At 34.5% G+C, this 144,179-nt stretch overlaps 1 pseudogene; it reads right to left on the bottom strand.

Annotated features, from left to right (window-relative positions):
• Positions 1–56,031: 56,031 nt before the first annotated feature.
• On the bottom strand, positions 56,032–58,996 carry LOC149203804 (endoglucanase 9-like; annotated as a pseudogene).
• Positions 58,997–144,179: the final 85,183 nt, after the last annotated feature.

Genomic DNA, 144,179 nt, shown 5'->3' with positions numbered 1-144,179 from the left:
AACTAAATACTTCCATGTGTCTTACAATGAGAAATTAGATAAATCCTAGTTGGGCTTTATTGATGCATTTAAATGAATAAGTGTTTTGAACCTAAATCCCATCTGCAGATAGAGGAAAACTCTCTAGCCCAATGAGTGGGTCTAGCAACAAACTAAACAAACTAATGCAAACTTTCCTAGCTTATGTTTAGAAATGTAGAGAGAGAGAGAGAGATAGAACTACCTCACTTTGATGATAATCGCTAAATCCTTTGATGATGAATTCGACCGCTTAGCTTCTAGGATTTCTCCTTGCTTGTTCATTATGTCCGAGTACCTGCAAGAGAGATAAAAAGATAATATAAGATAGAAGATCATAGATAGTATATATCAAACAGAAAATACTTAATAGGTCAAGGAGTATTAAGGTAAATGCATAAATATTTAGACATTTATGGAAAATGAACATTAGATGTATATATTAATAAACTAAAAAGGAAAGTATACAACCATTCTCTTCATGTTAGAGACCTACTTTTGGTGGATTTCCAAGTCCAAGCCAAGACTCTTCAAGAACTCCTTCTCCAAGTTAGATGGGCAACATTTGGGCATAATCTCAGCATAGGAATGCAGGCAATCAATCACCTACCATTTGGGGAAGGGAGTTGATTTATAGGAACGGAGAGGGAGCTAGTGTTACGAGAATAAGTACCCTAGGGCTCTAGGTTGGAACCCCAACAAAACAAGAGAAAACTACAATAGGAAACTCTCATACAGCTCAGGAAAAATGCTTAAATAAACAAACTATGTGAAAGTGACAATACCTGGATGTCCTTCATTCGGGTAGATCCCATAGGGTTCAGACCCTCTACAACTCTCGATGTTCTCCAAACTTGAAATTTATTCAATTTGAACATACATAGTTGTATATAGATAAAGCATTTTAATGAAACTAACTTTATACCATATAAGGAAATGATTAGTTATACATCAAAATAACATTCATATATGAATTACAACAATATCTAATGCATAAACACAATTAATCTTGGAAACAAGACAATGCTTACTTTTATTGTAGAAAGCTATAACTAACACGGAGAGAATTCACCTGAGTCTTCTTCTTCTGGCTCCAAGCGGAATCATCCTCCAGATCCATCTAGCCCCAGTCTTCAATAGCCTCCTTCCATAACCAACACGATGATATCTCAAGCAAGAGGGAGAATATCAACAATCAAGGAAACAAGGGTTTCCTAAAACTTGGGGAAGTGCTTGAAGCACAGAGATACTTTAGACTTAGTTAGGGATAGCCTTAGTATAATAAATATATCTCTTCTCCTCCTTAGGGCCTTCCCATACAAGTCTATTTATACTCCTCCCAATTAGTTTTTTAGATGGGAAACAGTTGGGAAATAGTTGGGCCATGGGCAATAGGAGGTAATCAATAGGTAAATACCATGAACTCCACCCATAATTGAGGAAATTTAATTTTTTTAAGTGTTTTAACACATATGCATGGGTTGGGTATTGACTAACCTGCGTGTTGGGTTGGATCAAGTCTAGAAGGAGGGGTTTCCCTAGGCCGTAAACCAAACATCACAAATACCAAGGATGGTAAATGGTGCTATAACAGTTATGGATCCACAAAAGAGGGAGGAAGGTCCAAATCTTAAGGGGAATTCCCTTAAAGGTAGGATCAAGGACTCCAAATGGAAGAGCTTAACCATATTTGCAACCAACAACATCCATCTCATTATTTCTCGAGGTTTCTAGCATGTGAAGCTTCTTCCCCATTTTACGAAAACTTACCAGAAGAGGTTCAGTGTGGGTTTTCATACCAAAACTGATGTTAGCAGAGCTAGGTCAGAAGAATGCAACTTTCCATCAACATAGGCTAGCACTGGAGTGAAGAGTGATGGTCTTGAAAACTAGGGCTTTAGGGAAACTTCTCCAGAATTGACTCACAGGAATTTTTCTTCTATTCTTCAAGGATGCTTTTGTATGTGTATGATGATGAGTAAACTTCATATTTGTCAAGATTTTGGCACTTTAGGATCTGGAATGGGAAGTGAACAAGGAATGTGACAAAATACTGTGTAAGAATAAGGATTGTCATTCCTTACTATTGTTTCACATTGTACTTGGCTTTAGTGGGTTTTGTGACCCTTTACTAATATAAGATTATAGAGAGATATACCTTATGCATAGTAGAGAAATTACTCACTTGATTCATTTGGGGTCACGTTACAAGTTATTGTGTTGCTCAACGAGCACAACTTTAATGTCTGAGGGAGTTTTCCCTGATATCAGTTGAGCCACTAGCTTTATCTAAATGTCCTTTATCCTTGCATTTTTCAGCGGGTTGTATATCTATTGTTGGCATTGTAAAGTGATAGCTGAGGGACCTAAGGGCTTCTCTTATCGACATGGAGTTGTTTTTAGGCAAAACATAATTTTTGACATCATCTAGACGTGGCAGGTGTGGTTGGATCCTTCCTAGAGTCTACACCAAGTCTGTGGTCGGTAATCCATACAAAAGTACGTATGCCTCCCATGGGGGAATTTACTCCTCATGGAGTGGGTAGACTCATAGGTTAGGAAACCGCTGGAGAACCAATCACTCAAGCTCGAGAGGGTTAACACCATAAATCAACCTAGGCAACAAAGTGCATCATAATGAAATTGTAAGTCTCATCTGGAGGTCTACCAGACTCCTGAGGGAAAGTTGCAACCGACAAGGTTAGTTTAGGAAAGCCTACGTAGCAGTGAAGCTAGCATCAATGAGGAGTTATAATTCCTCCTTCTAAGGCACCATCAATGTTGATTCAGAAGCCTTCGACTGAGCCATGGCAGGAAGGAGTAAGAAAGCCTTGTTGTATCTCAAAGGTAGCAGGCCATGAACTTATAGGAAAACTTGTGCCAACCTTATCCTTTGAACAATCAAATCCATAGTCAAAGGATGCTCTTGAATGGTGGAAGGTGATTCCCTTCACAGGATTGATCAGAATGATAGGGCATAAGTCCATAGGGCGGAGGACGAAAGGTAATTTGAATTGTGAAATAGGAATAAAGGTAGGAACATTTTAGGGTTCTATCAAGATATGGTGACAAAAAATCTTTTGTTACCCTGCACCAATGGGTGAGGGAAGGTTGCATGATGAGGGGCCACCCCAGGAGCTCGATGTTGAAAATGAAAAAATAAAATCATGATTTAAGTTTCCCTTGAATTAAATTAGGTGAAAAATCGTAATTCCACATCACAGGGAAACTTCTACAAGTTAACTAAGTTAATTTTAATTAGTTGGTTTAGTTAATTCGAGTTGAGGGTATGAATTGAGTCATGTGGAGTGTCTCCTACATTATAGGATCCATGGTCAAGTTTATTTTAAGTTGTAATTAATTAATTTAGTTTGACTGAGTTAAAGTCATTTAAAATAATTCCAATTGATGGAGGAACTAGCATGAGGATAGACAGTCGGGTGTTGGTTCATGTGTTCAATGAGTTAACTAATGATTCAATCATAAATAAATCATGCATATCAGATCTGGGAGCAACCCATTTGAGATTGGACTTCAAGGGTAGTGTATTATCAGTTGTATAATACCGTCAGAGGAAGATCCCAAAGGAACAACGAAATCCAACTAAATAGGGGCCTAATTCATTATTGAACAAACAAATGAAGCAGGATCTCAGAAGGCTAGGAAATTGGCTAAGTGTTTGCTAGAGTCAGCCTAGGAAGTAGTGAGACAGATAGAGATAATGCAGAGGTTTCTTGGGCTTGAAAAAATAATTATAATCTTCTCATATTTTTTGACTAATGAAATATATAGATAGTGGCAGTTTCTAACTATGGATTTGCTCAGGAAATCATTGTGTAATGTGTCGACTGCTTTATTTCTCTTGTATTCTTCTTGATTTCTCGATCTATTAATTGTTTCTTCTAATGAGTAGAGTAAATTCAATTATTTAGTTTTAGAAAATCACATAAGCAATTTGAATCTACAAGCAGTTTATACACACAGAAGTTCAGAACCCCAAGGAGTTGTGCGAACAATTCCTAATTGTATCACGTGTTCGTAGGTCCAACCGCTAATGGGGACCTAGTATGAGATCAATTGAAAATGGATTCCTTTTCCCTTTCATCTAGAAACCATATTGGCACGATGTCTTGGAGGCATGTTCTCAGCAATGGGGAATCCTGGGTGTCGAGTGGGCCGCTTATGGTTGGCATGCATAATTCATTTGGTTCAAGCTCAGAGCATGACTGACGTCACATGCACAAGTTTAGACCCTAGAGGTCGGAACCCTGTGAGGAAAGAAAGTTCCAAGGAAGTACTCATGGTGAATAGCGCCAAGAAATGATGTGGAAATTTTCCTTAAGGTGGCAATCCATTAGTTGACAGGTTGGGTTCTGGGGAGGAGTACCAACTCAATAACCTGAAGTAGCATGAGGTCTCGAAGGCGTGGCATGTCATCCGGGTGGATTATTTTCGAGGCTAGTCCATCCATTGTGATTCGAGGTTTCAAGAGGCCTTAGAGCCACTATACATACATATATATATATATATATATATATATATATATATATATATATATATATATATATATATATATATAGATATAGAGAGAGAGAGAGAGAGAGAGAGAGAGAGAGAGAGAGAGAGAGAGAGAGATAGAGATATATAGATATAGATATATAGATATATGTAGATGAGAAAGTGTACATACATATTTGCATGGAAAAGTTACATAATCAAGGGAAAGAAATATCCCCTAAAATCTTTACCCCATTCTTCCATTGTAATTGAAAGGGCCAGGTTATATTACAAAGTGGTATCATAACATCTGGTTTTAATACTTGAACTATATGGGATTCGTCATGGGAAAGTAATGACATTTCGTTACGTGATTATAGAATACTAAGCAAGTTGGACCGTGTTCGTTGATTGATTACTAAAGTTATGATATGATATATTAGTCGATGGTTAAAAAATTTTATGGGAGAAAGAATTAGGATTGTTAATGTGTTTTCTCATTATTTATGTACCAACTAGATGATTGAACAATTGTTGCATGTAATTATAGATGGCTTGTATATTAACAAGGTTGTTTTGTTATCAAATGAATCCCATGATACTACGTAAATGCACATCCATGATATTGGTTATGTTTAAATGTTATTTTATAATGTCTAACAATGTTTGTGATTGAGAGCATGCCCCAGGTTTCATCACATAAAAAAGATACAATAATGAGAGCTAGAATGGTTGAATATAGTTTCGACCGGTCCCAACATGGAATTGATTGGGTAAACCTAATCATGAAGGGTGATCAGTTGGGAAAGGGGGAGGAAATTAATCCCCGGATTAGATGGACACTCTTAGAAGCCTTCGAATATGAGGTGACAAGTTTTATGGCTAATAATGAGAGGTTGGTTAGATCCGAAGAGATTCAGGTTGAGATTAATGCAGTCATCCTACAAAGTCTCTCTTAGTGGCAAAGGGAAATCCACCCATTACCAATGGGGATTTGAAGTAGGTAAAGGATGCAGAATCATGTTTTCTAGGGATTAATAAGTTCTTTAAAATACACGACTACTTGGCAAATATGAAATCCTAAATTTCCTCCTAAAATTTAAAAGGAAAGGCATATATCTAGTTGAAGGACCTGAAAAATACTAGAGCCATCACTGAAGAAGAGCTGACATGGGGTGAGTTTGAGAATATATTTAGGGAGAAGTATCTATCTCAACCTTATTATGACAATAAGGCAAACAAATTTTATGAACTAAGAATGGGACATATGACTAACAAGGAGTATGCCACCAAACTTTTAGGGTTATTGAGATATGTTCCATAACTCGAGGATTAGAAGGTCAAAATCCATAGGTTCATTAATGGGCTTCCTATGGTATTAAGAGATAAGATTGAATTAATGGAACCGCAGACTCTGAAGGATGCTATTAAGAATCTAGAGAGTTGTTATGAGAAAGCAAGCGGAGGGCTGAGACTAAGAGTAACTAGATAGAAAAGAGCACTTCTATTCGAAATGTGAGTTGGTCCAAGAAGAACCCAAAAGGAAAATAGAGGAATAACCAAACTCAGACAAGGAAGTCTTAACAAATGGCTAGCAACGATGTTAAAATGAATGTACAACAACTGATATTGGTGCAACTTGAGATTGAAGGCGAAGAACCACGTAAGTGTTGGATCTATGGTGGGGACTGTAGGTGAAGGGATTGTCATCATCAATAAGAGGTTGGACCAAGAATCTACAGTGGGTAGGAAGCAAATCATGGTGCACAAAGTAGCCCAAATGATGCCTAGGATTTATGCAACATAGGAAAACCACCAAACATATCATCAAGCATCCATCATTGAGATGGAAGGTAAGCTAGAAGATAAAGTTTCTTCTATTTTGAGTGATCTAGGTTATAATTATAGCTATATCAACCCAAATCTTATTGAAAAGTATAAATTCTAGCAATGTTCAAAGAAATCACTATAATAAGCTGCAAAAAAAAAACTTAAAATTATTCTAAAATATGGCTTGAGAAATTAAAGAAAATGGAGATTGGAATAAAACTTACATTAATTGTATTTCAAAGAATTACGTTGCTGAGTGAGACTACAAATAAAATTAAATACTTCCATGTGTCATACGATGAGATATTAGATAAATCCTAGTTGGGCTTTATTGATGCATTTAAATAAATAAGTGTTGTGAACATAAATCCCATCTGTGGACAAAGGCAATCTCTCTAGCCCAATGAGTGGGTCTAACAACAAACTGAACAAACTAATGCAAACTTTCCTAGCTTATGTTTAAAAATGTGGAGCGATAGAGAGAGAGAGATACCTACCTCACTGTCATGTTAACACTAAATCCTTTGATGATCAATTCGATCCCGTAAATTCCAGTCTTTCTCCTTGCTTGTTCTTCACGCCCAAGTACCTACAGGAGAGATAAAAATATAATACAAGATACAAGAGCATACATAGTGTATGTCACACATAAAATACTTAATAGATCAAGGAGTATTAAGGTAAATGCATAAATATTTAGACATTTATGGAAAGTGAACATGAGATGTAATATTAATAAACTAAAAATGAAAGAATACAACCATTGCTTTCATGTTAGAGACCTCCGTTTGGTGGATTTCGAAGTCGAAGCCAAGAATCTTCAAGAACTCCTTCTTGAAGTTAGATGGGCAACATTTGGTCATAATCGCACCATTGTAATGCAGGAAATCAATGACCTACCATTTGGGGATGGAAGGGAGTTTATTTATAGGAAGGGAGAGGGAGTTAGGGATCCACAAAAGAGGGAGGAAGGTCCACATATCAAGGGGAAGACCCTTAAAGGTAGGATCAGGAGATCCAAATGGAAGAGCTCGACCATATCTGCAACCAACAACATCCATCTTGTTGTTTCTCGAGGTTTCTAGCATATGAAGCTTCTCCCCCATTTTGGGAAAACTTACCAGAGGAGGTTTAGCGTGGGCTTTCACATCAAAACCTATGCTGGCAGAGCTAGGTCAGAAGCATGGAAAATTCCATCAACATAGGATAACACTGGAGCAAAGAGCGATGGTCCTTAAAACTATGGTTTTAGGGAAACTTCTCGAGAATTGACTCATAGGAATTGTTATTCTATTCTTCAAGGATGTTTTGGTATGTGTATGATGATGAGTACACTTCATAGTTGTAAAAATTTTGGCACTTCGGGATGTGGAATGGGAAATGAATAGGAAATGTGACAAAATATTGTTTAACGATATGGATTGTCATTCCTTATTATTGTTTCGTAGTGTACTTGGCTTGAGTATGGGTAGGGGAGATATGTGAATCATGCACATCAAACTAGAGATGACTCATAAAATGAGTAGAAGGGAAAACAATTTCATTAATTTATAGAATTATAGATGGATAATAAAACTATAAAAAATGGCTTCAAGAGCTCTCACACAACTACGTCTACCATACTTCAACAATTATCATCATAACATTATAAAATGTACACATGGCCTTCAATCAAAATGTGCACACCAATTCTAGCAAATAATATAAATTTCCATTGGTCTAAAGATGGGTGCAAGTATATAACCATCCTGCGCATCATGTGAAGGTCATAGGCGAGGTGCCAAAATCAAGTCAAATCCTAGCACTGCCATTAAAATCAATTCATAGCCAAAAATAGCTAAAAATACTAATTTCTCATTTTTGGGATTTGGGTTCTGACACCTACACTTAGATAGATTTGACACTAATGGTTAGCTATATTTTGACACTATTATCTAGTTAGCTTCAACACTCTCAATCAACTAACTTCTTATACTAGAAAGAAACTAGCCTCTTACATTGACAATTAGCTAGCTTCAACAAAAACAATTAACTAGCTTTGATATGGATAGTGAGCTAGCTTCTGACATCAATACTCCACTAGATTTTATGCTAATAAGAATCTATGAGCATGAACAAAACTAGTATGTTAGAAAATTATGTGGAAACAAAACGATTCCAACATATTGATAATACAGTTTTTCACATTCATGTAATTCAATGGTCTAGCGACCAAAATGGAATTTCATAGCTTCAAAAACCTTTATGACAAAATATATTACATTTGATTTAGTGTCACACTTTACTAGCTACGTCAAACCAAGATCAATTATGTCTCTAAGAAAAGGAAACTAAACTATTTTATGTTTATTCCTTCTATGATATTTTGATGATCTACTAAATGTAATGGCACTTTAACTGTAGCAAAAATGTTCACACAACGTTCTTCATAGCCTCCTTGGTAGCCCCTATAGTAGCAATATGTTCACCCTTTGCACTTGAAGGAGCAACAATAGACTACTCCTTAGCCATCTAGTTAATGGATCCACCAAAAGGGTCAAATACACCTGTAGACTATCGGTCATCTACATCTATAGCCTAATCAATATCTATAAAATATCATAAATATAATTATTCATTTTGATTTTTCTTTTGACATAAAACACAGTCCTTGATCTCCTTCAAATACAAAAAAATTATTTTCATAGTGACGCAATGCTCCTTCATTGGATTAGACATAAATAGAATAACAACTCCCATTAAATGTGTAATTTTCCCCCCCTATATTCTATACCCTTGAAACTGCTTTATTTTCAATTGTGATTTCTTGATGTAAGCTCCATATTCTTCACTTGTTGCTATTGCAATTTTTGTTTGATTTCTTTTATATTCATTCTAAAAAACAATTTAGTCTTTCAGAGCCTATATTCTATAGCTTCCTCTTGAAATATTTATTCACTCATGGACTATTACCACAACTCTTCATCTTCAAGCTATTAACTCTTCCATGCTTCTTCCGCTTCATATTCGTAATTTTCTTTCTGCCATATTTCTTGATAGTAGAAATTGATCTCTTATTGGCTCCATTGTTGAAAAGTTGTTTCAATTCTTTCTTCTTCATCTCTAGAAACTTCCATTCTCTTTCCTACATCTTTTTCTTTATCTTCTCTTTCAGCTATAACTGTAATTGGATTGTTGTCTTATCTACTTGCACAATCAAAATCAATGTTAAAAACATCTTCATTATGCTCTACATTGAGATCCTTCTCTACTTCTTCTTTCTTCTCTGCCTCTTCAACTACATTGAGGCTATCTTCCACTATTATGTTGTTAGAGGATATTCTCATCAAAAACTCATGAATCACTTGATCCTTTTCTTAATCATGAATTTCTACAAGATCATGCACTACTTCATGAGCAATTATAACTATTTCTTCATAGATTCATGTTATAGTGGTATCTTCAACCTTAAATTTTTCATCGAACATGAAAATTTCCATATTTCCGTAAGCAATCATTGTTTCAGAAAAGAGACCACAAATTTAATCAACTTAATTTCCATCCACTCTATGGTGAGATATCTCAGAAAGCATGTTCTCATTAAAACATTCATCTTCACCAAATTCATCATTTGCTATTGGATTGATGAGGGATGCACTTTCAATACTACAAACCATTATTTCATATGAAAATATGTCTTTGTTATTCTCAAACTTAAATGCCTCAAACTCTAATGCAAAGAGGTCATCATCAACTACAATCATACCAACTATATTACACATGCTATTCAATTCTTTATTTGAAGATTCACCATCATCAACAAGGCCTATTTTCGGATTCACCAATTCAAAACTCACTTATAGTCACCATCCACATCCTTGTTACAGTGGGTTTCTCGAGCATCTATATTCTCTTGCTATACTTCACACATAGATGCCTCAACTTGTCACTCTGCAATATTTTCTATGTTTTTTGCATCCATATGCATGTCGCTATGATGGGTTTCACTTTCATAGCCTTTATGAATATCGTCCACATTTGAGTGTGATTGTCCAAGCTCTCTTTTCCTCCTAGAGACTTGCTCATTTACTCTCAGAGCTATAGTCAACTTTTTGTTGATTCTTCAATAGACTATACCAAAATTCGTTACTTTATGTCATTTTCTTTTATATCAAATTCTACTTCTAGGGTCTTCCATGGTTCTTAGGAAGATAGATACTTTTCTACCTTGGACAAGGACATCTCATCCAATGATTTTTTTATAATATCCATCACTAAGCCATCACATACTTCATTTACCCAGGATCACCCAATGGCCATGACGAAATTTCGTTCATCAGAAAGTCATGCAACAAATTTAATTACAATGCAAATTTCAATGAGGAATAATTTATAGCATGTATTAAACTAAGAGAACTATGAAAATCAAACTAGGAATGGCAATTACAAGCAAGGTTAGTTGCAATAGTAATTAGGAAACATGGCATCTCTTAACCAAGTTTTCTAGTTGTGAGACGTCAACCTTAATACTACTAAGTGTTGTGTAATCCAATTTTAAACAAAACCCACAAAATTTAAGAAACTCTATTTTAGAAATAACTAAGTAGTTGAATAGTTGGAATTTCATATCAAATATTGAAATCTACCAATAGGCTCAGATAAGGTCTTCATAAAAGGATTATAATTGCATACAATCAATATCATCCCATGTCCTTGGCATGATATGCTTAATCAAGTAGTACAACAAACATTTTAGTAAAAAACTAATTACTTGAATAGTTTGAATATCATATTGTAAATTGAAGTTTTACCAAGAGGCTTACAATAGATGTTTATAAAGACATCATACCTCGGGACAACTAGGATCACCCAATGCTATTGACATGATATCGTTCATCAGGAAACCATACTAAAAAATTAATTACGGTGCGGAGTTCAATGAGGATCAATTGAGAGCATGTATTCAACTAATAATTGGAAAAACCAAATTATCAATGTTTCTTTCATGTAAGAAACAAATATTCACTCAATGTTAAGGAACAACCCATTTTGATTGGCTCTATTATTACAATAAATATGCACCCTCTCTAGGCCCCCGAGAAATTTCAACATTCTTGCAAGAGAAAAGGACGTACCAACCAAAGAAGAGTTGAAAGTTAATACCAAATGAAGAATTTCTTGTTGTGATGAATCCCAGTTTTCCATCAAGTGTAATATTTAACCCTCGATGCTATCAAAAGTAATACTTCTATACATAGCATAGGATCTATGAACTTTATCAATGTATGAAGAAGGGATCCAATTTTCTACCATCGAAAAGGAATGTATTACATCTAGGGCAATGGCCCAGTAGAACAGACTCTTGATATAATGTACAATAGAAGCATCTCCCTTAGAAGGGACTTCCATATAGTCAGACGTGGACCTATACTAATCTCCATAGGGATTAACCTTCCCTCTGCCTACTCTAAAGATCTATAGAGAGAAAAAAGGGGTGCTAAGCCCTTTACAAATAGTAGTGAATGAATCAACACTTGAATCTTGAAAAATCCTACAAATTGTCTATGGAATTCAAGGCAACATCCTCCAACATAGTACAATTATTCAGAATCTCTACAAACCCTAGATTTGGGATGCATTCACAAACCCTACAAACCATAGATTTGAGATGCATTCAGAAATCCTACAAACCCTAGATTTGAGATGCAGGAAGAGAAGGAGACCCTGATAGACGAGAATCAATAGTGCAGTAAGTAGTAGGGATTTGAAACCTATGTTACCTAAACCTTACCAAAGGAAATTCGATGATATGTTGTTGAGAATGATTAAAGTGATTTTGAGTGTTGACATTGGAGCTGAACACAGGTGATTGAAGTGAAAATTGTGATGACAAGGGTGGTTGTTTCATATTTTGTAAGCATAAATGAATTTGAAGGCACCATAATACACTCTGAAAGGTGCGCATATATATATATATATATATATATATATATATATATATATATATATATATATATATATATATATATATATAGAGAGAGAGAGAGAGAGAGAGAGAGAGAGAGAGAGATCTGTGTGTGTGTGTGTGTGTGTGTGTGTGTGTTTGTGTTTTGGTCAAGTCACTCATGGGTTCTATCAATCAAGAGAGAATGATGAATTCCCACTATTGCAATTAAAGATGTCTTCCATTAATGTAGGCAACTCATAAGGTACATATATCAACACACATATCAAATTATTGAAATAAATATTTAAATTGACCAAATAGTGTAAGGTGTTATTTACATTATATACATTTTTGTACCTTCATTATGTCAACATCCATATTTGTGCCCGATGATTGTGGTTACCAAAATATTTTCATTTATTGTGAGATGCCATGGTTGGTTACAATGAACTTGATAAATATATAGTATAAGAGATGAGGGTTATAAAGTTTTATAGATATATTTAAATGGGCACAAGATTTTGCTGTAAAATCTCCTCCAAGATTCTAGAAAAAAATTATATTGTTAAAGTAGATGAATTTAACCATGAAAATCAACACTAATGATGGCCAACATTGATCAAAATCAGTGCTCCTTGATACAACTCCAAATTATTCATATGCTAATAAATGCTTAATTATAAAAGAGAGGTGGATTAGGAGGAGGGATGGATGGTGTCTTTAACTACAGTAAGGCTAGGGTTTAGGGTCTAAACCCATTCTTAGTAGAAAAATTGGCACAGAGGTCAGAGGTTGCATATATCCAATGCATTCATAGAGTTGGTTCAAGACGTTATTTGGCCAAAATGGATTTTATTTGAATTGGTGGGTTCAAATTAAACTGATCAACTTTGATAATTATGATAATGGTAAATCATTTTGTGTAAAAAAGAAAAATATAATTAAACTTGTGAAATCATTAATTAGCAAGGGAATATTTTGATTTTCTCTCTCTCCTAAGGTAAGTAATCATTGCCAACATATCTATACAAACTCATTTTCGTTGTAACTTTTGCAGCTGGATAAAATTTAGAGTCTCACAACTCTACAAGGAAAAGGTTGGTTGATGCAGAATTAAGATCTTCATACATTACCTTATTCATTGAAAATTGATACCCGTGAAGAAAATAATGTTTTATATTTTCTTTCCATGTTGTTTGACAATCCATAAATCTCCTGAAATTTTTGCATTCTAGTTGAGCTCACCAACCATGAAGTTTGATTATTCTAAAGTGGTTCATAACTACAAAACTTAACAACTTTGTAATTGTAAAATAAATTTTTTGTTGTTTCCTCTATTTTAAATATCATAAAACCATTGATATTATCACGTTATAGTTGAGCTGACTAAGCATGAAGTTTTCTTATTCTCAAGTGGTCCATGCTTACAACACTCAACGAAATATACAATTGTGAAAGACATGTTTCACTATTTATTTTGTTTGAAATGTAAGAAAACTATTGGTTAACCTTATTTCAATATTTTATGAATTGCATTGAAAAAAAGGAACTAATTGATTACCAACCAGCCTAAAACTTGGGACTTGAAAGATGTTCTAATTTCAATATGGTTTGACATTGCTTTATACATCTATTATCATTATCCTATATTTTGTTGTTTTCATAACAAATAAGTTCTTGCCATGTACTATTTCCAATCCTTCTGAATAGGTCGGCTCAAATCTATAATTTTATATTAAAGAAACGGCATTTTAGAATAATAACATACAAAACTACAACATAGTATTGTTTCCATAGATATAAAGCATTGGGAGTGATTTTCAAGTTCTCTTTTAAATTGAGAACTATTCTTCCTATTGCGTAGTCTCATTGAGTCTTTACCCCTTCTTAGAGAACCTTTTTTGATAGAATTAGGAAGATATCCTAACTATAGTTGAATTAAAATTTCCAGGGCAACTTCCTCGAACTGATATGTTAAGCATACCAAATTCTTGCAAAACAGAGAAATTTTGGTTCTAGATGGATCTACAACATGCAGCGTGTATCAGATGAGAGCATCGAGAAGTATAAGGGCATATTTGTGGCCAAAGGATTCTCTAAGGTAGAGGGAGAGGACTATGAGGAAACATTTGCACCAGTGGAATTATGTTCCTCGATCATAACCTTTCTAGAATTAGCTACAGAGATGGGGTGGAAGATCCATGAGATGGATGTGAAGACCACCTTTCTCGATGGTGTTGTTGAGGAAGAAGTTTACAAAGAGAAAGCAGAGGGATTTGAGACATATGACTGGGAGACATGTGTACTCTCCAAATAACCTTGTATGGTCTCAAACAATATCCCTTAGCATGGTACACTCAGACTTATACATATCTCAGTGGATTGGGATTCACCAAAGTGAAGGAATGCCAACCTATATCACGTTATGGTATACAGAAAGTTGCTTATTTTGGTATTGTATGTTGATGACTTGATACTTGGAGGAGATGAGTAGTTGATTCGGTCTTGCAAGGAGTACCTTGCAAGAGAATTTGAGATGAAGGACATGGTATTGATACATTACTTCATTGTGATGGAAGTATGGCAGAGTGATGGTGAGATGTTTGTGAGGCAAGGGAAGTACACCTCCAAATACATCACAAATTTTAGATCAAGAATTGCAAGTCTATGGACACAACTATAGATACAAACTAGAGGAACGAGTGTGATTCTTTAGGAGAGGCAATAGATGCTAGCATCTATAGACAAATTCTGGGATCCTTGATTTATATGGTGAACACAAGGCTTGGCATAAGTTATGCAGCTAATCAGTTGAGTTAAGCCATGGTGAAGCTTACCAAAGCTTTATTGGAAGGCAACAAATCATGTGTTGAGGTACCTCAAAGGCACAACCGAGTATGGGTTATGTTACAAGAGGACAAAGGGAGTGAAGCTCCAAGGCTTCACTGATGCAAATTAGGTAGGGAGTCAATTAGACAAGAAAATCACTTTGGTTTCATCTTCAATGTTGGGTATGTAGCTATTTCTTGGTATAGTAGGAAACAGAGGTATGTGGCACTGAACTCAATAGACGATGAATGCACGAATACAAGTCAAGAATCATGTGAGGCCATATGGATGAGGAAAGTACTTGCAGGTCTTTTCAGTCAGCAGATGGATTCACCAATGATTTACTGTAAAAATTATAGTTGTATCAAACTCTCTGAGAATCCATTATTTCATGACAGGTCCAAGCGCATTGATATCAGGTACCATCACTTGTGGAATTGTGTGCAGAGGATAATTATGATGCTACATTACATTCCAAATGAGAAGAATGATGCATATATATTTAAAAAGGCATTGTTAAGATGCAAATTCAAATTACACAAGTGTCGGATGTGGGTGGTGCAGAATCCCTTTGTTGCTAAGAGGGAGTGTTAGAAAATGTAGAAAGAAAGGATAAATTTGACTTGTTCCTTAGTCAAATTTAGTAATTCAATTTTACAAATTAGCAAGATGACTTGGATGGTAGTTGACTTGTGTGACATGGCCTTGTCTACTTGTTTACTCTGTAAATTTGAGTTATAGGCTAGAAGTAGAGTTGTGCATGTATTGTTGCTATAATTTTTTAATCTAATTCATTTATTGTCATTTTGACTCAGTTAATTGAGCTAAAGCAACTGGTCGAGTCAGTTGAAGTAAAATTGAGTAGGAGAATTATTGTTAACTCAATGATGTCTCAGTTAAACTAGTCAATGAGCTAAAAATAGCACATACATGAATGGAATTTGAATTTCCAGATTGAAGTGGAGGAAAAGGCACATTATAATGATTAATTATATACATGTCGATTGTAGATGTTCGGCATTGAGCCATGCAATCAATTACTTGGGATATGAACAATGAAATAGTTAATTCCAATATTATTTAGGAGTTAATTTCCTCATGCATTGTGCAAAGAAATAGGAGAAATATGGGGCTTTGAATTGACTGAGTGTTGGCTAGAGCAAGACAATCAGTAGGAGAATAAGTTTGCAGTGCAGGGTGTGCTTCAAGATTGAAGCAAGACATTGTAATAGTTTCTCATTCTCACATGATTAATGAAAAGTAGTGGAAGGGTTTTTACCTGTTGGGTTTCCCTATAAATTATTGTGTTATTATGTTCTTTTGATGGTTTCGTATCGTTGCATGTTTTCCTAAATTGTGATTTCCATTTCAGATAATAGTAGATGAAATTTTTAATATCTTTTTTTAGTTTGAATACATCAGTAGTATCAAATTTATATTAATTTATACACTCTTAGGGTGTTGTAGGGTGAAAATATCTTGGAGATGGGTGGCTAAAAGTGTTCCCAACACTCCTAGTTATTCTTGGACCACACTCTTGGCCTTAAGGATTCTCATCCAAAATAAAACAACATTTGGCCAAGTGTATAAACCCTGCCCTTACCTCAAATTTGATCACTCGTGTCGATGGATTATGGTCGGTATCTATACACACAACATGGTTCCACTAGGGTGTGGTTTCACCACTACTCACTAGGTGTTGGGCCTACTAGCATGTTAACAAATTCATGTTCTCCCACTTCCTCTCGACCTCGGAAACATAGCGTATATGGAATAAAAATAAACCTAGGCTAGGTTCAAAAAGCATAACTACAACTATTGTGTGCCAACCCTCCTGTAGTTTCTAGGAGACTCATGGCCCAATTCCTAGTACTTAAATTCTCAAGTTTGACAGAATAACTAGCATAAGGATTAGTTAAACTAAGTATACCCATAAATTTGGAAATCAACTAACTGAATATGAACACATAATTCCACATTCACCATGCACATAATAATTAATATCATATTCTAAGCACACTTTAAAATTCATGTGCATACATGACACCATTCTAATCATGAAGGTACAGTCAGCATGAAAACTCAGATATTCATTTACATTTACAAACATGGAAGATATTGAAAAATTCAGAATGTAACAAAATACATCACACTCGATAAGGCAATACACGTAAGCAATGTACAGTTACGTGTGTGTTTAATGATGGTTGAAAAATGAAGGAAGTATTTCAACTCTCCACCAAGTTGTAAGCCATCCGCATTGCAATCTTTCTTGTAGTTGATTACCCTGAGCTAGATCCAAAGTCTGAGGTGGTGAATATTAAGGGAAATTCAAATGTGAGGCTTAATCACATAATGAGGAGGGGTATTCCACTGTTTGGTTAGTTTATCTACTGCTCTGGAAGAGTAAGCACCAAAGTGACTCATCAACTGAATGCAACAATAAACAAGTTGTCTCTAATCATATCAACAAAGGTCAAAGGGACAAAAGTGGAATTAATGTCCAAGAAATCTTGCTAGGAAAACTTTTCGCATTCTTCAGAGTGATCTATCCCCAAAAAATGAAGAGTGAAAAAAATCCTTGTTGTTATATAAGATAACATGAATGGTAAGTAAAATAAAAACCTCAATATAGGTGCGTGACTGTAGTAGCATGCAAGCTAGCATACTTAGGGCACACTGCTAGAGTCAACTTTTTAATTGTTAGATAATATTTCCTTAAATTGATATGTTTTTTTCTTAATTGTTAATTGTCTTAAATGGGTTTTGTCTTAAAGTGGCCATTGTCATAAAAAAAAAGTTTTGTCCTAAAATAATTTTTGTCTTAAAGGGCTTTGTTTTAAATATAATGTTTTGTCTTAAAATATTTTTGTCTCATATTGGTTTTGTCTTAAATATAATGTTTTGTCTTAAAATATTTTTGTTTTAAATTATTTTGTCTTAAAAATATTTTTGTCTCAAACTGTTTTTGCCTTAAATTTAAAGTTTTCTCTAAAAATATTTGTCTTAAATATAAATTTTGTCTTAAAAATCTTTTTGACTCAAACTGTTTCTATCATAAATTTAAAAGTTTTGTATTAAAATATTTGTCTTAAATTGTTTTTGTCTTAAATATAAAGTTTTGTCTTAAAATATTTTTGTTCCGGATTGTTTTTGTCTTCAATTTTATATTTAAGACAATTCAAATGATATTTTTTTTGTAAAATAACTAAAATAAAATATGATTTTAAGACAAAGGACTTATTTTATCTTCAAAAAAACACCTTAAAAGTACCTTGGTGTAATAGTACATATTCTTCATATAATTGTATAGGTAATCTTATATCACCCCATAGTATTCACATAATTTTATACTTCGTGTATATCACCACATGTTCTTTAGAAAAAAATATATATTAAACAAAAATCAAATTCCATTTCGTAATGTCAACATGGTTTAATCTTGATACCCACCTATATTCAACTTGGTGTAATAGTGCATATTCTTCATATAATTTTATACTTCATGTATATCACCTGAGGTTCTTTAGAAAAAAACATAAATTAAACAAAATTCAAAGTCCATTTCATAATGTCAACATGGTCTAATCTTGTTACCCACCTAGATTCAAGTTGTGCATCATTCTCTACTTATATTCAGCACTTTTACAATATATTTATATTATTCACAACAAATATACATGATCAACAATTTTAATTAATTCAATCTATCTCTTCCTTCTTCTACCGAGAAAAACCTTGTTGTTGGCTTGTTAATTCATGCATATAGGCTAATACAAGAACGGTCTCTAAATTAATAAATAAATAGTTTCCATAATAACATAATCCTTATGTATTCATACGTAACTAATTGAATCAATTCATGGCACAGAGGATCAGAGTCATAAATAACTAAGTGCATCACATCATGGCACAGAGGATCTCTAGAGACTTCCATACACTATTGTTTTGTAAACTAATGCCACTACTTATATTAAAAAATAGAGGAATTTTTAATCTACACACAGTATCGAAGATGTAAAGAACAAAATATGTCTTCATTCTGGTTATAGGATTGAAGAGGATGAAAAAAAAATTAATTATGAATGCCAAAATTACCAAATTTACATACTTCCATCAGATCAGATTAGTACATACAAACTTAGGAAAATAGATTACTAACATAACATTTTGAAGTTAAGTCGGTGATTCCATGCTGTTGCGGTGGAGCTTAGCCAGGACTCCCACGAGAGGATCATTCATGTACATTGTGGGCTCAAGCTTGGTCGTATCGGCCCCATTATTGATCTGAAATGGGGGTTTAATAACTTGTTATGCTTACAAGAACCTCCCACTCCGAAGCTTAACAAATATATGATCTAGCTTATGTTGACAATTGCGGAATTGAGTACTTGAAAGAGATGTATGTGTAATTTATTCTAACTGTTTAAGTGCTTTAATTCAATTTTTTTTTGTTGCTATTAAACACACATAACAGCTATATAATGTAGAAAATAAACATCAACACATAATAGAAAATTTAATGTAGGAGTTCACTCGAATATCGTGGGCTACATCTGCTTGAGCTTTTGTCATCTTGACTTGGCTCTATGGGATTATGGCAAAGTTTCTTTTACAAGTTCCACACTTAACTCCAAAGGTTTCTGAATTGAACCAATGGGCTTATAATACAACCTATATCCTTTTCATGGTTGTCATCACTCTGCAAACAGATCTAACCTCCCTTAGACTTGATTCCTTTAATCAGTGCACTGAGCTAACCTGAGCTTCTTGATGGAACTAACTCCTTCAGAATTCCTTAATTGTCATTAAAACCTCTTCTACTATCTCTAGCACATATTAGACACCAAAAATCGACTCATCATTTGCTCAAAATGAGCACTGCATCACCAAACTAGGCCTTCCTCCATGGTTAGCACTAAGATGCCTGAAACTTCCATGTAGCATCTTAGCCTTTAGAAGCCTCCAAATGATTCTGAAAATTCCTACAATGGATTCAGAAGGCTCATTACAGTCAGGAATGACTTTTGGTTTGCTGAGAACAAGTACTGGTAGCTCCTACAACTGCCTTCGACCCCTAGTGGCCCTGAGCTTCAAAATCTCCCTGGATGAAAATCTCTACGAAGATGACTTCTTCAGCTTCTCTGGAATATTCCATTGGCTACAGGAGGCTCCAATTTGCCTATCTAGCCTCTTCTTTCACTCTCCCTGGTCAAAAACTACTCCTGGAATGCCTTTAGTCACTATCCCCTAGGGATGCTCCATTAAATCTGGTGAACTCGCACTTAACTCGAGTTAAATTTGGAAAAATCCACCTTTTTCGCCACTCCACCAAGCTAAACCGTTGGAGCTGACTCTTACCTTAACCATCAGTGTGCATGTGATGGGTATAAACCTGACGGTTTAGCGATAACACCGCATAGTTCTGGCAGTCAACACCCAACTGCATGGTTTGTTGGCAAATGGTGGTTAACATTGAAGTGTGTGAACAATTGTATGGGACCGCTTGCGGGTAAGACCATTGGCGATCCTAACCCCCAAATCTCCATATGTTATAACATTAATATGCCACGCGACGATTTTAGGTTAAGAAACACCATTGTAGGAGGTGGTAACACACGGCCCTGCCTTCGTGGAGGTCAAGGGTTAGATTCTGTCGGACCCTAAAAAAACTTTATAATATCATTCCAGGGCTACGTGGTGACCTCTGGGCTTGCCATGTGTCAGCACATGATTGTTCATCCAAAAGGGAATATTCGAGGGAATATCTCAAGGAATATTCTTTGGAATATATTTTTTCTAATGTTTTCAAAAATCAAATTATTCTTGGTCTGGTGTCCATAAAGTAGCTTAATAGACTTTCCAAATTGTGATAACTCCTTCATACCATGTCGGTCTTTCAAACTGTTCCTGACACCATAATCAAGAAGACGAGGAGATCTATCAGATTATTGGAGACTCTTTCGAACACTTTGAAATTTGAGCTATCATTAAGGCCCTAGATCAATATCTAATCAGTTATCCTCAACCCCGTCATAACTATCATCAAACCCGTCATAGATATCAGGCCCTCTGTCATATCTATGAGCCCTTCCCACAACTCCACATGTTAATTCATTTGGGTTAGGTGCTTGTATGTTGAACCACAAAGTGAAACCTTCGATACATGATATATTTCCGGAATCCTCGTATATCGAAACTATGGAGGACCCTTTGTGATGAGCTTTCTCTAAATATTTGTCACCAAAACCCACCATGAAAGACATACCAGTGGGATTCTTACCCAAAATGTAATCGACCTATAATTACAATACCAACGAAATGCACCAACAACTAAATTATTATTGCATCCAAAAAATTGAGGCGGTCTAAGAACGATGTGAATTTGTGAGCGACACCTTTGCTGGATGTTTCAAATTATTATGATAGGAAAAACTAATTTAAATTTATGTAACATTGAATCTCTTATGCTGTGAGAAAGATAGAATGGATATAGAACTGTTATAAACTCTTTCCCTCCTTAATTAAATATTTTGCAAAACTTAAAAAAGTCACAGGTATATGTACTTGTTGTTTGGCAAATGCGATAAGAATACTTGGTTCATAGGTTTGATCGCCACATGGTAGACATTGGTTAATTATTGAAAGTAAGTCACTGTAAACTGATGCAACAAATTATGTGCCTATAGTATATTGTGTATCTGCACCATCTCTGACATACAACAACATTGGTTAATTCTTGAAAGTAAGTCATTGTAAACTGTTGCGAGGAATGATGTGCCTATAGCATATTGTGTATTTGTACCATCTCTGACATACAACAACCCTCGTGTCCAAGTGCGACAAATACAAATACTATTAAGGACCTAAATTTTGAAACTTGGAACATAAGAGGAGGAGCGTTCAAATAACTGGTGTAATGGAATTTTTGAATTGAGGACTTCACTTCTGCTTGGCCTCTGTAAACTTGTAGCTTGGTTTTGCCGGAGAAATATAACTACCACGATTATTATTTTTATGACGATATAGTCACTTGACTGGCTTGAACATTTGGTGATCAATATGTTTATGTGGATATCGACTTAGACTAAACATGAGAATTTCAACTCCAACACATTTGAGATCCCAGTTGAACTCATACTCATTGGAAGTATAAAAATCCTGCTGTAATATGTATTTGGTATAACCTGAAAACCTAGTTGCTTGATATAGCCATGCCACTACCCATGCAATCTCATCCTGCATGTTGGTTAGTCGAGGAATAATAACAGGAGGTCATGAAGTTAGTCACTCTGTAGTTTAAATAATGGTGTGAATTGAAAATGAAAAATCACTTATAATGATGGGAAACATTACATCATAGCCTTAGACTGAGCAATAGAAAGGGCACTCTCCACCATATGTTTTGGGGTATTGTGGTCAGGAAAACGAAAGAGTTGTAGTAAATGACATATTCAATTACATGAGTATCATAAAAGGTTGAAGAGGGAAATACATTAAATTAATTTTAAATTTTGATCACATGAATATCATGAAGTACTAAAAATAAGTATGTGGAATAAAGTGAGGTTCTGGTAAGAGGTTAGTTCATAAATATATTCACTTAAAAATTCACAAAATTCTAAGCTAATACAAAAATATTTCATCATATTATTAATAAAGATTTGAATCTATAACAATCTACCACTCAAAATAACTCCAATATCCAAACAAATACAGTAATCATAAAGAAAATATATTAAATCAAATTTAAACTAGAGGTGCTTATAAAAGCATTCATCAATTTCCAAATAAATACAGTGATCATTAAAAGAATATATTAAATCAAATTTAAACTAGAGTTAGTTATAAAAGCATTAATCACCAAACAAACAGATTATGTGTTTTAAATAGGTAGAAATTGTTTTGGAAGAGACATAATCTTATACTGAAGTAGCTCTTTTGAGTAGAAGACTAGAGTAATGTTTGTCAATGGCTGCAAAGACGATGGACAAAGTAGCCAATGCTACAACAGTCTCTGCTATAATTTCTATTCTGTGAGTGGATGTTTCTTTTTTTTGCAAAGTCCTAGGAGTGTGCATTATATCTGGATTCTCCCAACAATTATGGTCTCCAATTGGATCTCACATAAAAAAAAGCTAGTGAAACTTACGCTCCATGTTGATCTTTTGGACTAATTTCCTAGACAATATATAGTTAGTTAAATTTTCCCTAGTGTTTCATATGAAACCAAAATCATTAGAAAACACCTATAGGTGTAGTCATTAGTGGTTATTTGCTGTGATACTTGGGGTGATTTGATTGGGACATTAATTATTTCACCCGAACCCACAGCTGGTTTTCGGTGGTGCTTACTTTGATAAGATAATCAGTTCCCCACCTAATAGCATCCCTAACGTTTTTCAACTCTGCAGCTGCTACAAGTTCATCTCCATACTGAAGGGCTCCCCATGCCAGCATGGTAATGGTGAATGACATGGGAAGCCCATATTTCAAATTATCCCCAGCATCGTAGTAACCGCCAACTAAACCCACATGCACATATACATAGTACGATCAATGTGAAACATAATTGTATCCTCAATTCTCAAAGAAATCTCAATTTAAAAAGTGGGTATGTTCTTTACCATAGTATCTCAGAATTTCCAGAAGTATCTACGAATTGCGAGGACATGCTGAGTGAAGCATGGATCTATTAATTTATGTCACGGTGAGGAATTTTAAACCAATCTCAACATTCCTTCATTCACAACTTTCCAGTTTTAGTTTTCTTTCATTCATATATATTTCCATGACCATATATAAACCCAGACCATGCGGCCCCATAAACGGAGTTTCTTGTCAGATGGTTATCCTGTAACAATGCATTGATTTTCTGGGCATATTGACCTAGACGAGATTCACTTAATCAACCTTTCTAAATGATTCACTTAATCGACCTTTCCCAATGTATATGTGGTTTTTATTTGCAATTTATTGAATTAGGCGGCAGTGGATAAGTGTGAAGAACTTGAGAAGATTTTGGAAATCATTTCTATTTTTGTTTTGTTTTTATTGTAATTATTTTACCATACATTCAATAATTGCTGAAATTTGAAATTTGAAAATTCCTTTCAGTGTCTTGTTTTCTGTTTTTTATATTTTTCTTTTTCTCTGAACACCCTTGAGCTTGCTTTGAACACTTTTGAGTGATTTCTAGGATCCATTGCATCTTCTATAGGTGCATTTGTAGAAATCCACTGCTTCTCCTACAGGTGAGTCCATAGCCATGAATCCACTTCTACAATTTTGAAGTATTTGTATATGTATGAACTGCAGGAAGCAAAAGATTTGAACTGGATGGCATGTAGATAACATGCTCTCACAGGGTGGTGATGGAGAAACCTTGATAAAAAAATAGGTTGTAACTATCTATTGCCGCATTGCTGAAATTTGAAATTTGAAAATACCATTCAATGTCTTGATTTTTGTTTGTTAGTTTCTGCTTTTTCTCTAAACACCCTTGAGCTTGCATTGAACACTTTTGAGCGATTTCTAGGATCCACTGCTTCTTCTACAAGTGCGTCTGTAGAAATGCACTGCTTCTTCTACAGAAATCCACTTCTACAATTTTGAAGTATTTGTATATTTATGAACCACAGGAAGCAAAAGATTTCAACTAGATGGCATGTAGATAAGTCACTCTCACAGGGTGGTGATGGAGAAACCTTGATGGAGAATGAACAATTTTCTGGAAAGTGATTACTTGGAAGCTAAGTACAACAATGAGATGTTAAATTGAAGGAAAGAAATTGTACTTCAAAATTACAACTTTTACTATATACATTGATTGAATAATTTATGAAATTGCTTTCACTCTTTTATTATATACATTGACTGAATAATTGTTAAAATTTGAAAATACAATTTACTATGTTTGTTTTTACGTTGCTCGAATAATTATTTAAATTTTAAATTTAAAATACCTTTCACTGTGTTGGTTTTTGTTTTTCCAACGCAACCATCTTAGATTCTCTTTTGCAACTCCACACTTGATGATCTACTCTCCTGCAACTTGCTTGGTCACTTGCCTTTTGTTGGGCCTTTGACTAGATACCAAAAATAGAACTAGCCATTAGGCTAGCCATCTATCATTAGATCGATACCCCGAAAGAACTTTGTGTGAAGCAAAATTGGATTTGGTAACTTATGGTTTGCCTGTGTGTGCCTCATATTTTCTATTTTATTCATTACCTTTACCCTTTAAAAAGTAGAACGATGGCTAGCAGATTATATGAAGTACCAACTATATGTGCAAGACGACTATACATATAAAATCTTGATTAAGGGAAGAAATGTCAATTGTTATATCTTCGTCTAAGCCTAATTATTAATACATTTATATTCAATATAAAACAAATAATTTACATATTAAAATAAATCAATAAAACTTTACTTTTGTAACATTTTAAAGAACGGGTAATTTATTAGTTGGGCATCCCATATATGACATGACACAAAAATTATAATTTTCTAAAGCTCTTGCCACACAATCATATAACATGGCACGTTCTCTTCACATGCACCGCCTATGTAACCGATTTATGGTATGAGAGAAATGCAAAATGAGGTCACTATAGCTTGCGAAAGGGAATTTTGAACTGATCTCAACATTCCTTCTTTGACAACTTTCTAGTTTTAGTTTTCTTTCATTCATATACATTTCCATGACCATAGATAAATCCAGAAAATGCAGCCCCATAAGCAGAGTTTCTTGTCAGGTCGGTATCCTGTAACAATGCATTGTTTTTCTAGGCATATCGACCTGAATGAGATTCACTTAATCAACCATTCTAAGTGGTTCACTTAATCAACTTTTCCCAACTTATGTGTGGTTTTTCTTTGCAATTTATTGAACTAGGCGACCATGGATAAGTGTGAAAAGCTTGAGAAGATCCTGGAAATTATTTCTGTTTTTGTTCTACTTTTACTGTAACTATTTTACCATACATTGAATAATTACTGACATTTGAAATTTGAAATCACCTTTCAGTGTCTTGTTTTTTGTTTGTTAGTTTCTTCTTTTTACCTAAACACCCTTGAGCTTGCTTTGAACACTTTTGAGTGATTTCTTGGATTCGTTGCTTCTTCTACAGATGCGTTTGTAGAAATCCACTGCTTCCTCTGCTGGTGATTCCATAGCTATGAATCCACTTCTACAATTTTGAAGTATTTGTATATGTATGTACTGCAGGAAGCAAAAGATTTGAAATGGATGGCATGTAGATAAGGTGCTCTCATAGGGTGGTGATGGAGAAACCTTGATAAAAAAATAGGTTGCAACTAGCTGTTTCCGCGTTGTTGAAATTTTAAATTTGAAAATACCTTTCAATGTCTTGATCTTTGTTTGTTAGTTTCTTCCTTTTCTCTGAACAACCTTGAGCTTGCTTTGAACACTTTTGAGTGATTTGTAGGATCCATTGCTTCTTCTACAGAAATCCACTTTTACAATTTTGAAGTATGTGTATATTTATGAACCGCAGGAAGCAAAAGATTTGAACTAGATGGCATGTAGATAAGGCGCTCTCATAGGGTGGTGATGGAGAAACCTTGATGGACAATGAACAATTTTCTGGAAAGTGATTGCTTGGAAGTCGAGTACAACAACGAGATGTTAAATTGAATGAAAGAAATTGTACTTCAAATTTACGAGTTTTACTATATACATTGATTGAATAATTGTTGAAATTTGAAATTTCAAAATACATTTCAGTGTCTTGTTTCTTGTTTGTTAGTTTCTGCTTTTTCTCTGAACACCCTTGAGGTTGCTTTGAACACTTTTGAGTGATTTCTAGGATCCATTGCTTCTTCTACTAGTGTGTCTATAGAAATCCACTTCTTCTTCTACAGGTCAGTTCGTAGTTATGAATCCACTTCTACAATTTTGAAGTATTTGTAAATGTATGAACTACAGGAAGAAAAAGATTTTAATTGGATGGCATGTAGATAAGGTGCTCTCACAGGGTGGTGATGGAGAAACCTTAATAAAGAAATAGGTTGAAAATAGCTGTTGTCGCGTTGCTGAAATTTGAAATTTGAAAATACCTTTCAGTGTGTTGATTTTTGTTTGTTAGTTTCTCCTTTTTCTCTGAACACCCTTGAGATTTCTTTGAACACTTTTGAGCGATTTCTAGGATCCACTGCTTCTTCTACAGGTGCATATGTAGAAATCCACTGCTTCTTCTACATAAATCCACTTGTACAATTTTTAAGTATTTGTATATGTATGAACCGCAGGAAGCAAAAGATTTGAACTGGATGGCATGTAGATAAGGCGCTCTCATATGGTGGTGATGGAGAAACCTTGATGGAGAATGAACAATTTTCTGGAAAGTGATTGTTTGGAAGCCGAGTACAACAATGAGATGTTAAATTGAAGGAAATAAATTGTACTTCAAATTTACGACTTTTACGATATACATTGATTGAATAATTGTTGAAATTGCTCTCGCTATTTTACTATATACATTGACTGAATAATTGCTGAAATTTGAAATTTGAAAATACATTTCACTGTGTTTGTTTTTACATTGATTGAATAATTTCTTAACTTTGAAATTTGAAAATACCTTTCACTGTGTTGGTTTTTTGGTTTTTGTTTTTCCAACACACCCATCTTAGATATTCTCTTTTGCAACCTCACACTTGATGATCTGCTCTCCTGGCACTCGCCTGGTCACTTGCCTTTTGTTGTGGATTTGACTAGATATCAAAAATAGAATTAGCTGTTAGGCTAGCCATCTATCACTAGATTGATACCCCGAAAGAACTTTGTGTGAATTAAAATTGGATTTGGTAACTTATGATTTGCCAGTGTGTGCCTCATATTTTCTATTTTATTCATTACCTTTACCCCTTAAAAAGTGCAACGGTGGCTAGCAGATTATAAGAAGTACCAACTATATCTGCAAGATGACTATATGTGGAAAAACTTGAATAAAAGAAGAAATGTAAATTATTATATCTTCGTTTAAGCCTTATTATTAATATATTTATATTCAATATAAAACAAATAATTTACATATTAAAATAAATCAATAAAACTTTACTTTTGTAACATTTTAAAGAGCGGGTAATTTATTAGCAGTGCATCCCAACCGATGCACAAAATATAATTTTCTAAAGCTCTTCTCAAACAATCATATAACATGACACGTTCTCTTCACATGCACCGTCTACCTAACCTATTTCTCGTATGAGAGAAATGAAAAATGAGGTCACTATAGCTTGCGAAAGGGAATTTCGAACTGATCTGAGCATTCCTTCATTCACAACTTTCCGGTTTTAGTTTTCTTTCGTTCATATACATTTCCATGACAATATATAAATCTAGACCATGCAGCCCCATAAACAGAGTTTCTTGCAGGTGGGTATCCTGTAACAATGCATTGTTTTTCTGCGCATATTGGCCTGGATGATATTCACTTAATCAACCTTTCTAAGTGATTCACTTAATTGACCTTTCCCAACACATGTGTGGTTTTTCTTTGCAATTTATTGAATTAGGCATCAGTGGATAAGTGTGAAAAACTTGAGAATATTTTGGAAATCATTTTTGTTTTTCTTCTATTTTTACTGTAACTATTTTACCATACATTGAATAATTGCCGAAATTTGAAATTTGAAAATACCTTTCAGGGTCTTGTTTTTTGTTTGTTATTTCCTACTTTTTCCTTGAACACCCTTGAGCTTGCTTTGAACACTTTTGAGCGATTTCTAGGATCCACTGCTTCTTCTATGGGTGTGTCTGTAGAAATTCACTGCTTCTTCTATGGGTGAGTCTGTAGCTATGAATCCACTTCTACAATTTTGAAGTATTTGTATATGTATGAACTGCACCGCACGAAGCAAAATATTTGAACTGGATGGCATGTAGATAAGGCACTCTCACAGGGTGGTGATGTAGAAACCTTGATAAAAAAAATAGGTTGCAACTAGGTATTACTATGTACTGTACCTGTGTACTATACTTGCAGCACTTGCAATGATGAGCTCTCCTTGATTATTGCACGTCTACCTTTCTGTATTTTACTTGCAGCACTAGCAACGATGAGCTCTCTTTGATTGTTGCATCTCTATACAGGCACATACCAACATAACCTTTACAGATGCCAACGGACCTATCTTCTACACGGGTCGGGGTTTATAAGTGAGGGTGAGGGCCAAGGCCAGTTGTTGAAATGCTCAGAGCGCGATTGTTCTTTATTCTATGGTTATTCACTCACAGATGAACCAAACTCTTTGTGGTGGCAGATGGCTAGAGTTGTTGGCTTTGCGGTGGCAACCAGAGGTGGCAGGTGGCTAGCTTTGCGGTAATCTGTACTTTATTCTCATGCATTCTACCACAAGCCATCCATACATTAGTTAAAACCTTTTTTCGGATTTGCATATTCAACAACTTGGCATCCAGACTTTGGCTAAAACCTTTTTTTGGATCTGCATATTCAACAACCCGACAATAATACCTCCAATATAAAACTTTGGATAAAAGAAAAAAACACCAAAGCTTGAAAATAAAATTTTGTATAGAAACAAAAAACATTAGTTAAATGCTCTGGTCAACTCGAATTAATAGGGAGTCAACACTGATGTGAATGCTATAGTCCTTGCTATGCCAAAGGAAAGGACTAATAATGAGTAAAGAACATTTAGGTGTATAGCCATTTATTTTATTTAACCTTGGATAATTTCGTCAATATGGTCCCATTTGTTAATATTTTACGAATGCATTACACCCAAATGTATACATTTCGTAAAACTCTCACCAACGGACTTAATATCATCAACTTGAGTAATGTTGAGGAAGGATTTCCTCCCTTACCACACATTATGTAGGTCTAAATCCAAACAAATGTTTTTATTTAGCAAGGAATGAATCATGATGTGTGCATAGTCTAAAAGTATTCCTGCCCAAAAAAAAAAGGTGACATATATGTGGATTTTTGAACAACAAGGTGTCACAAAGTAGAAAATATATGTTGAATTCCTTGTGGATAAGGTTATTTGTTAAATTATATATATATATATATATGCAAAAGTTCAACTTCATGAATGGTTTATCTTATTATATTTATATTATTTTGTTATGTTTCCATTATTTTTTTTAATGTATTCAAAATTATTTAATTTTATATAAAGTCTTGTTTAGAGTTATTATTTTTTCACATAAAATATTTGTATTATATGTTTTTAAATTAGATGATTTTTTTTAATTGTTTAATGCAAATAAATATTTATATAATATTTTTTAACTATTTTTTTTAAATTATTAGATTTATTTTAAATTTCAATTAAAGAAATATAGATAAAAAATTATTTATTAATATGAAAATTTATATAACAATATGCGATAAATTTAAATTTAAAATAAAGTTAAATTAATTTGATTTTATAAAAAAATTATCTCATGTTATATTTATTTTTATTATTTATTTATTACTATTTTATTATTTTTACTATTTATTTAATTATATAATATTATATTAGGAAAACATTTCACTTCACATATTGTAAAATGTATCACAACTTTAATTTCCATATATATATCTATATATATATATATATATATATATATATATATATATATATATATATATATATATCTTGTAAAATGTATCGCAAGTTTAATTTCCATATGTGAGTATTTGAATGGATTTTTGTATCGCTTATTTTTCGAGGGCCCTAGCAGCACTTCTCATGCATGTATAAAACCATGGATATGTTCTATAGCACCAGAGATGCTTGTCATTAATGGAACTTATTTTATAATAGTTACAATCTTTGGGATTTATTGATTGTTTCACAAGCGAGAAGAATGTCCCCTGGGTTTTAATATTAATCCCTTGGGTTTGTTAATATTAGTGTGTATGTTCATATGGTTTATTATTAATACTAGGGTTCAATGTCATTCCCTTTTGTTTATAGTTCCTTGGGTTTATTAATTTCTTTGGATTATAATATTAATCCTTATATTTATAATATTAATGTCATGGTTTAATGTTTATTTTAGTGTTTATAATATTTATCTTTGGGTTTATATCTCTTAGGTTATAATATTAGTCCATTGTGTTTGTGACCAATATTTTCTCAATATGGAAACCAATCATGGTCAACCATACTAAACCATTATCAACATTGGTCAAACATTGTCAACCATGGTCAATAATGGTATGCTATGGTACAATTCCATAATGTGACAAAGATTATCTCAGTATGAAAATCAACCATGGTCAATAAACACGGTGACTTTGTGACAATGATTGTGTCATGGTCCAACGTCACATCATGACAACCATGGTCAACCATGTTCCAATGTCACATTATGACAAGGATTGTCTTAATATGAAAATCAGCCATGGTCAGTCATGGTCAACCAGGGTCCAATATTGCATTATGATAGATTCTCTCAATATGAAAATCAATTATGGTCAACGATAGTCAACCATGATCTCATGTCACATTATGACATAGATTGTCTCGATATGAAACTCAAATAGGTCAATCATGTTTGTTTTAGGGTTTATAATATTTACCTTAGGGTTCATATACCTCGATTTTACAATATTAATCGCTTGGGTTTAATATTATTCCATTGGATTTTTAGTATTAATCCTTTGGGTTTAGTAGTTCCTTGAGTTTATAATATCAATCCATTGATTTTATTAATCTAAGGGTTTGTATTCCTAGTGTGATAGCCTCACTCGAGGAGCCCATGCAAATCGCATCATAAATGCATTGTAAATATTGTACGATGAATTTAAATCAAAACAGGGACTCACTGAAGGACACAAATTTGAGAGCTGGGAGGGAAGTCGCTTAATTGGGATGTCTTGGTTTCTTGTACTAGGAAGAAACCTGAAAGTGCAATACAACCATTAAAGACTAGCAAGCATTAGAATTGAAGAAAGGAGCTCTTAAAATTAAATGAGCAAAACAAAGAGGTATTTAGGCCCATTCCGCTTGGGAAGAAACCATAAGAAAGAAAAAGGATAGGAATTTATGAAAAGGGATGGTGTGTTACAGGCCAATGAGGAAGAGACAATAACAACAATTAAGGAAGAAACCAACAAGAGACTGAACACGAAGGAAAAATAAGAGAGAGCAATGGGAGAGAAAAAAAGGAGACAAGAATATAGGATCAAAATAAAGGGAATGAGAAATGGTGTGGAGAGGAGGAGAAGTTTGACATGAGCTCTCCATAGCTAGAACCAAAGAGAAGAGAACATAAGAGAAGGGAATTGACTTTTGATCCCTTGAGGTTGTGGGTTGAGCTACCAGTCTTTGGAGCCCTGTAACAACTTGGGGTCCCTAAAGGCTATGGATTGAGATAAAATCCCTAGAGCCTTATAACAACTTAGGTCCCTGGAGTTTGTGGGTAGAGACTTAGGTCTTTAGAACCCTGTAACATCTTGCGTCATAGACGGTGTGGGTTGGGATCAAATATTTGGAGCCCTATAATAACATGGGTACCTCGGAGGTTGTGGGTTGAAATAGTAAAATCTGGAGCCCTGTAGCAACTTGGGTAGAGGCCATCCTAAAGTAGAAGTTGAGGAAGACCAAAATGAAGACTAATGGTTAATGCCCAGATGGAACAACATATTTTGGACTCCCTTGAAGGGGTTGAATGACTGGTGTGAGCACTAGTGGGTGAGTTTGGGAACCTCTAGACTCTCGGTGTCAACCAAGCAAGAAGATTCCAACTTGTGGGATTGAGGAAGGAGGTCCTCTAGAGTCCCAAAATGCAACAAAAGATTGGCGAGTTAGTCCCGAAAGCGAGCATCCCCCCAGACTCTAGAATTTGCTCGAGGGTGACGACTACAAGTAAGTGTGGCTGCAACCATTTATGGTTAGGTGGAGATTCCTTGTCCCATACTTAGTTTCCCTGTCTACTCCAAGATAAGTAATTGTGTAGTATTTTTAACATATGATGAATAATGGTACTATGTTGATGGATAATGGTTTGAATGTAGGGACTACATTATATTGACGAAGACACATTTATGTGTTATATCCCTTTTGTGTGGTGTGTTGTGTTGAATGGTTACATCTATGTATGTATTTGTGTGGAATATATGCTCTAACGTGTAAGAAAGTTGAAAAGAAGTAATATGTTAACAATTGTTAAATGACATGCTTGGGTTAATAGTGGGTTTTGTGACCCTTTACTAATATAAGATTACAAAGAGAGATACCTTATGCATAATAGGGACATTATTCACTCGATTCATTCAAGGTCACGTTACAAGTTATTGTGTTGCTCAACGAGCACAACTTTAACGTTTGAGAGAATTTTCCTTGGTATCAGTTGAGCCACTAGATTTATCTAAATGTCCTTTAGCCTTACATTTTTAGCACGTTGTATATCTGTTGTTGGCATTGTAAAGTGATAGTTGAGTGACCTGAAGGCTTTTCTTATCGAGATGGAGTTGTTTTTAGGCTTGATATAAGTCTTGACATTGTTGGCATGTGGAAAGTGAGGTTGGATCCTCCTTATTAGGGATGACAACATCCCCTCCTTTGTCGGCTTTAAGAATCACGATCTCCCTGTTGTGGTTCAAGGATTTTAGGGCTTCAAATTCAGACTTTCTAATATTGCTTCTAGGGGGCTTTGCCTTCTTGAGGACAACAACCCATTCTTGCCTAATAGTGTCCTTAATATTATCAGGTAAGCCCTTAATCCCGAACTCAATGTTGCACATAATGTCTTCAGCTGGAATCTTCTTCGGGGCGAGGGCAAAATTTAATCATTTCTCAATAAGGCTAAAGATAGAAGAGGAAAAGGAAAATTAAGAAGGATTAACGACCCTATTATTCCGAGAAGGATGAAGAAGCTTCTTCTTCTTATTATTATTATTATTATTATTATTATCATCATCATCATCATCATCTTCAAAAGTATACGACTAGTTATTAGTAATACTGTTATAATCAGTTAACACTATTATTCCTAGTAATAAACCTTATATTATCGATGTTGTTATTATTATTATTACTAATAATTCTCTTGAAATTATAATTATCCGAATTATTATAATTATTAAAATTAAAATTAAAATCACTTAACTTATTCTACTAAATAAATTCACTATTAGCATACTTAATAAACCAATTATCAGAATTAGAAGAGCATGAAACAAAGAAGGTTACTGAATGCTGGTTGGGAGAATCGAGGAGGCTAGACCACACTTAGGAGAACACCAAGTGGGATAGGATATCAGATGCTGGTTATGAGAACCTCCAGAATTACAACGTACAGACGGTAAGGATATAAGAACCTGACTGTGATTGCCCAGATCAACAGTTAAAGGGTCCCGAGGGGAGGACCGCAACGGTTCAATATACATGAGTGGTCTGACTAGATGAATAGAAGAGGAGATACTACAATTGGAGGATGACACTGCATCAAATGAAGAGCGAGGAAGGACCTGAGGGTGATCAGTCCACAGGCAAGGGAAGGTTGATTCGAATCGCTGGGAATGGGGTGCTCCGGAGGGTGACCGGATCCACAGGGTAGGCAATGATCAGAGGGAGATCGAATGTCAGAGACAGACCTCTCATCAGAGGATCAATCAACCGGAAGGGTAACATCCATGAGAGAGTACTTCTCATCAATTTCTACTGAGGCTGTTAGCAGAGGAGGGACAGAATGGGGGGAGGAATGTAAATCAAGAGTGGGGGCTAGATCCAAAGGTGAAGGTAGCAGGATCGAGCACAGGGATTATGATAGGTAAGAGGGTCGAATAGGGTCAGAATCAGGAATTAAAGAGGCAGGGGTAGGTTTGAAAAGACCAGGTGATTTGGTTGATACATTCGAACACATTAGCATAGCTCGTTGTGCAGGGGAGCCTCCAACACCAGAATGTTTATTAACCTGGGACCTAAGAGCAAAAAGCTGGTTAACATTAATCCAGTTGGGGGATGACTTAACCATGGGCAAAACATGATTGTGGTGTGACGAGGATATTTCAAACAACTTCTGAAACTTCGTAGTGTGCCTCAGTTTCCAAAATTCCTCCATCCACAACGATTTAAGACCATAACAAGCATAAAATCTGGCCCAAATGGAGGGGGACATAATGCTGGAAAGTTCTAGATGCAGAGTGAAAGGATTTCAAGAAAGCTGATCCAGAACTGTCCTGACCCTACATATCTCAACAATACTAAACTAGCCTTCAGATAGACACAATGGTTTATGGGAGTGTTGAGGCAACGATTAATCTGGGAAAAAATCGGGATGATATAAGAATCCATGCTTTTCTTAAGGAACACTAGATTTGACTTCAACTTCGAAACTTGCAAGGGTGCCAGTTCAAAATGATGAACCTTAGTAAAAATGGCCCTTCCGTGCAAGGAAGTAATTGTCGAGGTGAGGCTTCGGTGATACACATTAGTATTGAGAAGATTTTTCTATGAAAATCACATCATAATTCATTTGTCGATGTGTTTCGAACCACTAAGTGTGGTTCATCGTCAAGACAAGTTGAAGAACCAGACCATGGCAGTCATTTAAATAGAGAGAGAAAATCATCCAACGACTATATTTGACTAGGAAAAACTATATTTGACGGGGAAATTGTAGTGGATGGAGGGATAGGGATAGGGAAATTCAATTAATTCAAAAGTTAGTTTTGTTAAATTTATTACTATATTTGATTAAATTTAATTGTTCATATTTAATGAGAATAAACTAATAATACACTTATTATTAAAGCTATATAGAAGAATACAAACTAGTATTATTAAATAAATTAAAATTGTTTATCAAAGGCTCACCTACTTAGTTAGAGTAAAATAATTTTAAATTTATTAGTTCTTATTCATTTATATTAAAGTTATAGAAGGGGCATCATTCTTTAAATTTTACTTCATTAAGGTGAAACTTATTATATTAATTAATACATTATACTAATAATTAAATAAGTCTTAATTTAACTTTATATAATTAATGAGTATAAAATAATAGATTTATTATTAATGCTAAAGCCATATAAATACAAATTAATATTACTAATATTAAAGGAAATACTAAGATTTTTTAATTTTTTTTTAGATAAAGGTTCAGCTACTTAGTTAGTTAGAAAGTTGACTCAATACTAAAATGAAGGGTCTAACAGAATTGAAAAGGGGCAATTTCTTAATTAAAAATTATTTTAAGGTTATTAAGGAACTACTCAGAAATAAGATGGCAGTTTCTAATTAGTTAAATCCAAGAATGAATATTCATTAATTTATATTAAAGTTTAAATAGGATAATTTGCAACATTCTTTAAAATTCCTTTATTAAGGTAAAAAATATTATGTTAATAATGTTAATTACTATGGCTTAAAAATATTCTTACTACCTCTATAAATAAATATCTTATTATAATAAGAGAACAAGTAATGTTAAAAAGGTTAAACAATTACTAAAATCAAAGAGCAGAGAAGGGATAAAGGACAACACAAGGTCAGAAGAAGAGAGAAGATGATAGTAAAGGAACAACACAAGGGGCAGGGGCAGGGAAGGAGTAGGGGCAGGGCAAGGGCGGCTACGAAGAAAGTGGACGGATCCAACATCTGCTAATCCTCCAACCATCATCCCTATTGAGATTTCTCATACTTTTTTCAATTTCTATGGCTCCCCTAAACTTCCAGTGATGAAAAGGGGCAATCTTGGCAATAGCACAAGCCTCCTCAATGCATAAGTGATGCTTAGTTTTTTCTGCATGTTTTTCCAGGGTGGAAGACCGGGTCCTCCCATGTTTTATGTCGGCTCAGTGGTCATGAATCCTTTGATTAATAGAGCGCTCAGTCTCACCAACAGAGGGGGTCCCATAGAAACAAGGAATAACATAGACACCTTTCATGTCCTTGGGGTTGATGAGATCTTTAACACATCTAAGAGAGCTACAGATGGTGTTAAGGGGTCTAAACGAAGGGGTCACATTATGCCTACTGAGGATTATCACAATTTTATCACTAGTCCCCTAGATGAATGGGAGATGAACCCCTGAGACCCTATCCTTAGGGTATTTCTTAACCTTGGGACATTGACTAGATTTAAGGAAAGCTTGTAGACATTGGTGCCTACTGTAACAATTATTAACAAAAACATTAAGCAGATGGGTTTTCTCCATCTCAAGGTTCTTCTCACCAAATATTCTTAGGGCATGAGTCGTTGGCGTGTTGAGAACACCCAACTTTTGAGAAGGGAAATGATGGGAGCTGGCATGAAGATACTGCCTAGTATGAGTTTTCTTCCTAAACACTTGGTGGGAGAAAGAATCATCATCATTTTTTGAAATGAGAACATCCAGGAAAGGCAAACAACCATCAACTTCTTCCTCCATGGTGAACTTAATAGAGGGGGATTGATTGTTGAGACGCTGGAAAAAGAGATCTAACTCCTCATGGCCATGAGATGATATGACACCAGTGTTGTCAACAAATCATTTCCAAAGCTTGGGAAAGAGTCACGCAGAGGCCAAAGCCTTAAATTAAATGTCTTCCATAAAAATATTAGCAACCACCGGGGACAGGGGTGATCCCATGGCAACCCCGTAGTTCTATTCATGGAATTCACGTTCGAAGCTGAGGAAAGTAGACATGAGAAAAATTTCGACTAAATGGCCGGTATCGGGATCAGTTAGGCAGTTGATGGCCTCAATGGCCTCCTTTATAGGAATGCATGTGTAAAGGGAAACTACATTGAAACTCACAAGAATGTCATTAGGGTCGAACCTTATGCCCTTAAACTCATTGACAAAAGACAAAGTCTTTAATGAATGACTCTGTGAGGCCCATAAGGGGTCAAAGCTTCGAGGCCAAGTATTTAGTAAGGTGGTAGGTTGGACCTCCTATGGAATTGAAAATGGGCCTAAGGGGAGCCCCTATGTTGTGAATCTTTAGAAGCCCATAAATCCTCAGAGTGATGGGGCTACTCACAATAAGCTTATGGAAAAAAGAACCCACGATGCTACTAGGTTTTATAGCTAGAGCGACTATTCTGGAGATTTTTTTTAAGGGATTCTTGTTAATATTTTTATAGCTATCACCGTTACACATATGTTCCATCATCTTATGGCAATAATACTCTTTATTAAGGATGAAAATAGCCCCTCCTTTGTCGGCTCTAAGAACCATGATTACCTTGTTTTGGTTCAAGGATTCATGTGTTCATGTGTTCAACGAGTTAACTAATGATTCAATCATAAATAACTCATGCATATCAGATCTGAGAGCTACCCATTTGAGATTGGAGTTCAAGGGTAGTGTACTATCAGTTGTATAATAATGAAAATTGTATAGATGGTGCATGCAGTCAAAGGAAGGTCCTAAAGTAATAGTGCAATCCAATTAAATAGGGACCTAATTACTTATTGAAAAAATAAATGAAGTAGGAGCTTGGAAGGCTAGGAAATTGGCTAAGTGTTGGCTAGAGTCAACCTAGGAAGTAGTGAGATAGATAGAGATAGTGTAGAGGTTACCTGGGCTTAAGCAAAGCATTATAATCTTCTCATATTTTTTGATTAATGAAATATATAGATAGTGGGGGTTTCTAGCTATGGCTTTGCCCAGGAAATCATTTTGTAATGTGTTGATTGAATTATTTATCTTGTATTATTCTGGATTTGTCAATCTATTAATTGTTTCTTCTAATGAGTAGAGTAGATTCAAGTCTTTTTTTTTTAGAAAATCTAATAAGAAATTTGAATCTACAAGGAATTTCTACACTCGGAAGTTCGGAACCCCAAGGAGCTACGTGAACAATCCATTATTGTATCTCACATTCATAGGTCTGACCGCTAGTGGGGACCCAGTACAATAAATTTGAAAATGGAATCCTTTTCACTTTCATGTGGAAAACATAGTGTCAGGATGCCTTGGAGGCATGTTGTCAGCAATGGGCATCACGGGTGTCTAGTGGGCCACTTATGGGTGGCAAGCATAATTCATTTGGTACGAGATCAGAGCATGGATGACGTCACATAGGCAAGGTTAGACCTTGGAGGTTGGAACCCCATAAGCAAAGAACGTTCCAAGGAATTACCCATGGTGAATAGCACGAAGATATGATGTGGAAGTTGTCTTCGAGGTGGCAATCCATTAGCTAACGGGTTGGGTTCTATGGAGGAGAACCAACTCAGTAACATGAAGTACCATGAGGTCTCGAAGATGTGGCACATCATGGTTTGGATTATTTTCGGGGGTAATCCATCCATTGTGATTCGGCGTGTCGATCGGCCTCAAATCCGCCACTATATATATGAGAAAGTGTACGTACATATTTGCATGGAAAAGTTACATAATCAAGGGAAAGAAAGATCATCTAAAATCTTTACCCCATTCCTCAATTATAATTGAAGGGGCGAGGATATATTACAAAATGGTATTATAGCATCTGGGTTCAATACTTGAACTAGATGGGCTTCATCGTGGGAAAGTGAGGACATTTTTTTACGTGATTATAGAATACTAAGTCAGTTAGACTATGTTCATTGATTGATTGCTAAAGTTATGATATGATATATTAGTCGATGGTTAACAAATCCATGGGAGAAGGAATTATGAGTGTTAATGTGTTTTCTCATTATTTATGTACCAACTAGATGATTGAATGACTGTTGCATCTAATTATAGATGCCTTTTATATTAACAAGGCTGTTTTGTTATCAAAGGAAGCCCATGATACTCGGTAAATGAACATCCATGATATTGGTTATGTTTAAATGTTATTTAAGAATGTCTAATGATATGTGTGATTAATAACACATACAAAATTGCATCACATAAAAAAGATACAATAATAAGAACCGGAATGGTTGAATATAGTTTCGACCAGTCCCAACATGGAAGTGATTAGGTCAGAAATAATGATGAAGAGAGATCAGTTGTGAAAGGGGGAGGAAATCAATACCCAAATTGGATGGACACTATGAGAAGCTTTCGAGACGAGGTGAGATTTTTTAACACTGATAATGAGAGGTTGGCTAGATCCCAAGAGATTCAGGATCAGATTAATGCAGTCATCCTGCAAAGACTCTTGTACTGGCAGAGGGAAATCCACCCATTATCAATCGGGATTTGAAGTAGGAAAATGATGCAAAATCATGTTTGCTAGGGATGAATAAGTTCTTTAGAATACATGACTACTTTGTGAATATGAAATCTTGATTTTCCTCCTAAAATTTAAAAGGAAGGGTAGATTTCTACCCCGAGGACTTTTAAAATACTAGATCCATCACCGATGAAGAGATTAGATGAGATGCGATTGAGAATATTTTCAGGGAGTAGTACCTATCTAAACATTATTACGACAATAAGGAAAAGGAATTTTATGAACTAAGAATGGGAAATATGACTAACAAGGAGTATGCCACCAAGTTTTTAGGGTTATTGAGATATGTTCCATAACTGAAGGATGAGAAGGTCAAAATCCATAGGTTCATTAAGGGGTTTCCTATGGTATTAAGAGATAAGATTGAATTATTGGAACCCTAGAATATGAACGACACTATTAAGAAGCTAGAGAATTGCTATGAGAAAGTAAGCGGAGGGTTGAGACTAAGAGTAACTCGATAGGAAACAGAACTTCTAGTTGAAATGTGAGTTGGTCTAGGAAGCACCCAGAAGTAAAATAGAGGAAAAACCCAACCGAGACAAGGCAGTCTTAACAAAAGGCTAGCAACTATGTTAAAAGGAATGTACAATAACTAACATCAGTGCAGCTCGGGATTGAAGGCCAAGAACCATGTAAGTGTTGGACCTATGGTGTGGACTATAGGTGAAGGGATTTTGCTCATCAAAAAGAGGTTGGACCAAAAATATACAGTGCCGAGGAAGAAAATCATGGTGGGCAAACTAGCCCAAAGTATGCCTAGGATTTATGCAACATTGGAAAACCACCAAACATATCATCAAGCATCCATCATTTAGATGGGAGCTAAGCTAGAAGAGCAAGTTTCATTTATTTTGATTGATCTAGGATATAATTATAGCTATATCGGCCCAAATCTTGTTGAAAAGTATCAATTATGGCAATGTTGAAAGAAATCCCTATAAGAAGTTGCAAAAAAAATAAAATTATTCTAAAATATGGCTTCACCAATTAAATAAAATGAATATTGGATTAAAACATACATAATTAATTGTATTTAAGAGAATTACGTTGCTGAGTGAAATTACAAATAAAGCCAAATACTTCCATGTGTCTTACAATGAGAAACTAGGTAAATCCTAGATGAGCTTTATTGATGCATTTAAATGATTAAGTGTTGTGAACATAAATCCCATCTATAGATAGAGGCAATCTCTCTAGCCCAATTAATGGGCCTAGCAACAAACTAAACAAACTAATGCAAACTTTCATAGTTTATGTTTAAAAATGTGGAGAGAGAGAGAGAGATCTACCTCACTCTGATGCTAATCTCTAAATCCTTTGATGATGAATTCGACCCCTTAGTTTCTAGGCTTTCTCCTTGCTTGTTATTTATGCCCAAGTACCTGTAAGAGAGATAAAAAGATAATAAACGATATAAGAGCATACATAGTATATATCAAACATAAATAACCTAATACGTCAATGAGTATTAAGGTAAATGCATAAATATTTAGACATTTATGGAAAGTGAACATCAGATGTATATATTAATAAACTAAAAAGGAAACCATGCAACCATTTCATTCATGTTGGAGACCTCCTCTTGGTGTATTTCCAAGTCCAAGCCAAGACTCTTCAAGAACTCCTTCTCCCTTTAAGATGGGAAACATTTGGGCATAATCTCAGCATAGGAATGCAGGCAATCAATGACCTACCATTTGGAGATGGAAGGGAGTTTATTTGTAGGAAGGGAGAGGGAGTTATGGATCCACAAAATATGGAGGAAGGTCCACATCTCAAGTGGAAGGCCCTTAATGGTAGAATCAGGAGCTCCAAATGGGAGAGCTCGACCATATCTACAACCAACAACATCCATCGCATTGTTTCTCAAGGTTTCTAGCATGTGAAGCTTCTCCCCCATTTGGGAAAACTTACTAGAAGAGGTTCAACATGGGTTTTCATATCAAAACCTATGTTGGCAGAGCTATGTGGAAAGCATGCAACTTTCCATCAGCACAGGCTTGCATTGGAGCAAAGGTTGATGGTCCTGAAAACTAAGATTTTAGGGAAACTTCTCCATAATTGACTTAGGGAAATGTTTCTTCTATTCTTCGAGGATGTTTTTGTACGTGTATGATGATGAGTACACTTCATAGTTTCCAAGATTTTGGCACTTCGAGATGTTGAATTGGAAGTGAATAGGAAGTGTGACAAAATATTGTGTAACCATAAGGATTGTCATTCCTTATTATTGTTTCATAGTGTACTTGGCTTTTGTAGGGGTAGGGGAGATATGTGAATTTTGCACATCAAACTAGAGATGACTCATAAAATGAGTAGAAGGGAAAATAATTTCATTAATTTATAGAATTATACATGAATAATAAAACTATAAAAAATGGCTTACATCTACCATACTTCAACAATTATCATCGTAATGTTATAAAATGTACACATGGCCTTTAATCAAAATGTGCACACCAATTCTACAAAATAGTATACATTTTCATTCGTCTAAATATGGGTGCAAGTATATAACCATCTAGCGCATCATGTGAAGGTCATAGGCGAGGTGCCAAAATCAAGTCGAATCCTAGCACTACCATTAAAATCAATTCATAGCCAAAAATAGCTAAAAGTACTAATTTCGCATTTTAGGGGTCTGGGTTTTGACATCTACACTTAGATAGCTTTGACACTAATTGTTAGCTATATTTTTCCACTATTATCTAGTTAGCTTCAACGACCCAAATAAACTAGCTTCCTATACTAATAAGAAACTAGCTTCTTACATTGATAATTAGCTAGCCTCAACAAAAACAATTAACTAGCTTCGATATTGATAGTGAGCTAGCTTCTGACATCAGTACTCAACTATATTTTATGCTAATAAGAATCTATGAAATGAAAAAAACTAGTAAGTTAGAAAATTATGTGGACACAAAATGATTCTAACATATTTCTATTACATTTTTCCACATTCATGTAATTCAATGGTCTAGGGAAAAAAATGGAATTTCATAGCTTTAAAAAGCTTTATTATAGAACCTTTTATATTTTATTTAGTCTCACACTTTATTAGGTACATCAAACCAAGGTCAATCACGTCTCTAAGAGAAGGAAGCTAAACTATACTATGTTTAGTCCTTGTATGATATTTCGATGATCTACTAAATGTAATGGCACTTTCATTGTAGCTGAAAATGTTCACACAATGTTCTTTATAGCTTCCTTGGTAGCCCCTATAGTAACAATGTATTCACCCTCCGCACTTGAAGAAGCAACAATAGACTACTTCTTAGCCATCTAGTTAATGGCTCCACCGAAAAGGTCAAATACACCTATAGACTATACATCTCTAGCCTCATGAAGATCTATAAAATATCATAAATATAATTATTCATTTTGATTTTTCTTTTGACATAAAACATAGTCCTTGATCTCCTTCAAATACAAAAAAATATTTTCATAATGATCGCTCCTTCGTTGGATTAGACATAAATGCAATAACAACTCCCATTAAATGTGTAAATTTTCATTCCTTCTATATTCTATAGCATTGAAACTGCTTTATTTTCAGTTGCGCTTTCTTGATGTAAGCTCCATATTTCTTCACTTATTGCTATTGCAATTTTTCTTTGACTTCTTTTATGTTTGTTCTAAAAAACAATTTAGGCTTTCAAAGCCTATATTCTATAGCTTGCTCTTGAAATATTTATTCAGTCACGGACTACTACCACAACTCTTCATCTTCAAACTATGAACTTTTCCATGCTTCTTCCACTTCATACTCGTGATGTTCTTTCTACCATATTTCTTGATAGTAGAAATTGATGTCTTATTGGCTCCATCGTTGAAAGGTTGTTTCATTGCTTTCTTCTTCATCTCTAGAAACCTCCATGCTCTTTCATACATCATTTTCGTCATCTTCTCTTTCAGCTATAACTGTAATTGAATTGTTATCTTGTCTACTTGCACACTCTAAATCAAAATTAAAAACATCTTCATTATGCTCTGCAGTGAGAGATTTCTCTACTTCTCCTCTCTTCTCTACCTCTTAACTACATTGAGGCTATGTTCCACTGTTATTTTGTTAGAGGATACTCTCATCAAAATGTCATGAATCACTTTATCCTCTTCTTAATCATCAATTTCTACAAGATCGTGCACTACTTCATGAACAATTCTAACCATTTCTTCATAAATTCAATTTATAGTCATAGCTTCAACCTTCAATTATTCATTAAACGTGAAACTTTCCATATTTCCATAATCAGTCATTGTTTCAAGAAATATACCATAAATTTCATCAACTTAATTTTCCTCCACTCTATTTTGAGATATCTGAGCATGCATGTGCTCATTAAAACATTCAACTTCACCAAATTCATCATTTGTTATTGGATTCATGAGAGATGCACTTTCAACTCTAAAAACCATTACTTCATATGAAAATATGTCTTTGTATTTTCAAACTTAAATGCCTCAAAATCTTATGCAAAGAAGTCATCATCAACTACAATCATGCCAACTAAATCACACATTTTATTCACCTCTTTATTGGAAAATTCACCATCATCAAAAAGGTATATTGTTGGATTAACCAATTGACAACTCTCTCTGCAATCACCATCCACATGTCTTGTCACAATGAGATTCACCATCCTTGTTATAGTGGGGTTTTCAAGGATCTATATGCTCCTTCTCTACTTCACACGTAGAGGCTTCAACTTCTCACTTTGTAATATTTTCGATGTTTTCTGCATCCATATGCATGTCTGCATGATGGGTTTGACTTTCATATCCTTTATGACTATTGTCCACACTTGAGTGGGATTGCCTAAGCTCTATTTTCCTCCTAGAGACTTGCTCATTTACTCTTAGACCTATAGTCAACTTTATGTTGATTCTTCAATAGACTATAACAAAATTTGTTACTTTATGTCACTTTCCTTTATACCAAATTCTACTTCCAGAGTCTTCGATGGTTCTTAGGAAGATGTAGATTTTTCTACCTTGCACAAGGACATGTTGTGCAATGAGTTTTTATAATATATGTTACTAAGGCATCACATACCTCATCATACAGGTTATTAGATTGATACACATTCAACTGTTTACATTAAAGAAAAATTTTCATTCTTACAGTTTCCAAAAGTTAAAAATTTTAGGAGTAAATTTTGGAAGTGTTACCAAATATACCTTGATCCATTCATCCTCGAATTGTTCTACTTCATCTACTTGTATTTTAGATGACCCAGCTGTGGTGATAAACTTTATGAGCTTTTCGAAATACTTTGGCTCTTCCTTTCGATTTATTTTCTCAGTTTTCTTCACTCTTTCTTTGTGACCCATGAATGTCATCTTTCTTTTGTATTTTGTCTTCTTTCCTTATTGTGTCAGCATTCTAGAAATGAATGTTGCATACACTTGATTATCTTTAAAACTAAACATTTTAACCTTGACTTTAACAGTGGCTCCTAATAACTACTAGCAACTTTGCTAAGCTCTTCTATGTAGATCATTATCGAGGTTCATGGCTATAACTTATAGTGGAGACTCCTTTGGTCAGTGGCAGTGGTTCTTTGCTTTTGATATGGTGGTGGCTCTATAGGCTACTGACCCTAATATTTTAATAGTGGGGTTTATAAACTCTCAACGAGCTCTAGTTTGTACTTATGGACCAACAGATGGAAACATTGATTTGTGGGATACTCACAATAGCTAAGGCTCTTAGTGGAAGTAGCTCGTGACCTTCTTAACTCCTTTGGTTCTTTGAAACCTTGCTAAAACTTGATTTCATACGACTTGTTATTTAAAGGCAGAGATAAAAATGCAAACGGAAGACAAATATGTACACAAACTTATACTTGAATAAAGAAGTTTTATTCAATATTAATTATTCTCTCAAATACATCAATCGAGTTGATGTTATTCTCTCTTATTAATTCTCATTACAATGACCCAACCATGAGTATATAAGCACTAAACTTTCTAAATATGGAATCACACAAACTCTAACTTTCGTTTCCGCATGAAAACTATGACTTGACACTTTAACTTAACTTTTCTAACTTGAATTTAACATGAATCGTTATTTTTCTTTTCCTTAACTTATATTTTCTTGAAAAAGCATTAGCTTTTTAACTCTATCTCACTTGACTTGTAATATTAAACTTAACTTGATTTCCTTCATTTAACTCTTCGTACATTGCATGCATACGAGAGTACTTGCTATTTCTATCAAGTGAAATGGTTTTGATATGTGAAAAAGTTGTGATCGATGGAAATATATCAAATAGGAAATTTGGGGATAGGTTTCTATGAATTGTGTGCTCTTATAATTTTTAAATTGCTATAAGACACTAGAGTTCACTTGGTTGTACCATATTTCGATATTTGACAATTGTTAAGTCAATTGGGTTGTGGATTCTATAATATTAATTTCATTTATATCAATTGCATACTAGCTATGTTAAGGCATAATTGTATGGAATGGTTATCTACATACTTCAATAAGTGTTAAGTTTATGAATTTTAATAATCATGAAAAAAGGTGAGGTGTGGTATGGAATCACATAGTTTTAGATTGAGAGAATCGATGAGCTAAAATGAGTCATGATGCACCACAAACTTATAGTTATAGGACATTTGGGTGTGCTAAGTCATCCTTTGATATGGGTGACTATAGGGGCATGACAATGAATTTTTAGGTTAAATTAAAGTTTACACTAGAGGTACTCTTGAAACCTCCTTCATAATTTATTTATATATGCATATTCATTCCATTGCTTGCTTTTCCTTTCCTTTCTCCAAACTAGAGTGCTCCAAGAAAACTCTATGTGACCAAGAGTGAGAGAGAGAGAATAATGATAGAGCTCCAAACGCGAATTCACAAAATATTACACTAACTAAAGCCATGCACTAGTCCTCATAAGGCTTTTTATGGATGACACCTCTATTTTCTTCATTTTCCATTATTTTCCTTCAATTTCCTCCTCACATGCAACCTGTGACATTTTACCTTCCTTTCTACTATTTTCCTTTATTTTCATAAATTAAAATGTTAAAAATGCTGTTTTCCTTTTAATGCCTTTGCCTTATCCTTTTCCATTTTTCCTTAGCCAAAACACAGATCCAGTGATGCCCACTAGGATATCTTTTCACAACATTCAACTTGGAAAAGTGTCCCTTAACCATGGTCTTATTTTGCCTATATTAACTTTTATTACATGAAATTTCCATGAGGGTTGTTACACACAACTTGACTGACATGAAAACATGTATTGTTGAAACAAGATTAATGGATATGTTCTACAAACTAAATTACCTAAGCCTCATCCTATAGGCCATGAAACATAATTCTAATGAACATTATTTATTCTTGGTTATTCCATATGAACCCTAAAATTGAATGGAAAAATTTTCCTAATCCACAGGAAGATGCACATGTAATTTAAGTCAAGAAGCACACTATTTTTTCCAAATAAAGTTATACTACAAACCCTTTCCACTTTGTGGTAGAAAGCTATTGCATCATACACTCCAATAGAAACTAGTCATGATTATTTTCCTCATAATAATAATAATAATAGTTATCCAATTTAAGTTCACAGTCTAGCCATACACCAAAGTTAAATGATGTTTAACAACTACATAAAATCATTACAATAACAAATTAGACCTAGATTCACCCAGGAACACCCCATGGCCTTGACAAAATTTCGTTCATCATAAAGTCATGCAACAAATTTAATTACTATGCAAATTTCAATGAGGAATACTTTATAGCATGTATTCAGCTAAGAGTTATCAAAATAAAACTAGGGATGGAAATTACAAGCAAGGTTAGTCGCAATAGTAATTATAAAACATGGCATCTCTTAACCAAGTTTTCTAGGTGTGAGACATCAACCTTACTACTCTTGAGTGTTTTGTAATCCAATTTTAAACAAAACCCACAAAATTTTAAGAAAAAACATTTTAGAATAACTAAGTAGTTGAATAGTTGGAATTGCATATCAAAGACTAAAATCTACCTATAGGCTCATATAAGGTATTCATAAAACGATTATAATTTCATACAATTAAGATCATCCCATGACGTTGACATGATATCCTTAATCAAGTACTACAACAAATGTTCTAGTAAAAAACTAATTAGTTGAATAGTTTGAATTTCATATTGTAAATTGAAGTTTTACCAAGAGGGTTACAATAAATCTTTACAAAAACATCATACCTGCATAAAACTAGGATCACCCAATGTTATTTACATGATATTGTTCATCAAGAGATCATACTAGAAAAATAATTATGGTGCAGAGTTGAATGAGGATCAATTGAGAGCATGTATTCAACTAATAATTGGAAAAATCAAAGTATCAATGGTTCTTTCAAGCAAGAAACAAATATTCACTCAATGTTAAGGAACAAACCAGTTTGAGTGGCTCTATTATTCTAATAAATATGCACCCTCTCTAATCCCCCTAGAAATTTCAACATTCCTACAAGAGAAAGACTTGAAAGATATTACCAGATGAACAATTTATTGTTGTGCTGACTCCCAATTTTCCATGAAGTGTAATATTTAACCCTCCATTCAATCAAAACTAGTACATCTATATGTAGCATAGGATCTGTGAAATTTATCAATATAAGAAGAAGGGATCCAATTTTCTACCATCCAAAAGGCACGTATTACATCTAGGGTAATGACCCAGTGGAAAAGACTCTTGATACAATGTAAAATAGAAGCATCTCCCATAGAAGGGACTCCCATATAGTCAGAATTGGACTTGCATTGAGCACCATAGGGATTAACCTTCCTTGTGCCTTCTCCGAAGATGTGCAGAGAGGAGAAACGAACACAATTCACAAGATTGATAGTGCTAAACCCTTTACAAACTCTAGCAATGAATCAACACCTAAATCTTGAAAAATCCTACAAATTGGGTATGGAATTGAAGGAAAACTCCTCCAACATAGTACAATTATTCACAAACTCTACAAGCACCAAGATTTGAGATGCATTCAAAAACCTTACAAACTGTAGATTTGAGATGCATTCAAAAACCCTAGAAACTGTAGATTTTGGATGCAGGAATAGAAGAATACCCTAATAGATGAGAATCAATAGTGCACTAAGCAGAAGGGATTTGAAACCTATGTTCCATGAACCATACCAAAGGAAATTTGATTATATGTTGTTGAGAACGATTAAAGTGATGTTGAGTGTTAACATTGGAGCTGAACAAGCGTGATTGAAGTGATAAATTGTGATGAGAAGGGTGGTTGTTTCATATTTTGTAACCATAAATGAATTTCAAGGTATCATAATACATTTCGAAAGGTGCATATATCTCTGTGTGTGTGTGTGTGTGTGTTGTGGTCGAGTCACTCATGGGTTCTATCAATCGAGAGAGAATGATGAATTCCCATTATTGTAATTAAAGATGCCTCCCATTAATGCATGCAATTCCTAAGGTACATATATCAATACACATATCAATTTACTGAAATAAATATTTAAATTGACTAACTAGTGTAAGGGGTTATTGACATTATATACATTCTTGTACCTTGACTGTGTCAACATCCATATTCCTGCCTGATTATTGTGATTACCAAAATATTTTCATATATTGTGAGATGCCATGGCTCATTACAATGAACCTGAAAAATATATAGTATAAGAGATGAGGGTTAGAAAGTTTTTTACATATATTTAAATGGGCACAAGAGTCCGCTGTAAAATCTCCTCCAAAATTGTAGAAAAAATTTGGATTGTTAATGTAGATGAGTTTATCCACCAATATCAACACTAATCATGGCCAACATTACTCGAAACGAGTGCTTTTTGCTACATCTCCAAATTCTTCATATGCTAATAAATGCTTACTTATAAAAGAGAGGCAGATCAGGAGGAGGGATGGATGGTGTCTTTAAATAGATTAAGTCTAGGTTTTAGGGTCTTAAGCCATTCTTGGTGGAAATATTGGCACATAGTTCAGAGGTTGTATACAACCAACACATTTAGAGAGTTGGTTCAAGACATTTTTATAGCCAAAATGGATTTTCTTTTTGAACTGATGGGTTCAAACTGAACCGATCAACTTTGATAATTATGATAATGGTAAATCATTTTTTGTAAAAAAGAAAAATATAATTAAATTGGTGTAATCATTAATTAGAAAGGGGATATTATGATTTTCTCTCTCTCCTGAGATAACTAATCAAGTTCAACATATCAAACTTGGTACCAAACTCCATAGAATCCATATTATTTCTATACAAACTCACTTTGGTTGTAACTTTTGTAGCTGGATCAACTTTAGACTCTGTCAACTCTACAAGGAAAAGGTTGGTTGATGTAGAATTAAAATCTTCCATACATTACCTTCTCCATAGAAAAGTGATACCTATGAAGAAAATAGTGCTATATATATTCTTGCCATGTTGTTCGACAATCCATAAATCTCCTGAAATTTTTGCATTGTAGCTGAGCTCACCAACCGTGAAGTTTGATTATTCTAAAGTGGTCCATGACTACAAAACTCAACAACTGTGCAACTGTAAAATACATGTTTGATTGTTTCCTCTTCTTGAAATATAAGTAAACCATTGAAATTATCACATTATAGTTGAGTTGATTAAGCATGAAGTTTTCTTATTCTAAAGTGGACCATGCTTAAAACACTCAATGAACTCTACAACTGTGAAAGACACCTTTCACTATTTATTTTGTTTGGAACGTAAGAAAACCATTGGTTAACCCTATTTTAATATTCTATGAATTGCATTCACAGAAAGGAACTAATTGATTACCAACCAGCCAAAAACTTGGGACTTGAAAGATGTTCTAATTTCAATATGGTTTGACATTTTTTTAATCATCCATTATCCTTATCATAAATTTTGTTGGTTTCATAACAAAGAAATTCTTTTCATATATTATTTCCAATATTTATGAATAGGTCATCTCACATCTATTGTTGTATATTAAAGATACCACATTTTACAATAATAAGGTACAAAACTACAACATAATATTGTTTCCATATATATAAAACATTGGGAGTGATTTTCAAGTTCTCTTTTAAATAGAGCACCCTTCTTCCTCTTCCATATTTTCATTGAATCTTAACTGCTTCTTAGAGAATTTTTTTTGATAGAATTAGGAATATATCCTAGTTATAGTTGAATTCAAATTTCCACGACAGCTTCCTCAAAACAATATGTTAACCATACCAAATTCCTGCAAAAAAGGGAAATTTTGGTTCCAAATGGATCTACAATGTGAAGCATGTAGCTAATGGGAGCATCGAGAAGTACAAGGCTATATTTGTGGCCAAAGGATTCTCTTAGGTAGAGGGAGAGGACTATGACGAAACATTTTCACCAGTGGAAATATATTCCTCGATCATAACCATTCTAGCATTAGATATAGATACGGGGTGGAAGATCCATGTGATAGATGTGAAGAGCACCTTTCTCGATGGTGTTGTTGAGGAAGAAGTTTACATAGAGAAACCAAAGGGATTTGAGACACATGACTGGGAGACGTGTGTAGACTAAACATAAGCATGTATGGTCTCAAACAAGAACCCTCAACATGGTACACTCAGACTTATACATATCTCCATGGATTGGGATTCACAAAAAGTGAAAAGATGCCAACCTATATCACACTGTGGTATATTGAAAGTTTCTTATCCTGGTATTGTATGTTGATGACTTGATACTTGGAGGAGATGAGTAGTTGATCTGGTCTTGCAAGGAGGACCTTGCAAGGGAATTTGAGATGAAGGATATCGGATTGATACATTACTTCCTTGGGATGGAAGTATGGCAGAGTGATGGTCAAATGTTTGTGAGGCAAGGGAGGGAGACTCATGGACCAATTCCTGATACCTAAATTCTTATTTTTGACAGAATAACTAGTGTACAGATGGGTTAAACAAGAATACCCATAAATTTGGAAATTAGTTGACTCAATATGAACACATAATTGCACATTCACCACCCACATAATAATGAATATCATATTCTAGGCACACTTTAAAATTCATGTGCATACATGACACCTTTCTAATCATGAAGATACAGTAAGCATCAAAACTCAGACATTCATTAAATTTACAAATATGCAAGATCTTGCGACATTGACAGTTGATAAGGTAATAGACATAATAAATGTACACGTATCTGTGTGTTTAATGATGGTTGAAAAATGAAGGAATTTTTTAACTCTCCACCCAATTGTAAGCCATCCACATTGCAATATTTCTTGTAGTTGATTACCCTAAGCTAGATCCAAAGTGTGAGGTTGTACATATTAAGGGAAATTCAAATTTGAGGCTTAATCACATAACTAGGAGAAGTAGTCCACTATTTAGTTAGTTTATCAATTGCTCTACAATAGTAAGCCCCAAAGCGACTCATTAACTGAATGCAACGATAAACATGTTGTCTCTAATCGTATCAGCAAAGGTCAAAGGGACAAAAGTGGAATTAATTTTGAGGACATATTGCTAGGAAAGGTTATCTCATTCCTTAGAGTTAGCTATCCTCACCAAACAAAGAGCCCAAAAGGTCATTGTAGTTATATAAGATAACATGAATGGTAAGCGAAATAGTAGTGTGCAAGCTAGAGGACTTATCATTTGGATTTTATGCCCAGCTTTTGCACGATGTCTTTGTTTTTAACCACATACCTAATTCCATGGGCCAAGTTGTTTTGGTTAACAACTTATAAGGGTTTAACCATAGCTATCATTTGGATTTTCTGCCCAACGTTTCCACGATGTCTTTGTTTTGTTAACAACATACCTCATTAAAACTGTGAAAGTGTATATCTGTGTATGAGTTTGCAATCTTAGTTCAAGAAAACTGGAGAATGGCCATACTAGGAATGATGTTCCAAACAAACTAGGAGAGCACACATTATAAGAAATATAACTCTACATTGCTACGTGGTTGTAGTCATTTGGGTAGAGCGGAACATAACAAGAATGGAAACAAATTGACAGCACACTCAATTAACGTCAACAATGAAAGAAAATCTGATTTAGTCAGCCCAAAATCTAAAAATCTAAATGCAGGCGGCCTGTGATCTCTAATTCAGAAGATTGTAACTTAGGTAACCTTTGATCTCTAATTCAAAATAATGTAAATTAAGAAACCTGTGTTCTCTAATTCAAAAGATTGTAAATTGTAGTTTTATATGAACTATAGCATGCATTGATCAGCATCGTTATTTTCCCATTTTGGGTATGATTAACAACACTTCTAGAGCATTGAGGAATATATAGAGATGCCGAAATGAATAATTATGTTATTAAATTTTGGATTTGTCCGTCTGTGACAGCAGAATATCCTCTCCACCTTATCCTGTTGCTCCTGCTTGACAGTTTTCCTGAAGGTTGGACTTCCAAAAACAGAATAGACTTGTGGAGAGCATCTTTGTAATCCAACTGAGCCAAGACAAACTGAGGATCGACAAAGAGCAATGCAGCAAGAAGTATACCCAAAAACCTTTGAACAGTGAAAGCCATTTCTGCCGCAACTTATTATTAAATTAAATTAAAATCTGCAGAAGTTAGTGCGTATATATAATTATTCTCTGCCAACCAAAGTGTGATGGCGATTATAAATATTTTGTACACAAAGGGAATTAGGTCTTTTTGTTTTGCATGCATGTTTGACGTGGGGGTTATTCTGAAGGCCAAATCTTGTGGGTGTCAGTTGGACATGAAAAGAGGAAAAATTCCATGAAAACATTAACTGAATGATAAGTCACTGTATATGATGGCATCTTCACCATTTCCTCATTGTAGTATTAACGCACAAATGTTAATTTTCCTTAAACAGAAAGAAGCTAAGGAATTTATTTGTCCGACACAAACTCAATATTGCGATGAGCATCTCTATTGATAGACGAAACATTAACTTTTCAGAACCCATGAAAATAAAATAAGAAACTTATTTTTATTTAATTAAAGCTTTTATTTTGTAAATTAAGAACTATAAAATAATAATTTTTTTTTTCCAAATTTTAATTAATTAAAAAATATAATCTAATGAAAGGGTGAGAACAGGGATAAAGTTTAATTTGAAAGTTAAAAGGTTTTTTTTGGGGTGAATTGTTAATTTGTGGGTGTAGATGCATTAGTTAGTCTTAATTACACTATAATAGAGATGGGGTTCAAAGACAATATTTGAGACAATTTTTGGCGGAATTGTCTTATGTTGACACAAAAATACTTGTGTATTGTTTAAATATTGTCTGGTTTCTCAAATTTAATGTCCTAATTTTTTACACTATAAGGACAATATATAACACAAGTGTTATTGTCTCTTAAGAGAATTTTTTTTTGGGTAAATTGTCTTAAGTTAAAGCAAAAAAAATTGTGTATTGTCTTAAAAAATTGTCTCTATAAAGACAATATATAACACAAGTATTATTGTGTCTCACAACACAATTTCATTTCTGTCTTTAGAGAGACAATAATTTGGATTAAATACATATTGCCTTTATAGAAACAATATGTCTTTTGTCTCTTTAAAGACAATATAAAACAAAGAATCCAGAAAAATATCTCACCATTGATATAAATCAATATAAAATGTATATAATTAAAAATATATTGATTAATTAATATTAGGGCATAGTGGAATCGAACCACAAACCACCTCCTGCTTCACATGGCACTCTTCCATTGGGCTAACACTCTTTAAAAAATAATGTGATAAGGTTGGGAAGTTAGAGGGTGTGGGAGAGATACAGGAGGTGATGTTGGAGCTTCAACATGGTTTCAAAGATGAAATGAATAGGATGGAGATGGTTGAACTTTCATAATATTGGTAGCATTGACATGATCTTGTATAGGTGCTTGTAAGTGTAATAAAGTATCACATAAATCACTCATCTACTACATTATATTGATCTCAGTCTTGTAAATGATAGTGTGATTAATGAACATAAAATTTCAGTCATACTAATCTATACTAATAATCACAAAAGCAGGCTACTGGAATCACAAAAGCAGGCTACTGGAATCACAAAAAAAAAAGCTTTTAACAAGACATCACTTAAAGGAAAATTGGTTCAGGCAAAAACCACTTGTAATGGAGAAAGAAAACTTGTGGCATAACCTTGGGGAGAGAGGAGAATGAAAAATTGTGGCACAACCTTGGGGAGAAGGGGGAGACTTTCTCCAAATGAATTCTTGATGAGTGCCTAAACACAAAAAATGCGGCCAGATGTCTCAAGATATTCTATCAAAATAGTAAAAGACATTGTTAGTAAACCAATAAGGAAATTGCAAGGAACTGGCACAATAGACTATGTGATGGCCTTTTTCCTCTGCAAGGAATGCCATGGAGAGTCTCAAAGGGAAGAATTGAACCGTGGATGAAAAATATCATTGTACTCACTCCCACTCATTTACTAATAAATTAACCATGCATCATGCTAATTCCAACACCCATCTTAATAATTTTGGAGGAATTGAACTATCAAAAAGTGTAGTGGTGTGACTATATTTATAAAGAGTTTTAATCATTAACATATATTTTAGTACCTGTCTTAAACATTACATTGAAATTTCCTTAGATGCATCATATCAAAAATACAATTTCCCACTATTGTATCTTTAACAATCGTGTATTTGATTGCACTGAATGCAACACAAGCTCATGAAAAGAAATACCCCACTCAATACTAACTAATTTAGTTCCAATCAAATCAATAAATACCTACAAAGTGAACTAAGATTTTTGAATTTTCTGAGCGGCGTTACAGGTAGATAAATTATGGATTCCATGGAGGAGGGGGAGAGGGCGCCATGGGGTACATTCATGGAACTGAAGAGAATATTGCATCCTCATCAATCCATAATCATAGTTAATTACCACCCTTCGATAAAGCTATCAATGCTGCTACTAAGCCAACATTGTTGATGATTGTGGGCTCTGTTTGGTTGTAATTGTTACTAGAATCACGAAAACCATCGAAAATATCATGCCCGCTAACCATAGCTATTGTCAGTACATGTGGATTAGGGTTTGGAGAGTCTCCTCATTCGTAACCATCTGTGCATTTGTAATTTACTCCATTTTGAGGGATAGAAGTTGCACGATGATGCACATGCTTTGGGTAACAGTTGCCATCAACCACAATGTAGCTCATGCTAAGAGAGTTTTTAGCTAAAAAATAGTTTATCTACATAAAAATACCAATCCTCAAAAAATTAAGGGTACAGGGCTATAGTGAAATAAATTACCCACACTAGGCCATTAAATGATTAGCAGATGTGAATAAATACTAATATATTTGAGTTTAAGTTTTTGAAATGTGAATGGCTTTGATTTGATTCTTATAAAATCATATTTGGGTAGAAGTTTTGAGTTAGCCAGTAAGCACTAAGTGTGGCTCACATCATCTAGACAAAAATAACCTTTGTACTCACACTTGCTAGCTCGAAACTGCAACACTTTCTAGTTGGAAATTGCAACCCAAATGATAATTTTCGATGGATTCAAAAGAATACAATCAAATAAAATAAAAAATATTAATATACCTGCGTTGTTGGAAAGTCACGAAGGGCTTGGCTAGGGAAGTAATTTGGAACACAATACGAGCCAAGAATATATGCAGTAGTGAGATAATCGCTATAAAGTGATGCTAGAAAAGATGTATTGAAAACATACTCGAGGGGTTCACAATTCCCATTGTTTAATTGAATCAATCCACCTACAACGAAACACGTGCAATATATCAAATTCTGAATGTATTAAGAGGAATGAAGCTCTCTAAATCATAAGAATGGCTCACCTCTAGTTCTATTGAACGATTTGAAAAAGGGAAGATATCAAAACAATAAGAGTGTTTTCTTGATAGCTTTGCAACAAGTTCTCATATAATAAGCTGGATCGAGGAGCATCCTTATCCTGGTTAACAAAACCTGTACGCAATATATTATAATTCACCAAAGTATTTCCTTGCCACTAAGATCACTAAGATCAAACAAGTAATACTACTTTGGTTCAAAATGAATAGAGCTACCCACTGTAATGATACTTTCAATTACTTATAATGTTGTCATGATATTCTCCTTCATGTGCCAGTAAGGATTCATTGTGGTTTTGGTAAGAGAAGTGAGCACCTTATGGAAATGGAATTTTCCAATACTAAAATTTGACTAGACAAAATTTAATGGTCAGTGTTCATGAGCTATCTGATGTGGGTATTTTCTTAAAATTATAATCAAATCCATGACTAAGAAGATCCATGAAAAGAACGCTTAATTCTTATAGATTTGTTTATTCATACATTTTATAATATTTATATTTTCTTTTTTGGTTTTTATTTTATTTCTCTTGAACAATTGTGTATTTTTTATTTTATAAAAATCAAAGTATATAAATTGCTCTTTGATTACAATTTTTTTGTCATATTTGTTGTTATATATATATATATATATATTTTATTTTATTTTCATTTTCATTTGTTTATTTTTTGTTTTTTTCTATGGAAAAATTATGTATTTTATTTCATAGAAATCAAAGTATACAAATTAATGTTCAATTATGACATATCTATAGAGAGTTATGATATTCTATTAATCCATAACATAAAAAGACAAAATATAAAAACATGCAAGGACATTCTTTTAATCATTAAATTAACTATAAGCTCAAGTGATGTTTCCTTTGATCTTGTGTCATCATCAATGCTGAATTCTCTACGGATATGTGATACCTCAAACTTTGAAAAAAATTCCTCTAATCGATGAATTATTTGTTCTTAAGGATTTTATGGCTAAACCATATAATGTGTATATCTGTAAAAACTAATCAATAACCATAAGAGAATTTGGCAAAATTTTCTAAGCATTTCAATTGCATGTACATTGTAAAGTCAAGGATCAACTATTACACAATTAATTCTACTTTATTATTAGTTTCACACCCTAACCCCAAGTTGAGAAAAAAATTTGCATTATTGTTTAAGTAAAATTTAGCTCTGGCCAAAACCAAATTCTTCATATGTCACAATGAAAATGTAACTATTACCATGAAAAATAGATTAATAAATTAAATTGTTTAATTATGAATTTTCCAGAAATAAACTTGTTTAATAACCAAAAAAACTAATATGAAATAAAGTAATTATTCTAACAACAATATATTTCATATATATATTTTATTTTATTTCGAAAAATTCAATGTATTAACTGAAAAGTAACTAATCCAACCCAAGAAATCATACATAAAATAGCCAAACTCAACCACTCAATTAAAGCAGACATATTCCACCAAAGTTGTAAAGCTTGCAAATTCTAGATATTAAGGGTGAAATAAGGATCTTGAGAATATGGAATTTGTGCTTACCATGGCACTTGGTAGCTTATTATCCCAGCCTAAAGACACCATACGACACCATGATGCACTCGCATGGCTGGCAATGCCCAAAGTAGTCACCAACTGATGGTAAGAAGAATTCCTAGTGCCATAGTACATCCATGCACCAACCCACACATACTAATCATAGTAGCAAATAGAATTATAATATTGTTTGATCACAAAATTACTTTGGTTGTATATACCTTCTTATCCCTTGAGAACTCGAACATATTAGTGGCACCTTGGATGACCTTCTTTGAGTAATTAGTGTCATCCTTGAATACAATCGATACGACAACGAGTGCAGTGTCCATCTCCACAGCCAAACGTGAGCTGACTGAGCATTGAGTTACAGGACAAAGGTACTCCATGTCTTCAAGCCTCGTCTAACACTACTGATCATCTCGAGTTGTGGAAGTTTTCAATCGAGCGTAGACCTATTCAAAAGAAAAAAATATGAAAATTGAAAGGCCATTGGAAATGGGCATCTTCCACACATAATGAAAAATCTCTGACTATCAAGAAACACATTAAACAACTAATTTCTCTCCTTATTATCAAAATCCAAAAAAATGCTTAAAATTTACATCTATATAATTTCATAAATTAAGAATGAAAGAGGAAAAAGTGTTTAAAGAAATTTCACAGAAAAAATCATTTCTTTGGCATGGCTTCACCTGATAATAGATGATATCTATTTTGGTGCCAGAGGAATTTAATGTCTTAAGTATATAATATGTTCCCCATTTCATGATCTCTTTGACATGGTTAAGGTCTATGATACCTTCATACCTCTGACTATATTCAATCACGCTCCTAATAACCATAGTCATGGTAAAGAATCAGGGAACTAAAATTTGATGTGGTCTCCCGCATCGCAGTATCCTCCCACCAGATTCACAGGAGGCGTCGAACTATTGGAACCGTCTTGCATTCCAGAGTCTCCTCTCCATGACACATTGTTTTCCTTAGTCAGATGCCCCGTTGTGAACACGTGGTCAGATTTTGTGTTTGTACCCATCTTAACACAAACCATAGTTACCGAATTCCGAATTCGAATTGGGAAAAAATTCGACCCTATAAAATTCAATACCGAAAAAATAAAAATTCGACCCTATAAAATTCAATACTCGACATTATACATTTTAGAAATACTTAATATTTTTTTTTTTAATATTGGATTTTTTTTTTTTTTTCTATTTTTTTACAAGTCTTATCCATTGTAAACTGAATTTTGCTATTTTATAATTTTTTGTAATATAGAAGTTACTGTTTTTCTATTTTTTTTATAAAAGTTATCGATTTGGAAGCTTACCATTTTATATCTTTTATAATAATGAATTTTTCCATTTTATAATTTTTTGTAATATAGAAGTTACTGTTTTTCTATTTTTTTTTTAATAAAAATTGTGGATTTGGAAGCTTACCATTTTATATGTTTTATAATTTTTTATAATATTGATTTATCTTTTTTTTTATAAGAGTTATTCATTTAACACGATATAGAAATTAGATTTTTTCTTTTATAAAAGAGGTACCAATTTGCAACCAATTCATTATTTCATAATTCTTGTTAAAATAGAAGTTATATTTCTTTTAGTTGCAATTATATAGAAATTACTAACTCATCTGGCAATATGGATAAGAGCTATTTATATTATTTAATGTCAACGATAATATTGATTTATTCTTAATTAAATTAATTATTTAATCAAAAATTTAGATTTTTGTATTAGCAATTTATTTTCTATTATACCATATTATGTGGTAGAATAATTTGTAAATAATGTATAATAAAATATTAAAATCAAATTAAAATTAAAATAATCAAATTTCTAACCAAATTTTTAATAATATTTAATATTTTATAGAGAAATTTAATAAAAATCAATTTTTTATAAAAAAAATTTGTTAATTTTTTTCCAATTTTCTGATTAATCCTCACATAAAAAAATACCTGAAAAGCTAAAAAAAATATCACTAAAGCTTAAAAAAATAATTGCATTATTTTTATAAAATTTCAATTCTCAACTTTCCCTGTGTTATTTTATAAAAGGTAATTGAAAAGCTTGATTTATTCTTTTGTGATTTTATTTAGCAGTGATTTTTCTTTTGTGATTTTATTTAGCAGTGATTTGTCAGTGTTCCTATCAATGGTTACACAGAGCCTACACAGCCACACTCTTTGTCAAGTCAGCGAGAGCAGCACAGTGGACACTCTTCGTCAAGTCAGCGGAAGCAGCACAGTGGACGCCGGAAATAAACTGATAGAAAGCTTTGACCAAAATCTTTCACGGCTGACCTGTACCGAATTGGACAATGACGAATTATTCGTCGTACCGAACCGAATCAGCGAATTATACGGCCGAACTTGGTAACTAGTACTAACAGGCAAGAATATTATGGAGAGAAATAGATGGTTTTATAAGCAATTTAATTTATTGTATTGAAAGTATCAGAATTTTGAGTTAATTTATGTCAAAGATTTTGTCGTGGAATCTGATGATTAGAATTGACCTCTCTAAATTCAAATATTAAACAATATCCATATCAGAGTTTTAATGTTAAAGAAATGTTCACGAAGCCTTTTGATAAGTCCGGAGAGGATTGAAGTAAATTCCTCTCGTGGTGGTGTATATATGAATTTTAAATATTAATAATATTGAACATATATTTAGAAAAAATTTCAAAAACAAAAGCGAAGTCAAATAATTCACTTCGCTCCCTACATCAAATTCTAAACTATTTCTAAATTTTAGAAGACAATTAAGATATGATAATCTAACTCCAGATTGAGGACTCATACGCCCTCCTACGAAGATTATGAAACTAAATCTAGTTGCAGTTCAAACATTGCAATCTATTAAACCGCATATCAGATGCTAGGCTGATCAAAATGTTCAGATTTTTAAATGGGCGTTCAAAATTGAAATATCAAATCTTTAACTTTACAAGATTCTGGGGAGATCCCAAACCAGGAGGTAGATGGGTATGCGCATTTAGATTGAGAGCTTTAAAATTTTAAAGTGCAGATAGGACTCTGTTTATATGGATTATATAAATTGAGCTTTGTAATTTCGAATGACTGTAGCTCCTAGCTGAAACTGTGCTACACACCACCCAGTTTTGAAACAAATCTATTGAAGTTCATGAATTTAGTAGCTGCATTACTATATAGAAAATGTGAAAATCACTCCAATTCGAATGCATGGTCCAATCGAGAACCATTCAACTCCAAGCTCATCAAAGCAGGTGATGATACCAGAACCAATTAGCAGATTCAATCCTAACGGTCTCGATTTAGTCACAATCTTGTGAAGTACCCAATTCGAACCAGTGTAGTCGTCTTAACTATGGAATTGAGAACGATTTATGCTTCAAAACGAGTTTAATCAAAATGAAAAATGGGAATGAGAATATTTTCTAAGATCTGGTCCACCCGAACTTCTTGCCTGCCCCCATTCTCGTGGGTGGTGCTTTAGATGGTAACGGATGTATTAAATTAAGGTGCATTCCCACCAAGTCGGTATGGACCCCCTTGGACTCTTTCCCCTACCCAGTTGAGCGGCTGGTTTTTAGTAGGTTTTACGCTAGCCCAGGCCTAATCACTTAGACCATCTAAGGCTTGATGATCGCTAGGTGCTTCGCACGCTAATACCCTCACGGGAAGGAGGGGCAAGAGAGACTTATTGCACGATCCACCCAACCGCTAATAAATGCTGCATAATAAAGAGAGTGGGAGTCAGCTAGAAGCCCCAGGTGCACACCCATTTATAGCTCTTGAGGTGCACATCCATTTAAGTAAGGATTACATTCCAAAATGTTGTATTGGTAATCTAAGGCGTATAGGGGTGTACAGAGTGAAGGGTAAGGTTTTTTGATCGGTCCTGATAAGAGAAGATAATAGGCAGTCCCCAGGAAAGTGATTAATGAAGCAATATAGTTCGAACATGTCTATTTCTTTCTTCTGGTAAGTGAGTTTGGAAAGCAAGGTTCGTAGTGAATAGCCTGCCTACCTACCTTGGATTCCTGGCTCTGGTTTTTTTGTCTTTCCTTTTTCTTTTTCGGACTATAGGTAGGTAGCCTAAGAGTTGAGGTGTATCAGAATAGGTGGGGCAATTTTTCCTAGTTAATTAATCTGAGTTGATTTTAAGTTGTTTAGTTTGTAGAAATTAAACTTTTCAAATTTTTTCATAATACTAGATTAATTTATGAATTCAAAAATGTATTTTAAACTAAATTTATTTATACATTAAAAATTATTTTAAAGAAAAAAAAAAATCACAAATTTACTTCAACTTATATAACTATTAAAAAAAATCATTTCTTCCATAAATTAAATTAAATTAAACACGCATTTTATGCCAATTAAATTTTACGTTCATATGGTTCATATAATTATATGATTATAGAAATTGAGTTTTACTTTGCATATTCCTTACCTTCAAAAACCATTTTCAAATTTTTGCAAACAAAAAATTTCAAAAATAAAAAAGTAACTGATAGAAAGATTGTATACTGAAAGTTTTGCTCGTTAATGAACATGAGAGTCTTCTGAAGTGCAACATCGTAATTGTGGTGTTGGAAGTTCCTAGGATGATTCTTCGGCACAAGTTTGGCAATGAGAACGCCGAGACCCACAAACAAAGAAAAGCTATACAGATATTCACAATCCACTTCACCGCTTTGGGGCTAAACATGGTACAACCCAGACCGACATACTTTGTTTTCTCCTTCTGCTCCCCGTGCCCCAAAAACCAACTTTGTTCCATCTCTTCCAATGTCAACTGAGAAAGGGCCACTCTTTCGATGTACAATTCCCTGCTTCGCTCATCGAAATTTGTCGCAGAGTCTCCGGTGATTCGGAATGCCCCTCCCCATGAGCAAACATAATTATCCCCCACTCCCTCCCTTCCTTCTAAGTTCTGGTACACCAAACAAATAGACATAAAACACTGTAGTCTATATGTTATCTATTTTGGAGAGATTTTTTATTTTTCTCCATAACGGATAATGCAGAGACAACGCCCACAAAACCCCTTCAACCCTGCAACACCAATGCCCAACTCTGCTCCCATTTCTATTTGTAGACGTCCTGAGGCGAAGAAGCCGACTTCAAATTTGTAGACTTCATTAAGCGTTGACATCTAGAGAACCCTCGACAAGATAGAATTGTTCAGAACCTCACTCCATTAAAACGCTAACTCAAAGCTGGGAGGGAGCTGTGCGCTCGGCGAAGAACACAATGAAACCATCGGGCGCTGAACACAATGAAACAGACCCTTGGGAACCATGGAGGAATTACCCTAAAGGAATCCACCTGAAAGAGAACCATAGATTTCAAGGGAAGATAGATGTATGGCCCAAACCGAATGTCACATTAATTCACTTCCTCGAAATGCTAGTATATTTGTAATCAATAAATCTCGAGTGTGTTTCGCACAAGAACATTGAAAATAATTAGTAAATAACATTTAGGTGTATAGCCATTGATGTTATTTAACCTTGGAGAATTTCATCAATATGGTACCATTTGTTAATATTTTACGAATACATTACACCCAAATGTTTACATTTTGTAAAACTCTCACCATCAGACTTAATATCATCAACTGGAGTAATGTGGAGGAAGGATTACCTCCCTTACCACACATTATATACGTCTAAATGCAAACAAATGTTTTTTATGTAGCAAGGAATGAATCATCATGTGCGCATAGTCCAAAAAGGACTCCTGCCCAGAGAAAACAACGTAACATATACGTGGATTTTTGAACAACAAGGTGTCATAAGGTAGAAAATATATGTTCATGGTAAACCCTAATAGTTCGTTGTGGATAAGGTTATTTGTTAAATTATAAGTTCGTTAAATTATAATTTAACAAATAACCTTATCCACAACGAACTATTAGGGTTTACCATGAACATATATTTTCTACCTTATGACACCTTGTTGTTCAAAAATCCACGTATATGTTACGTTGTTTTCTCTGGGCAGGAGTCCTTTTTGGACTATGCGCACATGATGATTCATTCCTTGCTAAATAAAAAACATTTGTTTGCATTTAGACCTACATAATGTGTGGTAAGGGAGGTAATCCTTCCTCCACATTACTCCAGTTTATGATATTAAGTCAGATGGTGAGAGTTTTACAAAATGTAAACATTTGGGTGTAATGTATTCATAAAATATTAACAAATGGTACCATATTGATGAAATTCTCCAAGGTTAAATAACATCAATGGCTATACACCTAAATGTTCTTTACGAATTATTTTCAATGTTCTTGTGCGAAACACAGAGATTTATTGAGTACAAATAAATTAATGTGACATTCGGTTTGGGCCATACATCTATCTTCCCTTGAAATCTATGGGTGTCTTTTTATATATATATATATATATATATATATATATATACAAAAGTTCAAGTTTATTAATGATTTATCTCATTATGTTTATATTATTTTGTTATTTTTTCATTATGTTTATATTATTTTGTTATTTTTTCATTAATTTTTTAATGTATTGAAAATTATTTAATTTTATATTAAAGTCTTTTTCAGAGCTCTTAATTTTTCACATAAAATATTTGTATTATATGTTTTTTAATTGTTTAATTATTTTTATAATTTTTATTTTTACTATTTATTTAATTGTATAATATTATATTATCAAAAAATTTCACTTTACATATGGTAAAATGTATTACAACTTTAATTTCCATATGTGGGTATTGGAATGTTATTTTGTATCGCTTATTTTTCAAGGGCCTTAGATGCATGTATAAAACCGTGGCTATGCTCTATAACAATATAGATGCTTGTCATTAATGGAACTCATTTTATAACATTTACAAGCTTTGGGACTTATTGGTTTTTTTAAAAGCGAGAAAAATGTCCCTTGGTTTTTAATATTGATCCCTTGGGTTTATCAATATTAGGGTGTATGCTCCTATGGTTTATTATTAATATTAGGGTTCAATGTCATTGTCTTCTCTTTATAATTCCTCGTTTTTATTAATTGCTTGGGCTTATAATATTAATCCTTATATTTATAGTATTAATGCGAATGTTTAATGTTTATTTTAGGATTTATATCTCTTAGGTTATAATATTAATCCCTTGGGTTTGTGACAAATATTTTCTCAATATGGAAACCAATCATGGTTAACCATGGTCAACCATGGTCAACCATTATAACCATTTGTCAAACATGGTCAACCATGGTCAATAACCATGATCACTTTGTGACAATGATTGTCTCATGGTTTAGCGTAACATTGTGACAACCATAGTCATCCATGGTCAACCATGGTGGAATGTCACATTATGACAAAGATTGTCTCAATATGAAAATCAGCTATGGTCAATTATGGTCAACCAGGGTCCAATATTGCATTATGACAGATTCTCTCAATATGAAAATCAATCATGGTCAACCATAGTCAACCATGATCTGATGTCGCGTTATGACTAAGATTGTCTCAATATGAAACTCAACTATGGTCAACCATGTTTGTTTTAGGGTTTATAATATTTATCTTAGGGTTCATATACCTTGGGTTTACGATATTAATCCCTTGGGTTTAATATTATTCCTTTGGATTTTTAGTATTAATCCCTTGGTTTTAGTAGTTCCTTGAGTTTATAATGTCAATCCATTGAGCTTCTTAATATAAGGGTTCATATTCCTAGTGTGATAGCCTCACTCAAGGATCCCATGCAAATCGCACCATAAACGCATTTAAATATTGTATGATGAATTTAAATCAAAATGGGGACTCAGTGAAGGACATAGATTCAAGAGATGGGAAGGGAGTCTCTTGATTGGGATGTCTTGGTTTCTTGTGCAGGGAAGAAACCTAAAAGTGCAAGACAACCATTAAAGGCTAGGAGGCGTCAGAATTGAAAAAAATGGCTCTTAAAATTAAAGGAGCAAAACAAAGAGGTATTTAGGCCCATTCCACTAGGGAAGAAACCACAAGAAAGGAAGAGGATAGGAATTTATGAAAAGGGATGGTGCGTTATAGGCCAAGGAGGAAGCAACAATAATTACGATTAAGGAAAAGACCAAGAAGAGACTGAACATGAAGGAAAAATAAGAGAGAGGAATGGGAGAGAAAAAAAGGAGACAAGAATATAGGAGCAACATAAAGGGAATGAGAAACAATGTGGAGAGGAGGAGAAGTTCAAAACAAGCTCTCAACAAGCAGCACCAAAGAGAAGAGAAGAGAAGGGGATTGAATCTTGATCCCCGGGGGTTGTTGGTTGAGCTGCCAGTCTCTGGAGCCGTGTAACAACTTGGTGTCCCTAAATGTTGTGGATTGAGATAATTATAATTAGACGTTGTGAGTTGAGACAAAGGTCTTTAGAGCCGTGTAACATCTTGGGTCATAGATGGTGTGAGTTGGGATAAAATATTTAGATCTCTATAACAGCATGGGTACCTTGGAGGTTTTCGATTGAAATAGTAAAATCTGGAGTCCTACAACAGCTTGGGTAGAGGCCATCCTAAAGTAGAAGTTGAGGAAGACCAAAATGAAGACTAATGGTTAATGCTCAGATGGCACAACATATTTTGGACTAACTTGAAGGGGGTGAATCATTGTGTGAGCACTAGGGGGTGAGATTGGGAACCTCTAGACTCTCGGTATCAACCAAGAAAGAAGATTCCAGCTGGTGGGGTTGAGGAAGGAGGTCCTCTAGAGTCCTGAAATTCAATGAAAGATTGGTGAGTTAGTCCCAAAATTGAGCATCCCCCCAGACTCTAGAATTTGGCTTGGGGTGATGACTCCAAGTAAGTGTGGTTGAAATTGTCTATAGTTGGGTAGAAATTCCTTGTCCCATAATCAGTTTCCCTATCTACTCCAACATAAGTAATTGCGTACTTTTTTAACATATAATGAATTATGGTACTATGTTTATGGATAATGGTTTGAATGTTGGGACTACATTGTATTCATGAAGACACATTTATGTGTTATATCATTTTTTGTGGTGTGATGTGTTAAATGGTTGCATCTATTTATTTATATGTGTGGAATATATGCTCGAATGTGTAAGAAAGTTGAAAAGAAATAATATTAATGACTACATCTTTCAGAAAAAATCACATAAGCTATATTCTTATCGACGTGTTTTGAACCAGCCAGTGTGGTTCATCTTCAGGACAAGATGAGGAACCATGCCCCTGTTAACGAGGCCATTGATGTTATCAATCACATCATTGACCCTGATACTGCTTTTTTAGTTAAGACTTGACTCACCTATACTTTCTTTAGTTTTGAGGGTGAATTTTATGAGAAAACTTGCGGTGTGGCTATGGGTTCCACCCTTTCCTCAGTTGTGGCCAATATCTTCATGGAGGATTTTGAATACAAAGATTTTTCTTCCTCTCTTTACCAACCCAAACTTTGGAAAATGTTTTTGGATGACACTTGTGATGTCTGGTCTCATGGTAAAGAGGAGTTGGAGCTGTTTTACAATCATCTTAATTGTCAATCAAGTTTCATAAAGTTCACCATGGAATTGGAAGTTGATGGTAGCCTTCCCTTTCTTGATGTCCTTATCTCAAAGAACGATGACAGTTCTTTTTCTCATCAAGTTTTTTGGAATAAAACTCACTCAGAGAAATATACTCATGCTATATCTCATCATTTTCCTGCTCAAAAGCTAGGCGTCCTCAACACCTTTGCCACTCAGGCATTGTGGGTTTCTCACCAAACTAACCTTGATGATGAGAAGGACCACCTCCTTAAAGTCTTTAATAAAAATGGTTAAAGCAAGTATCAAGATCTTAGGGATTTTCTAAATGTTGAAAAAGGTCCTAAGAATAAGATTGAACCCAAGAATTGGTCTTCTGGGGTTCATCTTCCTCTTATTCAGGGGACTACGGATAGAATCGTTAGGATCTTGAAAAAACATAAGATTCATTCCTCTTTTAAACCCCTTAACACTACTCGGAGTTCTCTCCGTTATGTTAAAGACCCAGTTCACCCTAAGGATGGGAAGGGTGTTTACATCATTCCCTATTCTCGTGGAACTCCTTATATAGGGCAGATCAGTCAATCTATTAACCAAAGGATTTATGAGCATGTTGTAGACGTCAAGCATGGGAGGTCTCGTTCCTCCACATTGGTTGAACATGTAGAAAAAAAACCAATCATCACATTGGCATCGAAGAGACTAGGGTCATTACGAGGATCGTCCATTTTCATCATCGTAAATTTACGAAGGCCCTAGAGATTGAGCAATGTACAATTAATCTAAATAGGGATGATAGTTGGAGCATCAGAAGATGTTGGATTCCTGCGCTTTCTTCCTAAATTATATATATATATATATATATCTGTCGATATTCCCTTAGACAATATTAATGTTTCTTTTTATTTTTAAAATATTATTAATCCACCCTCTTTTATTTTTAATTGATTTCCTTTATTTAATTTTATTAGTTAAGATAGATTTTCATTTTATTTAAATTATTATTTATTAGGATTATAAAGAGTCAAATTAAATTAATTATTAAAACTCCTTATAATATTTTCATCAAAAAAGAAAAGAAATAAATTAAATTTAATGCTTTAGGTGCATAAACGCTTTTATTTTCATCATAATAATAAAAATCTAAAATTATTTATTTCCTTAACATTTTCTTTTTTTTCTTTTTTTCTTTTCTTTTAATCCTCCTTCTATTTAATTTTTTTTATTGATTCTCCCCATTTAATTTTATTAGTTAGTATTTGAGGATTAAATAATAATAATAATAATAATATTATTATATAGACTAAGATTTATTAGGGTTATATAGGGTTTAATAAATTAATTGTTATAATTTCTTTTAATATTCTCATAAAAATAATAAAATTTTAAATTACTTATTTACCTTAACCTTTTGTCAAATCTTTTCTCTACCCTTAGTCAAACTAGTCGTTACTCTAATGGCTAGTAAACAACTCTCTACATCTATTTATTTCATTGCCCGGATCTAGTTCCTCATCTTATCCTGAAGATGAACCGCACTAGATGGTTCAAAACGTGTCGATAAGACTATATATTATGTGATTTTTTTCTGAAATATGATGTTATTAATATTATGGATCACAGAAGTCTTAGCTCAAATAAATGATATGTTAACAATTGTTAAACAACATGCTTGGCTTAATAGTGGGTTTTGTGACCAGTTACTAATATAAGATTACAAAGAGAGATACCTTATGCATATCTAGGACGTTATTCACTCGATTCATTTAGAGTCACGTTACAATTTCTTACATTGCTCGATGAGCACAACTCTAATGTCCAAGGAAATTTTCCCGGGTATCAGTTGAGCCACTAGCTTTATCTAAATGTCCTTTAGCCTTGCATTTTCACCGTGTTGTATATTTGTTGTTGGCATTATAAAGTGATAACTAAGGGACTTGAAGGCTTTGCTTATCGACATGGATTTGTTTCCAGGTGGCATGTGGCATGTGGCAGGTGAGGTTGCATCCTCCCTAGAGTCTACACCAAGTCCGTGGTCAGTAATCCATGTAGGAGTACTTATGCCTCCCATGGGGGAATTTCCTCCTCATGGAGTGGGTAGACTTGTAGGCTAGGAAACCATTCGAGAACCAATCACTCAAGCTTGAGGGGTTAACGTCATAAATCACCCTAGGCAGCCAAGTGTATCACAGTGAAATTGTAAGTCTCATCTGGAGGTCTACGAGAGTCTTGAGGGAAAGTCACAAGCGACAAGGTTATTTCATGAAATCCTACGTAGCAGTGAAATTGGCATCAATGAGGGGTTATAAGTCCTCATTCTAAAGAACCACCCATTGCAATGTCAGAATCCTTTAACTGAGCCATTGTGGGGAGTAAGAAAGCCTTGTTGTATATCAAATGTAGGAGGAGATGAGCTTATAAGAAAACTTGTGCCATCCTTATCATCTGAAGGGTCAAATCCCTAGTCAAAGGATGCTCTTGACTAGTGGAAGTAGATTCCCTTCATGGCATTGGTCAGAATGATAGGGCATAAGTCCATAGGGTAGAAGACGAAAAATAATTTCAATTGTGAACTAGGGACATAAAGGTGTGAGAGTGATAGGATTCTATCAAGATATGGTGATGAAAGTTCTTTAGTTACCTGCACCATTGGGTGAGGGAAGGTTTCCATGAGGACAGGCCACCCAATAACTCGGCGTTGAAAATGCAAAAAGAAAATCCTGATTTAATTTTCCCAAGAATTAAAATAGGTGAAAATTTGTAATTCCACATCACAAGGAAGCTTGTAGGGGTTAACTAAGTTAATTTGAATTAGTTGGTTCAACTAATTCGAGTTGAGGGTTTGAATTGAGTCATGTAGAGTGTCTCCTACATTATAGGATCCATGGTTGATTTTATTTTAAGTTGTAATTAATTAATTCAATTTAACTGAGTTAAAGTTAGTTAAAATAGTTCCAACTGATGGAGGAACTCGTAGGAGGGGTGTTGGTTCATGTGTTCAACCAGTTAAGTAATGATTCATTCATAAATAACTCATGTGTATCAGATCTGAGAGCTACCCATTTGAGAGTGGAGTTCAAGGGTAGTGTACTATTAGTTGTATAATAATCTATATTGTACACATGGTGCATGCAGTCAAAAGAAGTTCCTAAAGGAACAGTGCAATCAAATTAAATAGGGGCCTAATTCCTTATTGAACAAAGAAATGAAGAAGGCGCTTGGAAGGCTAGGAAATTGTCTAAGTGTTGGATACAATCAACCTAGGGAGTAGTGAGATAGATAGAGATGGTGCAAAGGTTTCATGGGGTTGAGCAAAGCATTATAATCTTATCATATTATTTCGCTAACCAAATATATAGATAGTGGGGGCTCCTAGATATGGCTTTGCCCAGGAAATCATTATGTAATGTGTTGATTGAATTATTTCTCTTGTATTCTTCTTCATTTCTCGATCTACTATTTGTTTCTTCTAATGAGTAGAGTAGATTCAAGTCTTTCATTTTAGCAAATCACATAAGTAGTTTGAATCTACAAGGAATTTCTACACTCGGAAGTTCGGAACCCCAGGGATGTACGTGAGCAATTCCTTATTGTATCTCACATTCCGAGGTCCATCCACTAGTGTAGACCCAGTATGAGATAAATTTAAAATGGATTCCTTTTCCCTTTCATGTGGAAACCATACTAGCACAATGTCTTGGAGGCATGTTTTCAGTAGTCGGGTATCCTGGGTGTCTAGTGGGCCACTCACAGGTGGCACGGGTAATTCATTTGGTGTGAGCTCAGATCATGGATGATGTCACATGGGAAAGGTTAGACGCTGGAGGTCAGAACCCCGTAAGGAAAGAATGTTCTAGGGAAGGACGTGCAGTAAATAGCACAAAGATATGATGTGGAATTTGTCCTCGAGGTGGTGATCCATTAGCTGATAGGTTGGGTTCTGGGAGGACCAAATCAATAACCTGATGTACCATGAGGTCTTGAAGACGTGGCACATCATCTAGGTGGATTATTTCCAGGGGTAATCCATCCTTTGTGATTCGGGGTGTCGAGAGGCCTCGGGGTCACTGCTATATATATATATATAGATATATAGATATATCGATATATATATATATATATAGATATATAGATATATAGATATATATATATAGATATATATATATACATATATATATATATATATATATATATATATATATATATATATATATATATATATACATATATATATATATATATATATATATATATACATATATATATATATATATATATACATATATATATACATATATATATATATATATATATATACATATATATATACATATATATATATATATATATATATATATATATATATATATATATATATATATATATATATATATGAGAATGTGTATGTACATATTTGCATAGAAAAATTACATAATCAACGGAAAGAAAGATCTGTTAAAATCTTTAATCCATTCCTCCATTGTAATTGAAGGGGCTAGGTTATATTACAAAGTGGTATCATAGCATCTTGGTTCAATACTTGAACTAGATGGGCTTCGTCACAGGAAAGTGAGGACATTTTTTTATGTGATTATGGAATACTAAATTAGTTGGACCCTGTTCATTGATTGACTACTAAAGATATGATATGATATATTAGTCGATGGTTAGCAAATCCATGGGAGCAGGAACTATGATTTTTAATGTGTTTTCTCATTATATATGTACCAACTAGATGATTGAATGACTGTTGCATGTAATTATAGATGGGTTGTATATTAACAAGGTTGTTTTCTTATCAGAGGAATCCCATGATACTCTATAAATGCACATCCATTATATTGGCTATGTTTAAATGTTATTTTAGAATGTCTAGGAATGTGTGTGATTGATAGCACATCACAAGTTGCATCACATAAAAAAGATACAATAATTATAACTAGAATGATTGAATATAGTTCGATTGGTCCCAACATCGAAGTGATTGGGTCAAAACTAATGCTTAAGAGAGATCAGTTGGGCAAGGGGGAGGAAATAAATCCCCAGATTGGAAAGAAACTCTGAGAAGCCCCTGAGACGAGGTGAGAAGTTTTAAGGCTGATCATGAGAGGTTGGTTAGATCCAAAGAGATTCAGGTTGAGATTAATGCAGTAATCTTGCAAATTATCTTGTACTAGAAAAGGGAAATCCACCCATTATCAATGTGGATTTGAAGTATGCAAAGGACATAGAATCATGTTTGCTAGGGATGAATAAGTTATTTAGAATACATGACTTCTTGGTGAATATGAAATCTTGAATTTCCTCCTACCATTTAAAAAGAAAGGAAAATATCTAGTTGGAGGACCTGAAAAATTCTGGTGCCATGACAGAAGAAGAGCTAACATATGATGAGTTTGAGAATACCTTTAGGGAATAATACCTATATGAACATTACTATGACAATAAAGCAAAGGAATTTTATGAACTGAGAATGGGACATATGACTAACAAGGAGTACACCACCAAGTTTTTAGGGTTATTGAGATATGTTCCATAACTCAAGGATGAGAAGGTCAAAATCCATACATTCATTAAGGTGTTTCATATGGTATTAAGAGATAAGATTGAATTATTCAAACCCCAGACTCTGGAGGATGCTATTAAGAAGCTAGAGAATTTCTATGAGAAAGAAAGTGGAGGGCCGAGACTAAGAGTAACTAGATAACAAAGAGCACTTCTAGATGAAATGTGAGTTGGTCTAGGAAGAACCCAAAAGCAAAATAGAGGAAAAACCCTACTCAGATAAGACAGTCTTAAGAAAGGCTAGAAATTATGTTAAAAGGAATGTACAACAACTAACATCAGTGAAACCTTGGATTGAAGGCCAAGAACCACGTAAGCGTTTGACCTGTGGTGGGAACTATAGTTGAAGGGATTGTCCTCATCAATAAGAGGTTGGATCAAAAATCTACAATGCTTAGGAAGAAAATCATATTGGGAAAAGTATCCCAAAGTATGCTAGGATTTACACAACAATTGAAAATCACCAAACATATCATCAAGCATCCATGATTGAGATGAAAGGAAAGCCAGAAGAGCAATTTTTTTCTATTTTTATTGATATGGGTTATAATTATAGCGATATCAACCCAAATCTCATCAAAAAGTATCAATTCTAACAATGCTGAAAGGAATCCCTATAAGAAGCTGCAAAAAAAACATAAATTTATTCTAAAATATGGCTTGAGAAATTAAATAAAATGAAGATTGGATTAAAACTTACATAATTAATTCTATTTTAGAGAATTGCCTTGGTGAGTGAAATTAGAAATAAAACCAAATACTTCCATGTGTCTTATAATGAGAAATTAGATAAATTCTAGTTGGACTTTATTGATGCATTTAAATGAATAAGTCCTGTGAACATAAATCCCATCTGTAGACACAGGCAATCTCTCTAGCCCAATGAGTGGTTCTAGAAACAAACTAAATAAACTAATGCAAACTTTCCTAGATTATGTTTAAAAATGTGGAGGGAGAGAGAGAGAGAGAGCTACCTCACTCTTACGCTAATTTCTAAATCCTTTGATGATGAATTTGACCCCTTAGCTTCCTGGTTTTCTCCTTGCTTGTTCTTTATGCCCGAGTACCTATAAGAGAGATAAAGACATAATACAAGATACAATAGCATACATAGTATATATCAAACATAAAATACTTAATAGATCAAGGAGTATTAGGGTAAATTCATAAATATTTAGACATTTATGGAAAGTGAACATTAGATGTACGTATTAATAAACTAAAAAGGAAATCATATAACCATTGCCTTCATGTTAGAGACCTCCTTTTGATGGATTTCCAAGTCCAAGACAAGAATCTTCAAGAACTCCTTATCCATGTTAGACGAGAAACATTTGGGCATAATCTCAGCATACGAATGCAGGCAATTAATGATCTACCATTTGGGGATGGAAGGGAGTTAATTTACAGGAAGGGAGAGGGAGTTAAGGATCAACAAAAGAGGGAGGAAGTCCACATCTCAAGTGGGAGGCCCTTAAAGGTAGAATTAGGAGCTCCAAATGGAAGAGCTCGACCATATCTACAAACAACAACATCCATCTCATTTCTTCTCAATGTTTGTAGCATGTGAAGCTTCTCCCCCATTTTGGGAAAACATACTAGAAGAGGTGCAACGTGTGGTTTCGTATCAAAACATATGTTGGTAGAGCTATGTAAGAAGCATGCAATTTTCCATCAACATACTACAACATTGGAGAAAATGGCGATGGTCTTGAAAACTAGGGTTTTAGGGAAACTTCTCCAGAATTGACTCAAGGAAATTTTTCCTCATTCTTCAAGGATGTTCTTATATGTGTATGATGATGAGTACACTTCGGATTTGTCAAAATTTTGGCACTTCGGGATGTGGAATGGGAAGTGAACAAGAAGTGTGACAAAATACTGTGTAACAATAAGGATTGTCATTCCTTATTATTGTTTCACAGTGTACTTGGCTTTAGTACGGTTAGTGGAGATATGTGAATTCTGCACATCAAACTAGAGATGACTCATAAAATGAGTAGAAGGGAAAGTAATTTCATTAATTTATAGAATTATACATGAATAATAAAACTATAAAAAATGGATTCAAGGGCTCTCACACAACTACATCTACCATACTTCAACAATTATCATTATAACATTGTAAAATGTACACATGGCCTTCAATCAAAATGCGGAAAACAATTCTAGAAAATAATATACATATTCATTGGTCTAAATATGGGTGCAAGTATATAACAATCCTACGCATCATGTGAAGGTCATAGGCGAGGTGCCAAAATCAAGTAAAATCCTAGCACTACCATTAAAATCAATTGATATCCAAAAACAGCTAAAAATACTAATTTCTCATTTTTGGGATCGGTGTTCTGACATCTATACATATATAGCTTTGACACTAATGCTTAGCTATATTTTGACATAATTATCTAGTTAGCTTCAACACTCTCAATAAAATAGCTTCTTATACTAATAAGAAACTAGATTCTTACACTGACAATTAGCTAGCTTCAACAAAAATAGTTAACTAGCTTCGATATTGATAGTGAGCTAGCTTCTGACACCAACACTCAACTAGATTTTATGCTAATAAGAATCTATGAACATGCAAAAAAATAAGTTAAAAATTTATGTGGAAACAAAATGATTCCAACATATTGGTATTGCATTTTTTTCACATTCATGTAATTCAATGATCTAGCGACAAAAATGGAATTTCATAACTTCAACAACCTTTATGACAAAATCTTTTACATTTTATTTAGTCTCACACTTTACCAACTACATCAAACTAATACCAATCATTTCTCTAAGAAAAGGAAACTAAACTATACTATGTTTAGTCCTTGTATGATATTTTGATGATCTACTAAATGTAATGGCACTTTAACTGTAGCAAAAAACTGTTCACACAATGTTCTTTATAGCTTCCATGGTAGCTCCTATATTAGCAATTTGTTCACCCTCGACACTTGAAGAAGCAACAATGGAATACTTCTTAGACAATTAATGGCTCCACCAAAAAGGTCAAATACACCTGTAGACTATCAGATATCTACATCTTTAGCGTAACCAATATCTATAAAATATCATAAATATAATTACTGATTTTGATTTTTCTTTTGACATAAAACCTAGTCCTCGATATCATTCAAATGAAAAAAAAATATTTTCATAGTGACTCGATGCTCCTTCATTGGATTAGACGTAAATAGAATAAAAACTCCAATTAAATGTGTATTTTTTCATTCCTTCCATATTCTATACCTTTGAAACTTCTTTATTTTCATTTGTGCTTTCTTGATGTAAGCTCTGTATTTCTTCACATGTTGCTATTGAAATTTTTCATTGACTTATTTTATATTTGTTCTAAAAAACAATTTAGGCTTTCAAAGCCTATATTCTGTAGCTTCCTCTTGAGATATTTATTCACTCATGGACTACTACCACAATTATTCATCTTCAAACTATGAACTTTCCCATGCTTCTTTCACTTCATATTTGTGATGTTCTTTCTGCCATATTTCTTGATTGTAGAAATTGATCTCTTATTGGCTCCGTTGTTGAAAGGTTGTTTCAATGCTTTCTTCTTCATATATAGAAACTTCCATTCTCTTTCCTACAACTTTATACTCATCTTATCTTTCAGCTATAACTTTAATTGGATTGTTGTCTTGTCTACTTGCACACTCAAAATCAACGTTAAAAACATCTTCATTATGCTCTGCAGTGAGATATTTCTCTTCTTCTTCTTTCTTCTCTGCCTCTTCAACTCCATTGAGGCTATCTTCCACTGTTATGTTTTTAGGGGATATTCTCATAGAAAACTCATCAATCACTTTATCGTCTTCTTAATCATCAATTTCTACAATATCATGAACTACTTAATGAGCAATTCTAAATATTGCTTCATAAATTCATGTTATAGTGGTAGCTTCAACCTTGAATTCTTCATTAAACATGAAACATTCCATATTTCCATAATCATTCGTTGTTTCAAGAAAGAGACCACAAATTTCATCAACTTAATTTTCATCCACTCTATGGTGAGGTATCTGAGAATGCATGTGCTCATTAAAAAATTCAACTTCACGAAATTCATTATTTGTTATTGGATTCATGAGAGCTGAACATTCAACTCTACAAACCATTACTTCATATGAAAATATGTATTTGTTATTCTCAAAATTAAATGCCTCAAACTCTAATGCAAAGAGGTCATCATCAACTACAGTCATACCAAATAGATCACACATGTTATTCACTTCTTTATTGGAAGATTCACCATCATCAAAAAGGTCTATTATTGGGTTCACCAATTCACAACTCACTTTGCAGTCACCATCCACATGTGTCTTGTCACAGTGGAATTCACCATCCTTGTTATAGTGGGGTTCTTGAGCATCTATATGCTCTTGCACTACTTCACATGTATAGGCTTCAACTTATCACTCTACAATATTTTCTATGTTTTCTACATCCATATGCATGTCTGCATTAGGGTTTCACTTTCATAGCCTTTATGACTATCGTGAACCTTTGAGTGGGATTTTCCAAGATATGTCTTCCTCCTAGAGACTTTCTCATTTACTCTCAGACCTATAGTCAACTTTCTATTGATTCTTCAATAGACTATAACAAAATTTATTACTTTTATACCAAATTCTACTTCCATGGTCTTCCATGGTTCTTAGGAAGATGTAGATTTTTCTACCTTGCACAAGCACATCTCATCCAATGAGTTTTCTATAATATCTGTTACTAAGGGATCACATACTTCGTCATATGGGTTATTAGACTGATACTCAATCAACTCTTTACATTAAAGAAATTTTACATTTTTATAGTTACCAAAAGTTAAAATTTTTACAAGTAAATTTTGGAAGTGTTACTAGACATATCTTGATCCATTCATCGTAGAATTTACCTACTTCATATACTTGTATTTTAGATGCCCCAACTGTGGCAATAACCTTTATGAGCTCGTCAAACTAATTTAGCTCTTGCTTTTGATTTATTTTCTCAGTTTTCTTTAGTCTTTCTTTGTGACCCATGAATGTCATCTTTCTTTTTTATTTTGCCTTCTTTCCTTATTGTGTTAACCTTCTAGAAATGAATGTTTCATACACTTGATTATCTTTAAGACTAGACATTTTAACATTGACTTTAATGGTGGCTCCTAATAACTACTAGCAACTTTACTAAGCTCTTCTATGTAGACCCTTATGGAGGCTCATGGCTACAACTTACGATGGAGACTCCTAACTTGGTCAGTGGCACCGGTTCTTTCCTTTTGATATGGTGGTGGATCTATAGGCTACTCACTTGAATCTTTTAGTAGTTGGGTTTAGAAACTCTCAATGATCTCTGGTTTGTACTTATGGACCAATGGATGGAAACTTTGATTTTTTGGATACTCACAATAACCAAGGCTCTTAGTGGAAGTAGCTCATGAGCTTCTTAACTCCTTTAGTTATTTGAAACCTTGCTAAAACTTTCTTTGATACCACTTGTTATTTAAAGACAGAGATAAAAATGCAAACAAAAGATAAATATGTACACAAGCTTCTACTTGAATAAAGAAGTCTTATCTAGTATTAATTATTCTCTCATATGCATCCATCAAGTTGATATTATTCTCTCTTATTACTTCACATTACAATGACCCAACCATGAGTATATAAGCAATAAACTTTCTAAATATGGAATCACATAAACTCTAGCTTTCTTTTCCTTGTGAAAACTATGACTTGACACTTTAACTAAAATTTTCTAACTTGAGTTTAACATAAATCGATATTACTTATCTTTTCTTGACAAAGCATTAGCTTTTTAACTCTGACTCACTTGACTTGTAGTATTAGACTTAACTTGATTTCCTTCATTTAACTCTTCATACATTTCATCCATACAAGAGTACTTGCTATTTTTATCAAGTGAAATGATTTTGATATATGACAAAGTTGTGATCAATGGAAATAAACCAAATAGGAAATTTTGGGATAGGTTTGTATGAATTGTGTGCTCTTATAATTTTTAAAATGGTATAAGGGACTAGAGTTCACTTGGTTGTAACACATTTGAATATTTGACAATTGTTAAGTCAATTGGGTTCTTGATTCTATAAGATTACTTTCATTCATATCAATTGCATATTGGTTATGTTAAGGTATAATTGGATGGAATGATTATCTACATACTTCAATAAGTGTTAAATTTATGAATTTTAATAATCATGAAATATAAAAAGTGAGGTGTAGTATGGAATCAAGTAGTTTTAGATTGAGAGAATTGATTAGCTGAAATGAGTCATGATGCACCACAAACCTATAATGATGGGCCATTTGGGTGTGCTAAGTCAACCTATGATGTGGGTAAATATAGGGGCATGACAATGAATTTTTACGTTAAACTAAATCTTACACTAGAGGTACTATTTCAACCTCCTTCATAATTTATTTATATATCCATATTCATTTCCTTTGCTTGATTTTCCTTTCCTTTCTCCAATCTAGACGAAAGCTCTAAGTGACCAAGAGTGAGAGAGAGAGAGAATAATGATAAAGCTCCAAACATGAATTGACAAAAGGTTACACTGACAAAAGCCATGCACTGGTCCTTAGAAGCCTTTTTATGGATGATGCCTTTGTTTTCTTCAGTTTCCATTATTTTCCTTCAATTTTGTCCTCACACACAACCTGTCACCTTTTACCTTCCTTTTCTCTTATTTTCATTTATTTTCATAAATACAAATGTCAAAAATGCCCTTTTCCATTTTAATGGCTTTGTCTTAGCCTTTTCCAATTTTCCTTAGCCAAAACACACATCCAGTGATGCCCACTAGGATCTATTTTCCCAACATTCAACTTCGAATAAGTGTCCCTTAACTTGTGGTCTTATTTTTCCTTTATTAACTTTTATTACATGAAATTTTAACCACGGCTATTACACACAGCTTGACTAACAAAACATCATATATTATTGAAACAATATTAATGGATACGTTCTGCAAACTGAATTCGCTAAGCCTCATCTTAGAGGCCATGAAACATAACTCTAACAAACATTATTCATTCTTCGTTATTCCATATGAACCCTACAATTCAATGGCCAAATTTTCCCAATCTACAGGAAGATGCACATACAATTGAAGTCAAGGAAGTACACTATCTTTCCAAGTCAGGTTATACTACAAACCTTTTCCACTTTGTGGTACAAAGGTATTGCATCATACGCTTCAACAGAAGCAAGTCATGATTATTATACTCATAATAATAATAATAATAATAATAATAATAATAATAATAATAATAATAATAATAGTTATCTAATTTAAGGTCACAGTCTATCCATACACCAAATTTAAATGATTTTTAACAAGTACATACAATCATTCTAATAACACAGTAGACCTAGATTTTCCTAGGAGAATGAGAGAAGGTTGTAGCCTTTTGCAGGTAGCTTCTTGCGTACTGGTATAAGACTGCTCTAGTACATAATCATTGTAAAAAGTAGCTTCTAATTAAAAGAAGATAGAGACGATTTGCAGCAGGTGGTTTTCACCCACATTGGGTTTCCACCTTACATCCCAGTGTTCATGTGTGTTGTGATTGTCTCTACCTTACTGCTCTTGTTCATATGGCTAATAATGTTCTGATGCACTCATTAAGAAGCAAATAACTAAATTATAAGTTTACTAGATATATGCTCGTTTCATTTCACACAGTTGCGTATACACATGGTTTTCCTTAACTTAAGTAGCTTATATGAAACTGAATTTGGAAATGAAAAATTATACTGATTAGATAATACTGATTCAACCACCCCCCCCCCCTCTCAGTATTATTTCCAACAATTGGTATCAGAGCAAGTCCTTCAAAAGAATCTTGATCGCTTGAAGGAAGATCCATCATCATGAGCCATTACGAGAAAGAAGGATCGATCAGGCCACCAATTTTTGATGGGAGTAACTTCCTCTATTGGAAGGTAAGAATCACAGCATATCTTCAATCTCTTGGTACAAAAATCTGGGATATCATGGAAACAGGATACACATTTCCATCAACAACTCCTATAGATACGACTGTTAAGAAGCAGTATGAAACAAATGCAAAGGTTGTCAATACTCTATTAGGGAATCTATCTCAATCATAATTCATCAAGGTTATGCAGCTCAAAACCACAAAGAAATATGGGACAAGATCATTCTGAGCCATGAAGGAGATGATCAGGTAAAAAGAGAAAAACTACAAACTCTCAGAATTCAATATGAAAATCTCAAAATGTACAATGATGAAAGTGTGGCTAATTATTTCCTACGTATAGATGAGATTGTTAATTGTATGAAAAATTTGGGTGAAGAAATAAAAGAAGTTGTTTTGGTTGAAAAGGTTCTAAGATCTTTGTCTTCTAAGTTTGAATCAAATGTTTCTACCATAGAAGAAAACAGAATCTACAGAGCCTTACTATGTCACAGCTACACAGAATCCTAACCGCTTACAAAATGAGAAAAGGGGGACCATCAGACAAGAGAGAAGCTGCATTCAAAGCCTTAGGAAAAGGAGATTATAATGACTCAGGACATATTTCGGAAGAAGAGGAAGAATCAAATTTTGTCAAGAACCTTCAACGGGGTTCTGGAAGATTCAGAGGTAAGCTACCTTTCAAATGTTTTCCTTGTGGAAGAGTCGGTCACTATGATACCAAGTGTCCTCATAAAGATAAGCTTGACAAAGGTAAGGAATCAGTTAGATGGAACAGAAAACAAAATGTAAGTAAGAAGAGCTATTACACACATGAAGACAGTGATGGATTTTCAAATAGTGATGAAGATGAACAAGGTAATGATTGTAGACATTTGATGGCTTTTGAAGATGATGATTTCTTAGATGCTATAGATTAAGAAGGTCTTTATGAAGAAATCTCTAAACTCAAAATTTGCTTAGAAGAGAAGAATATGATTATAGATACTCTGGCATTCCAACTTGCTGAATTGGAGAAACACAATGAAAAGTTAGAATGTGAAATTGTGGGACTTAGAAAGGACATTGAGAAAACAAAAGCTCTTAATATTAGATTTGCTAAAGGATCTGAAACTTTAGATGAGATTATGAAAGTGCAACGTTCTCCTCTAATCAAGACAGGTCTTGGGTATACTGAAGAAACATCTCAAGCACAGAAGCCATCTTCCTCAAAAAGTTATCTTGAAGCTGCAAGGAGAAGTGAATAGGTTGAAAATCAACAGCAAAGGCACAATGAAGATCACCAGGGAAATTAGGTACAATTTACTTCAAGAATGAACAGAAATCACCAAGTAAATCGAGGGCAATCTACTTCAAGGATGAACAGAAGCTACAACCAACCATAGGTAAATCATTCTCAATTTACCTCAAGAACGAATGGTTATTACAATGGAAGGTTTGATGATCGCAGGAATTTCTTCAATGGCCAATGTTTCTCTTATCATAACTTTGGACATAAAGCAGCTCAATGTGTTGCCTACAAGACCATCATGACCACAGAAGCACGAGATCAAAGGAGTGTGATTGGAATCATGAAAAGAACCTACAATAACTTTTCTGCTCTTGAAAATGAAATAGAATTTTCTATCTATAACAACTTTGGTCATGAAGATTCTGAATGAAGGAGTAGGTTTCGGCAAACAAATCCGAAGGAGTAAGCTTCATTAAGCCCCAAAACATGGAGGAAGGAAGAACTGCAACTAGAAAGATGTGGCATAGCCTTATATGTGGAAGGAAAATAAAATCAGTGGTACATCGACAGTGGATGCTCAAAACATATGACAGGTGATAAAGAAAAACTTCAATCATATAGTGCCTTGGAAAAGGAAAAGAAGGTCTCATTTGGAAATGATGCCCCTGCATTCATAAAAGGTAACGGTTTTGTTCTTTTTAAAGAAAAGGTCAAAGCTCGGAATGTTATGTATGTTGATGGCTTAAAGCATAATATATTAAGTGTCAGTCAGACGTGTGATCAGGAAATCAGGTAATATTTCGATCAAATGGATGTATTGTTCGTGAGTTTGATATAGGAGAAACTGTGATTAAAGGCATAAGAACTCCAAATAATTTATACATACTCAATGGAGGACAACAACAATGCTATCTTAGAAAGAATGATGAACAATAGCTATGGCATAGAAGATTTGGGAATCTAAGCTTCTCTTAGATAAGGAAAGCATGTAAATATCAGGCAGTTCGTGATCTCCCTGACATCAGAATTCCAGACAACACAATATGGAAATCATGTTAATTTGGGAAGCAAACTTGAACTAATTTTCCTGAGAAGGAAGGATCAACTAGTAGGCCACTTGAACTTGTCCATACTGATGTATGTGGTGCATCTAGGAAAAGGTCACCTCGAGGAGAAGAATACCTTATACTATTCATTGACGAATTTTCCAGGTTGTGTTGGATAGGACTTATGAAGCATAAAGACAGAGCTTTTGAAAAATTCAAATCATTCAAAGCCTTGGTTGAAAATGAATTAGATCGCAGAATCAAATGCCTCAAGTTTGATAGAGGTGGGGAATTTACCTGGAATGAAGTTTTCACTTTTTGTGAAAATCATGGAATAAGAAGGGAATTCTCTACTGCTAGGACTCCTCAGCAAAATGGAGTAGTAGAAAGGATGAACAGAATAGTTCAAAAAATGGCTCGAGCAATGCTTGATGAATCTGGGACTCCTACAACCTTCTGGGGTGAAGCTGTATTTGCTGCCATCACTATTCTCAACAAGACAAATGTTTGGGTGAACAGCACTCAAACTCCTCATGAACTATGGTATGGTAAGACTCCCACAGCAAAATACTTCAAAATTTTTGGAAGTAAATGTTACATCAAAAAGCCTAATGAAAACCTTGGTAAGTTTGAACCTAGAGCAGATGAAGGCATTCTTCTTGGTTACTCTCCCCACAACAAAGCATATAAGTTTTACAATAAAACACTTGGAATTTTTTTTAAAAGTATTGATGTAGTGGTTGATGAAGAAGGAAACATTCCAAGGAAAGTAAAATCTAAAGATTTCGAAGATGATGAGGACTATCCTTCAACAACAAATCAGACTCATGATGAAGAAGAAATCCATGAGGCACCTGAAGAACAGATAAGGATAGAAGAAAAGAATCCATCAAGGTACATTCAGAAGAATCATCCAGAAACTCAAATTTTCGGGTAGAAAGAGGCAGGTGTACAAATAAGAAGAACTATTTCAGAACCTTCAAGCTACCTAGCATTGCTCTCCTCCACTGAAACAAAAAATGTAAGTGAAGCATGCAAAGATGAATGCTGGGTCAAGGCCACGAATGAAGAACTAGAGCAGATTGAAAATAATAACACTTGGGAGTTGGTTCCTAGACCAAACGATAAAAATGTAATAGGCACAAAATGGATATTCAAAAACTAACTAAATGAAAATGGAGATGTTATTAGAAACAAGGCAAGACTTGTTTGTAAAGGATATGCTCAACAAGAAGGCATAGACTTTGAAGAAACTTTTGCACCAGTTGCTAGACTTGAGGCCATAAGAGTGTTGCTTGCTCTTTCTAGCTTTCAGAAGTTCAAAGTATTTCAAATGGATGCGAAGTCTGCTTTTCTAAATGGAGACTTGGATGAAGAAGTGTATATTGAGCAATCGAATGGGTTTATCCTTGGAAATGATCCAAAACTTGTATGTAGACTCAAAAAGGCTGTCTATGGCCTTAAACAAGCTCCAAGGGCTTGGTATTATCATTTGGATAAGTATCTTCATCAACAAGTTTTTACAAAAGGATCAACAGACAACAATCTATATATAAAAATTGACAATGATAAGTTTCTAATACTTGTTCTATATGTTGATGATATCATCTTTAGTAGCAATGAAGAAGACATGAGTCAAAACTTTTCCTTTGTGATGCGAAAACAATTTGAAATGTCCCTGCTTGGTGAGCTCACATATTTTCTTGGTTTACAAGTCCAACAAAACAAAGACGATATTTTTCTATCACAAACCAAGTATCTCAAGCAGATCTTGAAGAAATATGGGATGGAGGATTCGATACCAGTATGTACCCCTATGGTAACAAGATGCAGCCTCAACACAAATGATGAATTAGCAGTAGTGCATCCACCAACCTATAGATCCATGATTGGTAGTCTGCTCTATCTAACAGGTACTCGACCAGACATTATGCATGTAGTGGGAATAGTTGGAAGGTTTCAGTCAAATCCAAAGGAAATTCATCTTCAGGCAGTTAAGAGAATTTTCAAGTATCTTCAAGGAACTCAAAACTATGGCTTATGGTATCCTAGAAGTACAGATCTCACACTTCATGCATATACAGATGCAGATTGGGCAGGAAGCATGGATGATAGAAAAAGCACTAGTGGTGGTGTATTCTTCATGGGTCCTAGATTAGTATCTTGGTTCAACAAGAAACAGAGTTCAATTGCATTATCTACAGCTAAAACAGAATATGTAGCTGTTGCATCTTGCTGCACACAACTCCTTTGGATGATGCAAACATTGCAAGACATGCAAATCACTTATACTCCACCTATCTCCATTTTTTGTGATAATACAAGTGCAATCAACATTTCAAAGAATCTCGTCATGCATTCAAATACCAAGCACATACCTATCAAATATCATTTTCTCCAGGAACAAGTGCTTGAAAAAAAGGTCAAATTAGAGTATGTTCCCTCGAAGGAACAAGTTGCTGATATACTCACGAGACCACTGCCCAGGGAAACATTTGAATACCTCAGATAGAAGCTAGGAGTAGTCGACGCATCATCTTGCTGTTGAAACTTGTCTATCTCAGAGAAAATTGGGTGTACTCGAGTTTCATGAGGAGGATATACATACATATGTTGATTTATGTGGGTAAGTCGCATATATGTTGGTGTGAAGACAAATAATGGGCCAGGCTCAGGATGAAAGGAGTCTGATATGGGTCTGATAGGTACCATTTGGCATATTTTCAGGGGGAGCATATATATTCTTCTAATAATGCATTGTTGGCATTATCCAAGAAGATCTTGGTTCAAGATCACAGTGTTTTGGTTTCAAGGGGAACAAGTGTAGAAGGAGAAAATGGTTGCTGGTCTGAATGATGATTGACAGATGCTGCTAATGATAGTTGTTGATAACTATCATAGTCTGGTTAGAGATATTTCATCTCTATGTCATGTATTTCTTTTCTTATGAAGGTCATGTAACGGCCTTCTTTAATTCCCCACTATGCCTGGGATGGTTGATGTAATGTTCTTGTTTTATCTTCTATAAACTTTTGGTATATCCCCACTTGGTTTGGAGATGTATGTATGTATGAGCCTTTGGTGATAGGAAGGTTGCTTATGATGTATAGAGTCATGGTATTTCTTATAGATCATTTTTCTGCAGACCTTGCCTACATTTGGGGGGAGCATGGACAGCACAGAAGAGTAGAGATTTTAGCTTGTACTGAAGGGGAGCATAACCCTTTGCCCTTGATTTCATAGGGGGAGAATGACTTTGAATGATTTGGGGTTGCCATCAAGTCCAAAGGGGGAGATTGTTGGCATTATGACATAGGTTTGGCACTATGGCACAGATGTTGTCCTTGATGGCAACTCACTTAGATGGTAGATCACAGTTCAAGCGCTTAGAATGGAAGAAAAATACATATACACAGGTTCCTCTTAACCAGGTCGCATATACACGCGGTATTGATGATCAAAAGTCACATATGCGTATACGCACACTTTAATGCACGGAAAGGCGCGTACATGTGGGAAAGCTTATTTTTGGGTCCATGGTATTTGGACCTATGGTTTTGGACCTTGGTATTGTGTCCAAAGTATTGAACCTAGGTATTGGGTCCCTAGTATTGGTTCTCTATGGTTTTGGACCATTGTTTGAGTAAGGCCTAAGACTATAAAAAGGAGGAGATCATTTGGCAAAGGTATTGACTCAAGTATTGAATATCTTATGAAGAGAAAGATCTAGAATATTGGTGATTGGTTTATGGTGCATAGCTAAATCTGAATCAAGGAGGAACCTGAGCACAAGAAGATGGATAAGTTCTATTGATGGGTCAAAACTCAAGACTTGAATAGTAGTATCTTTGTGTGTTTTTGATCTGTTATATTTGGTGCATGACTTGATCTATAAATATAATAATCTTGGTATAACTGATGTCTAAATATTTGAAAGAATGAATTATCTTCTATAGATCTTTACGTAGGTTCAGCAAAGCAAAGGTGCGTATACACGTTGGTTCTATAATTCAAAATAGCATATACACAGGTTGGACTTATTTCAGAAGCGCATGCAGGTTGTACACATTGAAGTAGCGTACACCTCTTGAAATATGTTTTAGCTACTTCTATTTATTGTTGCAGTGTTCTAGGTTCAGAATTGGTGTCTGGTTACTGTTACTGTTTTTCTGGATATAGCATTCAGAGAAGTGACTATTTGATTCAGTTTTGTTTGGTGCAAAGGAGATCAGTTGATGTAAATATACTTGATGTTTGATTGATGTTATTCATGGATCCAGTCTAAAAATTTATGAAATGTGGTCCCTGGAAGAAAAGAGAAGGTTCTAGCCTTCTGTAGGTTAGTACCTACATACTAGTACCTCAGTTAGTACAAGAGCTAAGGGGGTTGTAGCTCCCTTCCAAGAGAAGTTGGAGAACGAGAGAAGGTTGTAGCCTTCTGCATGTAGCTACTTGCGTACTGGTATAAGACTGCTCTAGTACAGAATCATTGCAAAAATTATTTTCTAATTAAAAGAAGATAGAGACAAATTGCAACAGGTGGTTTTCACCCACATTGGGTTTCCACCTTACATCTCGGTGTTCATGTGTGTTGTGATTTGCTCTGCCTTACTACTCGTGTTCATATGGTTAATAATGTTCTGATGCACTCATTAAGAAGCAACTAACTGAATTATAATTTTACTAGATATACGCTTGTTGCATTTCACACAGTTGCGTATACACATGGCTTTCCTTAACTTAAGTAGTATATATGAAACTGAATTTGGAAATGAAAAATTATATTGATTACATAATACTGATTCACCCCCCCTCTCATTATTATTTCCAACAGAACAGACTCTTGATACAATGTACAATAGAAGCATCTCCCCTAGAAGGGACTCCCATATAGTCAGACCTGGACCAGCACTAAGCTCCATAGGGATTATGCTTCGCTTCACCTACTTTGAAGATGTGCAGAGAGGAAAAAGGGACACAATTTGAAAGATTTATAGCTCTAAGCCGTTTACAAACCCTAGTCGACAAATCTACACGTGAATCTTGCAAAATCCTACAAATTGGGTATGGAATGGAAGGCAACGTCCTCCAACATAGTACAATTTTTCACAAGCTCTACAAACCCTAGATTTGAGATGCATTCACAAACCCTATAAACCCTAGATTTGAGATGCATTCACAAACCCTACAAACCATAGATTTTATATGTAGGAAGAGAAGCATACCCTAATAGCTGAGAATCAATAGTGCACTAAGCAGAAGGGATTTAAAACCGATGTGCCTTGAGCCATACCAAAGGATATTTGATGATAGGTTGTTGAGAATGATTAAAGTGATGTTGAGTGTTGACGTTGGAGCTGAACAAGGGTGATTGAAGTGATGAATTGTGATGAAAAGGGTGGTTGTTTCATATTTTGTAAGCATAAATGAATTTCAAGGTACCATAATACATTTCTAAAGGTGCATATATATAATATATATATATATATATATATATATATATATATATATATATATATATATTTGTTTTGGTCGAGTCACACATGGGTTCTATCAATCGGGAGAGAATGATGAATTCCCATTATTGCAATTAAATATGCCTGCCATTGATATCTGCAATTCCTAAGGTGCATATATAAACACACATATCAAATTACTGAAATAAATATTTAAATTGACCAAATAGTGTAAGTTGTTATTTACATTATATACATTCTTGTACATTGATTGTGTCAACATCCATATTTGTGTGCGATGATTGTGATTACCAAAATATTTGCATGTACTGTGAGATGCCATGGTTTGTTACAATGAACCTAACAAATATATAGTATAATAGATGAGGGTTAGAAAGTTTTTTGGATATATTTAAATGGGTAAAAGAATCCGCTGTAAAATATCCTCTAAATTGTAGAAAAAGTTTAGACTGTTATAGTAGATGAATTTATCCACCAAAATCAACACTAATCATGGCCAACATCGCTCAAAATCAATGCTCTTTTCGAGAATTCCAAATTCTTCATATGCTAATAAATGCTTAATTATAAAAGAGAGGCAGATAAGGAGGAGGGATGGATGGTGTATTTAAATAGAGTAAGGCTAGGGTTTAGGGTCTAAACTAATTTTTGGTGGAAAAATTGGCACACAGGATAGAGTTTGTATACAACCAACGCATTAAGAGAGTTGTTTTAGGATGTTGTTTTGGCAAAACTAGTTTTTTTTTGGAACTGGTGGGTTCAAACTGAATTGATCAACTTCGATAATTATGATAATGGTAAATAATTTTTTGTAAAAAGCAAAAATATAATTAACTCATGAAATCATTAATTAGCAAGGGGATATTATGATTTTCTCTCTCTCCTGAGATAAGTAAAAATGGCCAAAATATCAACCTTCAGACCAAACTCCATAGAATCCATATTATTTCTATAAAAACTCATTTTTGTTGAAACTTTTTCAACTGGATCAACATTAGACTCTATAAACTCTACAAGGAAAAGGTTGGTTGATGTAGAATTAAAATCTTCCATACATTACATTCTCCGTAGAAAAGTGATACTTGTGAAGAAAATAGTGATTTATATTTTCTTGCCATGTTGTTTGACAATCCATAAATCTCCTGAAATTTTTGTGTTCTAGCTCATCTCACCAACCATGAAGTTTGATTATTCTAAAGTGATCCATAACTACAAAACTCAACAACTCTACAACTGTAAAATACACGTTTGATTGTTTCCTCTGTTTGAAATATAAGAAAACCATTGAAATTATCATGTTATAGTTGAGCTGACTAAGCATGAAGTTTTCATATTCTAAAGTGGTCCATGATTACAACACTCAACGAACTCTACAATTGTGAAAGACATGTTTCACTATTTATTTTGTTTGAAATGTAAGAAAACCACTGGTTAACCCTATTTTAATATTTTATGAATTGCATTGACAAAAATGAACTAATTGATTACCAACCATCCTAAAACTTGGGACTTGGAACATGTTCTAATTTCAATATGGTTTGACATTGTTTTATACATCTATTATCCTTACCCTAAATTTTGTTGCTTTCATATCAGAGAAGTTCTTGTCATATACTATTTCCAATCCTTCTAAATAGATCAGCTCACATCTATTGTTGTCTATTAAAGAGACCACATTTTATAATAATAATGTACAAAAATACAACATAGTATTGCTTCCATAGATATAAAGCATTGGGAGTGATTTTCAAGTTCTCTTTTAAATTGATGTTGTCTTCAGGGGGGCTAACCCAGGTTGGTGTTATTTAGCTAAACAAATCCCTACACTACTGGCCCTTTTGACATCAGCCCGTGGAGTGCGGATAGAAGTCTCGCTCGAAGCTGTATGGGGTGATGATGGAACCAAGTTTTCGCACCTTGAGACGATTGGGATGTTGTTTGATCTCTTCTATCCCTGCCTTCGCGCAGGTGATCTCGCTCTATGGCTTGTAAGACAAACCCTCTATTTCGACTTTCAATACATTCGCAAAAGTATATGATCAACCTTCACACAACCCTAACCTGGGACTCAAGTACTTTCGCGCTGCTATGACAACGTGTTGTGTAGATTCCTTAATTACCTTAAGTGATTTTCTTATTTTTCTGAATACCTCAGTTTATCACCGCGTAATCAGATATTCATAATTGCGTTTAATTATTCAATGTAACCATATTCATTCATGCAACATAGAAGCATAACAAAGGAAATTCATACACAAAAAATCCAAACCCATCAACAAAAAAATACACAGAAATTGTAGAATAAATCCTTTTATTAATATCTTCCAAGTGTTACAGACTCTATTTACCCTGTGCACACAGCTCCAAGGGTCTGCATACTTAGTTGCAGACTTCTACCCTAGGCCTATGCATACTCAGCTACAGAGCCTCTACCTAAGCTACAACCCAAGACATAGACTTCTTGCTCTAAAGCGATGACCCTCTTACTCCTTTTACCCTTCTAAATACTTAGAACTTAGCTCTTTTTATACAACCCCATGGTCTACGGACCATGAGTATATCTCTTACAACCAACTTTCCTTTTCAAAACTAAGTGCATACTACCCTTTGTGACACATAATACTTTTGATCTCAGCAACCATAAAATGTAGAATCTTTACAATAATATTACAAATCTTGATTTAAACATGGGATTTTAGCCCCAAAAGTTCCCTTGGGGGATCCCACTCACAATAGGCCCCCAACACAAACATCGTGACTCACCCTCGAGTCATTTACTAGGCACAAAAATCTTTGTGCAAAACCCGTCGAGCTCTACCTTGATGACCGCAACTTTGACTGTGCACAAAGTTGTTGCCTACTTTGCATCTTTGACTATCTTCTAGGTTACTGCCCCTACACTATCACCCTGAAGTTGTTGTTGCATCGCTTGCCTTCAATGTTTCTTGTCACTGCATATGCTTCCTACAACTAGGACTTTAGTCGCGCCTTCAACGCTACTTCTTTATGTAGCACTGCATCCACTTGTTCCTTCTATTGCTTGCTTCCTATATCTAGGCTAACCTCTGTGTGAGCACGACGGTTCACCCTATACCTTTAACTTCGTCATAGAACTTTTAGAGTTTGTGCACTTCTGTCTCTACCCTCTAGATGTTTGGATCCTCCTGCAAGCCAGTCAAGACCTCAAACAATTGTTCAAACAACTGGGTGTAGTCTGCTACTGCACTCTCCACTGCCACGACTGCCTCTATGACAGTGGCCACCCACTATTCCTTTACCTCTAGTGTTGTTGACGGCTGAGCCCTTAACTGAAGTTCTGTAATATACAAGTTCAACTCCAACTAAACCCGTGCCATCTCCATTCGAGTGTTGCACACCCCTGTGGCCAACTTACGGATGCGGACCTCAACTAGCTCCTCCTCTAGAATGGCCAATTGCAAGACCATTCTGCAGGCCTCCCCCACAACTTGTATGGTCTTCTTACTCTCGATGGCCCCTAGGATGATCTTCTGCTACTTTTCAAATTGCTGCAGGGCCTTGCTGGTGACATCTCTGACTGTGTCACCGATGTCATGTAAATCTCCCTCCATCAGTGTGATAGGGTCTAGCGAGGTCTTGGACACTTTTGATTTCTTTCTAGACCCTCCCTTTTCCTTCTCTCTCGGGCGATTAATGTGGCTGGACATCTCCTAAGGGTCTGCATCGTGCTGCTTTGTGTCCTCTTCTTTAGTTTTAGGTGAAGGCGACCGCTCGCCTTTGTCAGAGCCTCACTCTATGCTAGTTATTTGTCTTCCTAGCTCCTTCCATATCTGTTCTACCTTGGCCTCCTCAACAACCTCCTTCTTCCTCTTTTTTACTTTTTGTGCCATCTTCAGCTTGGCCTCATCCTTCTTCTTTTGTTCATTGGACTTGCTTCCACACACCACCCAGTTCGTGGTGGTGCCCCACTCCACTGGCCATTTATCCAATACTGGATCAATGGCATCATCTGTGGCTAGGTACGGCAAGACGTAGCACTTCTGCATAGGGTCCTTCCGTACCTTGATTGATATCCGATGGAAATCAACTTTGAATTCACCATAGCTCTACAGGTTAGCATATACCGTGGGCGACAATCGCAGCTTGTGATTGATAGGCATCCTGATGTTCATTTCCATCAAGGTCCAGAAGATCTTGTTATCTCGCATGCACTGCACATCCGTGGTCGTCTATAGCGAAGTGTACTTCACTGCTTCAAGAAGATCCAGTGTGACCGAGGGGAATTGACTCTCTTCTCGTAGCTCCCATGCTATGACCACAATCGATAGCAAGAGCCACAAGTAGTGGAATGTCTTGCTTTGTTCTTGCACCTTGTGGTAGTTTACCAAGAACTTGTCATGAAGGTAGTTTGACCAGTTAAACTAGACTAGTAGCAATGGGATTTGCAGGGGAGTGTTACTTTCATCAATGTCCTTTGGGACCTTCGACGTAGGATTGCATGGAGGGACATACTCTGACAACCATCTAATAGGGTCCACACCCTAGGCTTCAACCTCATCTATTTCCACTCCCACATCTTCATCGTCGATGGGGATATTTTTAATATCCTCCTCTTCTGCATCTAGGTTTATGACCTTCCCTTTCTCCTGGTTAGTGGGCTTTGTTGGGTTTCATCTTGGCGACGTGCACATCAGGATGGAAAGTTGCTTGCCCTTCTTATATTTCATGGTCTCCTTGGTTGGGGTTTGCTTCGGTCTGAGTGTTCTTGAGGATTTAGGGACCTCCGTCAGTACTTCAGCTACTTCTAGGGAAACTTCTTCTCCCTGTTTCTCCATCTCTTGTGTCGTCTCTTCTACCACTTGTTTTATATTGATAACTTTTGGGTGTGATGACATAACACTCTCTATCAGTACTCGCAACATCTCAGGTGAGTTTGCAAATGCAGTTTTCTATCTGAGAGCATTGAAAAACTTTGGGTCTATAGGAGTTTCAGAGCTTAACAGTTGAATACTTAAAATGCTAAGTGTTTCTTGCTGGACAACCACTTGTAATTTATAGGGCACTTTGAATTCAAATCCGACTTTTCCCCTCAAAATCGGTTCATTAATGCCTGATTGAAGGCATATTTTCAAGGATCTAAGCCATAAATTTACGCTTAAATGTTTGCCGCCCACTCCATATTGCCTCACTTCTATTGTGTTTTCATGAATAGTGACTTTAACGGTCACTTTCTAGCTGACCTACGTGATTTCTCCCTGGGTGGCGTAGGTCGCTCCATGTTGTCGCAGACCCAATGACACGTCCTTGCTTTGCACCATCTTCCAATCGCACAACTCCCCAACTTGGGCAGTGTAGTTTATAGTCTCGTGCCTCCTTTTAGTTGCTTGGAGTGCTAAGATTGTGATACTTTCATTTAGTCACAGGCCCAGACCACCGATGTATGGCTTCAAGCGAATTTCATTCATCTTTCCTAGGGAGTGTTCTCCATTTAAATTGAACAGCTATACCGCTCCTTTGTCAGTAATCTCCTTAATAACATAAGGCCCTAACTAGTGCATCCTGAATTTTCTAGGGAATTTATCAAACTTACTATCATACAACAAAACTAGATCATTTACCTTAAATGTACGCAGCTTGATGTGTCAATCATGCCATGCCTTTTCATGATGCTTTTGCACCTATTGGTGAAATCTAGCCAAAGCCTCTCTTCCAGGGCTCTGAAATCCGTCATACCTGTGAGTGCTGCTATGCGCATACTAGGCATGATGTATTCCATAGGCATTATGACTTCCACACCTTAGACAAGCCTAAAAGGGGTTTGTCTTGTCAACTTCTTACATGTCGTTTGACAAGCCCACAAAGCAGTAAGTATGTGTAGGTCTTAATCACTTCACTGAGAAATTCAAACCTTGGTCAGTGCATTTTCAAGCGCTTTCTTGAACACCTCCATGGTCCTGTTAGCCTTTGGGTGATAAGGTGTGCTCTTCTAGTGATATACCTAAAATTCATCTATTAGTGCATTGATCCTCTCATTCAAGAAGTTTGTACCACGATCACTCATTAAGATCCTTGGACAGCCAAATCATGTCAATACATGATCAAATGGGAACTTCGCAGCCGTCGTGCCCATTGCAATGCTTCACCAGCTGTGCTTTTGCCCAATGAGTCAAATACTTTGTTGCAGTGATAATGTACCTTTCTCCTGTCTTCCCTTATGGCTGAATGGGTCCGACAAAATCTATTGCCAACTTCTCAAAGGGTTGCAATGTCATTTGTGGATTCAATGGAATTCCATCCCTCCGTGATGGCCTACCTATTCTTTAACATACATTACACACCTTGCAATATGCTTTTGAATCCTAACTATGGGTTTTCCACCACAACTGTATGCGTAGAATCTTCTACGCGGTTGCTCTCCCTGCATAATGTCCTCTCGCCATGTCCCCATGAGCGTCCACAAGGATGCTACTTCGTTCGAACTCAGGTACATACCGTCGCAATATCTCATTAGTCCCAATCATGTATAGATGCCCAACAGTGACAGAGAAATCTATTGTGTGCACCACTAATTCCTTCTTTTGCTGGACATAGTATCCTTCCTGTGCATTTCCTGTTGTTCAGAAGTGTATTATATCCTCAAAATGACCATCTACAACATGCACTGCAAATAGTTGTGCATCACGCAATCCTCCTTCCAAGTTTGTAGGTTCCGCCCCTGTCTCGATGCACAACAGATGGTTTGGTCCCGCATTCAATCATCCAGGCTTCACAAAAACTTCAAAATCGTACTCTTGGAATAATGAGAGCCAGCTACAGATTTTCACCCCTAACACAGGCTTATTGACCAAGTACTTCAATGCGCAGTGATTCGTATACATCTTAAAATTTCCTCCTAGCAAGTATTGTTGGTACTTATGGAGCGCATACACCATAGCTAGCCCCTAGCGTTTAGTGGTAGAATATTTCTTTTCTTCTTTGGATAATTTGTTTCTTGTGAACACGATAGGATGGTCTAAGCCTTCTCCCCCTCCTATGTTAGTACTGATCCCAGCGCTATACATGACACGTCGACATGTACATGAAAATCTTTCTTCTAGTCCAGGAAGACTAGAATTGGCGCGGTAACCATCTTTTCTTTCAATATATCTAAGATTTTCTTACAATCATCGTTCGAGCAGAATGTTACATCCTTATTCAACAATTTTTCCATATCTAGGCATAGCTTTTGATAAACTTTATGTAATATCTCGTATGTCGTAGAGTAGCACCGAGTTGTTTCACACTCCTCATCGCTTCCAAGTTCAATATCACCGTGATCTTCATAGAGCCTACCATCAGTACTTGTATACAAACCACATGCCCCAATAGGTTCCCAAAAGGAACTCAAAACAAACACTTCTTGAGATTGAGTGTAATAAAGTATCTTCAACAGGTATCTAACATCAAGCACAGGCTCGCTAAGTGGTGCTTAACCAACCCAAACACAATCTAGTCATCAAAATATACCTTCAAGAGCTTATCAATAAATTCCTTGAATGTCGCAAAAACCATTCGTGAAAAGAGTGCAAGTGCATTCTTCAATCCAAACAACATTAAAGTGTATTGAAAGCAACCCCACTCACTCATGAAGGTTGTCTTGCTCCTATCCTCCGGTGCAATTTTGATTTGGTGGTACCCAGAGAACCCATTAATGAAGGAATATGCTTCCTGCCACCTACATTTTCCAACACTTCATCTGTGAGCGAAGTCAGGAAAGGATCATGCGTACAAGTGTCATTTAGTTTTCTGAGATCCAAACATATCCTTATCTCATCCTTCTGCTTCTTCTCTTACACCACCATTGGGGTTACCTAATCAGATTCTTCCATAGGCTCAATGATGCATGCTGCTAGAATCTTGTCTAGCTCTAAGCAGATCTTTTCCTTGTATTTTGGATTGAGATTGCAAGGCCTTTCCTTAACTGGCTTCATGTTGGGTTTCAACAAGATTTTCATCATTCCTAAGTCTCTGATTATTCCTTTTAGATCCATAAACTTGGTAGGGAATACGTCCTAGTATTCGCGGAGCAATTCAGTGACCTTATCCACCATCGTATCATACCAGTAGTCTCCAATCTTCACGAATTTGGGTTCTGCCTTTGTATCAATGTTCGCCTGTTTTGCTTTGACTAGTGTGATTATATCAGGGTTCTTAATCTGTGGTCCTTGAACCTTGTGGTGGCCTTCTATTTCTAGAATGTTCACCTTCCGCGGATCCTCGTCCTCTGCTTCAGTAGTTATATTATAACATTTGAGTGCATGACTTACCTAAGTAGCCCGTTTAGGCTAAATCAGATCTAAACGATCCTGTGGTATCCCAAATATAGGTTCTTTCATCTCTTGTAGCGCTTTATCAATACTCTTAAACCCCTCCTAGAAATTGAATGTCATCATGAATCCTCCACACAGGATATCCCATTCGCCTATCACATGGTGGAGCTCTGTTTCTATAACCAATTCATTGGGATAACATCCATAGTATGAGACAATAGGTGCACCCACTCAGGTTTGGGCTTTTCTCCATAAACCTGTGTCTATTTGGCTAGATGCACACACAGATCATTTTTCCCATCGTACTTATCTATTAGTCGCATCTTAGGCTTCCCAAATCATGTTCTCATCATCCTCCTACATTCGCACCAATCATCAAAGCTTCCCTTGTGTGTACCCCACCATCTTGAAAATGTAGCACACAGTGCCCAGTCCAAGGCCTGGAAGCACTGATTTTCTAGTACCTCCCTTTCAAATGCATCCAAAAAGATATCTATGTAATTTAGACCATCATAAATAGGCAGATTTCTTACCTTTGATCACACACAATGCAACGACTAGGTCATCATGTTGCAATTCATCATAGTTACTTAATGTAACCTATTTCGCTAGTGTTCTATTTCTTCGTCGGAGTCCAAAGTGCAAGAACTCTCACGATCCCACATAATCCATCCATCCATGGTGGGATTCACCAAATATTGGTCTTGCATTGTTATCTTATAGATACATTCCAGGTCATCATCACTCTCATAATCATAGATAGGTTCAGTATAGTGCGATCCTTCAGTGGGATTGAGGGGTATTATTATGCACAGCGATTTCTTCTCAAAGATCATCTTTTGCTTCTTCAGATTGATTACCCCATTCATATCAGTAGTGCAGTCAATTCCCAAGTGTGTGTTTGGTGCTAAAATGTTCCTTTTAAAAATCCTATTTATCTCACCTTAATTATCAACCTCGGCAAGTCCTCTTATTTCAAGAGTGTACACAATATGTGCACGCTATAATCCTAGATAGTAATGTTTCTTAAAATGTAATATAGATCTTTCAAATACAAGAGTAAATGGATGCTTTTAATAAATCCCAATTGCAATTAAAGAAAGCTTAATCCTCTAATGAAATCAAATCATACATTCATCAAAGTAACAACAATCATCAGTTGAGGATACAATAGTGATAACTCATTCCTCTTTTAATTGATTTAATCTAAATCAAATCCAATCCTCAATAATTAACCTAAACAATGAATAAATATCAATCTGAGAGTTTCAACAACGATAGTTAATACTTTTTACAGTTTGCTAACTCAATTTGAATGTAATTCAATATGCAATGAAGGTAAATGGAATCGACAATGTTGTAAATCATATAAACTAGAGATATTCTGTCAATACTAGAAAATAATAAACAACAAATGAAATCAAATCACATAAAGCAAGAACACTATCAAATCATCACACTTGTGAAAATCAGAAAGATATAATACAGAGTAGCAGCTTAATCCACTAGAGGTCGGGCCCTTAGCCGCCAGCGAATGCTGCCGAGCTATTTTAGATAAGGGGAATGAACAACAACCTCAAATTACATATATATCATTGAACCTCAGTAACATTACAATATGATCGCGTTCTCTTGACAACACAAGTCTATAAAGTAAAATTACAATTTGAGATAACAGAGATCCATCCCCTTTTCTCCCATTCTATCCTATTCTATCTCTGATAATCTATAATAATCTCTCCTCCTCTCTTTGATCTTTGTTCTGATTTAAATACACAGAAGCCCATGAGATTTCATATTTAAGCCTTTTCTATTAGATGAGAAACTTAGAATAGCTTACAAAGCCACAAAAAATGGGAAGTTAGCTTACAAAGCCACAATAGATGGGAAATTTACTAAAGCATTAAGGTTATTTCTTACAATCTTGCACGCAATTCCATTTATTGATGTAGATTCTCTTTAGGAGGTTGAGAAGGTGAAGAAATCGATTGGAATTGCTAAAGAATGTGTTCTAGGACATCAAATTGGGATCAAGAGGAAGTTAAGGATCATACTATCGAACAACAAGAGCTTGCAACCTATTTTACTCATTGCAACATTCAAAAAGTCCATTTGAGGTTGGCTTCACTGAACACCATAGGTGTTTGTTAGGGAAATTCAATGCAACTACTAACTTGGCTTGACAACTGATGGCAAATGAGTCTGTTGCAAACAATGAACAAAGGTCCAACAATTTTTGCAGGTGTGTGGGAGGCAGTCGCAGGATGCTAAAAAAATTGAATTGTGACTTCATAAATCCTTTTGTTGTTTTTGGAGAAAGTTTTACACCTCTATACTGTGGTTAGAAGTATGTGTCCTGTCCACAATGCACACCACATTTTATTCCTATCATAAAGGGAAATCTATGTGCTATATGTGAGCTTGAAATTGTGTTTTGGGCCTTTAGATGCAATTCAAGAGAAAGGAAGTTAAGGACGATACTGTTCAACAGAAATATCTTGTAGTTTATTTTAGTCATAGGAACCTTCAAAAACTCCATTTGAGGTTGGCTTTGTTGAATACCATGGGTGTTTGCTATAAGTGATGGATTTATTACAAGAGCTAACTTTTCTTGATGACTATTGGAAGGTGAACCCCTGCAAGCCATTCAATAAAGGTACAACAAGTTCTATAGGCATGCGAAAGGCAACTGCAAGATGCCAAAAAACTGAATTATGATTTTGACTTCATAAAGCCTTTTGTTGGTGCTGCAACAACTTTTACACCATATACCATGCTCAATTAGAAGGATGTGTCCTATCCATATTGTACAACATGCTTTGTTCCAGTCATACAAGGAAATAGCTGCCCTATATGTGAGCTTGCCATTATGGGTTTCGATGCTTTTGGGTGTTGAATGTGCATCTTTATTTTAAGAAATTTCATTACCCATTCATATTTCCATATTAATATTGCACTCTCTACCTTTGAGAGCCATGTTGAGAGATATGGCAGGACAATCAATAACAAGCCTTGGACAAACTTGACAATCTTCTTAAGAGATTGGATGAGGTTGTTTATTGATCACTAAAATGAAAGTAGAAGTAAAAATTTCCATGTTTTTTCATTGTTTACAATTTGAAAATTCAGTCTGTGTTTTTGCTTCCCTTTCTATGTCTTAGAAAATGAAAAGTGCCAGTAATTTAGCTTTAGGTCTGGAGAATTTTTGATAGACCCCCCTGGGAATTTATCCTATCTTTATCATGAGAGTGTTCTATTGGTTTGCCTGAGTAGAAACATGTACTAGGGTCTTATTATTCAACATCAAAAAGCAATGTAATTGTTTGAATTATTTTTCATATGTAGGTCCTGTCTAAATCAGAACTAGTCAAATCACCACGTTGGACTGGGCATGGTATTGAACCAGCTTGCTAACCAGACTGGTACCTAACGAGTATAAACTATCCCTAATTGGGAGGACAAGAGACTTAAATTTTTATGAAACTTCTGAATGAATTTTCTTGTACATACACAACAGACTTAGGTTTATACTTTTGATGATGACTATAGATGGAAAGTAAACATTTGCGAATTTTTCTTAATGCATGGAAATCACAATCCTCTCTTAATTATGACTCAAAATTTATAACTCTAAAGTTGTTATGTGTTTGAATGAAAACTATTTTACAAAATGCTTAAAAGATTTGGTTTGCATCTACATAACATTATTCATGTATATACTTGTATGGTTGCAAAAGGGCTTTAGATTTGGGTTTCTTTCTTTATTTACATGGGTATTCTATGTTCATAACATAACCATCACTTTTACACTAGAAAGGCTTGGAAATTCTATAGCTAGCTATTTGTGCTACATGCACTTGAAAACGTGTCATTTAGTTGCTGAAACCAAGGAATCTTCTAATGCAATTGACTCACAACAAGAATGAAATATATGACACAATTTAGATTTGGATTATTTGTATATTTACGTGTCTATATGCTGAAAATTTAGTAGTGGGTTATATTCTATTCGCACTGCCTAGGAAGCTTACACCATGTGGCTTCATTCCTAATCTCAAACTAAACCTCACAGCCAATTACTGCTTCATCGCAGGAATAAATTATAATGCCTTTAGGACTTCAACATCTAGGACTCTTTGGTCTTCGTTTTTCTTTGGAGGTAAGGTATTTTTCCCTTGAAAACTCAACGGATGTTATATTAGGATCTAAGGGACCAGACTTGGTGTATAAATAATAAGCACTACTTTCTACACATGTTTTTATTACCAAACTAGGTGCACCAAACCTTTTTTAAATCCCAAACACTAGTAGTAAAATTTTAGCATTTCATAGTAAGCCTCTAAGTCTTATTTAGCTAATAGAAGAGGAAGAGATTGTTGCAGCAGTAGAAGGAGAGATTACCATCAGAAACAGAGGGTTTCAAAAAACAAATAAGTGATGAGGGGAGTACGTTGTTTTTCCATATCAAAAATGTATCACAAAAGGGGTATTTAGGCCCTGAAGGAAAATAATGGGGGTAGTTTTTCCTAGCATGCCAAGCAATGTCCTTCATGGCTCCTTTGCTTTGCTTGATGGGGAGGAAGGAATAGGATTGATGAGAAATGAATGTGCTCAAAAAAAAACATTGTTACAATGAGCCTATGCCATTGTGTAATTATTTCTCTTGTAGATATTTATGTCGAGAGATCCAAAAATTATGACAATATGTATTTTAAATTTGTCACTTTTCTTTGACTAGGGTAAAATGATGCCATAAGATGAAATAGATCATATATCTTCATAATCCAGGTGATAAAAACACAGTTGTCATAAATTCACTAAAATGACACAAGTTTCTATGAATATAGCTACTATAGTAGGAGAGGATTCCCTTCTCTGATTTGGCTATGGATGTAGAGGGTTTCACAACTATGCCAAGGTTGAATTTTGAGCATCGTCAAATAATGTCCTACTCATCTCCTTTACTTAGTTACATCATTCAATACTCAGTACTACCATATTAGTATTCTTATGTCTATATTACTTCTGCCCTCAGCAGGAATCTCATCAAGAGATACTCTCCTAGGAGTATAGACGAGAGAAAAATGAGACATATTTGATGTGCAAAGATCCTTGTAGAAAAAATGTAACTGGATCATCCATTAAACTACTGCAACAACGATATAATATACTATGATTGTGCCATATAAGAGAGCGAGGAGAAAGTGTCATAAATTTGAGTATCGAACCAAGGGTAATGTGAGCTATAAAGCATATTATACACTAAGTTTGTTGTGCCGAGATCATTCAATATATACAAGAATGCCAAGAGTATACTTACATAAAGTGCACATATCAACCAATATTACTGTATATGAATGAAGATGAGATCAATGTATACAACAATGTAGAAATTATATTATCGAGATTGTACACTTAGGAGACATAGATGAACAAAGATTATGCAAATAGAAAGTGTTAGCAGAGGTGCACTACACCTCTTTGATGGACAAGAAGTTTAGTTGTCAAATGATCAATGAAGGTGGCACTAAATCCACTTCTGAATTCTATATTCTGGTGTTCGCCTAAACAATGAATAGGAATATGCCTTTTATGGCAAGGGTTAGATGCTCCCTAGATTTATGAAAGAGGAGGGAACAATAAAGGCCCCAAAGATAGATTAACACCTATCCCTCAGTATTTATGATATATCACGAGTACCAGTGTTTGTAGAATTAAAGGAATTTATTATGCCAGATATTGAGGAGGATAATCTGTGTAGATAATACTATATTAATGAGTAACTATCCATAAATTGTCTTTGAATCAAGGCATATGATTGGTGAAGGAGAGGATCATCATCTTGTTGGATAGACAACATCAATTGCTGTATCCAAACTTCATAGCTCCCTTTGAATATCGGGAATGCAATCATCTACAACCAACCATTAATCCAAAGATTTTATAGCTTCATCTTCAGGTGATCATCTGGCCTTAAGTCATTAGGCTCAAATTGGTAATGAAGATTTTGAAGCCTCATTGCAACCTCTTAGAGGAAGTCAGGTCAATGTTACCCTAGAAGTTGTTGAATGCAGGGTAACATTTCAGAACAACTACATTTTTATCATGTTTCATGTCAAATACATATATGTTTCTATTGTACCGTTATTGACTGATTTCTTATGAGTCATGTGTAGTTGAGTCATGGATATCCGATAATGTTCCAATGGAGTTTTAGCTTCTTTTTTTTTTTTTTTTCTTTTCAGTCTGCAATTTGAATGCTTTTCATACAAGGTTATAACAGTGTATATGAATTTCCCATCAAGGTCATATTTGTCACTAATCTGAATATTTTTTCCTTTCAGAGTGTAGTGGAGACAAGAAATAAACAACCCAGAATAAATTTTTTCGAGATCTTTGAATGAAGATATGCAATGCCTATAACTGTAAGTCATATGTTTGCATTGTTAGGAATATGATAGAATTTATGCTTTTGTCGAGTGCAAGCTTCTGTGATTCATAATTTTCATAAAAAAAAAACTATGGATAAATCACATAGATAATTTTATGGTTGACGCGTTTGGAATCACACAATGTGGTTCATCATAAAGAATAAGATGATTTTGTGTGTGCTTGTGAATTTCCATATACTTCTTGCTATTTTATTTCTTACTTGGCAAGAATATGATTACAAAATTAAAGTATCCTTGTGTTGTATTTATTATATACAGATTGGCATTGGGCTACTTCTTTTACAACAGTTGCGTGGAATCAATGGTGTTATGTTTCAGAGCAGTTCCATTTTTAAGTTGGCTGGTGATTTTACCGTCAACTTCTTATCAGAAAGTATGGTACTTGTGAACTGGATTCATATTGTTCTATTGGTAAAAACATGAAGTAATTGCAAAATATATATTGGCATCATGGACTTCTAGTTTGGATGGGAGTTGAACATAGGGAATCCTTTTTGTAGCTTTATAGCCTTCCATAATTAAAGGGTTTTGATTTTTAACTAAGTTCTCGAATCATTCATGTGATCTTTATGGCCCTTCTATTGATTTTAATTCTTATTTTATATCACATGATTTCCTAAGAAAATATATATTTATATCAATGTTTTATCATTTAAAACAAGAATTTCATTTGGTAATGTTCCAACCCCTGGACTTGGTGTTGTTCACGTTGCTTTCTGATCCTAATGCACTACTAATTGCAATTCATGCTAGGTATGTTTCACTATAATAAAAGGTTTATTGCTCCTCATCTTAATTATGTGAAATTTGTTGGACTATTTATGTATAGGTTGTTATGACTGTTGTCAGTGCTGTGTTGATTGACAAAGATGGTAGACATCTCCTTCCTATGGTGAGTAAACAACCTATTTAAAAGAGGATCTCTTAACTCGGTCAATTCAAATTTTTTAGGTATGACATGATGAGTGTTTTTTAGTTTAAAGATCTCACATAAATTTACAATGATTTCAATAGATCTCCTCTTCATGGATGATTGTTTGTTTTTTCCTGGTTGGCCTTTCCTTTTAAAAGTAATCAAACTCTCACAATGTTATCTCTCTGTTACTAGTATGATGAATAGAATCATAATAGATTCTCATCAACTTATTAGAAAATGGGCTTTGACATACTTTAGATTCTATAATAATTTTTGGAAGATTGAAATGCTAAAGATGAGTTCTTAGTGTATCCTAGCATCATCCAAAGCCATCTAGCATGAGAGTCACATCTTGTAACATTCACCAGTATTTTGGTGGTCACAATTTTTTTGGTAAGATCCACGTTAAGTTGGTAAATAACTTATTGAAATTTACATTATTACATTGATGTCTTTGTTATGTTGAAGTTTTCTATAATTGAATTTGTGTTTTGTTTGTATAGGTTTATATTGTCTCTTTCTCCCTTGGGATTGGGGGTGTCGCCTAGGTTATCATGTCGGAGGGAATGCCTTTATCCAGATTCCCTGTATGAATACAACTACTGTTGCAGGAGAGGATTCCCTTCTCTAATTCGGTTACAGATGTAGAGGGTTTCACAACTGTGTCAAGGTTGAATTTTGAGCATCATCAGAGAATGTCCTAATCCTCTCCTCTACTTAGTTACATCATTCAATACTCACTACTTCCATATTAATATTCTTATGTTGATATTGTTTCTTTCCTCAACAAGAATCTCATCAAGAGATGCTCTCCTAGGAGTATAGACAAGAGAAAAATGAGACATAGTTGATGTGTGAAGATCCTTATAGCAAAAATGTAACTAAGTCATTCATTAGACTGCTACAACAATGATATAATATACTATGATTGTGCCATACCAGAGAGCGAGGAAAAAGTTTCATAAAGTTGAGTATCAAACCAAGGGTAATGTGAGCTATAAAGCATATTATACACCAAGTTTGTTGTGCCGATATCATTCCATATATACAAGAATGTCGAGAGTATACTTAAATAAAGTGGAGATATCAACTGAGATTACTGTATATAAATGAAGTTGAGATCAATGTATACAACAACATAGAAATTATATTATCGAGATTGTACACTGAGGAGAAATAGAGGAACAAATATTATGCAGATAACAATTGTTAGCAGCGGTACACTACACCCCTTTGATGCAAAATAAGTTCAGTTATCAAATGATCAATGAAGGTGGTGTTAAAGCTACTCCCCAGTTCTATATTCTGGCTTCCACCTAAACAATGAATGGGAATATGCCTTTGACGATAATGCCTAGATTCTCCGCAGATTTACAAAGGATAAGGGCACACTAGAGGCCCTGAAGACAGAGTAACACCTATCCCTCAGTATTTATGATATATCACGAGTACCTGTGTATGTAGAATTAAAGGAATTTATTATGCCAGATACTGAGGAGGATAATCTGTGTAGATAATACTATATTAATGAGTAGCTATCCATAAATTGTCTTTGAATCAAGTCATATGATTGGTGAAGGAGAGGATCATCATCTTGTTGGATAGACAACTTCAATAGTTGTATCCAAACTTCATAGTTCCCTTTGAGTATCGAGAATGCAACCATAAGGAACCTGTTATTAATCCAAAGATTTTATAGCTTCGTCTTAAGGTGATCATCTGACCTTAAGTCATGAGGCAACTGATCCATAGTGAGGAAATATCTTTTGCACTAAGGTGTTTATAAAACTATTCTACATAAGATCCAGATATCAGAATGAGGGTGCCTTGTAGATACTTCTTCAAGGAACCTCTAATTTCAAGGTGAGAGTTGCCTCAAAAGAGATTTTTCCACAGTCTTATAAACTTTCTTCATCTTAACTGTTCTTCAATGTGGAATCTTCAGGTGTGCTGCAACTCTTATCCAAATTGATGCAAAATTTTTGTTTATAACTGAAGGTCCCTATAGATTCTTCATAATAGATAATTTTTCAAAGGATAAGTTATTTGACTTTCTTGTTCACAACTTCGATTGTGAACAAGATTGCAATACTATCATAATTTTACAGAAGCTTCTACACCTTGTAAAAAGGTCATGAAGGATGTTGAACTGTATATGATGAGTTGGTATAGCTATAGTAGTGCCACATGTAAGGTATCCAAAAAATAGTTTATTGCACAAGATAGCTTCAGGTCTTTTAGGAGAACCATTTTTTTTCTTGAGAGATCCAAGATCTGAGTTGACTGAGGTGATTTAAACATAATCTCGATTCTGCTAATAAAATACTCTGATTAAAAGCTTTCATGCTTTCACTTCTTGAAGGTCAAACATGACAAAGGAAAACACAATGTCCTTCATGGCTCCTTTTCTTTGCTTGATGAGGAGGAAGGAATAAGACTGGTGAGCAATGAATGTGATCAAACAAAAACCTTGGTACAATGAGCCTATAATTTCCACTGTGAAACTATTGCTCTTGTAGATATTTATGCCGAGAGATCCAATAATTATGAAAATATGTATTACTGGTGTCACCTTTCTTTCGTCATGGTCAAATGATGCCAGAAGATGAAATAGACCTCATATCTTCATAATCCAGGTTGCAAAAACATAGTTGTCATAACTTCACTAAAATCACACAAGTTTCTAGAAAATTAAATATTTTAAGCAAAAATGTCTAAGTGGCTATTTTGCAACAGCTTTCTATGGCAATTGGTATCATGCTGGCATATATGTTTGGGTTCTTCCTTGGTTGGAGGGATCTAGCCATTACAGGTAAGTTCCATTTTTGGTTGTATTGGATGTTGGAGATTAGTTTTACTTGAATGAATTCAAGGTTTCTTGTTAATAGATATGAATTTGCAGTTGAAGGGCCAGTTTAGATGAATGTTATAACTGCTTTACGAAGTGAATGGACATCCTCACTAAGCTGTGCTTCCTAGATGTTATTATGCCTCTCATTTGACCAAGTTTCTTAACAATCTTTACATTCTAATTGATAACTATGTAAAATCATATTTCCTCTATGTTTTTTTCTCTCTATCTAATCTTCTTTCCAAGTGGAAACCTTGATTTTATACCAGAGTCTACTTTTTCCATGTTGATTAGATTTGAAGCTTTGGAAAATGTTTATTTTCCCATTATTTTGTGTTTGTGCAGGTGTAGTTCCTTGTGCTCTTTTGGTTCTGGGGTTATTTTTTCTCACGAAATCTCCAAGGTGGTTGGTAAATTTTTGATAATGAGTTTTATGTTTGTCAATTGACTGAGTTGGTGTTAAGCATGTTAAACTTGTCACCATATGTCATGCTATGCGAAATCTTAATATCAAATTTAATGTTCTTATGAGTGCAGACTAAAATTGGTAATGAATATTTTTAAGCCTCATTGCAAACTCTTAGAGGTAGTTAGGTTGATGTTAACCTAGAAGCTGTTGAAATCAAATAACATTTCAGAACAACTGCATTTTTATCATTTTCCATGTCAAATTTATATATGTTTCTATTGTTCCCTTCTTGACTGTTTGCTTATCAGTCACATGTCGTTGCTGAGTCATGGATATCCGATACTGTTCCAATGTAGTTTTAGCTTGTTTTGTTTTGAGTTTTTTCAGTCCGTAGTTTGAATTTTTTGCTTACAAATTTCCAACAGTGTATATGCACTTCCCATCAAGGTCATATTTATCACTAATCTGAATATTTTTTCCTTTTAGAGTGTAGTGGAGATAGGAGACCAACAACCCAGAATAAAGTTTTAGGAGATCTTTGAATGAAGATATGCAATGCCTCTCACTGTAAGTCATATGTTTGCATACTTAGGAATATGATAGACATATGATTTTTTTGAGTGCAAGATTTTGTGATTCATAATGTTTATAATTTCTTTTTTGGGGTAAATCACATAGATAATTTTTTGGTTGACCGATTTCGAATCACACAATGTGGTTCATCACTGGGACTAAGATGATTTTGTGTGTGCTAGTGAATTTGCATAAACTGGTTGCTAATTTATTTCTTAGTTGGCAAGAATATAATTACAAAAGTAAAGTATCCTTGTGTTGTATTTATTATATGAAGATTGGCATTGGGTTGCTTCTTTTACAACAGTTGAGTGGAATCGATAGTATTATGTTTTACAACAGTCCCATTTTTAAGTCTGCTAGTGAGTGTACTGTCAACTTCTTGTTAGAAAGTATGGTACTTGTGATCTTGATTCATATTGTTCTATTGGTAAAAACATGAAGTAATTGCAGAATATATATTGGCATCATGGACTTCTAATTTGGATGGGAGTTAAACATAGGGAATCCTTTTTTCAGCTTTATAGCCTTTCATAATTAAAGGGTTTTAATTTTTAACCAAGGACTCAGATCAATCATGTGATCTTTATGGCCCTTCTATTTATTTTAATTCTTATTGTCTATCACACGTTTTCCTAAGAAAATCTGTATTGATTTCAATGTTTTATCATTTAAAATAGGAATTTCATCTGGTAATGTTGCAACCCTTGGACTTGGTGTTATTCAGGTTGCTTTCTGATCCTGGGTCCCTACTAATTTCAATGCATGCTAGGAATGTTTCATTATAATAAAAGGTTTATTGTTCCTCATCTTAATGATGTGAAAGCTATTGGACTGTTTATGTATAGGTTGTTATGATTGGTATCAATGATGTGTTTATTGACAAAGCTTGTAGACGTTTGCTTCTTATGGTGAGTAAACAACCTATTTAGAAGAGGATTGTTTAACTTAGTCAATTCAAATTTTTTAGATATGACATGACGAGTGCAGTTCAATTTAAATATCTCAAATAAATTTTTAATGATTTCAACAGATCTCCTCTGCAGGGATGGTTGTTTTTCTTTTCTGGTTGGCCTTACCTTTTATTTAAAAGTAATGAAACTTTCATGATGTTATCTCTCTGTTACTAGTGTGATGAATAGAATCATAATAGATTATCATCAACTTATTAGAAAATGGGCTTTTGACATACATTAGATTCTATAATAATATTTGGAAGATTGAAATGCTAAAGATGAGTTCTTGCTGTATCCTGGAGCCACCTAGCGAGAGAGTCACATCTTGAAACATTCACCGTATTTGGGCGGACATACGTTTGTTGGTAAGCTCTGTGTTCAATTGGTAAATAACTTGAATATCAGCTTCGGTGATCCATAATCTGAGTTTTTAGAAATATTTTTGGAAGAATCACATTAGAAAATCTTTGTTGACATGTTTCGAACCAACGAGTGTGGTTCATCGTCAGAACAAGTTGAAAAAATTAGATCATGGCTACATGTTAAATAGGGATGGCAGATCTCCCAATGGTTAGGTTTGACTATAAAAATGGCTATATTAGACTCGATTGGATCAAGGCCATAATTTATTAAGAAACAACTAGATTAGGTAGGTTAAAATTATTTAATTATAATAATATTATTAATGAATTAGAGTAAAAATATTAATATTTTGTAATGCCATTTAATACATTTTTGGTTTATTTAATAAATTTTATAAGAATATTATACTACATCTTATTAAATCATTATCATAACATTATAATGATTATAATTTTTAGCCAAAAGCTACTACTCAAATCTAAATATTAATCTTATAATGGTTAATATTAACCCCTTATAGTTAGTTATGACAAGGGTAATCTTAGATATTATTAATGTATAATATTAATATTTATTTAATACGAGTCATAGACGATTTAATATAATGATACTAGGTATTATCATAATATTATCATAGTAATAAACTTATTATTATAAATCTAAATAGCAGTCTTCTAATATTAACGCATTTAGTTACTTATGACAATGGTAATTTTAATAATACTATTAATGTTTAATATGAGTGAGTATCAATAATATTTCTCTAACATTATCCTTAAATTAAATATTATTAAATAATTATAGAAAGTAATATTTTATCATTAATGGTTTTTGGGAAACTTTTTAATATAAATTAATTCGATAGGCCATCTAAAGAGAAACAAATCGTTAGTTAAGACAAGGGAAAGTTTGAAGAAAAGGAAATGGGGAAAAATTAGTTTAAGTCATTAATAGAGTGGGGAGGCGAAGAAGATGGGAGATAAGACTCGGAAGAAAGGGAAATGATACAACAACTACTTATCTTCCAACCATCATCCCTATTGAGATTACATGGCCTTCTTTCAATCTCAATAGCTTACCTAAATTTCCGATGATGAAAATGCACAACCTTAGCAATCACTCGGGCTTCCTCAATACAAACATGATGTTTAGTCTTCTCCGCATGTTCTGCCAGTGTAGAGGACTTGGTTCTCCCATGTTTTTGGTCAGCTACGTGCTCATTAATCCTTTGGTTAATAGAGTGATCAACCTCACCAATGTAGGGGGTCCCACATGAACAAGGAATAATATAGACACCCTTCATGTCCTTGGGGTTGCCTTCCTTTCCTTTATATTCTTATTTCGAAGAATGTCAATGGTTCCCTCTCCCATAAGGTATATCAGAAGGAAACTCACACTAAGAAATACCTTCATCTAATTCCCATCATTTCCCAACTCAGAAGTTGGGCATTCTCAACACCCTCGCTACTCGTGCCCTGAGAATCTCCAATGAAAAGAACTTTAATGGAGAGAAATCCCATCTCCTTAATGTCTTTGTTGAAAACGGTTATGGCAGACACCTTGGTTAGAAAGTTTTCCTTAAATCCTTCAAGAAATCGGTGGTCAAAAAAGAACCTAAAGATCATATCCCGGGGGTCCATATGCCTTTTATCCAACGAGCCACTGATTATTAAGAAGCATAATGTTCCCTTGACCTTCAGACCCCTTAAAACCATTCGTAATCCCTCTGATCAGTAAAAAAATCCCATCAAACCGAAGGACATGAAGAGTGTCTATATTATTCCTTGTTCATGTGGGACCCCCTACATTGGTGAGACTGGTGACTCTATTAACCAAAGGATTAATGAGCACACAACTGACCTAAAATATGGGAGAACCAAGTCCTCTGCACTGGTGGAACATGCAGAGAAGACTAAACATCATGTTTGTATTGAGGAAGCCTGATTGATTGTTAAGGTTCTGCATTTTCATCACCAAAAATTTAGGGAAGCTATTGAGAATGAAAAGAGGCCAAGTAATCTCAATAGGGATGATGGTTGCAAGATAAGTAGTTGTTGTATCCATGCCCTTTCTTCCCAGTATTATCTCCCCTCTTCTTCACCTCCACCCTATATTAATGACTTAAACTAATTTTTCCCTGCTTTCCTTTTCTTCAAAATTGCCCTTGTCCTAACTAATCATTTTGTTTCTCTTTAGATGGCTTATCGAATTAATTTATAATAAAAGGTTTCCCAAAAACCATTAATGATAAAATATTACTTTCTATAATTATGTAATAATATCTAATTTAAGGATAATGTTAAAGCAATACTATTAATATTGACTCATATTAAACATTTATAATATTATAAAAATTACCATTTTCATAACTAACTAAATGGGTTAATATTACAAGATTACTATTTAGATTTATAATAGTAACTTTATTACTATGATGATATTATAATAATACTTAGTATCATTATATTAAAGCATCTATGACTAGTATTAAATAAATATTAATATTATACATTAATAATATCTAAGTTTACCCTTCTTATAACTAACTATAAGGGGTTAATATTAGCCATTATAAGATTAATATTTAGATTTGAGTAGTAGATTTTGGCTAAAAATTGTAATGATTATAATGTTATGATAATGATTTAATAAGATGTAGTATAATATTTTTATAAAACTTATTAAATAAACCAAAATGTATTAAGTGGCATTATAAAATATTAATACTTTTACTCTAATTCATTGACAATATTATTATAATTAAATAATTTTAAGATGCATAATCTAGCCATTTCTTAATCAATTATGGCCTTGATCCAATCGAGTCTAATATAGCCGTTTTTTGAGTCAAACCCAACCGTTGGAAGATCTGTCATTCCTATTTAACATGTAGTTATGATCTCATTTTTTCAACTTGTCCTAACGATGAACCACAACTGTTGGAAGATCTGTCATTCCTATTTAACATGTAGTCATGATCTCATTTTTTCAATTTGTCCTAACGATGAACCATAGTCATTGGTTTGAAATGCGTGGATAAAGATTCTAATGTGATTTTTCTAGTAAATAACTTATTGAAATTTACATTATTACATTGATGTCTTTGTTGTGTTGAAGTTTTGTATAATTTCATTTATGTTTTCTTTGTACAGGATTACATTGTCTCTTTCTCTTGTCTCTTTCTCCCTTGGGATTGGGGCTGTCTCGTGTATACTTTTTATAAATATTATAGATCATGTGTGAGGTTTTTTTTTTTGGTTTAAATCAATGGCTATAAATTCAAGAATGTCATAACTCTTCACATAGTTGTTTAAAGTGTGCTAGCTCAATGGAAGACCACATACCTTACAAGCATGAGGATGATGGTTCGATTCCACTGTGCACTAACATGAATTAATCAATGGTTTTGTAGTTTATTTTAAATTAAATATTTTTATATCGATTTATTTCAATGGTGGAATTTTTCAGGATTCGTTGTTTTATTTTGTCTCGAGAGAGACAAAAGTGATCTTTAAATAAAAAAATTGTTCTCTCTAGAGAGACAATAGCTAATATTAAAGACATATTGTCTCTAATCTGAGTGTTGTCTCTAGAGAGACAAAAATGAAATTGTTTCAAGAGAGACATAAATGAAATTGTCTCCTAAGAGACAATAATGCTTGTGTTATATATTGTCTTTATAGAGACAAATCTTAGAGACAATAACCTTTAAGAGAATAATTTTTAAGACAATAATTTTTGAGACAGCCGCTTAAAGACAATATTTAAAACAATACACAAGTGTTTTTTTTGTTTAAGTTAAGACCACTTACCAAAAAATTGTCTCAAATATTGTCTTAAACCTCCCCTTTATGTAGTAATGATATAACCTGAATCCAATTGCTTTTTATGTAGTAGTGATATAACCTGAAAATCCAATTGCTTTTTATACCCACACTGCTGCCATGCAAGCTCATCCTACATGTTGGTTAGTGGAGGAATAATAACAAGAGATCATGAAGTTACACACTCTCTAGTTTAAATAATGGTGTGAATTGAAAATGAAAAATCACTTATAATGATGAGAAACGATGCATCGTAGCGTGAGACTGCGGAATAGAAAAGGAACTCTCCACCATATATTTCGCGATATTGGTCAGCAAAACGAAAGAGCCGCAATAAATGACATATTCAATTACATGAGTGTAGTAAAAAGTGACATATTCAATTACATGAGTGTAGTAAAAGGTTGAAGAGTAAAATACATTAGATTAATTTTAAATTTTGAACATATGAATATTATGAAATGCTAAAAATAAGTTGGTGGAATAAAGTGAGGATACTGGTAAGAGATTAGTTCATAGATATATTCACTTAAAAATTCACAAAATTCTAAACGGATACAGAAGTATTTTATCATATTATTAATAAATATTTGAATCTATAACAATCTATCACTTAAAGTAACTCCAATTTCCCACTCAAAATAACTCCAATTTCCAAACAAATACAGTACTAGTTAAGAAAATATATTAAATTAAATTTAAACTAGAGGTGGTTATAAAAGCATTCATCGATTTCCAAATAAATACAATAATCATTAAGAGAATATATTAAATCAAATTTAAACTAGAGGTAGTTATAAAAGCATGGATCACCAAACAAACAGATTATATGTTTTAAACAGGTAGAAGTTGCTTTGGAAGAGGCATAATCTTATACCGAAGTAGCTCTGTTGAGCAGAAGACTGGAGTAATGTTTGTCAATGGCTGCAAAGACGGAGGAAGCAGCCAATGCGGCAGCAATCTCTACTGCGATTTGTGTTCCGTGAGTAGATGTATCTATTTTGTACAAAGTCCTTGGAGTGAACATTGTATCAGGATTCTCCCAACCGTTATGGTCTGCAGTTGGATCTCCCACCTAGAAAAGCCAGTGACTTAAGCTCCATGTTGATCTTTCGGACTGATTTCATAGACAATATATAGTTAGTTAAATTTTCCCTAGTGTTTCATATGAAACCGAAATCGTTAGAAAACACCTATAGATGCAGTCATCAGTGGTTATTTGGTGTGATATTTGGGGTGATTTGAGTTGGATCTCCCACCTAAAAAATCCAGTGAAACTTACGCTCCATGTTGATCTTTCGGACTAATTTCATAGACAATATATAGTTAGTTAAATTTTCCTAGTGTTTCATATGAAACCGAAATCGTTAGAAAACACCTATAGATGCAGTCATCAGTGGTTATTTGGTGTGATACTTCGGGTGATTTGATAGGGATGTTAATTATTTCACTTGAATCCACAGCTGGTTTCGGTGGTGCTTGCTTTGATGAAATAATCAGTTCCCCACCTAATAGCATCGCTAATGTTTTCGAACTCTACAGCTGCTGCAATTTCATCTCCGTAATGAAGGGCTCCCCGTGCTAGCATGGTAATGGTGAATGCCATGGGATTCTGGGAAGCCCATATCTCACATTATCCCCAGCGTCGTAGTAACTGCCCACTAAGTCCACCTGCACATATACACAGTACGATCAATGTGAAATGTAATTGTATCCTCAATTCTCAAAGAAATCTCAATTCAAAAAGTGGGTATGTTCTTCACCATAGTATCTTAGAATTTCTAGAAGTATCTATGAATTGCGAGGACAAGCTGAGTGAAGCATGGATCTATCAATTTAAGTCATGGTGATGAATAACTGGCATTACCATAGATCTGGTTATTTGAATTTTAATGAGCAATATGAACATGCTGCTCTAATCATTCAGCCAAGACTGATAGGTTTGGCAGTTTGAATAACTGTGAATGAATATTATTACCTGGATTTAACTTTCAGCCAAAATTCCAGGGACCAGTCTTTTTTGCTTAACTTATTATGAGGGTTTAACTATATACTATAGTTATCGTCTGGATTTTGTGCCCAGCTTTTGCATGGTGTCTTTTGATTCATGATCCGGATTGACCACAGTCTTCAGTTCATTTTTCCAACGTTTCAAACCCCAAAGGGGGTCCATCATCAGGACAAGATAGAAAGAATAAGGACGGTGTTTTTGTTTTTTAACCACGTACATAATTCCATGGGCCAAATGTTTTTTGTTAACAACTTATTAGGGTTTAACCGTACCTATCATTTGGATTTTGTGCCCAACTTTTCCACGATGTCTTTGTTTTTTTGACAACATACCTCACTAAAACTGTGAAAGCGTATATCTGTGTATGGGTTTGCACTGTTAGTTCAAGAAAACTGGAGAATGGCCATACTAGGAATGATGTTCCAAAGAAACTAGGAGAGCAGACATTATAAGAAGTATAACTCTACATTGCTACGTGGTTGTAGTGTAAGAAAATTATAACAGTGATTCTGCATGCGGAAAAAATCCAATGAATCGTTGAAACTTAATGCCCAGGGATATGAATTACCTCCAACAATTCGTGAAACTGTTGATGCAACTTCTTTCTGAAAACCACGCTCCAGCTATCCAAGCAAAAAGAAAAGAATGCAGAAATTCTGAAGGCGCTTCCAATCTCTGCTATCTCAGCTAGATGGTGTGAAAAACTGAAGGGGATTGAGATGCAAGCTTGGGGACCAAACAGATGAATTTATAGCCAAGCTTCCATCAAGCTTCTGATAGCTATGTGTGAGATGTCCCACAGATCAAAGCAGAGAACTCCAAATGGGAGTAATGGACCACTTCAGTAGCTCCCAACAATAAATTTATTAACTGCAGTTGATTTCCTTAACTTAAGGAAACTACTGCAGTTGGTTTCCATAAGTTAAGGAAAGACTGCAGTTTAAATTCCATAATTGTAGGCAACAATTGTGCAAAAAATTAATGGAGCTTAACATTCTCCCACTTGGTCCATACTTCCAAACTTAATGTCTCAACTTAAAAACCATTGATAATCTGTATTAAGTAATAGATACATGAATCATGGCGATAAGTCCTCTAATGACGAGTATTATCTTCCATGTATTACTATGTATTTATTCTTATTATAATTTATGTGGCAACAATTTCTTAATGAATAAACCTTATGTTTATTCTTGGTCCTTCTCAAATGAATTTTCGCAAATCAACTTAAGGTGCACATAAATATGAGAAAAAACATCACAATAATTAAGAATTTCATTAAAATAACATTGTCCATACATTGACAAACTACATAATGGAACCAAGTCCCATATTCAATACATGATCCTTGAATTTAAATGGTGGCATGACCTTAGTCAAAGGACAACGATCATTAACTCAGTGCTGACGTGCTCAATGACCACTTTCTTTTCTTTAACACGTTCCCTTATAGCTAAATACTTAATGTCGATGTGTTTATTTCGACTCCCACTTTTATTATTTTTAGCCATAAAAACAACAACTGAATTATCACAATATATTCTCAATGGCTTAGAGATAGAATCCATAATTCTAAGCCCAGAAATGAAACTCCTAATCCATACACCATGTAAAGTAGCCTCAAAACAGGAGACGAACTTGGCTTCCATAGTGGAAGTGGCAATCAAGGTCTGCTTGGCACTCCTCCATGATACAGCTCCACCGGCCATCATAAAAATGTATCCTGATGTTGATTTGCGTGAATCAACACATCCAGCAAAGTCAGAATCTGAGTAGCCAATTACTTCCAAGTTGTCCGTCCATCTATACATAACCATGTAGTCTTTGGTTCCTTGAAGGTACCTCATTACTTTCTTTGCAGCTCTCGAGTGGTCTAAGCCTGGATCACTCTGATATCGTCCCAACATTCCCACAACAAATGCAATGACAGGTCTTGTGCAGACTTGAGCATACATTAGGCTTCCGACAGCAGAAGCATATGGAATGTTCTTCATTTTTTCCCTTTCAAAGTCGTTCTTCGGGCATTGGTTCAAATTGAACCTATCACCCTTCACAATGGGAGCTACACTTGGTGAACAATCCTTCATCCGAAATCTCTCTAAAATTTTATTAATATAGGTTTCCTGTGACAGACCCAAGATGCCTCGAAATCTGTCTCTATGGATCTTAATTCCAATGACATAAGATGCCTCACCCATATCCTTCATATCAAAATTTTTAGAGAGGAATTGTTTCACCTCATGTAGCAAACCCTTATCATTGGTTGCTAGAAAAATGTCATCCACATATAAAACAAGAAAACAAATTTTACTCCCACTAACTTTTAGGTATATACATTGATCCATAATGTTTTCTACAAAACCAAAAGAAGAAATTACATTATGGAATTTCAAATACCATTGGCGGGATGCTTGTTTTAAACCATATAATGACTTCTTGAGCTCGCAAACCAATTTCTCACCATCACTAGAGGGGAATCCTTCAGGTTGTTTCATGTAAACCTCCTCCTCTAGATCTCCATTAAGAAAAGATGTTTTCACATCCATTTGATGCAACTCCAAGTCAAAATGGGCTACTAATTCCATAATAACGCGCAAAGAATCTTTCTTAGATACAGGAGAAAAAGTCTCCGTGTAGTCGATTCCTTCTTTCTGATTGAATCCCTTAGCAACAAGTCTTGCCTTGTATCTCTCAATGTTGCCCAATGAGTCTTTCTTTGTCTTAAAGACCCATTTACATCCAATGGCTTTTGCACCATTAGGCAACTCAACAAGATCCCAGACTTCGTTATTCTTTATGGAATTCATCTCTTCCTTCATGGCATTGTACCATAGTTCTGATTCTTTGCAACTCATGGCTTGTGAAAATGACTCAGGATCATTTTTGGCTCCAATGTTGTAGTCAGATTCTTGTAGATACACAACATAATCATTAGGAATTGCTGATCTCTTTGGTCTAGTAGATCTTCTTAATGTTGTACCATCATCTTCCTGAGAAGTATGTGGTTCAACTTGTTGTTCAAAAGTTCTTGGCAACTCTTGAACTCCTTGATCTACTGGAATATTGTCAGCAGCTTGTGGAACTTCAACAATTGGTTGTTGAACACCAGTTTGTACTTGAGGGGTGCTATGAATAATAACCAATCTATCACTTGAAGTGGAAGGTTGAGATTCTGAATGATCCTTCTCAGAAACTATGTTTCTGGTTTGATCGCTCCCACTGATCAAGCCATTTTCAAGAAACTTTGCATTTCTTGATTCCACAATCCTAGTGCTGTGAGATGGACAATAAAATCTGTAACCTTTAGACCTTTCAACATATCCAATGAAATACCCACTAATTGTCCTTGGGTCCAGTTTCTTCTCTTGTGGATTATAAATTCTCACTTCAGACAGGCATCCCCCAACGCGCATATGTCGCAAACTCGGTTTCCAACCTTTCCATAATTCAAATGGCGTTTTAGGAACCGCCTTGGTTGGAACTCAGTTTAATATATACACTGTCGTCTTAAGTGCTTCAGTCCACAAGGATTTAGGAAGACTGGAGCTGCTAAGCATACTCCGCACCATGTCCAATAATGTTCGATTTCTTCTTTCTGCTACACCATTCTGGTCGGGTGAACCAGGCATGGTGTATTGGGCAACAATCCCATGCTCTTGAAGAAATTTAGCAAATGGCCCAAGTGCTTGTCCATCTTCTGTGTATCTACCATAATATTCTCCACCTCTATCTGATCTCACGATCTTAATTTGCTTGCCACATTGTTTCTCTACTTCAGCCTTAAAGATCTTAAAGGCATCTGATGCTTCGCTCTTATTATGAAGCATGTAGAGATACATATATCGTGAGTAATCATCTATAAAGGAGATGAAGTATCTCTGACCATGTGAGTCCATGTTTGGACTACATATATCAGTATGTATGATCTCTAATATGTCCGAACTCCTATTGGCACCTTTCTTTGACTTGTTGGTCTGCTTTCCCTTTATGCAGTCCACACAAGTCTCAAAATCAGTAAAATCTAGAGTATTAAGTATTCTTTCATTTACCAATCTTTTAATTCTATCTATGGAGATATGACCTAGTCTCCAGTGCCATAATTTAGAGGAATCTTCATTAATAACACATCTTTTAGTGCCAGTGTGAACATGCATTGAATCATAAGTGACATTGTTTTGTAAATTAATGTAGTAAAGACCATTAGACAAAATACCATTCCCAACATAATCAGATTTATAGAATAGACTGAAAGATTTTTCTGAAAAGTTTAAGGAATATCCAAAGGGTACAAGCCTTGAAACTGAAATCAAGTTTCTAGAAAAACTTGGAACATAAAAGGCCTTTTCTAATTCTAAAACAAAGCCACTACTTAAAGTTAAATAACATGTTCCTATAGCTTCCACATGCAAGCCCATCTTGTTTCCTGATAAGATGCTTTGCTCACTTCCCACTCGCATCCTTAGGTTTTGCAAACCTTGCAAGGAATTCGAAATGTGAATTGTTGATCCAGAATCAATCCACCATGTGTTAATATTAACGTTAACCATATTAGATTCATAACAAACAAACGAGTTTACTTCCTTAAGTTCGGGAATGTCACAACGAATTTCAGAGAAATTTGCAGGTTGTACTACTGCATTAAAAAATCACATGCTTATGTTAAAATTGAGGCTTAATAAACTTTCATGTTTTACCAATGTAAATCATGCTAAAAAAATTGAATCTAATGACATAAAAATTGCCTATGGGCTAAATTTTCATTTCAAACAGATTCAACAAAACTTTATGATAAAACTTATTAATTCATAACTCCTGTGGGTAGGTTATGAAATTTTTATCCTAATTAATTACATAAATATAATAAAAATTCCCGTGGGATAAAATTTATTATATTCAATGTAAATCATGCTAAAAATAATTGAATCTAAGGACATAAAAATTGCCTGTGGGCTAAATTTTCAATTCAAACAGATTCAATAAAACTTTATGACAAAACTTATTAATTCATAACTCTTGTGGGTAGGTTATGAAATTTTATCCTAATTAATTAGATAAATATAATAAAGATTCCTGTGGGATAAAATTTATTATATTCAGTCTAATTAATTACAATTTAATGTCTAAATAATCTTTATGTGATCTAACCAATCAAAATATATAATTTTATTTAATTAAAGATGTTGTGGCTATTCTCTAATTAATTAAAGTTATATGGATCACTAGACATTATTTTTGTTGCATAAACAAAACTTAACCAGAGAGAAAAATAATGTTTACTGAAAGGAGTAAGTCAAAATGACATTTTAATAAACTCCATATAACTGTAATAATTCTTCACAAAATCAAAATTAAGGTTAAAGCATTGAGCATTACCGTAAATGACTGCAAATTGATTGTTCAATTTATAAACAAAACAAAAAATAGACCAGCAAACAAGCTATTTTGCTCACAAGATAAATAAAATTAAAATTAAATTTAAATTAAATTTCAACAACGCTAAATCTGAACTTCATGCGAAATAAACATAGAATCAAAACTGAATGCCCAAATGAGAAATAAACCATTTCTTATTTCTTCTTTAATTACAAATGTTCATTATTATAAATGTAAGTTCGACATAAATCTTTACAATAAATATGTAATCAATTATAAAATTTACAGAGTGCCATTATTCGATAATGATGGGATCAGGAGACACAGCTAACGAATTCGAGAACCATCATATAAACATATATTGAATAGCATGGCACACGCTAACACACAAAATTGTGCAAGTCTTTAAGGCTGCTAAGTGCACCACTAAATGTGCCAGCCAGAAGCCTTGCTACATAAAGACATCCATTTGACAATATCGGCCAAGCTTACTCTTCAAAAAATAAAAAATAAAAAATATCAAATAACAGAAATGCTCTGAGATTTTTTTCTGAGAAGTTAGATTTCCAATTTTCAAAAACACAAATATTGTAATCCATTCGCAATGAAAAAGCAACTGTCACATTAAAATTCAGCCACAAGGGGATTCTTGCAATTTCCCAAATCCACAATAAAAAACAAGTGACATATCGAACTTCAGCGACAAGAGTTTTCCAGAACCAGTTATATCGAGCTTCAGCGACAAGGGTTTCTCCTGAATGGAATGGATACTGACAAGGGGATTCTTGCATGTGGGATTCTAATGATTAACGCTCACCTTTCTGAAAACACAAACCTTGGAAAAACAGGTCAGAAGACTGCCTTTTTTTTTTTAACTGCTAAAATCGGTTTCGAGGATGTCGGTCATGATTCTTATTCCATATAATCTTGTGAGAAGTTAATATAACTTTAATGTTCAAAATTTTAAACTCGTTCACTACAATGAAGCTTTGCACAATCAAACATTCATTTCATTATTATGCGGAATGTTTCCGACCCAATAAATATAGGCATGCTTGAAAAATAAGAATTCGTTTCTTGGCCAACACACAGCAAGGCAGAGGTAAGAGGGCTCTGATACCAAATGTAAGAAAATTATAACATCGATTTTGCATGCGGAAAAAATTCAATGAATCGTTGAAACTTAATGCCCAGGGATATGAATTACCTCCAGCCATTGGTGAAACTCTTGATGCAACTTCTTTCTGAAAACCACGCTCCAGCTATCCAAGCAAAAAGAAAAGAATGCAGAAATTCTGAAGGCGCTTCCAAGCTCTGCTATCTCAGGTAGATGGTGTGAAAAACTGAAGGGGATTGAGATGCAAGCTTGGGGACCAAATAGATGAATCTATAGCCAAGCTTCCATCAAGCTTCTGATAACTATGTGTCAGATGTCCCACAGATCAAGGCAGAGAACTCCAAATGGGAGTAATGGACCACTTCAGTAGCTCCTAACAATAAATTTATTAACTGCAGTTGATTTCCTTAACTTAAGGAAACTAATGCAGTTGGTTTCCATAAGTTAAGGAAAGACTGCAGTTTAAATTCCATAATTGTAGGCAGCAATTGTGCAAAAAATTAATGGAGCTTAACATGTAGTCATTTGGGTAGAGCGGAACATAACAAGAATGGAAACAACATACTGAAAAAAAAAGAATGGAAACAAGTTGGCAACACACTCGATTAACTTCAACAATGAAAGAAAATCTGATTTAGCCAGCACAAAATCTAAAAATCTAAATGCAGGCAACCTATGATCTCTAATTCAGAAGATTGTATCTTAGGTGACCTTTGACCTCTAATTCAAAATAATGTAAATTAGGAAACCTGTGTTCTCTAATTCAAAAGATCGTAAATTGTAGTTTTATATTAACTATAGCATGCATTGATCAACATCGTTATTTTCCCATTTTGGGTATGATTAACAACACTTATAGAGCATTGAGGAATATATAGAGATACCGAAATGAATAATTATGTTATTACATCTTGAATTTGTTCATCTGTTAGAGCAGAATCTCCTCTCCAACTTATCCTGTTGCTCCTGCTGGGCAGTTTTCGTGAACATTGAGCTTCCAAAAACAGAATAGACTTGTGCAGAGCATCTTTGTAATCCAACTGACCCAACGCAAACTGAGTGCCGGCAAAGAGAAATGCAGCAATAATTATACCCACAAACCTGTTGAACAGTGAAATCCATTTTTGCCGCAACTTATTATTAAATTAAATTAAAATCGGCAGAAGTTGATGCACATATATAATTATTCTCAGCCAACGAAAGTGTGATGGCGATTAGAAACATTTTGGATATAAAGGGAATTAGGTATTTTTCTTTTGCATGCATGTTTGACGTGAGGCTTATTCTGAAGGCTAAAGAAGTATTGTGGGTGTCAGTTGGACATGAAAAGAGGAAAATTCCATGAAAACATTAAATGAATGATAAGTCACTGTATATGATGGCCTCTTCACCATTTCCTGACTGTACTATTAACCCACACGTGTCAATTTTTCTGAATCATAAAGAAGCTAAGGAATTTATTTGTCTGACACAATGTGTCAATATTGCGATCAACATTTCTATCAGACAAAACATTAACTTTTCAAAACCCGTGAAAATAAAATAACAAACTTTATTGATAGACAAAACATTAACTTTTCAGAACCCGTGTGAAAATAAAATAACAAACTTAATTTTAGTTAATTAAAGTTATTATTTTGTAAATTAAAAACTATAATATAATATTTTTTCCTTTTCAAGTTTTAATTAATTAAAAAATATAATTTAATGAAAAGGTGAAAAGAGGGATAAAGTTTAATTTCAAAGTTCAAAGTTTTTTTTCCGATTAATTCTTAATTTCTTGGTGTACATGTATTAGTTAGTCTTAATTACACTATAACACAAATGGGGTTTAAAGACAATATCTGAGAATTTTTTTGGGTAAATTACGTTAAGTTGAGACAAAAAAAAAACTTGTCTATTGTATTAAATATTGTCCTTTGTCTCAAATTTAATGTCTCAAAGTTAATGTCTTAAAAAATTGTCTCTATAAAGACAATATATAACAAAAGTGTTATTGTCTCTTAGGAGATAATTTTTTTGGGTAAATTGTTTTAAGTTAAGACAATAAAAATTTGTGTATTGTCTTAAAAATTTGTCTCTGTAAAGACAATATATAACAGAAATGTTATTGTCTCTCATGACATTATTTTATTTATGTCTTTCGAGAGACAACAATTTTGATTAAAGACATATTGTCTTTATAGAAAACATATGTCTTTTGTCTCTTTAAAGACAATATAAAACAAAGAATCCAGAAAATTATCTCACCATTGATATAAATCAATATAAAATGTATTTAATTAGAAATAAACAACAATAGCATTGATTAATTCATATTAGGGCACAATGGAATTGAATCATCGGCCTCCTGCATCACATGGCGCTCTTCCATTGAGCTAACACTCATTAAAAAATTATGTGATCAGGTTGGGAAATCAGAGGATGTGGGATTGATACACGAGGTGATGATGGAGCTTCAAGAGGGTTTCCCTGATGAAATGAATAGGACGGAGATGGTTGAACTTTCACAATATTGGTAGTATTAAAATGATCTTGTATAGGTGCTTGTCAGTGTAATAGAGTATCACATAAATCACTCATCCACTTATGTTATACTGATCTTAGTCTGGTAAAGGAAAGTGTGATTAATGAACATAACATTTCAGTCATACTGATCTGTACTAGTAATGACAAAAGAAATGCAATCACAAAAGCATGCGAGTGGAATCACAAAAGAAAAATCCTTTAACGAGACATCACTTAAAGGAAAATTGGTTTAGGCAAAAAACACTTTTAATGGAGAGAGAAAAATTGTGGCACAACCTTGGGAAGAAAGGGGAGACTGTTACCTTGATTGGGTCACTTTTTTTTCTCCAAACAACTTCTTGAATTTTCTCTTAAATCGAAAGAGGCGTCCAAGTACCTAAACAAAAAAAATGGGGTCAGATGTCTGAAGAAAATCTAGCAAAATAGTAAAAGATATTATTTGTAAATTGATAAGGAAATTGTAAGGGACTTTCTTTAACGTATGATGAATGATGGTACTATGTTTATGGATAACTGTTTGAATGTAGGGACTACAGTGTATTGATGAAGACACATTTATGCTCTATATCCCTTTTGTGTGGTGTGATGTGTTAAATGGTTTCATCTATGTATGTATCTATGTGGAATATATGCTCGAATGTGTAAGAAAGTTGAAAAGAAATCATATGTTAACAATTGTTAAATGACATGCTTAGTTTAATAGTGGGTTTTGTGACCCTTTACTAATATAAGATTACAAAGAGAGATACCTTATGCATAGCAGGGACATTACTCACTCGATTCATTCAGGGTCATGTTACAAGTTGTTGTGTTGCTTGATGAGCACAAATTTAACGTTTGAGGGAATTTTCCCTGGTATCTCTTGAGCCACTAGCTTTATCTAAATGTCCTTTAGCCTCACATTTTCAGTAGATTGTATATCTGTTGTTGGCATTATAAAGTGATTGGTGACGGACGTGAAGTATTTTCTTGTTGACATGGAGTTGTTTTCAGGCCCAACATATGTTTTGACATTATTGGCATGTGGCAGCTGATGTTGGATCCTCCCTAAAGTCTACACCAAGTTCGTGGTCGGTAATCCATGCACGAGTACATATGCCTCCCATGGGGGAATTTCCTCCTCATGTTGTGGGTAGACTCGTAGGCTAGGAAATTGGTGGAGAACCAATCACTCAAGATCGAGAGAGTTAACATCATAAACGAACCTAGGCAACCAAGTGCATCGCAGTGAAATGTTAAGTCTCATCTCAAGGTCTACCAGACTCCTGAGGGAAAGTCGCAACCGACAAGGTTGATTTAGGAAAGCCTATGTAGCAGTGAAGCTAGCATCCATGAGGGGTAATAATTCCTCCTTCTAAGGCACCACCTAGTGCGGAGTCAAAAGCCTTCGACTAAGCCATGGTGGGAAGGGGTATGAAAGCATTGTTGTATGTCAAGGTACGAGGCCATGAACTTATAGGAAAACTTGTGCCAACCTTATCCTCAGAATAGTCAAATCCCTAGTCAAAGGATGCTCCTAACTGGTGGAAGGAGATTCCATTCACGAGGTTGGTTAGAATGATATAGCATAAGTCCATAGGGTGGAAGACAAAAGGTAATTTGAATTGCGAACTAGGGACCTAAAGGTGGGAGCTGGTTAGGGTTCTATCAATATATGGTGACAAAATTTCTTTCGTTACCTGCACCATTGGGTGAGGGAAGGTTTCCATGAGGAGGGGCCACCCTCGAAGCCTAGTGTTGAAAATGTGAAAAGAAATTGTCATTTAATTTTCCCTTGAATTAAATTAGGTGAAAGTTTGTAATTCCACATCACAAAGAAACCCTTACGAGTTAACTAAGTTAATTTGAATTTGAATTAGTTGGTTCAGTTACTTCTAGTTGAGGGTATGACTTGAGTCATGTAGACTATCTCCTACATTATAGGATCCATGGTCAAGTTTATTTTGTGTTGTAATTAATTAATTGAGTTTAACTGAGTTAAAGTCAATTAAAATAGTTCCAACTGATGGAGGAAATAGAATGAGGTTAGACAATGGGGTGTTGGTTCATGTGTTCAACCAATTAACTAATGATTCAATCATAAATAACACATGCATATTAGATTTGTGAGCTACCATTTGACATTGGAGTTTAAGGGTAGTGTACTATCAGTTGTAAAATAATCCAAATTGTATAGATGGTGCATGCAGTTAGAGGAAGGTCCTAAAGGAACAATGCAATCTAATTAAATAGGGTCCTAATTGCTTATTGAACAAAGAAATGAAGTAGGAGCTTCGAAGGATAGTAAATTGGCTAAGTGTTGGCTATAGTGAGCCTAGGAAGTAGTGAGACAGATAGAGATAGTGAAGAGGTCGCTTGGGCTTGAGAAAAGCATTATAATATTCTCACATGTTTTGAGTAATAAAATATATAGATAGTGGCTATTGCTAGCTATGAATTTTCCCAAGAAATCATTGTCTAATGTGTTGATTGAATTATTTATCTTTTATTCCTTTTTATTTCTTGATATATTAATTGTTTCTTCTAATGAGTAGTGTAGATTCAAGTATTTTGTTTTAGAAAATCACATAAGCAGTTTGAATCTAGAAGGAATTTCTACACCTAGAATTTTGAAACCCCAGTAAGCTGCATGAAAAATTCTTGATTGTATCTCGCATTTGTAGGTTCGATCGCTATTGGGGACCAAGTATGAGATCAATTGATAATGATTTCATTTTCCCTTTCATGTGGAAATTGTACTGGCACAATGTCTTGGAGGCATGCTGTTAGAAGTGGGGAATCCTAGGTGTCGAGTGGGCCACTTATGAGGGGCACGCATAATTAACTTTTTGCAAGCTCAGAGCATGGCTGACGTCAAATGGGCAAAGTTAGACCCTAGAGGTCGAAACCTTGTAAGGGAAGAAAGTTCCAAGGAAGTACCCATGGTGAATAGTGCGAAGATATGATGTGGAAATCGTCCTCGAGGTGGTGATCCATTAGTTGAGAGGTTGGGTTCTGGGGAGGACGACCAACTTAGTAACCTGAAGTACAATGAGGTATCGAAGATGTGGCATGTCATCTGGGTGGATTATTTCCGACGATAATCCATCCATTGTGATTCGGTGTGCCGAGAGACCTCGGAGCTGATGTTATATATATATATATATATATATATATATATATATATATATATATATATGAGAACGTTTACATACATATTTGCATGGAAACATTAAATAATCGAGGGAAAGAAAGATCTTCTAAAATATTTACCCCATTCCTCCATTGTAATTGAAGGGGCTGGGTTATATTCCAAAGTGGTATCATAGCATCTGGGTTCAATACTTGAACTAGATGGGCTTCATCCTGGGAAAGTGAGGACATATTGTTACATGATTGTAGAATACTAAGTTAGTTGGACCGTGTTCATTGATTGATTACTAAAGTTATGATATGATATATTAGTCGATGGTTAAACAAATCCATGAGAGTAGGAATTATGATTGTTAACGTGTTTTCTCATTATTTACGTACCAACTAGATGATTGAATTACTGTTGCATGTAATTATGGATGCCTTGTATATTAACAAGGCTGTGTTTTTATTAGAGGAATCCCATGATACTCCATAAATGCACATCCATGATATTGGTTATGTTTAAATATTATTTTAGAATGTCTAACAATGTGTGTGATTGATAACACCCCAAGTTTCATCACATAAAAAAGATACAATAATGAGAACCAAAATGGTTGAATATAGTTTCGACCGGTCCCTGCATGGAAGTGATTGGGTCAAAACTAATGATGAAGAGAGGTCAGTTGGGAAAGGGGGAGGAAATCAATCCTGAGATTCGATGGACACTCTGAGAAACCTTCAAGATGAGGTGATAAGTTTTAAGGTTGATAATGAGAGGCTGGTTAGATTCCAAGAGATTCAGGCTGAGATTAATGCAGTCATACTGCAAACTCTCTCATACTGGAAAAGGTAAATCCACCCATTATCAATTGGAATTTGAGGTAGGAAAAGGATGCAGAATAATTTTTGTTAGGGATTAATAAGTTCTTTAGAATACACCACTACTTAGTGAATATGAAATCCTGAATCTCCTCCTAAAATTTAAAAGGAAAGGCATATATCTAGTTGGAGGACCTGAAAAATAATAGAGCCACCATCGAAGAAGAGATAACATGGGATGAGTTTGAGAATACTTTCAGGGAACAATACCTATCTGAATGTTATTGTGAAAATAAGGCAAAGGAATTTTATGAACTAAGAATGGGACATATGACTAACAAGGAGTATGCTAGCAAGCTTTTAGGGTTATTGAGATATTTTCCATAACACAAGGATTAAGAGATAAGATTGAATTATTGGAACCCAAGACTTTTAAGGATAATATTAAGAAGCTAGAGAATTTCTATGAGAAAGCAAGCAGAGGGCTGAGACTAAGAGTAGCTAGATAACAAAGAGCACTTCTAGTTGAAATGTGAGTTGGTCCATGAAGAACCCAGAAGGAAAATAGAGGAAAAACCCAACTTAGATAAGACGATCTTAAAAAATGGCTAGTAAGGATGTTAAAAGGAATGTACAATAAATGATATTGGTGCAACCTAGGATTGAAGGCCAAGAACCACGTAAGTGTTGGACCTACTGTGGGGACTATAGGTGAAGGAATTTACCTCATTAAGAAGAGGTTGCACCAAAAATCTACAGTGGTTAGGAAGCAAATCATGGTGGGCAAAGTAGCCCAATGTATGCCTAGGATTTATGCAACATTGGAAAACCACCAAACATACCATTAAGCATCCATCATTGAGATGGAAGGTAAGCTAGAAGAGAAAGTTTCTTCTATTTTGATTGATATAGGTTATAATTATAGCTATATCAACCCAAGGCTTGTCGAAAAGAATCAATTCTAGCAATGCTAAATAAAATCTCTATAAGAAGCTGCAAAAAAAAAACCATAAAATTATTCTAAAATATGGCTTGAGCAATTAAAGAAAATGAAGATTGGATGAAAACTTACATAATTAATTGTGTTTCAGAGAATTACGTTGCTGAGTGAAATTAAAAATAAAACTAAATACTTCCATGTGTCTTACAATGAGAAATTAGATAAATCCTAGTTGGGCTTTATTGATGCATTTAAATGAATAAGTGTTTTGAACATAAATCCCATCTGCAGACAAAGGAAAACTCTCTAGCCCAATGAGTGGGTCTAGCAACAAGCTAAACAAACTAATGTAAAATTTCCTAGTTTATGTTTAAAAATGTAGAGAGAGAGAGAGAGAGAGAGAGAGAGAGATAGAACTACCTCACTTTGATGACAATCACTAAATCCTTTGATGATGAATTCGACCGCTTAACTTCCAAGCTTTCATCTTGCTTGTTCATTATGCCCGTGTACCTGCAAGAGAGATAAAAAGATAATAGAAGATAGAAGATCATAGATAGTATATATCAAACATAAAATACTTAATAGGTCAAGGAGTATTAAGGTAAATGCATAAATATTTAGACATTTATGGAAAATGAACATTAGATGTATATATTAATAAACTAAAAAGGAAAGCATACAACCATTCCCTTCATGTTAGGGACCTCCTTTTGGTGGATTTCCAAGTCCAAGCCAAGACTCTTCAAGAACTCCTTCTCCAAGTTAGATGGGCAACATTTGGGCATAATCTCAGCATAGGAATGCAGACAATCAATGACCTACCATTTGGGATGGAAGGGAGTTGATTTATAGGAAGGGAGAGGGAGTTAGTGTTACGGGAATAGGTACCCTAGGGCTCTGAGTTGGAACCCCAACAGAGCAAGAGAAGACTACAATAAGAAACTCTCATACAGCTCAAGGAAATTTCTTAAATAAACAAACTATGTGAGAGCGACCATACCCAGATGTCCTTCGTTCGGGTAGATCCCATAGGGTTCAGACCCTCTACAACTCCCGATCTTCTCCAAACCTAAAAATTATTCAATTTGAACATACATAGTTGTATATATATAAATAATTTTAATGAAACTAACTTTATATCATATAAGGAACTAATTAGTTATACATCAAAATGACATTCATATATGAATTACAACAATATCTAATGCATAAACATAGTTAATCTTGGAAACAAGACAACGCTTATTTTTATTGTAGAAAGTTATAACTAACACGGATATAATTCACATGAGTCTTCTCTTCTATCTCCAAGAAGAATCGTCCTCCAGATCCATCTAGTCTCAGTCTTCAATAGCATCCTTCCATAACCAACACCATGATATCTCGAGCAAGAGGGAGAATATCAACAATCAAGGAAACAAGGGTTTCCTAAAACTTGGGGAAGTGCTTGAAGCATAGGGATACTTTAGACTTAGTCAGGGATAGCCTCAGCATAATAAATCTATCTCTTCTCCTCCTTAGGGCCTTCCCATACAAGTGTATTTATACTCCTCCCAATTAGTTTTTTAGACGTGAAACAGTTGGGAAACAGTTGGGCCATGGGCAATAGGAGGTAATCAATAGGTAAATACCATGAACTCCACCCATAATTAAGGAAATTTATTTTTTTTAAGTGTTTTAACACATATACATGGGTTGGGTATTGACTAACTTGCGTGTTGTGTTGGAGCAAGTATAGAAGGAGGGGTTTCCCTAGGCCGTAAACCAAACATCACAAATACCAAGGATGTAAATGGTGCTATAACAGTTATGGATCCACAAAATAGGGAGGAAGGTCCAAATCTCAAGGGGAATTCCCTTAAAGGTAGGATCAAGAGCTACAAATGGAAGAGCTTGACCATATTTGTAACCAACAACATCCATCTCATTATTTCTCGAGGTTTCTAGCACGTGAAGCTTCTCCCCCATTTTGCGAAAACTTACCAGAAGAGGTTTAGCGTGGGTTTTCATATCAAAACCTATGTTAGCAAAGCTAGGTCAAAATCATGCAACTTTCCATCAACATAGGCTAGCATTGGAGCAAAGATCAATGGTCCTTAAAACTAGGGCTTTATGGAAACTTCTCCAAATTGACTCACAGGAATTTTTCTTCTATTTTTCAAGGATGTTTTTGTATGTGTATGATGATGAGTAAAATTCATATTTGTCAAGATTTTGGCACTTCGAGATCTGGAATGGGAAGTGAACAGGGAATGTGACAAAATACTATGTATGAATAAGGATTTTCATTCCTTACTATTGTTTCACACTGTATTTGGCTTTAGTGGGTTTTGTGAACCTTTACCAATATAAGATTACAAAGAGGGATACCTTAGGAATAGCAGGGAAATTACTCACTTGATTCATTTGGGGTCACATTACAAGTTATTTTGTTGTTCAACGAGCACAAGTTTAACGTCTGAGGGAATTTTCCCTGGTAACAATTGAGCCACTAGCTTTATCTAAATGTCCTTTATCCTTGCATTTTCAGCGAGTTGTATATCTATTGTTGGCATTGTAAAGTGATAGCTGAGGGACCTAATGGCTTCGCTTATCGACATGGAGTTGTTTTCAGGCAGAAAATAATTTTTGACATCATCTGGATGTGGCAGGTGTGGTTGGATCCTTCCTAGAGTCTACACCAAGTTTGTGGTCAGTAATCCATATAGAAGTATGTATGCCTCCCATGGGGGAATTTACTCCTCATGGAGTGGGTAGACTCGTAGGCTAGGAAACCGCTGGAGAACCAATCACTCAAGCTCAAGAGGGTTAACAACATAAATCAACCTAGGCAACCAAGTACATCACAGTGAAATTGTAAGTCTCATCTGGAGGTCTACCAGACTCCTGAGGGAAAGTCCCAACTGACAAGGTTAGTTTAGAAAAGCCTACGTAGTAGTGAAGCTAGAATCCATGAGGAGTTATAATTCCTCCTTCTAAGGCACCACCCAATGTGGATTTAGAAGCATTCGACTAAGACATGGTGGGAAGGAGTAAGAAAGCCTTGTTGTATGTCAAAGGTAGGAGGCCATGTACTTATAGGAAAACTTGTGCCAACCTTATCCTTTGAATAGTCAAATCCCTAGTCAAAGGATGCTCTTGACTGGTGGAAGGTGATTCCCTTCATGGGATTGATCAGAATGATAGGGCATAAGTCCATAGGGTGGAAGACAAAAGGTAATTTGAATTGTGAACTAGGAACATGAAGGTGGGAGAGTTTTAGGGTTCTATCAAGATATGGTGACAAAAGATCTTTCGTTACCCTGCACCAATGGGTGAGGGAAGGTTTCATGAGGAATGGCCACCTCAAGAGCTCGATGTTGAAAATGAAAAAATAAAATCATGATTTAATTTTCCCTTGAATTAAATTAGGTGAAAAATTGTAACTCCACATCACAAGGAAAATTCTACGAGTTAACTAATTTAATTTGAATTAGTTGGTTTAGTTAATTCAAGCTGAGGGTATGACTTGAGTCATGTAGAGTGTTTCCTACATTATAGGATCCATTGTCAAGTTTATTTTAAGTTGTAATTAATTAATTTAGTTTGACCGAGTTAAAGTCATTTAAAATAATTCCAACTGATGGAGGAACTAGCATGAGGTTAGACAGTGCGGTGTTGGTTCATGTGTTCAACGAGTTAACTAATGATTCAATCATAAATAACTCATGCATATTAGATCTGGGAGCTACCCATTTGAGATTGGACTTCAAGGGTAGTGTATTATCAGTTGTATAATAATCCAAATTGTACATATGGTGCATGCAGTCAGAGGAAGATCCCAAAGGAACAATGAAATCCAATTAAATAGGGGCCTAATTCATTATTGAAGAAACAAATGAAGCAGGAGCTTGGAAGGCTAGGAAATTGGCTAAGTGTTTGCTAGAGTCAGCCTAGGAAGTAGTGAGACAGATAGAGATAATGCAGAGGTTGCTTGGGCTTGAAAAAATAATTATAATCTTCTCATATTTTTTGACTAATGAAATATATAGATAGTGGCAGTTTCTAACTATGGATTTGCCCAGGAAACCATTGTGTAATGTGTTGATTGATTTATTTCTCTTGTATTCTTCTTGATTTCTCGATCTATTAATTGTTTCTTCTAATGAGTAGAGCAAATTCAAGTCTTTTGTTTTAGGAAATCACATAAGCAGTTTGAATCTACAAGCAATTTCTACACACGGAAGTTCGAAACCCCAGGGAGTTGCGTGAACAATTTCTTATTGTATCTCGTGTTCATAGGTCTGACCACTAATGGGAACCCAGTACAAGGCCAATTGAAAATGGATGCCTTTTCCCTTTCATCTGGAAACCATATTGGCACGATGTCTTGGAGGCATGTTCTTAGCAATGGGGTATCCTAGGTGTCGAGTAGGCCACTTACAGGTGGCACATAATTCATTTGGTTCAAGCTCAAGGCATGGCTGACATCACATTTCAAAGGTTAGACCCTAGATGTCAGAACCTCGTAAGGAAAGAAAGTTCCAAGGAAGTACTCATGGTGAATAGCGCCAAGATATGATGTGGAAATTGTCCTTGAGGTGGTCATCCATTAGTTGACGGGTTGGGTTCTGGGGAGGAGGACCAACTCAATAACCTGAAGTAGCATGAGGTCTCGAAGACGTGGCATGTCATCCGGGTGGATTACTTCTGAGGCTAGTCCATCCGTTGTGATTCGAGATTTCAAGAGGCCTTAGAGCCACCACTATATATATATATATCTATATATATATATATATATATATATATATATATATATATATATATATATATGATAAAGTGTACATACATATTTGCATGGAAAAATTACATAATCAAGGGAAAGAAAGATCCCCTAAAATATTTACCCCATTCTTCCATTGTAATTGAAAGGGCCAGGTTATATTGCAAAGTGGTATCATAACATCTAGTTTTAATACTTGAACTAGATGAGCTTTGTCACGAGAAAGTAATGACATTTTGTTACGTGATTATAGAATACTAAGTAAGTTGGATTGTGTTCATTGATTTATTACTAAAGTTATGATATGATATATTAGTCGATGGTTAAACAATTCGATGGGAGCAAGAATTAGGATTGTTAATGTGTTTTCTTATTATTTATGTACCAACTAGATGATTGAATTATTATTGCATGTAATTATAGATGGATTGTATATTAACAAGGTTGTTTTGTTATCAGACGAATCCCATGATACTACGTAAATACACATCCATGATATTGGTTATGTTTAAATGTTATTTTGGAATGTCTAACAATGTTTGTGATTGAGATCATGCCCCAGGTTGCGTCACATAAAAAAGATACAATAATGAGAACTAGAATGCTTGAATATAGTTTCGACCGGTCCCAACATAAAATTGATTGGGTAAAACCTAATGATGAAGAGAGATCAGTTGGGAAAGGGGGAGGAAATCAATCCCCAGATTGGATGGACACTCTTAAAAGCCTTCGATATGAGGTGAGAAGTTTTATGGCTAATAATGGGAGGTTGGTTAGATCCCAAGAGATTTAGGTTGAGATTAATGCAGTCATCTTGCAAAGTCTCTCGTAGTGGCAAAGGGAAATCCACCCATTACCAATGGGCATTTGAAGTAGGTAAAGGATGCAGAATCATGTTTGCTAGGGATTAATAAGTTCTTTAAAATACACGACTACTCAGCAAATATGAAATCCTAAATTTCCTCCTAAAATTTAAAAGGAAAGGCATATATCTAGTTGGAGGACCTGAAAAATAGTAGAGTCATCACTGAAGAAGAGCTGACATGGGGTGAGTTTGATAATATATTTAGGGAGAAGTACCTATCTCAACCTTATTATGACAATAAGAAAAATGAATTTTATGAACTAAGAATGGGACATATGACTAACAAGGAGTATGCCACCAAGTTTTTAGGGTTATTGAGATATGTTCCATAACTCAAGGATTAGAAGGTCAAAATCCATAGGTTCATTAATGGGCTTCCTATGGTATTAAGAGATAAGATCGAATTAATGGAAGCACAGACTCTGAAGGATGCTATTAAGAAGCTAGAGAATTGTTATTAGAAAGCAAGCAGAGGGCTGAGACTAAAAGTAACTGGATAGAAAAGAGCACTTCTATTCGAAATGTGAGTTGGTCCAAGAAGAACCCAAAAGGAAAATAGAGGAATAACCAAACTCAGACAAGGCGGTCTTAACAAATGGCTAGCAACTATGTTAAAATGAATGTACAACAACTGATATTGGTGCAACTTGAGATCGAAGGCGAAGAACCAAGTAAGTGTTGGACTTGTGGTGGGGACTATAGGTGAAGGGATTGTCATGATCAATAAGAGGTTGGACCAAGAATCTACAGTGGTTAGGAAGCAAATCAGGATGGGCAAAGTAGCCCAAATGATGCCTAGGATTTACGCAACATAGGAAAACCACCAAACATATCATCCAGAATCCATCATTGAGATGGAAGGTAAGCTAGAAGATAAAGTTTCTTCTATTTTGATTGGTCTAGGTTATAATTATAGCTATATCAACCCAAATCTTGTCGAAAAGTATAAATTCTAGAAATGTTCAAAGAAATCCCTATAATAACCTGCAAAAAAAACGTAAAATTATTCTAAAATATGGCTTGTGCAATTAAATAAAATGGAGATTGGAATAAAACTTACATAATTAATTATATTTCAGAGAATTACGTCGATGAGTGAAATTAAAAATAAAATTAAATACTTCCATGTGTCATACAATGAGATATTAGATAAATCCTAGTTGGGATTTCTTGATGCATTTAAATAAATAAGTGTTGTGAACATAAATCCCATCTATGGACAAAGGCAATCTCTCTAGCCCAATGAGTGGGTCTAACAACGAACTGAACAAACTAATGCAAACTTTCCTAGCTTATGTTTAAAAATGTGGAGGGATAGAGAGAGAGAGAGAGATACCTACCTCACTGTCATGCTAATCACTAAATCCTTTGATGATCAATTCGACCCCTTAAATTCCAGTCTTTCTCCTTGCTTGTTCTTCACGCCCGAGTACCTGCAAGAGAGATAAAAAGATAATACAAGATACAAGAGCATACATAGTTTATATCACACATAAAATACTTAATAGATCAAGGAGTATTAAGGTAAATGCATAAATATTTAGACATTTATGGAAAGTGAACATGAGATGTATATATTAATAAACTAAAAAGGAAAGAATACAACCATTGCCTTTATGTTAGAGACCTTCGTTTGGTGGATTTCCATGTCGAAGCCAAGAATCTTCAAGAGCTCCTTCTCCAAGTTAGATGGGCAACATTTGGGCATAATCTTAGCATCGTAATGCAGGCAATCAATGACCTACCATTTGGGGATGGAAGGGAGTTGATTTATAGGAAAGGAGAGGGAGTTAGGAATCCACAAAAGAGGGAAGAAGGTCCACATCTCAAGGGGAAGGCCCTTAAAGGTAGGATCAAGAGATCCAAATGGAAGAGCTCGACCATATTTGCAACCAACAACATCCATCTCGTTGTTTCTGGAGGTTTCTAGCATGTGAAGCTTCTCCCCCATTTTGGTAAAACTTACGAAAGGAGGTTCAGCATGGGCTTTCACATCAAAACCTATGATAGCAGAGCTAGGTCAGAAGCATGGAACCTTCCATCAACACAGGCTAGCACTGGAGCAAAGAGTGATGGTCCTAAAAACTATGGTTGTAGGGAAACTTCTCCATAACTGACTCACAAGAATTTTACTTCTATTCTTCAAACATGTTTTGGTATGTGTATGATGATGTGTACACTTCATAGTTGTAAACATTTTGGCACTTTGGGATGTGGAATGGGAAATGAATAGGAAATGTGACAAAATACAGTTTAACGATATGGATTGTCATTCCTTATTATTGTTTCATAGTGTCCTTGGCTTGAGTACAGGTAGGGGAGATATGTGAATTATGCACGACAAACTAGAGATGACACATAAAATGACTAGAAGGGAAAATATTTTCATTAATTTATAGAATTATAAATGGATAATAAAACTATAAAAAATGGCTTCAAGAGCTCTCACACAACTACATCTACCATACTTCAACAATTATCATCATAACATTATAAAATGTACACATGTCCTTCAATCAAAATGTGCACACCAAATCTAGGAAATAATATAAATTACCATTGGTTTAAAGATGGATGCAAGTATATAACCATCCTGCACATCATGTGAAGGTCATAGGCGAGGTGCCAAAATCAATTCAAATCCTAGCACTGCCATTAAAATCAATTCATAGCCAAGTATAGCTAAATATACTAATTTCTCATTTTTTGGATCTGGGTTCTGACACCTACACTTAGATAGATTTGACACTAATGGTTAGCTATATTTTGACACTATTATCTAGTTAGCTTCAACATTCTCAATCAACTAAGTTCTTATACTAATAATAAACTAGCTTCTTGCACCGACAATTAAGTAGCTTCAACAAAAGCAATTAACTAGCTTTGATATGGATAGTGAGCTAGCTTCTGACATAAATACTCAACTAGATTTTATGCTAATAAGAATCTATGAACATGAACAAAACTAGTATGTTAGAAAATTATGTGGAAACAAAACGATTCCAACATATTTATATTACATTTTTTCAAATTCATGTAATTCAATGGTCTAGCGACAAAAATGGAATTTCATAGCTTCAACAACCTTTATGAAAGAATATATTACATTTGATTTAGTGTCACACTTTACCGGCTATGTCAAACCAATATCAATTATGTCTCTAAGAAAAGGAAACTAAACTATTTAATTTTTAGTCCTTTTATGATACTTCGATGATCTACTAAATATAATGACACTTTAACTGTAACAAAAAAATGTTCACACAATGTTCTTCATAGCTTCCTTGGTAGCCCCTATAGTAGCAATATGTTCACCCTCTGCACTTGAAGAAGCAACAATAGATTACTCCTTAGCCATCTAGTTAATGCATCCACCAAAAAGGTCAAATACACCTGTAGACTATCGGTTATCTACATCTCTAGCCTAATCAAGATCTATAAAATATCATAAATATAATTATCCATTTTGATTTTTCTTTTGATGTAAAACACAGTCCTTGATCTCCTTCAAATACAAAAAAAATATTTTCATAGTGTCCCAATGCTCCTTCGTTGGATTAGACATAAATAGAATAACAACTCCCATTAAATGTGTAATTTTTTATTCCCCCATATTCTATACCCTTGAAACTACTTTATTTTCAATTGTGATTTCTTGATGTAAGGTCCATATTCTTCACTTGTTGCTATTGCAATTCTTGTTTGATTTCTTTTATATTTGTTCTGAAAAACAATTTAGGCTTTCAAAGCCTATATTCTATAGCTTCCGCTTGAAATTTTTATTCACTCATGGACTATTACCACAACTCTTCATCTTCAAACTATGAACTTTTCCATGCTTCTTCCACTTCATATTCGTAATGTTCTTTCTACCATATTTATTGATAGTAGAAATTGATCTCTTATTGGCTCCATCATTGAAAGGTTGTTTCAATTCTTTCTTATTCATCTCTAGAAACTTCCATTCTCTTTCCTACATCTTTTTCTTTATCTTCTCTTTTAGTTATAACTGTAATTGGATTGTTGTCTTTTCTACTTGCACACTCAAAATCAACGTTAAAAACATCTTCATTATGCTCTATAGTGAGATCTTTCTCTACTTCTTCTTTCTTCTCTGCCTCTTCAACTACATTGAGGCTATCCTCCACTATTATGTTGTTAGAGGATATTCTCATCACAAAATCATGAATCACTTCATCCTTTTCTTAATCATCAATTTCTACAAGATCATGCACTACTTCATGAGAAATTATAACTATTGCTTCATAAATTCATGTTATAGTGGTATCTTCAACCTTAAATTCTTCATCAAACATAAAAATTTCCATATTTACATAATCAATCATTGTTTCAAAAAAGAGACCACAAATTTAATCAACTTAATTTTCATCCACTATATGGTGAGATATTTGATCATGCATGTTCTCATTAAAACATTCAACTTCACCGAATTCATCATTTGTTATTGGATTCATGAGGGACGCACTTCAACACTACAAACCATTCTTTCATACGAAAATATGTCTTTGTTATTCTCAAACTTAAATGCCTCAAACTCTGATGCAAAGAGGTCATCATCAACTACAATCATACCAACTAGATCACACATGCTATTCAATTCTTTAGTTAAATATTCACCATCATCAACAAGGTCTATTATCGGATTCACCAATTCACAACTCACTTTGTAGTAGCCATCCACACGTGTTTTGTCACAATGGGATTCACCATCCTTGTTACAGTGGGTTTCTCGAGCATCTATATGCTCTTGCTATACTTCACAGATAGATGCCTCAACTTCTCACTCTGCAATATTTTCTATGTTTTCTGCATCCATATGCATGTCTACATGATGGGTTTCACTTTCATAGCCTTTATGAATATCGTCCACATTTCGGTGTGATTGTCCAAGCTCTCTTTTCCTCCTAGAGACTTGCTCATTTACTCTCAGACCTATAGTCAACTTTTTGTTGATTCTTCAATAGAATATACCAAAATTCATTACTTTATGTCAGTTTCTTTTATACCAAATTCTACTTCTAGGGTCTTCCATGGTTCTTAGGAAGATAGAGACTTTTCTACCTTGGACAAGGACATCTCATCCAATGATTTTTTTATAATATCCATTACTAAGCCATCACATACTTCATCATATGGGTTATTAAACTGATACTCAATCAACTCTTTACATTAAAGAATTTTTTTCATTTTTACAGTTCCCAAAAGTCAAAATTTTTACCAGTAAATTTTGGAAGTTTTATGAGATCTATATTGATCCTTTCATCCTCGAATTGTTCGACTTTCTCTACCTTTATTTTAGATGCTCAAAATATGGAGATAACCTTTATGAGCTCGTCGAAATACTTTGGCTCTTCCTTTCAATTTATTTTCTCAATTTTATTCAATCTTGCCTGGTGACCCATGAATGTCGTCTTTATTTTGTCTTTTGTCTTCTTTCCTTATTGTGTCACCCTTTTAGAAATGAATGTTGGATACACTTTATTATCTCTAAACTAAACATTTTAACCTTGAATTTAATGGTGGCTACCAATAACTACTAGCAACTTTACTAAGCTCTTCTATGTAGATCGTTATGGAGGCTCATCACTACAGCTTACGATGGATACTCCTACTTTGGTCAGTGGCACTGGTTCTTTCCTTTTGATATGGTGGTGGCTCTATAGGCTACTCACCCTAATATTCTAGTAGTTGGGTTTACAAACACTCAACGAGCTATAGTTTGTACTTATGGACCAATGGATGGAAGCTTTGATTTGTGGGATGCTCACAATAGCCAAGGCTCTTAGTGGAAGTAGCTCATGACCTTATTAACTCATTTGGTTCTTTCAAACCTTGCTAAAAGTTGCTCTGATACCACTTGTTATTTAAAGGAAGAGATAAAAATGCAAACATAAGACAAATGTGTACACAATATTCTACTTGAATAAAGAAGTTTTATTCAATATTAATTATTCTCTCATATACATCCATTGAGTTGATGTTATTCTCTGTTATTACTTCACATTACAATGACCTAACCATGAGTATATAAGCACTAAACATTCTAAATATGGAATCACACAAACTCTAACTTTCTTTTTGTCATGCAAACTATGACTTGACACTTTAACTAAACTTTTCTAATTTGAATTTAACATAAATCAATAATTTTCTTTTCCTTAAATTATCTTTTCTTAAAAAAACATTAGCTTTTTAACTCTAACTCACTTGACTTGTAATATTAGACTTAACTCGATTTCCCTCATTTAACTCTTCATATATTGCATGCATACGAGAGTGCTTGCTATTTATATGACAAAGTTGTGATCGATGGAAATAAATCAAATAGGAAATTTGGGGATAGGTTTGTATGAATTGTTTATTCTTATAATTTTTAAATTGCTATAAGAGACTAGAGTTCACTTGGTTGTAAGATATTTGAATATTTGACAATTGTTAAGTCAATTGGGTTGTTGATTCTATAAGATTACTTTCATTCATATCAATTGCATACTGTTTATGTTAAGGCACAATTGTATGGAATGATTATCTACATACTCCAATCAGTGTTAAATTTATGAATTTTAATAATCATGAAATATAAACAGTGAGGTGTAGTACAGAATCACGTATTTTTAAATTGAGAGAATCGATGAGCTAAAATGAGTCATGATGCACCACAAACCTATAGTGATGGGCCATCTGGGTGTGCTAAGCCAGCCTCTGATGTGGGTGACTATATGGGCATGCCAATGAATTTTTAAGTTAAATTAAAGTTTACACTAGAGGTACTCTTCCAACCTCCTTCATAATTATTTATATATCCATATTCATTTCCTTTGCTTGCTTTTCCTTCCCTTGGTCCAAAATATAGTGCTCCAGGAAAACTCTAAGTGACAAAGAGTAAGAGAGAGAGAATAATGATAGAGCTCAAAACATGAATTGAAAAAATCTTACACTTGCCAAAGCCATGCATTGGTCCTCAGAAGCCTTTTTATGGATTACACATCTATTTTCTTCATTTTCCATTATTTTCCTTCAATTTTCTTCTCACATTCAACCTATGCCCTTTTACATTCCTTTTCTCTTATTTTCCTTTATTTTCATAGATAAAAATGCCAAAAACGACCTTTTTCCTTTTAATGCCTTTGTCTTAGATTTTGCCAATTTTCCTTAGAAAAAATAGACATCCAATGATGCCCACTAGGATATCATTTCACAACATTCAACTTTGAATTAGTGTCCCTTAATTGCGGTCTTATTCTGCCTTAATTAACTTTGATTACATGAAATTTTCACGAGGGCTGTTACACATAGCTTGAGTGACGTGACAACATATATTATTGGAACAAGATTAGTGGATATGTTCTGAAAACAACATTCCCTGAGTCTCATCTTAGAGGCCATGAAGCATAATTCTAACAAACATTATTTATTCTTGGTTATTCCATATGAACCCTAAAATTCAATGGAAAAATTTTCCCAATCCACAGGAAGATGCACATGTAATTTAAGTCAAGGAAGCACACTATTTTTTCCAAGTAAATTTGTACTAGAAACCTTTTCCACTTTGTGGTACAAAGCTAATGCATCATACACTTCAAGAGAATCTAGTCATGATTATTTTCCTCATAATAATAATAATAATAATAATAATAATAATAATAGTTATCTAATTTAAGGTCACCGTCTAGCCATACACCAAAATTAAATGATGTTAAACAACTACATAAAATCATTTTAATAACAAATTAGACCTAGATTCACCCATGATCACCCAATGGCCATGACGAAATTTTGTTCATCATAATTTCATGCAACAAATTCAATTACTATGCAAATTTCAATGAGGAATAATTTATAGCATGTATTCAGCTAAGAGTTATCAAAATCAAACTAGGAATGGCAATTACAAGCAAGGTTAATTGCAATAGTAATTAGAAAACATGGCATCTCTTAACCAAGTTTTCTAGGTGTGAGACATCAACCTTAATACTGCTAAGTGTTGTGTAATCCAATTTTAAACAAAACCCACAAAATTTAAGAAACTCTTTTTTAGAAATAACTAAGTAGTTGAATAGTTGGAATTGCATATCAAAGAGTGAAATATACTAGTAGGCTCAGATAAGGTTTTCATAAAAGGATTATAATTCCATACAATCAATATCATCCCATGTCCTTGGCATGATATCCTTAATCAAGTAGTATAACAAACGTTCTAGTAAAAAACTAATTATTGAATAGTTTGAATTTCATATTGTAAATTGAAGTTTTACCAAGAGGCTTACAATAGATATTTATAAAAACATCATACCTTGGTACAACTAGGATCACCCAATGCTATTGACATGATATCGTTCATCACGAAACCATACTAAAAAATTAATTATGGTGCAGAGTTCAATGAGGATCAATTGAGAGCATGTATTCAGCGAATAATTGGAAAAATCAAAGTATCAATGTTTCTTTCAAGTAAGAAACAAATATTCACTCAATTTTAAGGAACAACCCATTTTGAGTGGCTCTAATATTCTAATAAATATGCACCCTCTCTAGTCCCCCGAGAAATTTCAACATTCCTACAAGAGAAAAGGACCTACCGACCAAAGAAGAGTTGA

Source organism: Pinus tabuliformis, chromosome 2_1 (assembly GCF_031772625.1).
Source record: "Pinus tabuliformis cultivar Carrire ecotype Pingquan chromosome 2_1, CPIR1, whole genome shotgun sequence".
NCBI lineage: Eukaryota > Viridiplantae > Streptophyta > Pinopsida > Pinales > Pinaceae > Pinus > Pinus tabuliformis.
This window is presented reverse-complemented; position numbering and strand designations above follow the sequence as displayed.